The following is a 125,014-nucleotide window of genomic DNA, read 5'->3' as shown; positions in this document are numbered from 1 at the left end:
TGGATAATATACTTGTACATTTTTATAATGTTGTAGTACATGTACATTGTACATTTTTTTTTTGTAATACACGTGCTGTAATACGTACTATTCAAAAATCTCATCATAATTGTCCAGACTCATCTTGATCTTTTGTTCACTATTTTTTTTTGATTGACTCCATAAATCGGCGAAAAATACAAAACAGTAAGTCAACAAAACTAACACAAATCAGCAAGATTATAGTAGCCATCAACATCAAAATAATCATACTCCGCTTTCATTATGCAACCACGTGACTAGATATACTTCCATTAAAAAAATAAATGAATAAAAGCTGCCCGAGTCTGACACATCTTAAAATAAAAGACTATTGTAAACCATACAAACAAGTGGAATCTGTTCAGTGAAGTGCGTAAGTCAGTGGCACAAAAAAAATAATAATAATAAATAGAGGCCTTGAAGTGTGAGCGCGGTAAGTTTTTTTTTCTTTTTTACTTTTTTTTTTTTTTTGCTTGTTAGCTCATAAAACCCAGAAGTGGGCCCCAGCCCCCGCTTTTGAAAACGCTCCGCCGGCCCTGCCTATAGCCTGGTGGACCTCTGGTTCCGGACTCGTCATTGCTAAATGTATTCAGTCTTTTTAGATTTATTAGTTATTTCTTTAATGCTCAAGAGAAAGCAATAATAATTCTAGTAAATTACTTTACTGGGAAAACAGGAAATTTAACAGTTCCATAAACTGTTCTTCTATTGGAACTTACGTACAATGTTCAGTCTCATTTATTTCACTATTAAACTTTAAAAAATAATCAACATCAACTTGAACATGGAGTTCTATAGCGTAGTTGAAAACAGAGACTGGGCGAAGCAGGAACTCTTAAATCTTTCGTGAGAATTCATGTTCTGCCGAGGTGTTGTTGTTTTGTTTTGTTTTGTCTTGTTTTTTGTGGGGGGGGGGGGGTTTGCCTTCGACCAATGATTGAATGTCATCTTTCATTGAGAGAAGCGATTCAGATAAGCTTCCATGATTGTAAGGAATAACGCACTATTCGATCACACGCTAATACATAGGCACACACATACACCTAGAAACACAACACGCACTCACAGACATTGAAAACGTGACAAAACTCCGTTCAGAAAAGGCATGTTTTTGTACAAGACATGCTCATTTAATGTAACCACACTTCAAATATTTCAAATGAAGAAAGAAATACAGAAAATGATGCTTACAATTTTTATGCATATTTGATTTCTAGCTATCTAATTTATACCTTGTATTTTTAGTACAGACTGTCCTTCAAACAAAGGAAAAATCAAATAACGGTGAAATGGAATGTTTATTAACTAGTACTATATGAATATTCTAAAGATTATAGAATTAAAAAGTTTATTTAAACGCAATCTTCCACTGACTGTCTTGAAAATTCCAGTCATTTGAATTCAAAATAAAGTTTAATGATATTATCTAATGAGGGAGTTATTACTATGTGACCAACGACTACAGTCTCCTGCGAATGAACACTATAATGTAAAGAGCATAATGCGCCTTGCAGACTGACCGTACAAAACCAGTGACCTCGTGAACGAGTTCGAGATCCATGATGCATATCTCACACACTTGCACTGCTTGTATACTGAGTTGTCCACAGTATACAAGCACTGCCTTCTAATGGACCCCTCAGTATTTTTCTCAGAAAATAATATTCGTAATGCAACAATTTTTGTTCTAGATTATGTTTACATCCGTCCATGCTTTCAATTCCTAATCATTTTCAATCTTCACTTTGCGGTCAACCAATGTGTACTCGAGATCGTTTAAATGTAGTTCTCTTATGTACGTTTTGTGGAAGAACAAGGAAAAGTAGAAATTACGCGGTGCGTAATATATGTCCCCGCCGGAAGTAGCATTTTGTAGCAAAATGTGCAATATAGGTAAAAAATCAAGGTCAAAGGTCAAAGAAGTCAAAGGTCAAAATTCTGTGTAAAAGTTTTGAAGCCCTCACCTAGTGCCATCACATAAAGCAAACGGAATCGAAATCGGGTTAGAAATGGCGAAGGAGTAGCATTTTATAGCCAATGTACAATATAGGTCAAAAATCAAGGTCAAAGGTCAAAGAAGTCAAAGGTCAAAATTCTGTGTAAAAGTTTTGAAGCCCTCACCTAGTGCCATCACATAAAGCAAACGGAATCGAAATCGGGTTAGAAATGGCGAAGGAGTAGCATTTTATAGCCAATGTACAATATAGGTCAAAAATCAAGGTCAAAGGTCAAAGAAGTCAAAGGTCAAAATTCTGTGTAAAGTTTTGAAGCCCTCACCTAGTGCCATCACATAAAGCAAACGGAATCGAAATCGGGTTAGAAATGGCGAAGGAGTAGCATTTTGTAGCCAATGTACAATACAGGTCAAAAATCAAGGTCAAAGGTCAAAGAAGGCAAAGGTCAAAATTCTGTGTAGAAGTTTTGAAGCCCTCACCTAGTGCCATCACATAAAGCAAACGGAATCGAAATCGGGTTAGAAATGGCGGAGTAGCATTTTGTAGCAAAATGTACAATATAGGTCAAAAATCAAGGTCAAAGGTCAAAGAAGGCAAAGGTCAAAATTCTGTGTAGAAGTTTTGAAGCCCTCACCTAGTGCCATCACATAAAGCAAACGGAATCGAAATCGGGTTAGAAATGGCGAAGGAGTAGCATTTTGTAGCAAAATGTACAATATAGGTCAAAAATCAAGGTCAAAGGTCAAAGAAGTCAAAGGTCAAAATTCTGTGTAGAAGTTTTGAAGCCCTCACCTAGTGCCATCATATAAAGCAAACGGAATCGAAATCGGGTTAGAAATGGCGAAGGAGTAGCATTTTGTAGCAAAATGTACAATATAGGTCAAAGGTCAAGGTCAAAGGTCACGACTGAAATTCTGTGTAGAAGTTTCAAAGCTCCCATGTAGTGCTATCATATAAAGCAAACAGAATCAAAATTGGCTCATAAATGACAGAGAAGTAGCAAATTGAAGATTTTGATCACACACGGACGCACACACGGACACACGGACGGACGGACGGACACACGGACGGACGGACGGACGGACGGACACACGGACACACACACGTACGGAGCCCGTTTCATAGTCCCCTGCTCGAACTCGTTCGGCGGGGACAACAACCCGAAATAAGTCTGAACTGAATGGGAAATAGTCCCTATATTCCTATACAATAATCGTATCGTACGTGTGTTTGCGAGTTATACTTGTATGTTTATGCGTGCTGTATGGGAAGGAGGTTGGGGATGGGATTTATGTTTGCAGTGGATCATTTCTGTCATGCGCTAAGGTCTGACCAAATTGAGAAACATCGATGCAAACTTTCATAGAGTAGAGCATTGCGAGAATCACCGCCGGCGGAACGTTTTCAAAAGTGGGGGGGGGGGGGCACTTCCGGGTTTCATGAGCTAACAAGCCAGTGAAAAAAAAAAAAAGGTCTTCAGCTAATCTTTCTCATTCCACTTCTGGGGTTCTTAAGTTCAGCTGACAAGCCCCCCCCCCCCCCCCTCCCCCCTCCCCCCCCCCCCCCAAAAAAAAAGAGAGAGAAACATAAAATTACCGCGCTCACACTTCAAGGATTCTAGCTATTTCTTTCGAGTGCCACTTACGCACTTCCGGAGTTAAAAAAAAAAAAGTAGGGGGGGGGGGGGGCAAAGTGGTGACACCTTATGTATTCCTTTGTATGGTGAAAAAAGTCCCCCCCCCCCCCCCCCCTCTCCATTCCGCCGGCCATAAAAATGTGCACAAATCAGATACATTGTCAAAGAGATTATCGGACCTTTGATGACGGGAAGAGACCATCTTGTGACTATAAATAACAAGGAAATATCGAAAATATTCCTGTATGTGACGTCAATATTAGTGAGCTAAGATTATTTTGTGTCGCAAAACAGGTTAGGGGTGCACGTCACCAGTTTGACACCCACAAATCATACAGCTCATGAGTTCGACACTATATATATATATATATATGCTAAGCAAACAAGGCTCACGAGATCGACACATCATGTTGTGATGCCAAACTCATGCATGAGTTGTTTTTACCTATAGTGTCGAGTCTTGGGCTGTATGATGACTCGTGGGCTGTATGACTCATGGACCTCTTTCAATGTTGGACTCGTGAGTTGTGTGACTCGTAAAGGCCGGTCTCGTGTGATCATCATTTTCGAACTTTATTAAAAAGGAGCCGAAGTCCATTGTCAGATCATAGAGCAAAATAGAACATTTCCATTGATACCTCAGTTGTTGCATCGCAAGGAATAAGATGATTTATTATTAATTTCTTTGTTAAAGCACGTTTAATCGAAAGTATCTGAAATTGACAAGAGTGGATGAACTGGAGTTGAGATCAAACGGTCAAACAGGGGATGGGTACAGCCAAAAATCATTTTACCCAAATGGAAAAAACACCAGTCACAATGAGGACACTAATTATTCTGTAATAAATGAGTCAAAGTCCTTTGTGGCAGTGTACGGGGCAAACGGAATCCGAATAAAGTGCGGATGCCTATAGATTCCAATTTCTATCGAAACTAGCAAGTTTACAGAGTACTGACTGCTGGTGTGTGTGCGCGTCTCTCTCTCTCTCTCTCTCTCTCTCTCTCTCTTTAAAACAACAATAAAAATAACAAAAATAACAGCAACGACGACAACAACAACAACAACACCCATAACTACAACAAAACACACGCACTTTTTTTCAATGGTATTTATTTAATTTCTGTTCAAATAATTTGAGTACAATGATCTAATCTGTTCTTTCTGTACAAAATAGCAAGGTATACCCATGATTTTGAAGCAAGTAAACATAATATTTTGTTAGTAATGTATGTACCACTGGGCAGTAGAAATGAAATAAAAAATTAATTTCATGATAAAAACGCTGATAAAAATGCATCTCAGTTCTTAATATAAGAGTTGAAATGAAAATGTATTTGTCAAGCTAATATAATGGAAACATCATTTCATTCAGAATACACTAGCCCAATCCTACCCCCCCCCCCCATCCCATCTCTATGCAGCTGCCCCAGTCCTCCTGACTTTGTCATCTCTACGCACGCTCACACACAATCACCCATACACACATCAGGGTCAGCGGAATTGTGGGGTATGGGCTCAGGGCGATGGAGGGGATATGGTGGAAATGGTGTTTAGTTTTTTAAGGGTTTATTCTGTTGATTTACTTTTATTTTCAATACAATTGTCAATTTATATTCCATCTAAAGTCTAGAGTCTCATCCAGTTTCCTCTTTCACTGTGCGGTCTCAGAAAGCTTTTAGAATCAATGACTTGTCATAGATATTTTTTTTTTTCTGATCACGTAAAACAATTTATCCATTTCTATCAGATTGAAATATTGAGACTGAAGTTGCTGAAAACAAAGAAAATGATTATGATGATTGTAAAAATATTTTGAAAAAGATTTCTTGTTATGTATCTAGTGCAATATATTATTAGATTTTGAAAATACTCTTTTTTTTCTTGATTTGATAATGATCTTACTTTAAAAAGTGAAAATGACGTTTGTCTGCTTTTGCATTCAAACTCTCCGTATATTCCTGCCCACTTATTTTATTCGAAGCTGTAATTGTTACCCTCGTAATTACAGAGATTCAAGATATTGCTCAGACCTCACTGGACATGGGGTCCCACTCAGAATGTTGACCGAGTAGATTGCGGCTATCTACCTTTCCCGCCGGGACGTGGTGGTCCTATACCAGTCGGCTACGAGGGGCCCTACGCCTCTGAGGGTGTGGTGAGCTACGCCCCCACTAAATAGTCCGGGAGCCAACGGGGGTCAGCCTAGCTGAAAAGGTTACCAATTTTTATGTGTATAGCAATTTAGTACATATGCCCCTGAGTATGGAAATGCACGTCTGGCTGGTCATCGGTGGTGGGTGTGGCCAGGAGGGCCACAAAAAGGACCCCCCAAAATTAGGCTAGCCTAGCTGGATAAGTAACCCCATGAAAACAACTGGAACTTGTTCGTTACACTTACAGGATAAATGAATGACCATTGCCAGACGTTTTAAGTGGTGGGGGGTAGCCGCCAGACGCTCTTAAAGGCCCAACTCCAGCTAGGCTAGCCTAGCTGAAAAAGTAACCTCATGAAAACCACTGGAACTTGTTCGTTACACTTACAGGATAAATGAATGACCATTGCCAGACGTTTTAAGTGGTGGGGGGTAGCCGCCAGACGCCCTTAAAGACCCAAATTTTTCCAGCTAGGCTAGCCTAGCTGAAAAAGTAACCTCCTGAAACCCACTGGAACTTGTTCGTTACACTTACAGGATAAATGAATGACCATTGCCAGACGTTTTAAGTGGTGGGGGGTAGCCGCCAGACGCCCTCAAAGACCCAAATTTTTCCAGCTAGGCTAGCCTAGCTGAAAAAGTAACCTAATGTAACCCACTGGAACTTGTTCGTTACACTTACAGGATAAATGAATGACCATTGCCAGACGTTTTAAGTGGTGGGGGGTAGCCGCCAGACGCCCTTAAAGACCCAACTTTTTCCAGCTAGGCTTCCTAGCTGAACAAGTAACCTTGTGAAACCCACTGGAACTTGTTATTTACACTTACAGGATATATGCATGACCGTTAACAGACGTTTTAAATGGTGGTGGGGGGGGGGGGGGTAGCCGCCAGACGCCCTCAAAGACCCAATTTTACCAGCTAGACTAGCCTATATATAGCTGGAAAAATAACCTCCTGAAACCCACTGGAACTTGTTCTTGTGATACACGCAAAGGATAATTGAATGATTGTTGCCAGACAATAGCCGCCAGACGCTCCAAAGACCAAACTCTTACCAGCTAGGCTAGCCTAGCTGAAAATTAGGAAAGTAACCCCATGAAACCCACTGGAACTTGTTCTTACACTTACAGAATAAATGCATGACCGTTGCCAGACGCTGGTGGGGCGTAGCCCCCAGACGCTCTCAAAGACCCAATTTTACCAGCTATAAGGTTCACATATTTCAGAAATGATAGCAGTGTAATTCCATAACAATACCGCTTGCTTGCGAGTTCACCTGTCTATAGTCTATGCATGCCTTATTCTGTTGTTCTGCTTCCTTGATCCCCAACTCATGCATTCTTATGGTGACTCTCCCATGTCATCATCCTTGTTCATTGCAATTTGTTCTATTTTTTGAAAACATTCTTATTCTTCATCCCAATTATCACAAATTCTGAAACTCTGTCCTCAGTATAACTACGAGGGGCGACTGAAAAGTTTTGAGCCTTCAAGAGATGGTAAGAGGCAGAAGTACTTTATTGCTCTATTTTTCTACATAGTCCCCTTGTGAGTCCACACACTTCCTCCAGCGGTGACGTAGTGCCTCTATGCCACTGCAGTAGAAGTTCTTTGGTTGGTCCTCCAGGTAGGAGTCAACAGCATCAATGACCTCCTCATCAGTGGTGAAGCGTTGTCCAGCCAAATCTTTTTTGAGGTTTGGAAAGAGGTGGAAGTCCGATTGGGCTATATCTGGTGAATACGGTCGGTGCGGAACTAGTTGGAATCCACAGTCATGAATGGTTGCCATTGCAACCGCTGATGAATGCGCTGGAGCATTGTCCTGGTGAAACAAGACGCCTTTTGTGATCATTTTGTCCATTTTTTATGAATCACCTGATACAGAAAGTTCAAGAACCTGTAAAATAAGGATAAAAATTGTTATGACCAAGAAATTCGCTTGGTAGGATTAAGATATAATGAAGACTTCATGGACCAAATTTGGCCTTCATATCTTAATCCTTTCTATGTTAGGCTCAAAACTTTTCAGTCGCCCCTCGTAATTCATAGTTGTACAAATGTAAAAATCTGAGAATCACCGGAGGTCTCCTTTAATGGGGGAGTTTCTTGAGGGCAGGCAGGGAAACATGCTTTGAAATATCAATAGGGCAAGTGTTGAGACGAAATACTGTAGAAATATGAGAATATACAGTGCTGTGATTTTGGTAGAAGAAATAGGGTATCTGTATTTGTCCTCAGTGATAACCAAAAAACTTATTTGGAAAGAATAATAGACATCAAAAAAGAATTGAGTATATGAATATAAGAACGACCCAAGTCCAATTTTTGGCCAAATTTAGTTTGACATGGGAAATTGTAGCTTATGCATGGACTCATCTTGTGTATAAATGATAAATCCTAATTACCCCCGGAAGTGCCTGAAATACAAATGAGTTAAATCTTATATGAATGTAAACATGAAGGACTTGGGTCGTTCTTACATTCATATTATAGCGCCCTCTCTCGTCCTTCTCTCATCTCTATAGCAGAATATCATGTATATGAATCAAAGAACGACCCAAGTCCATCACACAAAATGGCCTCTCCACAATTAATGTAAATGTTAATTGTCATAATAGTATATGTTCTAAATTGTATATACAACGTTGCCTTCCCATCACAGTTAAATAGAATATTATTGGACAAATAAAAAAATATGAAGTTTTTTTAAGTTTACTTGAAATGGTCATCCATGGACTTGGGTCGTTCTTATATTCATATACTCAATTGCCCAATCAAACATGTCGGGATTTTTCTCAAACATCAGTGTTCTCATTTTCTTTGCAGTGTAAAACAAAAATAAAAAACATAAAACAAAAAAACAGGGCCGGGTACAGTATGCGGATGGAAATTGGTGGGATAGGCGTAAACCCGCGGGTATTATAACATACTGACGTGAAAAAAAAGACCAAAAACTACTTTCTTTCTGTGCCCTGGGAGAAATATTCATCAATTGCATTTTGGAAATGTTGAAAATCACAACTTTTGATGAAATTGTGTCCTACAGTGTCTCTTCTTATATGAAGGCTTTTTTTATAATTAAGTTTCTTTCCTCTATGACCATGATAAAACAAACCCCTGATGATTAAAACAAAAGACAATCAAAACTTGGCAAATGAACTCTTTGGACATTAGCAAAAGGGAATACATTAAAAGTTTTTGCAAACACTTTATACAATTGTCTAATACTCCATCAAGCTCATAAAAAAAATACAATTCTACTGCAACAAGAAATCCATTCAGTAAGACTCGTCCTCGGTGTACATAGCTTAAAATGCCAACTTTTTAAAAATAATGCCCCAGCTCTTAAATTTACTTTAAAAAGCGGAAGTAAAGCTCAACACCTTTGGCCTATGACTTTTTAGGTACCGTATCACCTTACGGTTGAGGAGATGGGTAAAGAAAAATTATTAACGAAATAAAACTTATAGGAACATGCTTCACATGACCTAACGTTTTCTTCTCTTAAGAAAGAAACGAAATCTGAAAATTGTTCAAGAGTGTTTTTGAACATAGTACATTGCAAAAGCAGAAAAAATCAGTGCTTTTAAGAAACATAACTCACAATAACAAGGAATTCCTGTCGTGTCTAGTATTGCACGTTTTTGGTTTGGAGGGTTTTGGATGCTAATATTTCAAGACAAGTTTATGCCCCGGCACTTCAATGAACTTAAATGTAAAGTAATGATCAACCTCTCTTGCCAATTAACTCAACATTTGCTGTTCTTCAGTAAAGCATATGACAGAAACATATGAGAAACATGTCTAAAATTCATATGAATAAGCTCACAGCAACAACAAAAATATTATGTTATCTATATAAACTAATACTGCATGTACTTAGTTTCGAGGGATTAAGATGCAAAATGTTATGACAAAAGCCCCTACGTGGCTACCAGCAATTAAACATCCTTCAACTTCTTTAGCAAATGAGCTCACTATGTATCATCTTCTTGTTGAGAAGACGAAGATGAGTAATGATAAAATAACCAAACTATCAACTTTCCTTAACATGTTTTACATGAAATCATTACAATTGCTTTCTCGTAACGAAATTGAAAAAAACCAGAACATCTGAAATTGTTGAAAATCACTTCTTGATAACGATGAAAGCAAAGGAAACTTAGTGTTTGTAACCACTATGACACGTGTCTACAGATCTGTCATGCTCATAAGAAACGTAACTCACAGGAAAATAATTTTATACAGTAAGTACTTGGTTTGGAGGACATTTAGCTGCCAACTTTTCAAGAATAATACACCAGCACTGACATTAACTGATGAAAAAAAGGAATGCTCAGCTTCTTTATCCAATTAGCTCATAGGTAATTCCTTGTAGTTGAAAAAAAAAAACGAGTACACATAAAAATATAGACTTCCCGTAACATGTATCACAGGTCATGATCTCCACATTTGCTCCCCTTAACTTAAAGGATAAGTCCACCTTCATATACATTAGGATTGAGAGAATGCAGCAATATTAGTAGAACACATCAGTGAAAGTTTGAGGAAAATCGGACATTCCATTCAAAAGTTACGAATATTTTGAGTATCTGCGCAGTCACTGCTAGATGAGAAGACTACTACAGTGTATGATGTCACATGCGTACAACTATATAAGGAAAATAAAAAGAGAATTTCACGAAACTTTACTTTTTGAATAAAGTGCACATTTCTTCGACTTGCTACAGACATATGTTAAGGGTAATATTATTCCCCCTGCCGTCTGAAAGAGAGAAGTCGAGTGTTCTTTTCTTATGCGAAAAAAGTGGAAATATGTTGAATTTTCTTTATTCTTTCTTTATATCGTACTCATGTGACGTCATAAGCTTACTTAGTCTTTTCATCCAGCCGTGACTGAGCAGAAACTTCTAAAATTCATAACTTTTGAACGGATTGTCCGATTTTCCTCAAACTCTCACTGATGTGTTCTACTAATATTGCTGCATTCACTCAACCCACATGTCTATGAAGGTGACCTTGTCCTTTAAAAGAAATAAATATATATTTAAATCTGTTTGAAATGACCTTTAAACAATATGAAGAAAAAAGTCTGTGTCTGCAAAGGCTTGACACGTGTCTAATACTGGGTCACGCTCATATTAAACGTAGCTCACATGAACAAGGAATTCACGTGTGCATAAAATAATATTGCAGAGAGGGTGCAAAGTTGAACCCTTTATTGAGGGTGCGAAAATGTTCCCTTGGGTACATCTTTCCACCCACACTAAGTGGTGCTAGATTGCACCTCTTCTTGAGGGTGCATCTTTCCACCCACACTAAGTGGTGCTAAGTTGCACCTTTCTTGAGGGTGCGATCTTGCACCCTTTACCTTTCGGCGCACCTTTGCACCCCGTGTAGCCTTTACATCTTGGTGCAACTTTACATCCTTTCGTGAGGGTGCAAAGAAACACCCAAAGTTCCAAGATTGTGCCTTGTTTTGAGGGTGCAATCTTGGAACTTTGGGTGCTACTTTGTACCCGCAAGAAAGGGTAAAAGTTACACCCTCGGGAGCAACTTTGCCCCCTTGAAAAAGGCGCAACCTCGTACCTTTAGGTGCAACTTTATGCCCGAAGGATGCAAGAATGTACCCTCTCTTGAGGGTGCAATCTTGTGCCTTATTGGTATGATGTTGCACCTATATGTGGTGCTTATTTGCTCCATGACTGCTGCAAAATTGCTCCTTTAAAGGAGCAAGTCAGTGTCACTGCCTGCTCCTTTATAGGGGCAATATTGCCCATCATCTCAAGGTACAACTTAGCATCACATAATCGGGTACGATTTAGTTCCTTAACTATTCTAAACCTTGAATAGTGCGAACTGATGTAAGCCTATTTGCTCAGTATATAACTTATGTTGTTGTTGCACTCTGCAAAGTAAATAGGATTAGTGTAACTTGGATCTTGTGAATCATGAAATGTGTGTGCGTGTGGAATTTGTGAGTTGTGAAAATGTTAATGTAAAAGTTAACTTAGTTGTGTTTGAATAATATACTGAAACCAAAAATTTACCCAATTACCTTTTCAATAAGGTGAGCACTATATCTATCAAACAGTTAACCTTCTCGGCAAGAGTATACATCTGCATGAAGGAAGAGGTGAAAATATGATATGCAGTTGTCTGGATACGTTTTATTCAAAACGTTCTTGAATGCGTACTTATTCACATAATCTATAAGAATAACATATGCTTCTTACCAGTACTCAAAGGCTCTAAAACAAGAGCATGCTTCTTACACTTCTAAAGTATACACCATATAATCATCTTAAAAACAAAATGTAAGAGGATTTAAGAAGCTGTTTGTATGCATTCAAACGAATCCATATTTCTATCTAAAATCTAAAACGTGTCTTGTAAAAGGGGAATTCGTTTTATAATGACGATGCCAATTGTCTTAAAGTCCTTATCACGACATGTCTTAGAGTTCACGCTTATTGAAAACATGAGATTACAACGCAACCGTGATGGCCCAGCCGTTCGAGCACCGCGGCATTTCCCAGCTCTTCCGTGATGACGCCCTCCAGTTCATCGAAGAGAACCAAGCTAGCCCGTTCTTCCTCTACGTTGCCTTTGCCCACATGCACACCAGTCTTTTCTCTTCTGACGAATTCACCTGTACATCCCGCCGTGGTAAGTTATATCGAGATCATTTGTCACGTAGATGAATTGGAGGGAGACGCAGATTCGATTCCTGCTTTATACCTCACCATCGACCTCGATCTCGAGGGAGTGTGCCCTTGTCTATACTCTAGCTTCGCACACTGTGTGGATACACATATATCCTGTAGTTGCTATCGTTGCTGCCCTGTTTTAGTCAAAGGCGGCACGTGACAAGATGAGTTCTTTCTCATGAAAGAGCAAAATGCATTATTTTGTCATTATACATGTTCATCAGTGCAAAGTGTGAGATGATTCTCAGTAGTATGAGTTTCATCACTCAATTAAGTCAACAAAATTTAATCTAAAAGCATTAAAATCAGATCTAAATGAGTTGTCACTTAAGTCCTATTGTCAGATAAAAGGTAGTCTGGCCCAAGAATGCCTTGGACCCTGCAGAAAATGTATATAGGGAGTAGAGAGGTGCAATATGGACAGCTTTATTACAAGAGGGTCCTTACTAAGGGAGCCAGTGCTAAGAAACGCTTTACAAAAAAAAGAAAAGAAAATACAATATGCGTAATTGTAGTATCCGGACATTATGATATGGCACATTTTGATACGAAGTCTGTACAGCTCTTGAAGGTACACAATCTTAGCAGCAGCAGCAGCAGCAGCAATCATATCTGTTATCATCCTCATTGTTTCGTCACTAATCTTCAACACGAAAATATCTTTATATCGCTCACTGTTTACCATCAAGCAGAGTCAGCCTCATCACACAGACCCATCCAATCTCGCTGAGTACAATAGGCCTACTCCCAAATCATTTGTCTTCTGGTTTCCTCCTTGTTGGGCAGGTCGCTATGGTGACAACCTGAATGAGATGCACAGCTCTGTGCAGGCCATCATGGAGAGCATCGAAGAGAAAGGCATCGCCGACAACACCGTCGTCTTCTTCATCTCCGACCACGGCCCACATCGCGAGTACTGCAACGAAGGTGGTGACGCCCACATCTTCCAAGGTAACTTTACGAACCGCACGTTTGCACTGTTCGCCGGAGAGGGCGTTCACAATCCCTGTCACGGTGATATGCTCCCAATTCACTGTTACAATTCTGCGAGTGTTGAGAAAGAATATGGAAGATACACTTGTGGGTGGTGTTCCCAACCCTCCGTCAAGCATTTGCAGTACACTTAACAATATCAGAACCTTATGCTGGTGTAATCATGGACTAATAAATGCTCTGATTGCGGACGACGAGGATGATTATAATTGATAGCGAACGCTGTCTTTGGCACAAACTACATTTCAGGCACTAAAACAATTAAACAGAAATATCCCCTGCCTTTTTTCTCTTTATCTTTTTTCGAGAAAAAAACAACAAAGGCAAATTCAGGAACGTTAATGACGTTAATCATCCATCAAGGAAAGCCGTGGTTTCAGGCAGTAAGGCTCAAACTTCTCACAACTTTTATTTTGGACATTCTTTCGTGGTATTGTGTACTGTTCATGGAATAATGTGCGTACAGAGTGCGGTAATTAGAAACAGTACCCTCCGCTGAAATGAAAGACCATTTCCTCGTCCTCATACATCTATGTGCAAAATAAAATACAAAGTCTCATGAGAGCGAAGATTAGCACAAATGAGTAAGATCTACTTTAAACAAAGAAAATGTGGAATTGCAAAGCACAAGGCATAATAGAGGGTACCTTTGCCATCCTACACCATTTCCTGGATACTTTTATGATTAATATTTCATACTTTTTGTCAGACATGTGAAACGTTTACTGCAGTGATTTCTATCATAATCTCTTGTAAAAGATCTAATTGCAGCCTTTGAGCATAAATGTGGTGAATGACGTCATATATATTTATTATCACGCTTTGCATTCAAATACAACGCCACAATTGTGATCCTCTCTCTCTGATCTCCCTCTATAGGAGGAAAATCTTTGTCATGGGAAGGCGGTCACCGTGTCCCTTACCTGGTCCACTGGCCAGGAACCATCACCCCTGGAGTATCTCACGAGCTGGTCACCTCCATGGACATCATCGCCACGGCAGCCGAGCTGGCAGGCTCCTCTCTGCCCGACGATCGCGAGTACGACGGCAAGAGCATCGTCGATGTCCTCCTCAACGACGGATCGTCTCCCCACTCCGAATTCTTCTACTACTGCAAAGACAAGATAATGGCCGTCCGCGTCGGAAAGTACAAGGCTCACTTCAGAACCCAGAAGCGCAGCACGCAGGAGGAATACGGCGAAAGGTGCGATGAGGGTTTTCCTTTCGACGACTACTTCGAGTGCAATGAATGCGACGGCGATTGTGTGACCGTGCACGAAACGCCCATCCTGTACGACCTGGACAAGGACCCGGGAGAAAACTACCCGCTCAACGTGTACGGGCACGAGGACGTCTTGACCGCCGTCAGAGACGCAGTGGACCGTCACAATGCTGCACTCGTCAAGGGCACCCCTCTCCTGGACGACTTCGACAATAGCCGCTCCATCGTGCCCTGCTGCGACCGCTCAACCAACTGCATCTGCAACTTTGATTTCCAGCCAGGCGTGCCTGACTGTTACGAGGACATAATGAAGGCTTCGGTCAGGCACACTACCTTCGATCTTGACTAGATAAGCACCAAGTCGTCATCAGTCTGCTGTGAAAGTTTATTCGGCATTTTGCTTTGACGTTCAAATATTTTATATTTCTTTATACATGAATGTTTGCTTTACAAATCTTTTATTATATGAATCAGGCATGACTTTTTTTCTTCTTAAATTTGTGATAACTTCTTGAGTTTTTTATTCTCCTACTTGTTTGGAATAATCAGATTCATTCTATCGAGTTTCTATAAGATATAGAGTGTGGCTTTTGATAAAGGAATGAAATTGTCGGCATTGGTAGATACGTACAAGGATGCCTATCTTTGAGTAAGGCTTGTCAATTCAGAATTCCATGAATTAAAAATGATTTTTATTGCTGACTTACAGGCCCATAGCAGCATATAAAATGCCTGGTTTGTTTTATTTAGGTTTCTCTTGTTCAGATTTCCATGACCACTAAAATCGTGATAAAGGTTTAAGTAGCACAACTTTTGCTAATTACCTGAATGTGCCATTGTAAATCTATGCAGATGCATTTCCCCATGAAATGTTGCTTCGACGGATTTGACCTGAATTCACGGAAGAATTCTAGTTATCCATCTAGTCGAAATAAAGACTGGCGCAGGCGAAGACTCAATTACATGACACCTTGTTTGCTTGCAGTATTGATAAAATGTTGCATCTCAATAAGATAGTAAGGAGAGGGAGAATGAAAGGAGGAGAGAGAGAGAGGAAAAGGAGGAGATGATAATATGTACCATCGTTTATTCCAAGTTGGATTTTGCGATAACCCTGTCCAGTTTCAAGTCGCCTTCTTTAAATTCAGACAAACTATTTGCAAACAGAACCTAAAGAGCACAGAGCCTCTAACAAAGAGATATTACAAATGATCATCTGAAGCACTTTGCATGAACACCGTAAAGCAATAAAACTACTTATCAAGTTTATTTGCACGTACCAAACGAGGGCATGTTTAAGAGCGGGAATGAGAAATGATCGTCTTTACTTAGACATGAATAAATATACGCACACCTTTTTTTTTTTCTATTCTTTATTCGAATTTCGTTCAATGCCACGGCATTATCATTCACAAGAAGCAGAAACAAAGCATTATGCAAAGACACACAACATTATACACAGACATTGCATAAAGATATTGTATGTCAAATCTTACAGATCGACTCATTAATCATAACGAAATCTGCACACACATACACATCTATCTATAATATGAGTTTGTGTGTGTGTGCGTGCGTGAGTGTGTGTCTGTGTCTGTGTATGCGTGTGTGTGAAGGTACACTGTAGATAGATGGATATACAGATATACAAATATACAGATAATACATTAGAATATATTTGAAACCAGTGAGAGTATAAGTGTCCTGTGAGATATGATAAAAGTTCGTATATGAAACATACATTTTTGAAGAATAAATGAAGGAATTGATAAATCTTCTCACCCTACCATATCTATCATCTATGAAAGAGTTAATATCAATAGTTTATTGAAAGAAAATCGTTATTTTGACTTGCAATAAAACAACTTTTGCCATAATTCTTAAGATTATTTTTTTTTTAAAGAAGATAGAAAGAGGGTGGAACTGGAAATGGGCAAAGTCTCTGTTTATAAGAACACTGAGTAAATTTACACGGAGATCACACTTCAAATTGATACTTTTTCCCCTTCATTTGTGTGGTATCAAAGGTTAAAGGAAGGCTACCAAACAAATCAGGTTGATGTGACAGAATTGAGCTACAACGGGTAAAAACCTGTTTAACAAAAACGTGCTCATAAAAGGTATATGTCCCTCTGTTAGAATGCAATAATTTGAGATTATTGAATAATGGTTAAGATAGATTAGGCGTGTCACTGCCTCAACCATTTTCTGTCAGTACGAAACAAATCAAACCCTTTTGATATCTGAAAGGGTACACTTATCTGGAAGATACGTGATACGAATCACTGACATTTCAGCTGTACATGGACGGAACGTGACACGGCGAAGGGGGCGCGCCCCCTTCGCCGTGTCACGGAAACATATCTATAAAATTAATAACCTTATTATCTGTTGAATGTTTTGGGGTAGTGCAAGGAAGTAACACCATTCATGTCAAATCTGATAAAACTAAGGTTTTACGACTGCATGAAACACACTGGCCTACGCATCTATACGATAACCCAGTAATATAATGACATGGAGACTCCTAAATTTGTTACACTGATTACCATTAAAGGTATTGTTCACCATTGGGAGCAGTAATTAAAAAAAATGTTCGAGTTATCGCATTTGATGCATATGTGTAGGTCAATATATCACAAAACATCCTACCACATAACATTTCCCAATGAAGCCTATCACTATTTTTCTCAATAAACCATAACTGTAGACGGTTATTTCTAGAAACAATTTTATCATAACTACTATTCACATTCTGTATATTCAACAATACTTAACATTGACTATACTATTTTGAAGCACTAAACCTGGGTTCTTGTTTCATCTGCACATGGTAAATAATGCCATTAAGAATACACATAGATGACTTTGCATTCTAGCCGAGTGAAGACAGAATCGAAATTTTGAGTAATGTTCAGTCGATGGAGATCACACTCACTTGTACATCCCCCTCCCCTCAGTTTCAGTTTCAGTTTCAGTTTGTTTTATTTCTCCACTCGTATGAAAGAAATCAGTATAACAAAAAAAAAAAGATCACATGAAAATATAAACAAAGTGTACTCATAGGAAATATAAAAAAATAAAAAGAGTACTCATAAGATATATGAATATGTGAATAGTTATTATAAATGTACAAATATTTCAATATACAGGTGGAAGAGACCGTTATCGATAAGCAATTCGCTTGACTTGGATAACGGCCTCTGCACATGGACATTATGGTTTATTACAGTTCTGTCTTATTTTCAAAAGAAGGAACATAACGCATACACACATGCAGAAATAGATAATGTAAAGTTCCGAGTATTTTCAATGCCATTTACACACAACACACACACGCACGTGCACATATTTTTTGATGGTATTTTTAATGGACATCCGTTTGTCATGACATGAGAGCCTGCAGCAAACTGAAATCTCATAAAGCATACTCGAATTGATCAAACCAAATCCTTAGTTTTTTTAACATAAAAATCAAAACTAATGTCCAAAACACACACACACACACACACACACTTACACACACACACACACACACACGCACATACTTGTGTGTCTGGTATTGTAGATAGACGTGAGGGGGGAGGGGAGGAATGAAGTGAGAAGAACAAGAACGTCTTCTCGCTGATACTGCCTTTCTTCTCGAATGGATAGTCAAGCTGGCAGCGGTGGAAGATGCGGAAGAGGTTTGGCAATAATTATGATATTATTTCCTCGTTGAGAATGATGATTATGCTGAATTATCTTTATGTAATTAGACCGTCATGACATTGCCTTTCTTTTCGGGGAAATTGCCCACCTCTCTCCCATCCCCCACCCCCTCTCTTTCTCTCGCTGTCTTCATTCTACTCTTTAGAGTCTTTCGTAAATGTTTGCTTTCCGTGCTTGCTAAGCCTTTCGAGGTGGACAAAGTCGTTATGCCAAGTCATTCCCTGTTTGTTTGTTTGCCTTTCTTTGCTTGTTTGTCATAGTCCTATTTTTATTGTATTTTTGTCCCCTTTTTCACATTCACTTATAGTTCCATGGACAACATTTCGTCAGCGTCAAAGTCCCGTTATTTGTTGTTGTTCATGCCTCGATTGACATTGATGATTACAACGATTTACATTCTGGACAGGAAGAAATGGAGGAAAGAGAGTTTGAATAAAGGAATATAGCTGCTTGGTTACTCTGCTTTTAACATCTTTTGTGTTTTTAACACACGCGCCCTCGCTTATCTGTGCAAACACACAAACAATCCTGATGATACTCTATAGAATATAATATAGAATATATATATATGTATATATATATTAAAAAAAATATATATATATGTATTTATATATATATATATATATATATAACCAGTAGGGTCTACGTTCATGTCTTTGATGAGTACAATTATACTGACATATACATATATCTTCTGCAAAAAAAAAAATGAACGTATCCACTTATTTGGTTATGCTTGCACTATTTGGGTACCTCAGAAGGAAGGGAAAAGAGGGAAAGAAGAGCTTACAGCTACAAAGAGTGCTAGAAAAGTGCTGGGAAATAATACATACAAACATCATGCACATAATTGTAAATACCTCCTTTGATAAAAACAAAACAAAACCAACAACAACAACACCAACAACCTGTATATACATTGCCATACGTTGAGACCTATAATATACATCCTGCTGGTCTGCTGCAGGCAAAAATAGACCAATGTAAATAAGAGCAAATAGCTTGCCAATTTTGTTGCTGTTATTAAGTATCATGTTACTTCCTCATTGAAAGAGGAGAAACTATGCATGTGAAGGAAGGTTTTAACTTACGCCAGTGTCGATCCACACAGTGTTACTAAAGTTGTTTTGAATTCACGAACTTGCTTTTGTTTCGATTTCGTTTGAAAATCATGTTCTGAGAACCGTCCTCTAAAAGTACTTGCCTTTTGTATAATTCCAGTAGAATAACTAGATTCTATTCAGGCCAAGATAAATCCGGGAAGGATCGGGGGGGGGGGGGGGGGGGGGGGGTGGTCGGAGCAAAGACTGAAGCACGGTTCGAATGCATGGGCGTCTGTGTACTATGAGCAATAATTATGGCAGTGACGTGATTTGAGGCGTAGCTATTTGATCAGTTCTATCAATCCGTGTCAGGGGAAAAATACACAGATCAACGCTGGGCGACATAGCAGCTTCACACACACACACACACACACACACACACACACACACACACACACACACACACGCAACAGAAACAACAATGGTGACACAAGGACAAATGTACACCTCAGAAAGAATACATTGCTAGAATATAATTATGACTTCGACTCTTGCAATTCATCATCTCTTTTAGTAGATGATGATTAATTTTGATGAATTATGAAATTATTGACAGATAAAAAAATTCCGTTTATGGTTGTAATTTTCACATTTTTCTTTTGACCATTCCATGAATTAGTTCACTTGAGGCCATACTGCGGTAATGAGCGCTGTTACATACCGGTCCGTGAATTAGGAATCCCATTCGCGGTGACGTTGAACAAAGTTCATATACCTTTACCAAAAAACAGTAAAAAACAATGTGTAGCTTGGAAGGAAAAAGCGAATTATGAGAGATAAATTGGTTATTTGTTGCTTGAGAAATATTCATTCATTCATCTTCTTTCTAAAGCTTCAATAAGTCACGTGCACGAGCTAATGCCATTTTCAACAGAGAGCAAAACTAACACAAACCGTTGTTAGCACAACGGAAAGAGGACCAACCGGCATCTTGTGTGTTTTTCCATCGCACGTGTTTTTACATTGCGCGTGCGCGATTCCTATAAATGACGTCATTGTCGGCCAGACTTCCTCTCATGTAAAGTCCTAAGCTCACTTTTATTCCAGAACTGGCGGAGTTCGGTGCGGAAGAAGAGAAACTTGTTTAATACCAGCGAAATCGTATTGAAAGAAGTATTCGCCATGGCAGTACATAAGAAATCAGTGAGTATAAATTATGAATACCTGGGCAGCTTCCAATCTTTTTTTATTTTTCAGTGATAGATGGTGCAATGCGACAGTCAGAATATATTCACTTTCATTTTGAAACTCTTGGCCAATCGCGATTATTGCTCAATTTTCAGAAAAAAAGTATCAGTATTTACATTCTTTTCATTTTTTAAAGAACACACAAAAGTGTTTGTAACCTTAATGTTCTGGAAATTCTGTGCGATATCTACATGGCTGTTCACTGAGAATATATCTGTCTTCATAAACCTTTCCTGACATTTACACCAGTATCTTCTCTCTACATGTTCCAAAAATCCCCACTGAAATGACTAATCTGCTAGAAAGCGATTAAATGACGACTCACCTGTCGAAACAAATCCATTGTGTTTTGAGGAAACTCGTACTAAATTCACAATTCTCGTAATTACAGAAAAAAAATCTAGATGTTACCTAAAAGTTGCATCTTGTATGACAGTTATGAACAGATAGAAGAAAACATTACGTTGAAGCTATTTTGTAGTATGAAACCAATGATAGCCATTTGGCATCAATGATATTTCTAAATACGCCTGGAAATGGGAGTACATGTATTTCTTTCTTGGAAGCAGCTCTAGAGAACTGAATATAGACTTCTCTTTGAAACTCCTTTTTATTATTTTTTTTTGCTGGTGGTTAATAACCAAAAGCCGCCCCTTGAATGCATCTATAGAAAGAAAGAGTTGTTTAAGTTCAGGTGTATGTTCTAGGGTTGTAAAAAAGAAATACATGTATAAAGAAAAGAAGAATCAACTTGTTTGAAGAAGGTGTCTGATTCTTCATTTATGTGGGGACTGTCAAGGGAAAAAGATCTCCTTACCAGGTGGAAAAAAGAGGTGGATATAAAGATGTGTACATGAGGAGATATAGCATTAAGAGTGTTTATGACACCACATAATCTGTGTAGTGCGTCCGGACAAAGTTGATGCGTGTCATAAAGAGTCGATGGCTGAAATGAGCATAATTATTATAATTGTGTTTTTGTGAAAGGTAATCTGATGTCTGCTCGAGTGTTATATTCATTCACATTTTTTTTTTAATCCTGTGACACTTCAGAGAAAGAAAACAATCAAAGGGTGTCACGTTTGAAACAAACAGCGACCATGCACGCTACCCTTAGAAAAATATCCTCGTAAATCTGCTCTAGTTTGAATCTAAAATTTACGTGGCTTGATAATGAAGGTAAAAATGATCTCAGGATCTCATGATTTCAGGAACAAATCGAATGTTGAATGATTACAAACAACTGACGATGTCCAACGCTGTTTGGAATTTATATGAAAGTGAATGAAATAACAGAACGAGACTGACCGGAGTTTTATGACAAATATAGTACGTGAATGTGTATTATGTGAGTAACAGCAGAGACTACACATTAGTAGGCCTACATTTTCTACAAATTAATGTATGGTTAAAATCGAGGTAATTTCTTCTATTGCTGCATACTGCACAGTTTTATACGAGAATAAGGATAAGAAGGTGTCAGATATCGCGGTTTGCATTCGAAAATGCAATCTACATTTTTGTTTTGTTAAGAATTCATTTCGCTTGTTATATCAATCATGCAGTACGTTTAAATGCTTTGAAACTTGCAAGTAGTAGGCGCGTTATCGCAGCTTAAAGATACCAAAATATCAGTTGCTAAGCTGGCGTTCAATGTACATTGTCCATTCAAATCTGTAGTCTACTCTCTCAAGTTGATATGTAAAGTATATATATATATATATATATATATATATGTATACATACATATTACATACACATATGAATATAAGAGAGAGGGAGAGAGAGAGAGAGAGAGAGAGGGGAGAAAGAGAGCAAGACAGATGGACAGGCACACTTGGAAACAGATAATTTTGTATAGTGACACATCTGTCAGTGCAAATTAGTCTCTATTAGTGTAGTTTTGAATTAGAGTTTTTACTCCATGATAAGAGGAAATGTCGTGTTTATACGCAAAGTATAAAATAAGTGTGTAAATAACACGTTATGTAAGTTCATATATATAGTTATTCTTGTGATGTGAAATAATGTGGTCACCGCAAGGTTTAAACAATTGATGTCGCTATTGGTGTAGAAGTAGCAATTGTTTATACTGTATTCTTTATTGGTGAAAACATATCCTGATAGAAATATGATTGTCGGTAACTTTGTTTCTTTGGGTCTTTTTTTCAGTTTTTATTTTTTTTTCTCGGTTGCAATTACCTATACCAGCTGATCAATTGATTGTTAGAGAACGTACAACCGTGGGTTTGAGTATTAAGTTAACAGGTTTACAAATACATTGAATATAAATATAAAAATACGATTTTAAGCTTGTCGAGTGCATGGGCTGGCGGAACTAACAATATTTACACATACTCCTGGATGGAAAGAAAATATATTATATAGGCCCACTTGGTTTGATACAAAATACAGTATATTAGTATGTAAATATGAAATGTGATATTACATAGGACCTATATACAAATTCAAAATTTAACAACACCATTAACAAACCCTCCGTGACCGCTGATATATCGCATAATCCATTAATATCTAAGGACACCTCATGTCGATACCTTACAGTTTTCCTAATGACATTGTGATCTCTGTAGACTGTGTGAAAAACTTATCAGATTCCCATGTAGTCACAGGGTTAAGGACAAGATTGGCTGGTTCACAGGTCTATATACTTATTACTATTGTGCATGCATCACATTCTTTTGATCCATCTTTTCAGGAATCCATATTAACCTCTCTGTGGCCAATACCGAGTCTTCGGGGGCAGTAAGTCTACTTCAGGAGGTTCATGTTGTACGTTACGTAATATTTCGATGTCTGTGTCATAGTCAGTTTCATTGTCAAAGTCACCGTCGAATGCAACATCAGTGTCAAAATCAATACTAGTGACCTAAGTCACTGGCAGAATACACGGAACGAACGTGTCCTTCCGCATTGCCTGGCAGATTAAAGACATTTCTCCGGATTTTTATAGTTCGTAAGAATGTTTGTAGTTTACTTGTTTTAAAGAATGACAAAACCGATTGCGTCCTAACTAAACGATGATTAAATTAATAAATTGCTCGTAAACCGAGGAAAAAACACCGCATATCAGACTTTCAATTCACACTTCATTTCCATTGTGCGTCACTCTCTCTATATATATTTCGGGCAAAGAGCAAACTCGACAAGTAATGTCTTTAAACTCCAGTGCAGTGTGGATATTGTGTCGTCTGTGTATTGAAAGTGTTGGTTGCTCAGTTATAGTTACTGTGGTTATACCATTGGTCAGGATATACACCATTTGTATAAGCTGTATAAGACAATTAGTGGTTAAACAGGATTCTGAGAAAGACCTCAATGTATCGGCCTGTCATCACGAAATTGGAGCAAAATTGCCAAGGCCAAAACCTTTTGAGCAAAGCCCGAATAGGAAACTTGGCTTCCTGTTTTGGTTCGCGTAATCATTGAAAATTAATCAATTTCCGCTGCTTTTGTTTCTGCCAGTTACACGGGCTGTTACATTAACACGCTCATAAAACCGTCTACTAATGTCACGAGTTCACCTCTAGTAATTCAATTCGTCGCGCATGGCAATCACGTGCTAACCGGATGTCGGGAAACCAATTTGTCATTGAATGTGCCAATAATTAGTGGTCAAATTCCGGAATAAGCTCTGTTTGATTCAGAATTATGCTCATGAGTGTTGAATTCGTGATGGCAAGTCGCAAACCAGTATTTCCGTTATTAGTGTATATGGGAATACTATGTGTAATGTGACCTTGTTGTTTCCCATCGGAAATGGTAACACCCTTGTTATGCATTCATCCTTGCGTAGATGTGGTTCACCGTATGGCATCTTTCGTTACCGCCCTCCCTTCATCAATGTTTACCATATATATTCATATTTCACCATTGGTGTGTAATTTACTGTTTGTAGCACGCTATGATCACCCTGTTTGGAACAAATACGATCACACCTCCCTACAGGAAAGAACACAGTGTCTCACAGTGTGTTCACGGTGTGTTCACACAGTCGAAAATGTGAAAACGCTCGAATTTAACAGTGTGAAGATGATTTCACACTGTGGTGTGGTTTTTCACAGAGAGTTCACGCAGCGATGTTCTGTTTCACACTGTAAATTGATGATTCACACTGTAAATTGATGCGATGATTCACAATGTGTTCGCAATGTTAAAATACTCGAATTTAATCATGTGAAGAGATTTCACACTGTGTTCATAATGTGTTCACACTGTGTTTCACATTGTGTTTCACACTGTGGGACACTGTGTTCTTTCAAGCAGGGCTGTCACATCACGATATGAGAAGTAACTATCATTTGCACATTAGATAGTGACTTTCCTTTGATGTTACTAGAGTCATTTTGACATTCATTTTCTTATGTTGACGAAATATATCTACTGAATCAATGTCATTGTGTCATTACATCTCACTTATATGAAGGTATTGCATGACATGTCAATTCATGTTTGTCAGAATGAAAATAATTTCGATGCATGCATTTGTACTGACTCTCTACTTCTTTGGCGTTATCCGTCAGGTCGACATCAACACAGTCGAAGCAAATGGCAACGCCAAGCAACAGGTGGTGGTGGAGGCAAAGGAGGACGAAGATCGGGACCAGTGGGGCAGTCACATCGACTTCCTCCTAACATCCGTGGGCTACGCAGTCGGGCTTGGGAACGTGTGGCGCTTCCCCTACCTCTGCTTCAAAAATGGCGGAGGTTCGTCTGCTCTTCCGGAGTTTTTCTTTTTTTCTTCTTCAGTGATTTTCGTCTGAATTTATACGCATTCAATCGCCTTCTCATCGTAAAAATCGTCTAGTTTTGAGATTTGAATGTTTGGTCTGATTGGTTCCCTAGAATCAAGCAAAAAGGATTTCAAACGTGTGCAAAAACCATTTGAAGACTTATTTGTTTATATATATATATATATATATATACATATACATATACATATATTGTTTATGCTTTATCATATATCACATAAATGTTATATATATAACATTTCTATGATATGTATAGATCAAGTATGTAAACAATATATATATATATATATATATATATATATATATATATATATAATACATGTTTTCAATTAATCGCGGTGGTGTGGACAAGCGTAATCCGAAAATATTCAAGAATGTCATGCGTATAGGAGGTTGAAATGAATCCAATCCAAAGGGGAGAGTCCCAAAATTGAATTTGGTGCCTCTACGTAAAAAGCATGTCCGAATATTTAATATAATTTATAGTGCAAACTTGCGAAGCATCGCTGAACTACTTTGTGGAAAAATCAAAGATCATTTTCGTCAATAAACTTAGCAAGAGTTCATGGTGTTTGCAAAAGCTAACATTAATGTGTTGTTCTCAATGCGGCAAATTTGATTACAGTAAACTAACACTAAAAACTAATCGTCACAATTAGGACGACGATAGGAAACACAGGTTAGTTCACTTCTGGTCTAAAGAAAACAACCAGCCAAAAACAACGTTATCAATATCAAATAAGAAGGGCAAACAGCGTTCAGATGTGTTGCATTTTATGAGGCATATCAGTGACTATAATTTTTAAAAATATAACAAATAAAATTGCCGAAAGAGTAACAAAGTAAACGGATTTCAGTTTGACAAATTCTTCAGATATTCAGGTTTATCACGTAGAGCTTTAGTCCCTTTTTATACTCCCCTTAAAGTTTTGTGTTACGATGGTTTTTATCAGCAACAAGATGACCTTTGCACTCTTTTGCCATTATAGACTTCTTTATGACACCCCGTTTATGTCGGTATCGAATGTTGACGACCATAAAACTTCAGATTTTGATACCATATCAGCATCGAAATTGATAAAAATGTTTGGGAATATATAGATTAGAAGGAATGGAAAAGGGATGGAAAGAACGTATAAATTGATAAACACACACGCCCTATACTACATGCACACACAATCATGTATACGCACGTAGAAATAACGACGGATTCAATATTATCACTGAACAACACAAATCTAATATGCTGTCTTTCGTACATGCCGCAACTGCTGTGGTTTTGAAACTAATTGAGCACCAAGCACATGCCAAGACGATGAAAACCAGAAACAGCAACACTTGAATAAAAGTGAATGAACTTTTTTTTTCTCCCTAAAAAGTGTTCGAAACCTTTCAGTCCACATGCATCTTTCATTGTATACACCAACGCGGAAGAGTAACAGGATTCTATGGTTCTTAAAAAGGGACAAGACATAAGACATCTCCAGTTATTCCATGTAATGAAGTATGCGCCTTTATCAGAACCGAGAGGAAAAGCAAAACTAGTGTCGAATCCATTGTCCCAATGTACTTTCCAGAACATAGATTGTTTCCACATTATCTTATTTTAGCTCAACCGAAGGAGAGAGCTCTTTAAATCAAACAAGCCGTGATGACTTATCAAACGACGTGGCATGCATCATAACAAGGAAGAGAGATATCTTTATTATGTAGCTTGCCAACATTGTATAACTTTAATAGCCAGACTAACCCATGGCAAAAAAAAAAGAAAAACAGATCCAATCAATAGTAATGGTATAATTTAAGATCAACGACCCTCACTCTTTAAATAGATATTTCTCCACATAGCCTCATTAAGAGTCACAGGTGGAAATAAGTCTTTCGTCATATATGGTTATTATGTGTTCACGATTTCATGTAACAAGGTACTTACATATCTCGTAATATCGTTAGGGAGTGAGTAGATTAGTAACAGAAAACACGCTATAAACCCGTGCACTGGACTATACTAGTAACTTGTCACAAGTTTTATAAGCTCACAAGGAACGGGTTAAGGTTCTATAATCACTGTTTTACTCGTATGTAATCCAAGAATAGACGTATTTACCGGTATCAAGGTTGTCTCCGTCTTGTATCCCATGTCATCCTTTTCGTAGAATCTAACTATCTGACATCGAAAGTTGAACACGCAAAATATTTACATGTAACAACATGTATTTTCTTAAACACTTGCATAATTACGATGGTTATCATTCTGTTGACTTGTTCGGTGTTCGATTCGACAAAGTGTAGAATTCGTGATTATTATATCAATTCTTCTGAAACTCCGATAAATGAATATTAGCATCTCTGCTTTTTCACTCAGATAAATCGAGATTTCTTGGTGCACATTTTGTCGTTAAATTGCATTTTTGAATTGACCCTGAAATCGACTTCTTATGGATTCCAGCTTGGGAGGTTTCGGCCCAGAGACTCTGCCTTTGCTATACGCAGTAACAAACGATGCCGAACTGGCAAAGATACATCGCGTGTCCACATGTCTGGTGCTGGTGGAAAATGTGGAAATCATTTTCACATTTTTTTTTCCTTTTCTGTCGCATTTATGTTCAGACAAAACCGTCCAGACAATATACGGAGCTTTGTCAATATTTGATGAATGAAATTACTGTAAATTTACACAGCACCAGCACCGACAGTGACAAGGGACCAAGCAAAGATAGGAAACACAGCCTGTTTATCTTTGACTGGCCCACAGATACGAGCTGAAAATGAAGGAGTATCTGTGCTACATTTTTGCACAAGTACAAGAAATAGTTGAGGAAATGTTTGCCTGACAAAGTGATAATCCTTGATGTAGAAGCACGAGGGCAAGAAACATAGTCTTTTCCCAACTTGTGTCGGAACTTTACCTTCACGAGCGAGCTTTATACAATGTCCCCTATCAGAATAGATGTAGTCCTGCGGTGCGAGATAGACGTTGCAATTGTTAGGGCATGGTGCCCACAAACTATGACTGAAGATTAAGCAAAGGGGAAATACTTGTGCCTTAGGATTATCTTGAGAGGTACTTGGTTATTCATACTTGACATGATTTTACCACTGTCAATTCCGTCCGGCCTAGCAAAAGTTGAATCAGATTTAGCACTTTGATATATGGAATCTTTCAAAAGTTCTGACGCTGTGGGTACTAGTGGGACGTAATATAAAGATATGGATTTCCTGCTTCTCTCACCGAACGTTAAAGATCATTTCCGATCAAGAAATAAAAGGGATGCTTTGAACTGTAGTGCCTGGTCTTGAGATTCATCCGTCTGTTTGTAGGCTGGAACGCACACACACGCACACACATTTTTTTTGTTTTTCAACGATGTTTATTCTGTTCCATTCAAAGTAATAGAAAAAAATAACAATTTTCATTTGCTACAATTGAAATGACGAAAATATACATTTGTGATCATAATAGCAAATTTGCTATTGCTGTACATAATGACATAACAAAAATTACATTTTCATGAACAATTATCAATTTACAGTCACTTCCCCTATGCTCTCAAAAAAATTGCTTAAATTTAACAGTGATAATTCAATTCTTCTAGCATTAATCTTAATAATCATCCAAATGAATTATGCAGCAAAATTATACAGTAATAAATAATGGAACCATATTATTTATCAACCAATACCCGCCCCCCCCCCCACACACACACACTCAAACAAAAGTTTTAAGATCATTTGCGACGATCGTGAAATAGAAGGATATTTGTGGTGCCCCTGAATGCAAATTTTAAACAAGCTGTACGGTTGATACTGTATTCATACATACAGTATAATACCGAAAATTATATCCTGAAGATTAATGAGCTGAAGATATCAAACTTAGACTTAAGAACATCCGCTAATGAGCAAAACACACGTACATCAGATGATAACCACGGTGACCTCACTTTATGGCTTTATGGCCTTGCTGTGAAATAGGTCTAATAAACACTCTAACATCTGATCACGAGACTATGACAGTCCGACAGTCGATTCCAATTGACCAGCAATGGTTTGTGGTGGCGCAATGCTGGAAATCAACGATTCCATTCTCTTTCAGGGAATGGTATCATAACTGCTAGTACTAACTTCCCAAATGGTGATGAAAAATCATACAGACAACATTTTCGTTTAGAAGTGATAATAAAATTGATAATGATGATATTTTTACCAAATAATGACAATGCTACAAATTGTATTACGGCATTATACATTTGACTTAATTCATGGATGGACTGTACTGACACTGAATAGGCTGTACTAACACTGAATAGGCCATGCTTTTACGACCATCATCCCCGTAAATAGTTACATTCCACAGTGGCACTTTAACATTTGCATTTGAAAAAGAAAAAAAAAGTAACTTTAAAGCTGTTGTCATTAGTTACTAGACTGTTGTGTTTATTCATATAATTATAATTGGAGCCATGAAGATTGGAGAAGTGCGTTGCGACAAATTAATGCTCCACTCGTTATACGCAAAGCAGGAGAGTAAAATAGACCGATGGAAGTGGCGACTCCATGTTTTCAAGAAGATGTCCATTTCCCTCCTCTCCCAAAACGAAATACTAGTAGTCTGCTTTTGCTTGCGAATTTTTGAGCTGTTTAAGATTTGCATGAATCTCCCGACCGTTAGTGATTGAACATCTACTGACCTTTCAGTGTTCGGACCCGAATTCCCTTTCCTATCGACAACCGTTTCCACGCGGAATTACTGCCACTCCATGGAGCGCCAACGTGACTCTGAACATGACGCATGCGCAGAGAATCTAACTAAAAACGTTAATGTAGATGGTCGTGCGAGTCGAAAGTTGGCTTGTGCTGCTCTACAATAGGACATCATTGCTATAACATATCTCATCATGAAAGTACAACGGACCTCCGTTGCAACTCCATGATCTCACTTAACAAGTTGCAATAACCTGTTTCCCTAAGGCCGCCACACTTTTGTTTTTTGTTTTTTGTTTTTGTTTTTTGGCAGACGATGATATCAAACTTGACCTAGTCTGGCTTCCAGACCCTCTGCTCATGAGGTTTTGTTGTACAGGATATTAACGCCCTCAACGTCAAAAACTGGAGCAGCTTTAGGTGGATTTGTCCTGTGCCTTCGGCAAAGGTGGCGACTTCGTCGCCGCGGAGTCCAGTTGGCAAAGGGTCTGGAAACCATACCAAACTCGATCATAATTGTCCACACTCAACTCTCACAATCTTGCATCTTTCCCTTTACAGGAGCCTTTCTCATCCCTTACATTATCTTCCTCTGCATCGCGGGGGCGCCCTTTTTCATTATGGAATTCTCCCTGGGTCAATTTTCCAGCCTTGGGTGTATTGGCATCTGGAACGTCGCGCCTCTATTTCGAGGTGAGAGGGAAAACCTGTAATGTTTTTCAGAACATCAATAACAACTCCATCAAAAAGCCAACAAAGAAGAAAAAATCATGTGAAGAAGCGGAGCTAATGATGCGTTTTTATATATATTTTGCAGAGATCAAAAAGCTTTCGTATTTGGCTGTTCATTTCTTGTAATCAGGGTTTAATAAAGAACAACGCAGGTCTGTATATCATCGCTACACTACACACTTATTGCTTAATGTTTACAATAACACAGAAGAAATTATACGTACAACTACTCTTGGAAATCATCTGTTGGAAGGAGACCACCTCTTACACAGTTTTGCCTACGTAACTTACCTGATTTGCAAAAACCCGAGGAAGATTCAGTAGTTGGTAGCTGAATTGTGTTTTGTTTTATTTTCCAGGAGTCGGAATTGGGATGGTACTGATCTCAGTAGTGGTTTCCATCTATTATAACGTCATCGTTGGCTGGTCTATTTACTACATGGGGGCGTCCTGTCAAAGCACACTGCCTTGGTCGACCTGTAACAACACGTGGAACACCGAAAATTGTTTCGATTCCTCGCATTCTGAGTTGAATTTGACGTTCAATGTGAATGAGTCAAGACGCCCCAGCGAAGAATATTGGCTGTAAGTTTCATAAATTCCTAGCCCTCGTATATTTCTTTCCGCCATGAGGTATAAGCATAATACTCTAAGGTTCCTTACATTTTGGTTGCTTATCCTTAACGTGCAACATGTACAAAGAATCCTTATAATAGTTTACAGAATAAACTGCACAACAACCTCCTTTATTTTTTTGTTGAAAAGGACAACTTAAGTTCGTAGAAAAAATTAAAATGTTAACTCTTTGGTCATAAAAATTCAGAGGCAAATTCAAATTCAAATTCAAATTCAAATTCAGACTTTATTTTCACTTTTTTTTTCAACAGAACATACAAAGAAAAATAATATGTGAGATTTGACAGCATTTGTCGAATGTATACACAGACAGCCAGGAATAACTGGTCGATTTGCGAATAAATAGAGATATACTATCGATTTTTGAAGAAATAACCAATTAGTAACTGAACCACCCGAAATCGCCCGTCAAATTACTCCCTTGACCGCCCGAAACTGTGACGCACAAGTCTCTTGGTAAAGTCTTAATATACTCTCAAATAAACATGAATTATGATAGACAAAAATAAACATGCAGTGATCTATTTTGCATAATTTAGAAAGTTGTAGAAATGAGAGTAATATTGCTGTACCTTCCAGGGGAACAATAGGTCATCATGGACGGAATCTTCAGTTGCTAAAGGGTATATCAAGCAAAGATCAGAGAAAAGTAAATTTGGGTAGACTAATAAGTCTCAATATGGTCCCGTCTTTCCAGATATCGTGTCCATGGTATTACAGAAAGCATCGGAGACATGGGAGAGATGAACTGGGATGTGTTCGGCGCCTTCGTCGCCGCCTGGATCATCGTCTTTCTGTGTATCATTAAAGGAGTTAAGTCTGCAGGAAAGGTTGGTATATTTCCATACTATTAACCACATAATGATGATCAATTAGTTTTCTTTCCTACTACTTCTCCGCCCCTTTCCTTTCAATTGCGTATAAAATTGTTTGGGGATTTTCCCCCGTCCTTTTGGATAGGCTGGTTTATCCAGTTTGAACTTGAATGAAGATTATTCGTCATATACATATATATATATATAGATATATATATATATATATATATTATACATTCATATTTATATAAAGCTCCCTAATAATACAGAGATAACATTCTCCGCCTCTTGTGTGTGTGTGTGTGTGTGTGTGTGTGTGTGTGTTTCTCTCTCTCCCCCTCCCTCCCTCTCTCTCTCTATTCACTTTTAGGACACTGATTTTTCTGTTTTTCTTTTTTTGCCACTTATCTACGACAGGTTGTGTACTTCACAGCTACCTTCCCGTATGTGGTTCTATTCATCCTCCTAATTCGCGGCGCCACACTCCCTGGAGCTGGAAAGGGCATCGAGTTCTACGTCACACCAAGGTTTGAGAAGTTGGCGAATCCAGAAGTAAGAAACTTTTCACTACGATGGTTGATACGAACAGTAATAATCCTCTTGCATTCTTAGAATTATGTAATTAGCATTCAATAGATGTTTCCCTGACGTGAGCCCCAATTGTAACATAACAATTGTCATTGGATTGTAATCCAAACATGACCAAGGACCAGAGCTTTGTTTCTCTTCTCACATGAGTATATGCATGTATATTGAACTCCTGGAAGGGTTGTGTTAATAAATAATCATATTTGAATTTCTCTATGGTTATGATATACACATGTAAACGTTTGGACCCCCTGCTTTCTGAAAGAGGTTGGCCCATTGCTCTTTCATAATTCTAGAAAAGTGAATTTTTGTCGAATTTCCTTTATATTTTCTTTGTATTGTTGTCCACTCATACGTCATATCCTCTAGTAGTCTCCTCATCCAGCGGTTCCAACACCAAAACTTTAAAAATTCATAACTTTTGCATCGTTCGTCCGATTTTCCTCAAACTTTCACTGATGTGTTCTACTAATGTTGCTGCTTTCACTCAATCCACATTGCTCTTTGGGTTTACCTTCCCTTTAAGTATGTAAAATTATGCTCGAAATTACCTCTATCAATATATTTTTTTCCAAAGAAAATGTAGGATTACTGGCCTGTTACTGACATGATTAGGAACATTACAAGCAACAAGACCATGAAAATGACGAACACGACCTCGTCCATGTGCCTACAGAGTTAGATTCAACGAAACTGTCATGTCCATAATTTAAAAACATGCTGAATATATGATACTTTTTATATCTCAGCATGCATGTGTAAAATTTCTTTCTCTTCTCTCTCTCTCTCTCTCTTTCTCTCCCTGTTTAGTCTTTTCTTTATGATTAAAAAGAATTGAAATTGTCATAATACGAGCAGATTGTGATTCGTAGACTATCTGATACATTCCAGTGTAAACAGGTTAAAAGAAACTTGTTTGCAGGTTTCTAGGTGGTAATAAATCATTCACTCCATACTCCAAACTGTTCATGGTGTGTTCTTTAGGTGTGGAAGGATGCTGCCAACCAAATATTCTACTCGCTGGGATTGTCTTTTGGCGGCCTGATCACGTTTGCAAGCTACAACAAGTACAAGAACAACTGTTACAGGTTAGCTATCATTATATATTGCAGATATCTTTCCGTTTGTATCGCTATCAGTCTCCAAGACGATTATAGCGGGAAGAAAAGGTTACAGCTCGTTATTCCGAAGGTTCGTTATTCCGAAGGTTCTTTATTCCTAAGATTCGTTATTCCGAAGATTCATTGTTCCGAATTTCATTTTCGGATTAACCAATCTTCGGAATAACGAACCTTCGGAATAACCGCACAAATTTTCGGATTAACGAACCCTATTTCATTTTCGGATTAACGAACCTGTAGGTATAGGGAATTTGCGTGTTTCGGATTAACGACCCTTCGGAATAACGAACCTTCGGAAAAGCGAACCTTCGGAATAACGAACAGCACCCGGAAGAAAAAATGGAATCGTTTGGGTTGTACACAAAGCCTGAAATGAGAACCCAACATCAAAAGCTACCGTACATGTTTAGTTGTTTCACTTTTGAGATGAATTAACCACTGGATTATTCACCAAGATATAAAAAAGAAAGTGACATCATTCTGGAAATGTTTTGATTGTCATAGCTCTATCTAACACTGTTTTTTAACAAAAGATATCAAGGTTTCAATATTCGTCATTATTGTCGTCAAATATAGATCATATCTATTTTGATCATATTTATTTGATTATTCTCGATATTTTCTTAACTCGTTGTAATCGTCATCAAACATTTTATATGTATTCATGTTTATACATAATTCGTTACTCGGACAGGTAGATACAGTTAAGGCTTCCAAAAAGCAAACAAATCTCTTTTATGCAGGGAACATGATGATACATGTACGTTGTAAATATGCATACGATGAATATTGTCATCATGAAATATCCGGAATCACTGTACTTCACTGAACTTTGTGATCATTTCAGCTGTTTCATTATCTGCCTGATTTCGTTGTTGACAGAGTGTTCTCCACTAGGATTAATTCTTTGATGTTTAGTAGGTTTTCCATTGAACTTTGCCATTCCTCATGTCCCTACAGGGGATAAAAAGACGACATTTACACAGGAAAATGCAAAGTTTGAGCAGTCATGGTTGCAAATTTACAAAACGTGCTAACCACGTGGATCTATTGTTAAGACGGCGGTTTGTACATGGAAGCAAACATCCCATCATGCCCATGGAGCTCCAGTAGATGTTCGCTTGTTCTAATCAACAATCTGGACAAATAGACCGAAGCGAACTGACTGATTCGTCGTGTCTTGCGAGAGTACGGAGTACAAGGAAATACATATAGAGAGAGTAGGCCTGTATGATGTCATGGAAATGACTCATATTTTCTTTCTTAGTCTAAACAACAGCCGTATTTGCACGATGATTCTATGGAAGAACAGAACATTGGGAATACACTGAGGGCTTAAAACCTTGAAGGCTTCTGAAAAGGGCGCCTTGTAATCATTCAACATTTGTCTCTATTTACACAACATGATTAAATTTTACATTGCTTACATAGGGATGCACTGCTAGTAACTGTTATCAATTGTGGAACCAGCATCTTTGCCGGCTTCGTGATTTTCTCCGTTCTTGGCTTCATGGCGCACGACAGTCAGCAGGACATCGAGGACGTTGTGGATGAAGGTAACTATAAAATACAAAGCCCCATGTATAGATAGTGACGGGAATTTGGAAAGGTAGTTTCAACATAGTTCATGGATTATGCATATTTGAAATGAATTCTGACATTGACAAGCGTGACACAACGTTTGTGCCAATAGTAACAGACATTTGATAGTTTTCATTCAATTTAATTCTATTTGATTTGATTTCATTTCATTTAATTCAATTTGATTTACTTTCATTTAATTTGATTTAATTTGATTTGATTTAGATTAATCTAATTTAATTTGATTCAGTTTGATTTATTTTAATTTCATGTCTTGTCATTTTATGTCATTTTACAAATTGATTTCATGACTTCATGAAGAAATTTTACAAAGCAAATACATATTCACCAGTATAATAAAGCAAAGGGTACATTTTGACATCGTCCCTCCTGGAAAGAACACAGTGTCCCATAGTGTGTTCACACTGTGTTAACGTTGTCGACTAATGTGAAAACGCTCGAATCTAACAATGAGAAGATTATTTCACACTTTGGTGTGGTTTTTCACAGGGTATTTATATAGTAATGTTCTGTTTCACACTGTGATTTTATGATTTACAATGTGAATTGGTGATTCACAATGTGTTCACACTGTTAAAACGATCGAATTTAACATTGTGAAGAGATTTCACACTGTGTTCACAATGTATTCACGCTGTGTTTCACATTGTTTTTTTCACACTGTGGGACACTGTGTTCTTTCCAGCAGGGGTGATATAACATAAACAGGCTTATCAAAAATCAGTGAGCAATGTAGACTGCATTTTCTCTTCAGTTCGGAATGTTTGATGAGGTTGCAGGGGTTGACACAAAGAGAAGAGTTTGAAAGCGTGACAGCCCCGAAAGGAATCTATAATCTGTATTTACTCATCTAACATGCCTAGCACAAGACGTGCAGATGGAGATGCCGGTGGGGGGTGGGGGCTCTGGTGACAGTATAGATTCTTGGCCTTTAAAATCATATTAAAGGGGCCCTGAAATCCAAACGCATGTTGATTTCTGTTGATTCATGATACCCTCAACATCACTTTTGCGGTAAAATGAATATTTAGAAACATTCCATATATTTTTAACGATTTTTTCTTCTATTTTTCTTCAGATTACTTAGGAAAGCCCACAAAAATCCTTCCAAACTAATATTCCTCAGATGACCTCTTCTGTCAATCATTGCTAAAGTACTGAAATGTTTAACAAAAAACATTGGAATGCACCTTCCCCTCGACGCAGCATAACTTGCATGTTTCTGTGATATTAATGTGACTAACAAAAGACATGGCGAGGGAAGTAATCTGAAGATAAATTGCTAATGGATGATCTTAAAAAAGCACCAAACATAGATGCTCAGAGTCAGTGTACCTATCTCATACTAGCTCAATGTACCTATATCTGCAACTCTCCTATTTGTATCTAATCATGTTTCTCTATACCAGGACCTGGGCTGGCTTTCAAAGTGTATCCCGAGGCCCTATCGCGACTTCCCCTGCCTCAGCTCTGGTCGTTCCTGTTCTTTTTCATGCTGCTGACGCTAGGACTCGACAGTCAGGTAGTTATGACTCATAAAAGTGATTTGCTCCTCTTGTCATTATACACGTGACTGTAAAAACATCGGTGTTAGATTTAACACCATGGGTGTTAAATCTAACACCGATCAAACTTCAATAGAGGACCACACCCACAGGTGTAGAAAATGCATTGTGACGGTGTTAAAAAGTGTTCGCCTGGCACTTCGTGGTGTTAATATGACACTGTGGCTGGTGATATTTTTGACACTGCGCTAGAGTTAATTCAATAATGACACCGCATGGTGCTGATTTGATATTGGTGGTGTTAATTTCAATGGTATAACACCCGTCCAGCTTCAATAGGGGACCACACCCACTGATATTACTGTGGTGTAAATGTATTTACAGATTTTTCAAAAATCAAGTACGTTATCGGAAAATTCTTTATCGTCTTGTTGAAGTTCAAGATTAACAAAAAGTGCAGTAACTAAGAAACTATTCAAAAAACAATTTTAGATTTTGAAATGACACCCGGAGGTGTTAATCTAACACCATGAATGAGAACCGGAAATTTAACACCAGGTCGGTGTTTCATATTTAACACCGGCCTTTTTGCCGTGCATCTGTCACTACAAGGCCCTCTTGATAGTTTAGCAAAGAGAATCCTACAGAAGAAGCAATGATAATCATTCTAGTCTGCTGGTGTGGAAAATCGCTATGTTGATCTTCGATGTCTTTACTCCGTCCTGTTTTCGATTTTTGTTTAGAATGTTTGTATAATACGTTGTGAAAATTATTAATTTCCTCACCAACTTAATGAAGGAGATAAATGTACTGATATATCTCAGTCAAACTTATTCTGTAATCTACTAAGTCGATTTTTTACACCCTCTCTCTCTCTCTCTCTCTCTCTCTCTCTATATATATATATATATATATATATATATATATATGTATATACGGAAAAAGCAATAGTAATGTCACAATAGAGGAATGCATTAAATGCCAATTGCCTTGATTTTAATTCAAAATCCGAATTTTCGGTGGCCTCCCCCTTCTTCAGGGATGACAGTGCTAATCAAGGCAATTAGCATTTAATGCATTCCTCTATTGTGACATTATTATTGCTATTTCTAGTACTGCCAATACGCGGAGCAACTACAATATATATATACATATATATACATATAGCCGAGACAATGTAATAATGACAAAAGATGTCGCATGAAGCCGGCTGTTACGAAGCTTTCGACCTTGGTCTTCTTCAGGTCGAAAGCTTCGTAACAGCCGGCTATATATATATATATATATATATATATATATATATATATATATATATATTATATACATATATGTATATATATATATATATATATATATATATATGAGTATATGAATATAAGAACGACCCAAGTCCAATTTTTGGCCTAATTCAGTTTGACATGGGAAATTATAGCTTATGCATGGACTCATCTTGTGTGTAAATGATAAATCCTAATTACCCCCGGAAGTGCCTGAAATGAATGAGTTAAATCTTATATTAATGTAAGAATGAAGGACTTGGGTCATTCTTACATTCATATAATAGCGCCCTCTCTCATCCTTCTCCCATCTCTATAGCAGAATATCATGTATATGAATCAAAGAACGACCCAAGTCCATATGAATCAAAGAACGACCCAAGTCCACCACACAAAATGGCCTCTCCACAATTAATGTAAATGTTAATTGTCATAACAATATATGTTCTAATTTGTATATACAATGTTGCCTTCCCATCACAGTTAAATAGAATATTATTGGACAAATAAAAAAGATATGAAGCTTTTTTTAGTTTACTCGAAATGATCTTCCATGGACTTGGGTCGTTCTTATATTCATATACTCATATATATATATATATATATATATATATATATATACCCAGAGTAACAAGTAGTATTGACTGTGTTGTCGTTATTCCAAAGCTAAAACCATGTTCACTTGGTGCATGTTCTGAGAAATGTACTCATGTACTGAACGGATATCTATTATATTCATTTATGTAATTACATGTTATTACTTACTGTAATGTACTCCGAAAATGTTTCAATGCGGTAGAAAAATTGGTAGTTCTGTCATCATTCTTTCACTCTCTCTATATATTATAATATATTTCTCATTGATAAAGTTTGCCATGTGTGAGACGGCGATTACAGCCATCTCGGACGAGCTCTCGCCATCGACGAGAAAGAGGTGGAAGTGGCTCGTGACCTTTGGCGTCTGCTTTGCATTCTTCCTCCTCGGCTTGCCCATGTGTATGCAGGTAGGTTCCAAGGACGTATGTATAGCTTGAGAAATATTATTATGATTCTTTTCGCATACTTACTAACATATATTTCTTAAAGAGAGTGTGTTTGTATCTAATAAGCATAAATAAATAAACAAATGCATGCTTGCATGAACAGTATAATATTTACATATATATATATATATGTAAATATATATATATATATATATATATATACATACATGTGTATGTGTTTGTGTTTCACATGCAACTGTCTATAAACATGTGTTTGTGCGTGTGTGTGTGTGTGTGCATATGTTGTATTGTATGTTAAAAAAACAATGTCATTCAGCAGCAAAAGTGAGAACAGCTGCTTATTCTTGTTCGAATGAGTATTATAGTGAAAAAGAACCTGCATATATTAAATGGAATGCAAATGAAAAAATATCATTAAAAAATAACGTAATTTAAGATAAATCATCGCTTATATGTTCCACTTCATGATGTGTTCAATAAATCCTTGCTCAAATTGTCTCGATGTAACGAAATGCCTGAGGGTTCAAACCTTTTGTCACACATATCGGTCTTAAGCTTAACTATACACGTAGATAAGAACACACTATATCTACGGAAATAAAGAAGATTGGAACAAATAAACTCTGTAAGGATTGTATATATACATTTCTTTCTGTCGTATCTTTATGGACTTTGTTGTTTCATTTTTTCCAGGGAGGCATATACGTTTTTACGTTGCTTGACTGGTACGCGGCCAAGTACGCCCTCTTCACCTTTTCGTTGTGTTACGCCTTGGTTATCTCTTACGCCTATGGTAAGCATTTTCGAGCAATGAACGTGCCATTCGTTATTTCTCTTTTTGACATAAGTGAGCTTTAAATCTTCGAAGCTAATGTTTACGACGCACCACCTCCCTGATTGGACGATGGGAACAGCTGTTGGCACATGCGCAGATCATCATTTTGTGCCTAAAAACTTAATCGCCATGCGTTCATTTAAGTGTAAGCTCTCTTCTTTTTCCAGTGTTTATAGACCTACTATTCAAAAAGTATATCATTACGTTCTTCATCAGCCTCCAAAAGAATTGCATGAGTCTAAAGTTGTTGGTGTTCGTTTGTCTTTGCGTTTCTTTTTAGAATGTACAGACTAATACATTGCTCTTAAGGTTAGGCTATGAGAGAGAGAGAAAAAAAAAGGAAATTAAAAGAGAAATAAGCAAAGAGGAGAAAAGGGGTGAAGAAAGAGAAAGAGCTAAAAGAAAGTATCAGAGGAAGTAAGGAAATGAATGAAAAATAGTTTCTTCAATCTTACCAATTGTGCATTGTCTTTTGATGTCACATCTTGAGACACGCATGGCTGCATTTTATCATGCCAAAAGCCATCTGAAAAAGTCACACCATGGCTTTATATGCTTGATGATGACTTCCGTGTGTGTTCCCCCTCATCCAGGACTGAAACGATTTGTGAAGGAAGTACGCACCATGATAGGCTCTGACGTGTTCGTCTATTTCCAGACCTGTTGGGCAGTCATCTCACCCCTCGGAATGTTGGTACGTAACAATTTTAACAGAAAGATGTACGGGGGGGGGGGGGGGGAGGGGCAGTCAGAAATCACCGATTTTGGTTCTTTTCCCTGATGAGATACTTAACACTATCTCATCAAATTCTGCAAGATGTCCGGATAGATAGTTGAAAGGATTATGTAGAAAGTTACGGTGGCTATTAGGTTTCAAGCAGCCGCATTACAAATTGCCCAAGCCGCAGAATATACACACCATGAGCGTCCTATTTAATTTAATTTAATCTAATTTCATTTCATTTCGTTTTATTTCACTACAATTAACCCATACAACATTTGAATACCCATAGTAATAATGAATGCAATTCTGTATATTCACGACAAATACCGAAAGAAGGTTGTTGGAAATACTCCCTAAAAAAAGAAGAGATCCCTGGTTAAAGGCAAGTGAAATTCATTGGATTACCAGATAGAATATGAATGGACAATTTGGAGTTTTTTTAATGAACTTTAAGTCGAATACAGGAGGGATAGAATTATTGTTAGGTTTGTACATAAATTGTCCTAAGTACAAACGATACAATCATTAATGTTTAAAATGTTGTTTTCATGGCACAAAACATCGGCATAGCATCTTCATGATTCGTTACAGATAATACGAAGAGCTTTTTTTTTTTTCTACAGTATTAATATTTTTTAGAGCATGAGGTATATGTGTTTTCCGGGGTATCAAAGTCTTGCACATCCTTGTTTACACTTTTGAATTGAAGAAATGCTTCAGTGTAAATATTAACATTTTGTTTGTGATTTTCCTGTTTGTAAAGATTAAAAGGGAAGAAAAAATACAGCATCACACTTCTATCAGTGCAGACAGCAACACGAATGATCACGTAAAGAGCTAAAACTGTATAAAAACATACAATCGACCGCAATGGCAAAAAAGAAGAAGAAGATTATACATTTTGATAAGAATTTGAAAATATTTGAAAAGTGTTATCGAAGATATCGGTACGGATCAGTCAGTGTCATTCGTAGATGGTTGATTGTTTGTCAGTTTTTCTTTGCTTTTTTTTTACTGACTTGGGTTTTGAAATCAACGTCATTAACTTAAAGCTTATCTTTGTTATCGAACATAGCCTATTATCTTTCTTTTTCTTTCCCTTTTCTTCTTGTTAATGACACCAGACGGTATTGGTCATGGCGTTCGTGTTTTACACCCCTGCCTACTACGGAGAACACACGTTCCCTGATTGGGCCCAAGCATTGGGCTGGGTTATCGCAAGCATACCCTTTGCAGCAGTACCCGTGTACGCCATCTACGCGCTCTTCTTTCTGGCCGATGGAACAATTATCGAGGTAAGTACTCCGTTCAGCATCCCCGGGGCATGGTCCCTCATGTAAAGGTACTTAGTACTCGATAGAGATTTGTGTTCAGGGGATAGCAATTAGCTGTACGGCTGTCGCCACTGGGGACAGTGAATTGTTGTGACAGTGCTTGCGGATGCCATGGTTCTTTATGCAGGGTGCACTTCATGTACCCTTAAAAAGAAATAAGCGAGTAAATTTCTTGGCAGAAAATGTGAATCCATGTTAGTGTACCAGAACAAATTTTGGTGAGAAATAGAATACGATAAACTGAAATACATGAATCCGAACAAAGGATTTATGGTAATATCATTTCTAATAAAGTTAAGTGCAAGTGTAAAATGACTGCATGCATGGGTACACGCACATATCAGTGTGCTTTGCCGCACATTGCTGTTGCTATGTTGTCATGAGTATTCTTTCGGCCATTTCTACATGCCAGAGAGGTGGGAATTGATTTCCCCACCTCCCTGAATATGGTATCTTTATACAATTCAGGTTTTGGACCTTGCATCCCCTATAACAGCTATTGAATAAATCCCTAGACTAGAGTGGTAAAGAGCTGTGAAATACTCTTGCGGAGAAAATATTTTTCTGCACAAAATAAAGATTGCACTTTCTTAAATACGTAATAAAAAAAGATCCTGCAGCCTGTGTATGGTAGAAAATTAACACAATATTACGAATGCCTACATCACAATCATGCAACAAGAATTAATTTGGTCATCAGCATTGCATTTCCACTGCCGCAAATGTATAAGAGTGTCTTTGATGTAGACTACGTATCTACAAACTGGTGCTGAAATAACCCTCAAACCCGAGTTGGAGGAAATGTTACTTTCATTCAATCAAGCTGAAATAACGGTATTCAGCAATCTTCACTCAGATCCTCACACTGATGGGTGAATAAAAGTTCATGGTACTATTATATGTACGATTCAAGTTATACTAGCAAGAATTCTTGTAATTACAGGTCTCTTCTGGCCATGGCGCTTTTATGTATAACAATGCAACTGCTAAATCTTTATAGGCAATATCCTCAGATAAACTGCTTCGACACACACACACTCACACTCATACATACTCACATACTCCTAAGCTTACTATAGTTTGCATTCAATTTTATGGGTTTTTTTTTTTCACCGTTTCAGCGATTAAAAGTTCTCATGAGGCCATCAGCTGACTGGGGACCAAGCTTAGACAAGTACCGCAATGAGGCTGGATACGAACCCAAAAGTGGACTCGAGTTGACTCACACTGCACCCCAACACATGTCATCGACAGAAAAGTACACCATCAAGGATTGCTGATTATTGTACACTTGTGTTCAAGTTTTATTCCTTCTTGTCAAAAAAAAAAAAAAAACCAAACAAACACCCGAATGGAGAGCAATACAAGAATAGTTAATAACGTATTTATATTAGCTTCACTTGACAATGCTTGACCCAATACTCACACAATATTCAGTTAGGATTTTCAAAGAGTAAAGCAGTAAAACACTTTCATTTTGTCTTTCGGCTTTAATAGCAAAAGATGCATGCGGAAAGATTTTGAAAATTAGCGCTATACCAAAGACGGACATGTACTCATGTGACTCCAAATGGATATGCATGGCTTACGTATATAGCTTCTGACATCTTAGCCTTTCACATCCTTGCTTCCTCTCTACTTTTCTTTTTTTTTTACTCAGCCAAAACATGTCAATGTCTGAAATATTTCTGTTGATGAGGTCACGGGGAGATATAGCTGTCTGATTAAAGAAAAAATAAGTCTGTCTAACAAGGGGTAGAAAAAAAAAGGAAATTTTAACAAGAGATTTTGATGTGTTCATGGATCTTTCCTTTACTTGAGGCTGCACCGAACACAGGCAACTATATGTATTGTAGCTATTTAATAGATTCGAGGATCAAGACATTTTATTTTGAGTGTTTCATATGCAATATATATATGCTTAATATCAGTTAAATAATAATCCCTAAGATAAAGTAAGGCAGTCACATACATTAGGACACAATCTGAATGGTTTGCACTGTCAGTGCTGCGCGTTTTTAATGTTTTATTATGTGTAAAAACTATAAATTAGAATCATTGTACATTATTATTATCATTATTATTATTATTATTATTACTATATTTTTCATCAACAATATCCAACATCAACAAAGGGTCCATGTATCTTAATAATCTCTTTGTACAGTGTATAATATTTGTTTGATGCATTGCATGCTTCCTCTACCAAACATTGTGCTTGCATGTGCTTATTGACTTGAGATACATAATTATGTGAGATACCCCGTTGTAGGGGTCAAAGTCATGTGAGTGATTTTGTAATGAAATAATAGTCTATTTCACATTAAAAATGCAAAGAATCCTTCGTATAAGCACTAAGAGAAGTTGGGATAACAACAAGTCATGCTGAGAAGTGATTAAAAGATCTTGATAAGATATTTTGGTTGTTTAACTTTAAATGATGTAATAATTATAGTTAGACTAGTTTAAATGTAAACTAAGATTTAGTCGCGACGTGGTACGCAGACGTATACCTAGTAACCTCATTTTATGCACAAACACAAACAGACTGCTTTCTTGTAAAGACGTTACATACAGCTGCAATGTATCATAATTTACATAATTGTTGTGTAGATATACTTCTTTTCAGTCCTCTTCATGTTTTCTGTTCTAGACGTTCGTATTGTTTCAAATACCAATTACATAAGCATTTTTGACAAGTATTCGACTAATGATTATACAATGGTGCTTATATTCAATTGAATCAGAGGGCAGAAGTAAAGAGAGAACGATAATAGCAAAGAGGAAAAAATATATCAGATTAATTACAATATATATAATATGTATATAATAAATATATATATATATATATATAAATATATATATATATATATATATATATATAATTATACATATGAAGAGTTTGTTCGCTAAAACCGGTAAGTCCATATTTGCCAAATGGAGATATTTGCGATTAAAGGTCAAGAAAAATAAAGAGAAAAATAAGAAAATATTTGCTTCTTTTGACCATAACTTCAAAAGTGGACCTTTATATTTAGGGACCAATATGTCATTTAAAAGGTAATATTTTGTACTTTATGGCAGAGACCGTACTTCAAAATCTTCAAAAATGGACTTATCGGTTTTTGCGAACAATATATATATATATATATATGTATATATATATATATAATACATTGAAATACGTGCACTCAGGAAGAATAAAGAAGTGAACACTTTTTCAAGTTCATATTTCTCATAGAATATTTGGAAAAGAATTAACGTATCACATACCATATTAAAGGTAATCTATAAATTGACTATCATACTGGCAGGTCAATAAAATGGGAAATTTCTTTTTCACTTTGAAGGCAGAAAGATTAAAATCGCAAAAATAATAAAACTGTCATTCCATTATTGTCATTTAGTGTTCTTCCATTTAAATGTCCTGTTTACCTTTGGGAACAGTGATTTAAAAATGTTCACGATATGACATTTCATGCGTATGTGTTGGTCTGTTGTACCACAGAACATCCTATCATATAAAATTTTCGCGATAAAGGAGATATCTGTATTTTTCTCAATAAACCATAACTGTAGACGGTTTAGTCTGGAAATATTTTTTATTATAACTATTGTTCACATTTTGTATATTTAACAATATTTAACATCGATTTTACCTATTCAAATTCTTACAGTGGTTGTTTCTATTTCTAACTCACATTTTAGAACTATCTTAAAGCACTAATGCTGGGTTTTGTTTCATCTGCAAATGGTAAATTATGCCCTTAACAATGAGAACAAAAGACAAATCAAACGCAACAAGAAACATGAATTAATTTGCGCAAATATACCTATGATTTCTATAATGTCTCTGTAGCCCTGAAGATAAAGAAAGGCTAAAAATAATGGAGGAAAATGAATGATTCTTTTGTCGAATCCAAATTTAAATGACATTAGAGAAGAAGCAGTATCCATAAATATGGTAAAAATGTGGAGAAGATTAGAACAATGGAAACAACATTTGGTTCTTAATTTTTGACTAATTAATTCTTAAATTCCTAAATTAAAATAACGAAGTAACTGAATTCTGTTCATTTAATCACCTTATTTGTCGCTGTACTCCCTATGTCATTTGAAGTTGGAGTTTGCAGAACATTCTTATACTCTTCATTTAGTCTCCCACTTTGAAGCTCTAGAACGAAAACGTATTTTTGCAATTTCTTTAATGTCTTAATTTTGTTTATATATATATATATATATAGACTGAAAATTGTTTCATTGTTATCATGAAGGTCATTTGCACATGAATGACAACATGTCATTCTTTTTTATTTGAAATTTTTACTTTTGTGCCTTGGAGGACAAACACGAATGTGTTCACTCAAGGGCAAAGTTTCCCTTTGTGCTGACCCTCCAGGTTTAAAGCCAATTAAATTACCTTTAATATGGTATCAAATCAAACCAAATCAAAATCAAATCAAAATCATCTATGAAAATTATGAACTGGAAAAAAGTATGTAAAATTGTTCACTTTCTTTTGATTTCTCTCAAATCCACTCTTCATCAGTCATTTCAGGTATCTGTTAAAATCTTTAAAATTGCTACAAGTTCTACAACTGGAAAAAAAAATCTTTGTTACGTCGATATGCTGAAGAGTATTATGGAGTCATAATACAAGAAAGATGCTTGTTTCGTTTATCAAGAATATACGACTTTCAGAACTAACGTTTTTCGTTGATTTGTTGTTGTTAGATTTGTGTGTTAGCAGGTGATATTCATTATTCCGAAGTTAGTTTATAGAAAAGTAAAATAAAGTTTGTTATTCCGAAGGTTCGTTGATACGAAAATGAAATTAGGTTCGTTATTGTTAAAGACTAGTGCGTTTATCCCAAAATGAAGTAACGATAGTTATGCCAAAGGTTTGCATATTTGAACAGGATTTAAGCTCAGTTAATCCGAAAAAGAAAAGAAGGTGAGTAATATAGGCCCTATTATAAACGCGTCTTCGAAATTATGAATCTTAGTTCGTTTTCCAATTACGAACCTCCAGAAGAACGAACCCTTTCCATTTTTAGATTAAGAACCTTGAGAAAAGCGATCCTTGTTTCATTTTTGGATAAACGTCCCTTCAGAATAACGAACCTTCGAAACAACGAATTGTATACTAATGATGCACAGGATAGAGTGTGTTAGTGAAGGTGCGGCGCGCTCGAGAGTATTAGGGAGCTTTAGATTTTAGACGCGCGGACGTTCAAAGGAAAAAAACATGTTCTGAGCGTGCGCAGTAGCGCGCGTAAAGTCAATCTATTTTTAGCTGCGTCGCCTGAGTTGTTTACTACGCGTACTGGGCTATTTTCACGTCCGCACAGTTTGCGACGTAGAGAGCTTCTACATGCACTGATCATACGGGGGCGCGATTGTATTTTTTATACGTTGCGTCCCAGCGTAATCTAAAGCTACTTTTCCACACGACGCAGGGAGAGGAGAACGTCCAGAGCAAGCGTCGGCTCAAATGTCCACGCGTCAAAATCTAAAGCTCCCTATTGACAATGGTGCGACATGCACGAGGCGCAGCCGAGTGCATGTTTGCAACCGTTGTCAATACTCGAGAGTGAGCCGTACCTTCACTAACGCCACGAAATAATCCTGTGCATCATTTGTTTTATAAAATGGGTCGAAAACTAACAGCATTATTCACGTACCTTTGTGGGTCAATACCAGTCAGCTACATGTAGCACTCGCTCAAAAGTCAAGATGTCCGAAGATGTTCGTCCCAAACATTTACGCACGTCGCACTCGGAAATCCCGCACATAAGTACTGTACGTACGTATAAGAGTATACGTACGCCACGTACTGTTATGCACAAGAAAGGCCGCCGGCTGTTGTGGCAGCCCGCGGCCCGAACTAGAAGTTGTTTACAGGATTGACAGCGCGTATAGTAGCGCGTGACGCACTTGTAACAACTGATTGAGTGCGCACTGCTAGTGTAAAACATTGTGACGTACGTCAGGCCAGGGAGGTGGAAGAGAGACTCTTCTTAGTGCATAATGCACGCACACGTGACTCATTTCAGCGCTTCCAATTGGCTACATTCTTGAACCCATTTTATAATAACCAATAAGGCTTGTTTGAGTGCCAGTGAGTGCGTTATTTGAATATGAACATGATTGTATTATAACCATGTATTTATGAAATTGATGTGGATGTTAAATGACTGTTGGCAATCTTGTCTTCAGTGAAGTGTATGTGATCGTGTGTGTCGTGTGTGTGCGCGCGCGCGTGTTAGGGTACATGTGTGTGTGCGTGTGCGTGTGCATGTAGCATGTGTTCATGTTTGAAATGTTCATCTCCCTACTTCCCTATCAGCTGCTATCAAACGTATCCATCATAAAGACACATACCATTGAACAGGTAGCAATAACAGGCATCGGTGCATATCATTAATTTCAGATTTAGAATTGATTCCTGTTTTGCCTGATTTCCCTAATCATATTTACATTTATCACTTTTCTTACATTTCCATCGGTTACAGTAAGGGGGGGGGGGGGAGGGAAATGAAAGTGAAACCAAAGTAAAAGGCAACTATCTACCGAATACTTCTCAGCAAAGAACGGAAGACAAGGACACACAGACGCACACACACACACACACATCTTATATAATTCAAATACATGAGTAAATGAATGAGCGAACAGATTAGTGAACGAAGAACACTGTCCACTACAAGACGTTGACACCGCCAAGAACGTGTGTGTGTGTGTGTGTGTGTGTGTGTATATATATATGTCTGCGTGTATGTGTGCGTTGAGTGTGGGTGCGTACTGTATGTGTATGTCAACGCTGGTGGAGTGCGTGCCAAAAGTTTAATGTTGATAGCGTGATTGACCAGTATGTGCCTCAATGAATTTTACTTTGCTATTTATCTGTTCGGATTTTTTTTTTTTCTAAAAAAGAAACCCAAAACAAAAGCGAAGCAAAGCAAAGCAAAAACATTTCTGTCTGTTTGTGTGCGCATTATGCGTTTGCTCATGACAGTGATATAAACTTATGCAGTATTTTCACGGTGCAGTTCCCAAAGTCTTCTGATGCGTAAAAAAAAAAAGAAACAAAAAAAAAACCCCACAAAAAACCCTATATCATTCCAAATACTGAGAATTCAAGCGTGGTCGTAGAACAATGCAAAGATTGAACATATTGTATAAGATCATAGCCTGTAATAAGTATTGTGCCAAACGGAGAGAAGAGGTGAGCACGAACAAAAACACTGCATCGTGCAGTAAAGTCGCAAAACTGTTTCCAAGAGCTTAAAAATATTATATATATATATATATATATATATGTATGTATCAGGGCTCTACAGTAACTTTTATTTTTGGTGGCCCGAAAAAAAAATCAATAAAAACATAAGAAATACTAAATCGGTCCTATACTGAACATTGAAAATTAAATATTAAGTATTACTGAAGTGATACATGTACCCATGTCTAAAATAAATGAAGAGAAAATTCAATCATCTTACCGTTATTCTTAATACTAAGATTTAGCAAATAGGCTTATAGATTATTATAAAAGTTGATGCCTATTTAAGTGGTCAAAACTTACGTTTGAAACGATAGAGTTGGAGCATTTGCAGACATTTGTGAACATCCGACATTTGTTTTGGCATTATAAAGTGCTGGAAGTTACCGTTATTCATTTCTGATTGTAAAAGCAATTATCCAACATTTACTAGTATTTTAACACCGGACGGAGCCGAATGTTACTATTAATTTTTTTTTTCAAATGTAAAAGCAAAGAACTGACATTCATTTTAGCATCTTACGGAGCTGAATGTTATCCTTATTCATTTCTGAACGTGAAAGCAAACATCCCCAATTTATTTTAGCATCTAACTGAGCCGATTGATACAGTTAATCATTTCCAAATGTAAAAAATGTTACTGCTGTCCACTTCCGAAAGTGAAATGAATCATCTGACAATTTAGCATTGCGCTGTTTTTCATTTTTGAACGTCAAGGCAGACATCGGACATTAAATATTTTACCATCAAACGCAGCTGAAAGTTACTGTTATTCATTTCGAAATGTAATAGCAAATATCCGACATTCATTTTAGCATCGTATGGAGCAGAATATTACTGCTATTCACTTCCGAACGTAAAAGCAATCATCTGACATTTATTTTAGCATCTTCCATAGCCGAATGTTATTGCTACTTACTTTCGAAAGTAAAAGCAAACATCCGACATTTATTTAATCATCATTCGAGGTTGAATATCATTGTTATTCATTTCCGAAAGTCAAAGGGCGAGGGATCATTCGACATTCATTTAGCATCTTCCGCAGCTGCTCTGTTATTGCTATTTACTTCAAACCTAAACGTGAACATCCGGTATTTATTTTACTATCTATATGGAGTTGAATATTATTGTTGTTCATTTCCGAACGTCAGAGCAAAATTAATATCCGACATCTATTTTAGCATCTTCCGGAGCTGAATGTTGTTGCTATATACATTCGAACATAAAAGCAAACATGAGACATTATTCTTATCATTCACCTGAACGTGAACATCCGGTATTTATTTTACTATCTATATGGAGTTGAATATCATGTTTATTCATTTCCGAACGTCAAAGGGATCATTCGACACTTACTTTAGCATCGTCTGGAGCTGAATGTTGTTTTTATTTACTTTCCAACGTAAAAGCAAACATCCGGCATTTATTTTCTCATCGTACGGAGTTGAATGTTATTAGTATTCATTTCCGAACGTCAAAGCTAACATTCCACATTTATTTTAGCATCTTCTTGAGCCGAATGTTATCCTTATTCATTTCCGAACGCAAAACCAAACATCCGACACTTCTTTTAGTATCATACGGAGCCGAATATTACCGTTATTCATTTCCAAAATAGAAAGCAAACATCCGGCATTTCTTTTCTCATCGTCCGGAGTTGAATATTATTAGTATTCATTTCCGAACGTCAAAGCTAACATTCCAAATTCATTTCATCATCTTCTGGAGCCGAATGTTATCCTTATTCATTTCCGAACGCAAAATCAAACATCCGACACTTATTTTAGTATCATACGGAGTCGAATATTACCGTTATTCATTTCCAAAATAAAAAGCAAACATCTGACATTTATTTTAGCATCTTATGGAGCCGATTGTTACCGCTGTCCATTTACAAAAGTAAAGGCAATTATCCGACTTTTTGGTGGCCCGATTGGGCCACCAAAATCTTTATTTCTGAAATTTTGGTGGCCCGACGCGCGTTTTTGGTGGCCTTGGGCCACCGGGCCACCGTTAGTGTCGAGCCCTTATATTCATAGTGCCGAATACATTAAATCTTGTCAATTCAATGATTGTAAAATTGTTATAAAATATAGGATGGGTAATTTCATAGCAGGGCGTACATGCTGAATTATCGAATAAAAAAAAAAATCCTATGATATTTCTGACTGAAAACCAATCTCAAGATTATAAGGCCATAACGGCATTGTCTTTCACAGTTTCCGAATTTGATAAACTTAAAAATTGCATAACTTTCTTATCTCATATTCTATTGGAAAGAACATGTTATTATTATCGCCTTTGTTTATCGATCTAAGTGGATTATTGAGAAGGCGTTTAAATAAGAGCGGGTTCACTCAAATCTGGATCAAATATTTCATGGCAATTGACTGCCATACAAGAAATATCTGCTCTGCGTGTTAGTGCCAGCACGCATCATTGTTGATTGTGTTGCAGACTTGCACATAAAACACACAGTCAATATAATTCCGTGACTTGATGGGAGAGGAATATTCAATGCATATTTTATGATACAAAAAAAAAATATTGAAAGAAATATATGGGGCGTGTCGTCTGTAAATTTCCATATTCTTTGACGGTGCAGTGCGTGCTGTGTGACGAGTAGCAATCATAAAACAGATAGTGATTTAAATATGGCTATATAATGTGGTACAGAATTTCATGATCTCCCATAGTAAGATTCGGATGATCAGAAGTAACAAAGTCACCAAATCAGAGAGTGATCCTTTTATCAGGACAGGGTGGAATAGTGAGTCTGATTTATTATTATTATTATTATTAGTGATTTGTATATCAACCGACCTTTTTTAATGTTCTAATATCTAACTTTTTTTTTTCACGGAGAGTTTTAAAAGTAAAATCAGATTTCTATAATGCTTGTGTTTATAAAAAATATATAAAAGTGAATACATCTTTGGAGCTTATATTCGCCGACTGACATCTATTCTCTCCTATCATCTGCACAGTACATTGAGTATCAGGTAACCTTTATCGATGTTCCTATATTTAAAATTTGTTTCTCTGTTCTAAATAGACTGTCTCCAGAAAAGTTTTTAAAAATGAAATTATATCAAAAGAAAACAATGATTTTGTATACTACACAAAATAAAGATGAATATGTTCACCAGCTATTCTGAGTGCTATCATTTTACATCATCTGCATTGTAATAAAAGATTCTATAAAAATAAAACATTTAGAGCTTCTAATGTAGAAGGATTCAGGTTAAAACCACTAGCATAATACTCTAATAAGCAATATGCCACTTGTAGCGAAGATGTTTTCATAGCATTCCTCTTTATTTTTTTTTTTCGAAAAATACAAGTTTCTCATTGGATTGCATAGAAGACGATCTTAAAGTCCCTGGCTGTAATCAGCAATATAATACTAAATTGACATCAGGTTTATCATGTTTCAAGAGGACATCGTGTTGCATTTTTTTTCAAGGCTCATCTAGGGATATTGAAGAAACTAAAACCTCACATAGTTTGGCTCACGAAGTGCTATAGTGCAACGAATAATGTCCTTTATCGCCATAAAGTATCCCGAAATTCTCCTTATAACATCAGAAGGGCTCTGGAATCCTGACCAGAAAGAATAAAATCACATTGTCTGAATGACATCTAGAATCTGTAAAGCAATGATATTGGACTTTAATCATATGGAGTCACGATGTTTTGAATATATTCATGCGCTAAAATTGTTCTTCCCCCTAATTTCTTCTTTGTATAACTGATCGAACAGTAATTCTATAGTAATATATATATATATATAGTAGTATATATTCCTCAGTAATTTTATTTCGTTTCATGTAATCGTAATTGTTACTATATGAACATAACGTCAACATGAAAAGTGTGATGCCCTATAAACCTGAAATATATCAACATATATACTCTGCGATATAATAAGAATAGTTGATCAGAAACGCTTTTAAAATACTCATTTCAGTTTTCACTAAAGTTAACGTAGCAATAAGTATCTTACGCGCAATAATGGTGTGACATGAATAGTAAGAAAATATCACACGTTGTAAGAGCAAGAAGCGTGTGATAATGAAAAGGGGTTGCTCGTTCTTGAGGAGGCTTTTAAGCTAGCTTAAAAGAGAAGTGAAAAATGAAATGTCAAAATCCATCTTTTACAAGCGTACACTCAGTCTTAGTTGTAATTAAAAAAAACACAACATCGTATTAAAACTAACATACAAAATGCGTTCTTACTCACAGAATTCCCTTCTAGTGCTCGATTGCAACGTCTATTGGGTTTACAGCAAATAATGAAATTAAAATGAAGTCCTTTACCACCTGTTTATTGCGAGTTTCTGCGATCTTGATAAATAAATGAAATATATAAAACAAATCCTTTTAGTCCTTGCTAACTTTCTCCTTGCGATCAGTATAGAGATAAACTGCAAGGTTTCCGCGATGGAAGAGAACAAGTCAGACGTACAGAAAGACCAAGTCGAGACGAACGAGGGGAAGAGCGAGGAGAAGAGAGATCAATGGAGCCACAAGCTGGAATTCCTTCTCACCGCTGTAGGATATTCTGTGGGCTTGGGAAACGTGTGGCGATTCCCATATCTATGCTACAAGAACGGAGGAGGTCAGTATCAGATTTATGTATACCGATTTCACTACTTCCGATAAGGTGGGAGTGTGTCGGGTGTATATGAATTTATTGGGTATGAATCAAATCTCATTAAAGGTCCTGTTCATCTTTGGGAATAGTGATTTTAAAAATAATGTTCAAGATAGGCCTATCATATTTGATGCATAATACGTGTAGGTCTGTTGTATCACAAAACACCCTACCATATAAAATTCTGGCAATAAAGCCTAAAATATAGTGAGATATCAGTATTTTTTTGAGTAAACCATAGTTGTAGACGGTTTAGTCTGGCAACATTTTCATTATAACTATTTTTTTATATTTTGTGTATTCAACAATATTTAACATTGATTATACTGATTCAAATTTTTACATTGGTTGTTTCTATCCCAAACTCACATTTTGAAACTATTTTAAAGCACTATGTTTCATATGCATGTGGTAAATCATGCCTTTAAGTGCAATTATCAGCACCATATCGAAATTGTCTGTGACAAAATTGATAGAGCACAGTAAGACTACCAGAGAAACAAGCCTTTATCTTATAATCCTCTTCAAATGCAAAGATCTTCAAATAAGAGAGTTATGGCAGTTAAGGGTTCATATGAGCTCATGGAAATGCGATTCATAGTAATGTAATATATCATACTAACTCATTCATGTTTATGAAATAAATTCGTCGCACATTTTTTTTTTCTGTGCGTGTTTGTGTGTTGCACTATAGTCGCATTTATGTAACATAATGATAATAAATATGTTAGCAACTACACTTTTTCCTCCCATTTGGTCGATACTATCAACAACAACAACAAAAAAGAAAAAAAAACATTACTTTAGTTATATTGCAGTGGGAGAGCTGCAAGTCAATATGCACGTGTTCATTCAAACAGTATCACTGAAACATGTTATTTGAAAACATGTACGGAATATTACTATTCCAATTTACAATTCAACTGTTTGATTTTAAGTCTGAGTTCTTATGAAACTTCTACCACTCGTTTTATCTCACTATACTTTAACGCTTATCTTTATTTTGTTGATCAAAATCTTCTTTAACATGTTGTGTAATTTTCCATTGTGTATGCATGCTTCCCTTCTTCTGGTTAATTTCGGACATGTAAAGATACAGACCTGTTTAAGCATATGGATAGAGCTGATGATGATAATAATTTTGTCAGTTTTCCTCAATAATTCCTTTACAAAATTTTCGCTTGCTCTTCCTCTCCTCTGCCAATCTTCTCTACTGTCAGTATTGTCCATAATTATGTTTACGTGGCTTCAATTCGAATGATAATTGCAAGAGAATAATAAGAATGAATATATGCCCTATATATTAATATGAAATGTGGCCGTACAAAGCCGTAGGATCACTACAAAAATTATTTACACACAAACAAAAGTTAGGCGTATAATGATGATGATAATGATGATGAAACAGTATTTATATAGCGCCATTTATCTGTAGAAACATTCAAAGGCGCCCGGCTCCCACAATGTGTCACATATCATTCACAAAGTTGCTGGAAAAGATAAGTCTTCAGTTCAGACTTGTAATGAGGCTGTTGCAATGCCGAAGCGAGAGTGGTAGAGAGTTCCACAGACGTGGCGCAACAGAAGAGAAGGCTCTATCCCCATACATTTTTCATTTTAGGCGGGTATTGGGAATACGTACAGATACTGGCTTCCATATACTTGTCGTGTATCTCAGTAAGGATTGTTCAAAAATAAGAGTCTATTGCGATTATCTGCATGTAGGCCTATAAATGAATAAACCAATATCCATGGCAAGGTGAACTTCACTGTCACATCACATGTACGTAATAACCCCGGTATCTACATCTACAGGACTGCACAATTTTATTCAGAGATCAATAGGTCTGTGGTATTATCGTGTTATTCAAATATACCCTTCCCTGTTCATAAATTTAAACCATAAACCAATGTTTGCCATTTTCATTGATTGTCTTTGATTTTCCTTTCGATGTCAGTGAGTCAAAATAATGCGCACATATTCCACACATAAACCCATAGACAAGAAGTCGATATGACATGCAAAGGGTTAAAGTTAGGACGCTGTCATAACCTTCATATCTTAAACAAGTGCCAGATAAAATGCAATATCTACGTCTATTTATTGCAAGATAAGAGGTGTCCCGATGGTGATTTCTTTGTGGAGTGGTGAAATTCAAACCGAGTTGAACTGTTTAGCAATATCGTTTTCCAATATAAATTTTATGGTACTACAGCCTAAGATTTGGCAGATCTTCAAAACAAATGCGTTACTTGTAGAACAAACAAAACGTGTCACGGGAATAAACTGTTGAAATAACAAAAGCAATCAAAGGGGAAGGCATTTTATATGGTGTAGATAATCATCAGTTATCGAATCATTTCGGCATTGTTTTCACATAGGTCTTCGGGGCGGATCCAGGAATTCCGTAAAGAAGGGGGAGGGGAGCCTTAACAAAATTAAAGGGGCTGCACACGCTCCCCTTCCAATTTTTCGTTTTCCTTTGTTTTAACAAAAAATCAAGGGGCGCGCTGGGTATGACACTTCCTGGATCTACTACTGGTCTCAATAGGTCTGTGGATGAATAAATGTTTGCTCATTACATAAGTGCAGTTTATTGCCTATACGTTACAATATTTAAAACACTCATGAATAAACATTATTATTATCTGTCAACAAAAATAAATATTTACCTAGCTATTCAATTGTTGCTTATCTTTTCCTGATGAGTTTCAAATAATTGATATGAAAGAGTTTCAATTTTTCACCCTTCTATTTCTGTGAACATCTTTAACAATTGATTTATCATAATAGTCTTATCTACCAAGGGTAGTCTCTTCAGGTCCATTACTACCCTTACATTGGCATGTACAATTACACCATGAGCCAAGCGGGACAATGGGGGTGGCGGGGGGGGGGGGGGGGGGGCGATATCCTGTCCGAGAATGGAAGAACCGAGCAAGATTAAAACCCCAGATATTCCCTTTCCAAATTCGGTTCCCTATCCACTATAACAATAGCTCTCCTTCTAAAAAGCCAGTTCGAAGTTCCACTATGCACATGCGCAGAAAAAAGTTGATTCGTACCAATAGGCATGTTAGTTTTTAAATTCACTCGGATAAGCAGCTGTGATGTAATGATTATTCGTGTAATCCTTATACACGCTGCTTTCCATCATGTATCCACCTGACAGCAAAGGTGGTACATTATATTTGGCAATAACAATAGAAAGAGATTATTCATAATTTCAATGCAAAATAATGAAATGAATGCTTTCCCAAGTGTTAATTGACGGATCAATCGGATCATTCTGGTCATCTGGGGCCCGTTTCATAAAACTTGTCATCAGTGACAACTGCCACATTTCTATGACAAATTTGCTGTCAGCCAATCAGATACAAGGATTTCAGTAGCTTGTCACATGTATGACAACTTGCCACTGATGACAAGTTTTATGAAACAGGCCCCAGGTCTACCCAAGTTCCTTCGTTGTTTGAACAGGATTGATGAATCCCATAAGTTGTTACGTACAGCTTATGCATTATCTTGTTTGAACAGGATTGATGAATCCCATAAGTTGTTACGTACAACTTGTGCATTATGTCGCTTTGAAAACAAGTGAAGTGCCCCTAACCAACTGAGAAAAAAGAAAGGTCATTCGTACCAATGTGCCCATGGGCTAACTCCCAACTGGCTTATTGTTAACGTGTGGTCACGTCATATAGATATTACCACAGCTTATACTGAAATATTATTTATCAGAGACAAGGTCTATACTCGAGTTTGAAACTGAAGTTAATGAAATAAAAGAGACCAGGGACTGACTGACCTTTGAACTTCAATTTAAATGCAGGAGCATTCCTGATTCCCTATTTCATCTTCCTCTTCATCGCGGGGATTCCTCTTCTAATCATGGAGTACTCCCTCGGTCAGTTTCCCAGCCTTGGTTGCGTCCGATGCTACAACATTTCCCCGATTTTTCGAGGTAAAGAATACATAATTGTATCCATGTTTTGTTGAAACTTATATGAGTCAAAGTTCCTTAGAAAATCATGTACTCATGTAAATGTTATGCATATTGCTTTGTATTACTTTATATGGATATAAAATCAGTTGAACTCAAGATGCAGATAGTATTTTCATATAATCATAGTCTTTGTGGCCTTTCTTTCGATGCGTATATGCTTCACCAAAATGTGTGTGAGCTTTCTTTTTCTTTCTTCATTTGATATCATTCTCTTTAAAGATTGTTCATACATTATTTCAATTCTCTGGTTTGGGGGGTGTAGGTCTCGGAATGAGCATGATACTGGTAAACTTCACGACATCAATTTATTACGCCGTCATTGTGGCATGGGCGCTCTACTACATGGGGGCATCTTGTCTGAAGACGCTCCCGTGGTCAACGTGCGACAACCCTTGGAACTCGGCCGACTGCTTTGATTCCAGCCTCGTGAACAGGACCTTTAACAAGTCCACACGCCCGAGTGAAGAATACTGGAAGTGAGAGTTCCAACGATTTCTTTCAATGACTAATTCCGTCCTTCCTTTAGGCTAATAATCACTCCATATAGATCCGGAACTTCATGCCGAAGGAGGGATGCTAATTGATGGTCACTTATCATTCCATCTTTGCCGAAATCCTTCATGAACTTCATTGTTGACTTGTTTTTATCTCAATATCTACCAGGGTTGAGGAAAAGGTACAATTTGTACATAGATAACATGTCGGTTTTAAAATTTCAGAAATCGCGTTCATAATCTTTCGGACGGCATTGGTGAGATGGGGTCAATGAACTGGGAAATGTTTGGTGCCTTCCTGGCAACATCTGTGGTCATCTATCTGTGCGTCATCAAAGGTGTCAAGTCCACAGGAAAGGTAAATGAAATATTTCAAACAAAATCGTTGTAAATGACATTAGAGTTCGCTTCGCACGGCCTGTCTTAATAGACATTAATTTGGTTAAGGTTATAGATGTTCCTTTTCGTTCTCACAACCCACTATAGCATTTAAAGGCATTATTTACCATTTGCATGTGAAACAAAAACTCATTATCCGTGTTTTCAATAAACGATGATTTTGGTAACAGTCAATTCGATATGTAAATGTTATCATAAATTGGTATTTCAATCAGGTGGTCTACTTTACGGCGGTCTTCCCCTATGTGGTGTTACTCATCCTTTTCTTTCGAGGCGTTACCCTACCTGGTGCAGGAACCGGCGTGTCTTACTACATAACTCCACGTTTCGAGAAACTCCTTGATGTCGATGTAAGTGTTTTACCTCTGACAATTCGTCTCTTCAGGCTGTGCATTTGTGTTTTGTTTTATTATTTTACATAAAAAAGTTAATATCAAGAACTATGCAATAACAGTTAAGGCATTATCAATGAAGATAAGTTCAACTTACACTGTTCATATAGTTCCTTCAGTGCAAGTGGTTATTGATTCAGACTGCAAGACTTGTGATTAGTGTCTACCGCTGGCCTTGACAAATCAGTATCTTAAAGTAGTGATGTAATATATGCATGTAGAATATATTCGTGGCAGAATTGTATTTGCGGAACAATGAGACCACCCAAGACATGACTTCTGGAAATATATATATATATATATATATATATAAGACCCGGGTTCGATCCCCGGCGGAGACCAATTTTTCAACTCTTGCGCTTTTCCAAAAAGGAGGAACAGTAAGAGGAATAATAATGTCAAAGCTACGCACCGATTTCTCCTCATTTCTCATATCTCATATATATATATATATATATATATATATATATATATATAATGTGTATATATATATATATATATATATATATATATATATATATATATATATGTGTGTGTGTGTGTGTGTGTGTGTGTGTGTCACTGTGGTGGACAGTTCTATACATCTATCACCGGCAATGAAAACCGCTTTGATTGGTCGGAAGTTTGATACTGTTTGAGGTTCTTTCATATTTTGTTCTTTTGCGCTCGCTCTATAGACATGGAAGGATGCGGCTGTCCAAATTTTTTATTCCACTGGCATATCATTTGGGACTAGCATCACTTTGACCAGCTACAATAAGTTTAGGAACAACTGTTACAGGTACGTCTGTTGCTTGTGCAAGTTTCCCCCTACATCTACTTTTGATCTCATTTGCCAAAATTCACAAAATCGGACTGGATTAAAAAGTAAGTGCAGATTGCTAAAAACCGAGGCTTTCAAACTAAGAGTTTTACTTGAAGGGATTGTAAGCAATTCAGTTATAATATTTTGGGCTCAATGTCTAAACTGGCATACATCCATTACGATAATAATCCGCTCGAGGTATTATTTTCTATATCTTGTGTATACATACGATACTTATTCAAAAGAAACTGATCGGTTCATAATGTCGCAAGGAATATCTATGTTATTTATTTCGGTTATTAGACCCTAAATTGCTATTTTCCACGATGCATTGAAAGAGCGGAAGTCAAGTATATTGTTCAATGTTTATATCAATATCGGAATCGCCCTTCATTAAATGTCTCTTGCAACTTCTTCCCTTATTGCCGCAGGGACGCCATTACTGTCTGTCTCATCAATAGCCTTACCAGCCTGTTCGCTGGCTTCGTCGTTTTCTCCGTGCTTGGTTTCATGGCTCACGACAGCGGACAAAAAGTCCCGGATGTTGTTGACGACGGTAAGAGAACAAAACCGAATCATTACTGTTCAATATTTTCGATTTTGTGTGGACGCTGTGGGATAGCGGATAAGATTCCCAACTCCCAGAGGTCGGAGGTCCCGAGTTCGAATCCAGACCAGTGCTGACGTCCGATTTGTACAAGATGTTTTTACCCACCTGTATGTCCCTTTCGAACCATGTGTGGGTACCTGGCAACAGTATATTGGTATAATAACAATGACAGGGCCCTGCAGAGCAGTGTCAATACTGAAGAGACTTCCCTTGATAAAGAGAACGAAATACTATCATTATTTCATGGTTTTTGATGTGTTCTGTGTCAAAAAAAAAAAACAATACAGAAACTTCACCTTGAAAATGACCCATATGTAAAACAGTAAATGGAAGCAAAGAAAAAAGGAAAAAGATAATCAGTTTCAACCAGCGTACTATACTATGGAGGTTACATCAGAAATCATTGCAATCTTCACTGTCTTCTTCACTAGTGAAGGAAAGTGTGTCTTGTACTTTGAATTTTTGGGGTATTTTTTTCTGATTATGGATTTTATTTCAATAGCTGCTTTTTGTTAACTGAAAGAAACATTCTTTTTTACGATAATTAGAGGAGAAAAAAAAGAAGAGAGAACAAAACGAAATCATTTTGTTGTACGTCTTTTCTATTCATATAGACTCTGTTCCATTATTATTGTCTGTTTAAAAAACTATATACCACAAAACAGATTTTTAAAAGGAAGGAAGAGAAAACATTCAGGTTAGTGATAAGTTGTATCGAGTCATTGAAATATAGGAGAGAGTAGAAGAAAACAAGAAAAACAATAAATTTTTATCAACTTTGTGCAAGGTCGTAAACGGAGTAATCATCATTACTATATTGTCATGGTAATTATACAAATCTGTGTGATGCCATTACAATTTTGTAGTGATGATTATTATTATTATCATTAGAATTAAAGTTCAGTGCAAGTTTACCTCTAAATTCCATTTTGTCTTGAATTCCTTTTATCATTATAAATCACAACTAGGGCGGCTCATTGAATTAACCAACACCTAGCTGCAAACTTTGTTACTTTCGAGCAGTTTCCTCGCACTTTGAGTGACCCCCGATTCAGCATTCGCTATATAGATTCATTATTATTTGGAAGTTTGGGGATCTTCACCTTAAAGTTTCTAGAGGGAGTTGATGTGCCATACGTTGTTTGCAACATTTTTTTTTTCTGCACTGACTCTTGCTGCTGCCATGGTGGAACAACACAACAGGACCAGGACTAGTCTTCGTGGTATACCCGGAAGCCCTGTCTCGACTACCCCTTCCCCAGTTTTGGTCGTTTCTGTTCTTCTTTATGATAGTCACTCTTGGACTTGATAGTCAGGTGGGTCCAAATCAAAAATAAACTATCATTTTCATTTCAGGTTAGTTTAAAGTTTATAACGATGAAAGCTATAACCGGAGAGTTTAACAATAATTCCTATTCACGGGTTACAGAATCATATAATCACAACATTGTCAGATAAACAAAGGTATAATATTATCACTGGTAAAAACATTGCAGAGAAAAACGCCAAATGTCAAAATGTCAGTTTGTCAATCCAAATATTTTACGTAATTAACACCGTAGATATAGATTATCGTCCCCTCTGGTATTACAATGTACGTTTTCACTCGAGGAGTACTGGTACGTTTTACCTTTCACCTTTACTACCTATACGTCTGTCATTTTCACCTATATACGTTTACAAGACCGTTCTCCCAACTGCATTTCTACCCATGTGAATCCGACCTTTAGCATCTGACGTTTGGAAATTCTCTAACAACGAACAATCCAAGCACAACGTTTCGCATTTTGAAACCAGGAAAGAACTGGGTAAAAGTCTCAGACACCCATAGTGATCAAAGTCGGCTTATTTTATACGATATGTATGTTTGCTCCTTATCAATTTAGGATGCACTAAAACTCTTGGTAGGAGTCACACAGCTCCGTCTTTTGATATTTTGATAGTGTGAAAATTAAATACTTTCGTGATCATTTGGACTGATGACGAGAACATAAAATACGAATCATTGATTGCATCGACAGACTAGCATAGCACCGAGTTGACGCTAGACAATGTTTTCCCCATTGCCCATAGTTGTGGTTTCCTGCATCGCATGATCAAAGGATGTGCTGCGTTTACTCACGTGTGCTTTTATAATGTACTGATTGAAGTTATACAGTGTACACTTCCAGCGTGCGGTTCGTATCAGGTTCGATAGCATCGTCATGTACAACATAACATGCACTCATAAAGTTTGTATACACGCACACACCATAACACATCCAACCTGATAAAGCGGCATTGTGACCTGGCTTCTTTAAAAATAGTAGATAGTCATCCCATATAACTAAACATCCAATGATGACATTGGATGATGGACAACAAAATTTAATTACGTGACTGAATAGGCATAATACCATAAAAGACTCAAGTAACAAGCACAAACATTAACATATTGATAATACTTAGCAAGATGAAACATCACAGGAGTTCAATGAGAAGTCCAGTCCAGTCTATACAATTTGGGTGACTTATCACATCGCGAATACATATTCTCTCTCTCTCTCTCTCTCTCTCTTTCTGTGACAACAACAAAATATATTACAAACGCAAAAACAGATACATCCATCTTTATAAAATTGAAATATTTGAAATATAATCTGTTGAAAACAACGACGGTAATGATATTGAAATGAAATAAATGTTGACAATAATCAACATAATAACTTTGATTGATATATCTTTAAAAACATATATCTTCATAGATAATGAGTGCAATGTCACTGAAAACATTTTATGTTTACCTCTGCCATGGAGGTTATGTCTTTTACCGGCATCGGTCTGTTTATCTGTTTGTTTGTCTGTTTGCAAAATAACTCAAAAATTTATCAACGGATTTATATGAAATTTACAGGGAAAGTTGATAATGAAACAAGGAGCAGATGATTAAATTTTAGTGAGGTGGATCACCATCTGCTGGATCAAGGTCTATTTTGTCAATTTTTTTTTTTAAAGTGAAACTGGCATTTTTGTTTTCATTCTTCTTCTTCTTATTATTATTATTATTATTATCATCATTTCTATTATAATCATTATTATTATCGTCATTATTACTATTCTCAATCCCATTATCATTATTATTATGTATTATTTTGTATTATTATTATTATTTTTATTAGGCCTATTACTATTATTATTATTATCATTATCATTATTATTATTATGTATCATTTTGTATTATTATCATTATTATTATTATTATTATTATTATTATTATTATTATTGTGTTGTCTTCTTTTGCAAGCAAACTCTTTAATGATTATTCATTATGTCTAATGCTATATCCGCGATGATATTTTGCATTTTCTCTGCATCCCAGTTCTGTGGTATTGAAGCTGTTGGAACCGTTATAGCTGATGAATTGTCACCGGCCACAAGAAAGAAATACAAGAAATTTATTACCATGGGAGTTTGTGTAGCCCTCTTTGTTTGTGGTATTCCAATATGCATGCAGGTACGTCAACCAGGCAATGAAACTTCTTTAAAATTGAGAGGGGAAATACTATATATCCAGTGAATTTATTCGGACCCCGAACAAATCCCAACCGTTATTCTCGATACAATGGGGAAACGTATTCTCAAGTGACATATGGTTAGTTTTCATTTCTTAAAAATGATTTAAAAAATGAAAATCTTTTGAGGTGTACTATACCGTAAGATTTTATAGATTATATTAGGAGACATTATTCTTCAACCAGGCAAAATTTCGCGACGTTTGCAAAAAAAAAAAAGGAAATACGACCCTATAGCATATAATAGGCGTCACGGGGAGGGGGGGGGGGGGGGTACCCAGGTGTGCGTTGGTGCGAACGCACCCCCCTTCAGACCCTAAATAAAAGTTTTACTTATCATGTATGCACTCACAATTTAAATCTCCATGGTCTCGGAGGTGGAAACCCCCCCCCCCCCCCCCCCCCCCCCCCATCCAGACCCTCCCCCGCTCGCTCATACGGGCTCGGCCACTTCGCTCCTTCGCATGCGCGCGGGTAAGGGGCCCTCTTTTTTTTTTTTTTTTTGTCAGCTGAAGAAACCCGAAAGTGAAATCAGAAAATTGAGCTGAAGGCCTTTTTTTTTTTTTTTTTGTTTTTGTTTTTTTTGTTTTTGTTTTTGTTTTTGCTTGTTTGCTGATGAAACCCGGAAGTGGAACCAGAAATATAAACGCATCACCCCCCCCCCCCCCCCCTTGAAAAAAAATGCTGGTGACGCCCTTGCTTGGTGCATGATATCTGCACGTATCTATTAGACTGTTCATGCTGTACAATAACATGTAATCAAATCATTGTATTACAGTGACCGATTCATAGTTTAGTATTAGTGACTAGTCTACGTATACTTAGTGAGATGATCATGATATCAACACTTTCTAAATTGTGAAATAAGGTGATTCCTTTTTACAAACTTTGTGCTTCAGAAAACGCAGAAATTCGCATAAATCCTTCTAAAGTGTTTCGTTGATATTGATGTTGAATCGTGCTGGTTAATTACCCCTTGGCTGCATTGTGTTATTTTTTTTTTCTATTTGTAAGGGAGGACTGTATGTATTGACATTAATGGACTGGTTCACGGCCTCCTATGCCAATTTCATCATTGCTTCATGCACAGCGCTTATGATCAGCTACGTCTACGGTAAAAAAAAAAAAAGTTGCTTATTTGTTATCATTTTGTGGTAGATAAAAGCTTTTATGGCTTTTCTTTAAATTTAAGAAACAAGTAATGTTATACCTTCTAGGGGTCTGCTTTGAATGTGCTATCACATTTATATCGAATCATTGCGAAACTGTAAAACATCGCAAACCACCACCTGATGTACTCTTATTAGTTAGCAAGTCACGTTCTGTAATCACCCATTATGTCTAATTCATCAATATACTATGATAGTTCAGTCATTCATATTTATGCTCATAAATTGATATACGTGTTCATTATTTTATTAAGTGGGGTGTTGTGGTATTTATGTTCTGTAATCACCCATTATTGTCCCCGCCGAACGAGTTCGAGCAGGGGACTATGAAACGGGCTCCGTACGTGTGTGTGTCCGTGTGTCCGTCCGTGTGTCCGTCCGTCCGTCCGTCCGTCCGTCCGTCCGTGTGTCCGTGTGTGCGTCCGTGTGTGATCAAAATCTTCAATTTGCTACTTCTCTGTCATTTATGAGCCAATTTTGATTCTGTTTGCTTTATATGATAGCACTACATGGGAGCTTTGAAACTTCTACACAGAATTTCAGTCGTGACCTTTGACCTTGACCTTTGACCTATATTGTACATTTTGCTACAAAATGCTACTCCTTCGCCATTTCTAACCCGATTTCGATTCCGTTTGCTTTATGTGATGGCACTAGGTGAGGGCTTCAAAACTTCTACACAGAATTTTGACCTTTGACTTCTTTGACCTTTGACCTTGATTTTTGACCTGTATTGTACATTTTGCTACAAAATGCTACTCCTTCGCCATTTGTAACCCGATTTCGATTCCGTTTGCTTTATGTGATAGCACTAGGTGAGGGCTTCAAAACTTCTACACAGAATTTTGACCTTTGACTTCTTTGACCTTTGACCTTGATTTTTTGACCTGTATTGTACATTTTGCTACAAAATGCTACTCCTTCGCCATTTGTAACCCGATTTCGATTCCGTTTGCTTTATGTGATGGCACTAGGTGAGGGCTTCAAAACTTCTACACAGAATTTTGACCTTTGACTTCTTTGACCTTTGACCTTGATTTTTGACCTATATTGTACATTTTGCTACGAAATGCTACTCCTTCGCCATTTTTAACCCGATTTCGATTCCGTTTGCTTTATATGATGGCACTAGTTGAGGGCTTCAAAACTTCTACACAGAATTTTGACCTTTGACTTCTTTGACCTTTGACCTTGATTTTTGACCTATATTGTGCATTTTGCTACAGAATGCTACTCCTTCGCCATTTCTAACCCGATTTCGATTCCGTTTGCTTTATGTGATAGCACTAGGTGAGGGCTTCAAAACTTCTACACAGAATTTTGACCTTTGTCTTCTTTGACCTTTGACCTTGATTTTTGACCTATATTGTACATTGGCTACAAAATGCTACTCCTTCGCCATTTCTAACCCAATTTCGATTCCATTTGCTTTATGTGATTGCACTAGGTGAGGGCTTCAAAACTTCTACACAGAATTTTGACCTTTGACTTCTTTGACCTTTGACCTTGATTTTTTACCTATATTGCACATTTTGTTACAAAATGCTACTTCCGGCGGGGACATATGTTACGCACCGCGTAATTTTTACTTTTCCTTGTGTCTAATTTATCAATTTACTAGTTCAGTCATTCATAATTATGCTCATAAATTGATATACGTATTCATTATTTTATTTGTGGGGTAAAGGGAAGGTAAATCATACCCTTTGGTTCATGCTAGATAAAGAATCATAGGTCAAGACAGACACGGATTATTTCTAATTTTCTCCAACATCATGGTAATCAATATGCACAGGTCGGAAACGGTTCGTCAGGGATATTGCGGCCATGACGGGGAGCACAGTGTGGGTTTATTTCCAGTTCTGTTGGGCCGTCTTGTCTCCACTCGCCATGCTCGTAAGTCACAGAATATCAGCCGTGAAGACTTAATGGACGTATGCTTTAATCCCTTCTTCAAGTTGACTTTAATTAAATCTAAACATCAAGGTTAAGAAAAGAACATAATTTCATTAGAAAACACGATTATTATGACATTTTGAGAGTTACTCATGTTTTCTCAAAATTTTGCACTCTGTCACAATCACACATTAGTGATAGCCAAGCTGAAATCTAAATTCATGAAATTCTTCCGTCGAGATGCTTTCATTGCAACTGATTGATAAATTGCCCTGCATCGACATAAATAAATCCGGTGTCTGTCCGGTGATCAGGAGGTCGTGGGTTCGAGTCCCGCTCGAGTATGTACGCCCATGATTTTTTATCATGGCTACTACTAAAACACTGATCAACTCAGTGATTATTTACATCGATGCAGGGCAATTTGCCGATCAGTTGCAACGAGCTGAAATTGTTTTGGCGACGTATTATGAGTTCAGTCAGCCTTGCTTAAGTCGACCTCGCATAAGTCGAATAATTGCCTTGTCAATTCCTCTTCTCTTGACCTGGTATATTCTTCTGATTTTTATTCCTCGCAAGTAGAAATTTCTCTAAGGCGAAGCTATTTCTTTAGTCCAAATGGATTCGACTTATAGGCAAGGTTGACAGTATATCCTCAATCAACAGCCCCAACCCTCACATTAACATCGGCTCAACTAAACTTGTATATAAAAGAGACATGAAACTTTCCCTTTCGAGAATCAAGCTTTTATTCCTTCTTTAACGATATTTTAAAGCTGATCATTATACTCATAATTGTTTTGTTTTGTTTTTTTGCTAACGTTTAGGCGTTTTCGTTGAAGTCAAATAAAACATCGTTTTATAAGTTGGCGTTCAATCTACTTTTCCTATTTAAAACTGTAGCCTAATCACTCAATTATTATAATATATATATATATATATATATATATATATATATATATATACGTATGTGTGTGTGTGTGTGTGTGGATATAAGAGAGAAAGAGATCAAGAGATCAAGACAGACGGACAGACAGTCGTGGAAGCAAATAATTTTGTATAGTAAAACCGTCAGTGCTGATTTGTTTTTAAATTTGTTCATTGACTTTTCTCCCTTATACGCCTTACAGACTAAACATCTTCTTAGTTTTCCATGATCAGCGATGACCCAATGAACCAAATACGCTTATGTATGCACCAAAATATCGCTGTAGCGCCCATAACAGAGCCATATCATCGATAGCCATAGCCATCAAACAAGTAGGCCCTAGTTTGTCAGGCCACTTGTCAGAACTCACATTCATCGTTGTATTCTCAATGGTCATTGTTTTTTTTTAAACAGATGATATTGATCCTCAGCGTTGTATTCTACATCCCGGCATCCCTAGACGAGTACACGTTTCCCGACTGGGCCCAAGCCGTCGGGCTGCTCTTGGCTCTAGTCCCTGTTGCAGTCATTCCGACCTACATTGTCTACGCTTTGACTTTCAACGCAGAGGGCAGTCTCATTCAGGTAGAAACAGATCTCTCTCTCTCTCTCTCTCTCTCTCTTTAAAACAACAATAAAAATAACAAAAATAACAACAACGACGACAACAACAACAACAACACCCATAACTACAACAAAACACACGCACTTTTTTTCAATGGTATTTATTTAATTTCTGTTCAAATAATTTGAGTACAATGATCTAATCTGTTCTTTCTGTACAAAATAGCAAGGTATACCCATGATTTTGAAGCAAGTAAACATAATATTTTGTTAGTAATGTATGTACCACTGGGCAGTAGAAATGAAATAAAAAATTAATTTCATGATAAAAACGCTGATAAAAATGCATCTCAGTTCTTAATATAAGAGTTGAAATGAAAATGTATTTGTCAAGCTAATATAATGGAAACATCATTTCATTCAGAATACACTAGCCCAATCCTACCCCCCCCCCCCCATCCCATCTCTATGCAGCTGCCCCAGTCCTCCTGACTTTGTCATCTCTACGCACGCTCACACACAATCACCCATACACACATCAGGGTCAGCGGAATTGTGGGGTATGGGCTCAGGGCGATGGAGGGGATATGGTGGAAATGGTGTTTAGTTTTTTAAGGGTTTATTCTGTTGATTTACTTTTATTTTCAATACAATTGTCAATTTATATTCCATCTAAAGTCTAGAGTCTCATCCAGTTTCCGCTTTCACCGTGCGGTCTCAGAAAGCTTTTAGAATCAATGACTTGTCATAGATATTTTTTTTTTCTGATCACGTAAAACAATTTATCCATTTCTATCAGATTGAAATATTGAGACTGAAGTTGCTGAAAACAAAGAAAATGATTATGATGATTGTAAAAATATTTTGAAAAAGATTTATTGTTATGTATCTAGTGTAATATATTATTAGATTTTGAAAATACTCTTTTTTTTCTTGATTTGATAATGATCTTACTTTAAAAAGTGAAAATGGCGTTTGTCTGCTTTTGCATTCAAACTCTCCGTATATTCCTGCCCACTTATTTTATTCGAAGCTGTAATTGTTACCCTCGTAATTACAGAGATTCAAGATATTGCTCAGACCTCACTGGACATGGGGTCCCGCTCAGAATGTTGACCGAGTAGATTGCGGCTATCTACCTTTCCCGCCGGGACGTGGTGGTCCTATACCAGTCGGCTACGAGGGGCCCTACGCCTCTGAGGGTGTGGTGAGCTACGCCCCCACTAAAGGCGTCTCTATCGACGGCGTGTTCAAATACCGGTTGGACGACGACATCGAAGTCGGCAAGGAGGAAAAGCCGAAAGTACCACCGTATTAAAAACAAAGTTGATGGCACTGAATACACTGTATTCAGAAATCATTTACAGTTTTGTATGCGGATATGTACATTATACCATTGTATATAATGATTACACATATGCAGGAAATGATGGTGACAGAAAATATTATTACCAAAATAACAATAATGGTAGGAAAAGTACAGTTGATATGAAAAATGACGGTAATGTTTCCTAATGGTTGAATGTCCAACGTAATTTCGTAGCAGTACATCCTATCATTCACTATCACAGTTTGACCAGTATTATGACAGAGAGAGAGAGAAAGAGAGAGAGAGACGCGCACACACACCAGCAGTCAGTACTCTGTAAACTTGCTAGGTATAGTTTCGATAGAAATTGGAATCTATAGGCATCCGCACTTTATTCGGATTCCGTTTGCCCCGTACACTGCCACAAAGGACTTTGACTCATTTATTGCAGAATAATTAGTGTCCTCATTGTGACTGGTGTTTTTTCCATTTGGGTAAAATGATTTTTGGCTGTACCCATCCCCTGTTTGATCGTTTGATCTCAACTCCAGTTCATCCACTCTTGTCAATTTCAGATACTTTCGATTAAACGTGCTTTAACAAAGAAATTAATAATAAATCATCTTATTCCTTGCGATGCAACAACTGAGGTATCAATGGAAATGTTCTATTTTGATCTATCTGACAATGGACTTCGGCTCCCTTTTAATAAAGTTCGAAAATGATGATCACACGAGACCGGCCTTCACGAGTCACACAACTCACGAGTCCAACATTGAAAGAGGTCCATGAGTCATACAGCCCACGAGTCATCATACAGCCCAAGATCTCGACACTATAGGTAGAAACAACTCATGCATGAGTTTGGCATCACAACACGGGGCTTCATGTGTCGATCTCGTGAGCCCTGTTTGCTTAGCATGTAGTGTCGAACTCATGAGCTGTATGATCTGTGGGTGTCAAACAGGTGATGTGCACCCCTAACCTGTTTTGCGATACAAAATAATCTTAGCTCGCTAATATTGACGTCACATACTGGAATATTTTCGATATTTCCTTGTTATTTTTAGTCACAAGATGGTCTCTTCCCATCATCAAAGGTCCGATAATATCTTTGACAATATACTCTGATTGGTGTACATTTTCATGGCCGGCGGAACGGAGGGGGGGGGGGGGCATTTTTTTCACCATACAAAGGAATACATAAGGTGTCACCACTTTGGCCCCCACACTCTTTTTTTTTACCCCGGAAGTGCGTAAGTGGCACTCGAAAGAAATAGATAGAAACCTTGAAGTGTGAGCGCGGTTATTTTATTTCTTTTTAATGTTTTTTTTTGGGGGGAGGGGGGGGGGGCCTTGTCAGCTGAAGAACCCCGGAAGTGGAATGAGAAAGATGAGCCGAAGACCTTTTTTTGTTGTTGCTTGTCAGCCCATGAAACCCGGAAGTGCCCCCCTCCCCCCCCCCCCCCCCACACACACACACACTTTTGAAAACGTTCCGCCGGCGGTGATCCTCGCAATGCTCTACTCTATGAAAGTTTGCATCGATATTTCTCAATTTGGTCAGATCTTAGCGCATTACAGAAATGATCCCATGCAAACATAAATCCCATCACCAACCTCATTTTCTACCTAATTTCTACCTAATTTTAGGCTTCTAGAAACATTTCTGTTGAGATAATGAGAAACCTCTTATGAAATATGAAAGAGCATGTAATTCTATGAGGAATTAAACGTTTGTTTGATGAAAATTGGTTTTGAAATGGCGGAGATAAAAAAAGAGCGATTCTAATATAGGGACCCACACTTCATTACGATCGCTTTGTTTTACTTTGTTTTTGGATGTTTCAGTCATTCAAAACCCGATTTTCATCAAATAAACTTTGAATTCCTCTTAAAATGGTATGTTCTGTACTATATCATAATTGTTTTCTTGGTATCTCGCAAAAACTTAAAAGCCCAATTCTTATCTCCACCAATACTGTACTATCCCTTCACTAGTGAAATCGATGAGAAGACAAACAATGTAAGTTCCAATAGAAGAACAGGTATGGCATTGCTAATCTCCTGTTTTCCCCAGTAGAGTAATGTACTGATATTGTGGGTTTTTTTCTCCAGAGCATTGAGACATAAGGAATGGTTATTTAAACACACTAAATTTGGCAATGAAGAGTCCGGAACTAGAGGTTCACCAAGCTATGTACAGATGCTCTTAGGGGATGGGAGAAGGAATAGATTTAAGGGAACAGAGTAGATAGGAAATAGATGAGGTGTTGTAACAATAATGTAGTTCAACCCTATCACTGAACAGATTCCACTCGTTTGTGTGGTTTACAATAGTCCTTTATTTCATTATGTGTTAGACTCGGGCACCTTTTATTCTTTTTTCATTATGGTGAGTATAGTGGCTGATGAAAGTAGAGTTTGATTTGAAGTTGGTGGTTACTAATCGGGCTGATTTGTGTTTTGTTAAACTTATTGTTATGTACTGTCCGGCGATATATGGAATCGCTAAATAAATGGTGAAAAAAGCCGAGATGAATCTGCATATACTGATTAGAGGCTTGAACACTTCCCAGCCTGTACCACTGAACTCAGAGTTCAGTGGCCTGGTACTGCCAGATGACGCCCTCCCAACCCAAACGTTGTAGAGGGCGCTTTCATACTCTTGAGGAGCTAAAATCTCATTGGCTGATTCCTGCCAATACAGCATGTGCACAGTTTTTAAACCGACACCTTGTGTTTACAATGCGAAAATCGCACAGCACAACCACCGGGCCACGCACAGGGCCTTGTACATACACTGTACGCACATCGTGTACGGACGGGTGATATCTTTCTTGCTTGTCATACGAACTGCATTGGATTTTGTCAAAAAACAGGTAAGTTATTATTTTTTCGCTTGTTCAGTATGATTGATTAAATGATAATCCGGCCACTTAAAACTGCGACCAGCCCGAACGCGAAGCGTTCGTAATGACATAACATTAACAGTTAGTAATGACGATGTAACTAACCTGCTTACCCACTAAAGTGGGAGTGTTATCCACTTTGAGATAATATACAATTACCGACTACGCCAGCTGACGGTTGGACCAGATTTCGGTGGATTTCCCAGATAACTTCCGTGGGGTATGTTCCTACCAAAACCATTAGTCCGTTCAACGTCGAGTCTGGGTCGTGGGGGTCAACAGTCACCTGACAAGGTCGGGGGAGTCTGTCATGTGACCCCCCAGTCCGGTTAAAGTGGCAGTCCGGGTCATGTACAGTCAGTCAGTGAGAGTAAGAACCCAATCCCACTACATTACCCCCTCCCCCCGTTTTATTTAAAGGAGGAGACCCCAGCCTGCGATTGACCCACCCTGAGTATCCTATAATTAAATCACCCTTAACGACAAATACCTAAAACACTACCCTGTCAATAGGGGAGAATCACGTCCACAATGGACAACCATAAAACTTCAAAATTCCAACAACTCTGAAACAGGTGGACCAACACATCCACAAATGACCAAATGTGAAACTAACTAGGGCAAAGCGCAGCCCCAACACCAAACAATCGAAAAAAATATTAATATCTCGAGTGATTGAAGTGGTTGCCCTGGACTGTGATTCAATCCCCTCCCATACCCCCTTCCGTATATAAGGTAATGCAAATCCCTTGGGCGTCCAGAGGTGGTTAAATTACCCCATTATACCAAATGTACCTACAGACAAATGTCCCTAGTATCCTGAACCGGATTCCCAATCTCATGTTTACTCCTGTGAATAAGTGCAATAAGAGACATATCCCCAAATTAACCACCAATAATAAGTGGAATAAGATTAAAACAAAAATAAACACTACTGGAACCCATAATTATTATCCCCTAGAGCGTATGCCGCCAGGCTCCTGCTGCCAGACTAGCGGTGTCCACACAGCCGGAGGGCGTTGTCCTTGGTGGCACAGATGACCAGTGCCATAGCCTCCTGCCTCACTTCCGCCACCCTTGCCGCAACTTCCCCTATGTATGCCTGGGTGTTGATGGGCACCTCACGGTCAGGGCTGAGGTGGGACGAATCAGTCTCCAATAGGAGCCGATTCAAAGGGACGCCCGCTAATGCCTTACGTTGATCGGTTCCCATACGGGAGACCGAGGCATTGTAGCTGAACTATGCATGGGGAAAAGCCTTTCTCCACGCTACTGCTTCAGTCGCGGTCAGCTGGCAGCAATAGATGGACCCGCTGGTGACGGGAGCAATGCTTCTTGAGTGCTGCCCGTACCAGCCGGCTGCGTTGAGGAGTCCAGGTCCAGGAGTCCTTCCTGACTCTTGAAGGTCATGGGCGGACATGAAAAATCCAACCCCAGCTCTGAAATTGTACTCACCCGAGGGTAGCAGATGAGTGCCTGTGACGATCAAGAATCGATGCCGAAGCATTTGGGGCCTGCTTAGGGTGTATTCCCTCCGCCACCTTCCAACTGGAATCCACTGGGAAGACGATCTTGTTGAATTGCCGGGGATTGCAATAATTGAGGACACCCCCTACAACCTTCACTGGCACTCGGGTAGGCCTACCCGTTGACGCAAGGATCGCTCCGATGCCCTTGCGGCCAGACCGCGATTCCAGTCGGTCCAGGTGGAAATGGCTGTCGAAAGCCTGAGGCAGCTGTTTGACTGCTCCACCTGGACCCGGTGGCTGAACAGCCGGTCCGCCCTGGACTTCTGGATTTCCAGGGGCCTTCGGAGGCGGTGGTGGAGCCTGCAAAGTGGCGGCGTAGGTGGCAGTCCTAACGGATGCTGGCGGAGACTTTGCTGGAAGCCCAGCAACTCCAACCGCATCGGGGACCTGTTCCTTCCCCAAGACTCCCCCTTCAGGATCCACCGGTGGCAGGGGTGTGGAGGGACCAGCCGGATGGGGCTCACCACCTGAGTTCCCCCCCCCCCCAGCTTCTGTGGATTGGGGGTAGGTTGCAGTTTCCATCCCCTCAACCACTCCCTCCATCTCAACTACCCCATCTGCGCTTGCCTCTGCACGGGGAGGTGGTGTTCCCTGAGGTGCAGGCACTTCGCGGACAGCTAGGGGCTGTTGATGGGGCTTCAGCTGGAGCTGCTGAGGGATGCCCTACCCCTGCTGGGTCCACGCTCGGCGAAGGAGGACGGGACGCGGTGGCTGGAAGGACTCTTTTCCTCCCGTAACCTGTGGCGGGCTCGCCCTCCTGTCCTACCTTCGGATCACCGAGGTGGTGAAATGCCTGGCGCTCCTCGGGTGTGAGTCGCGAGTACAAGAACGCCAGTACTCGCCAATGGGCTAATGCCGCCCATGATCCCAACGGCCTTAGCAGTATGGGCTGGGGGCAAGGCCATCCCATCTTCCGGGCTAGGGCGGAGATATCCTCCAACTCGTGCGTGGACACTACCCCGATGGGGCCCTCCCATGAAATGGGGGAGACTGTAGTGGGATTTGGTTTGGGGGATGGTTGGTCTTAACTTCTCTTCCTGTTGACTGTACTTCACGACCCTAACCAGACCGGGACTGCATTTTCTTTAACCGGACTGGTACTTCACGGACGGAAACTTCTCAAACCCCTTGGAAGATCCCGTGAAATCAGGTGCATCAGGCCGATGGCGTAGTCGGTAAGTATTTTACGCTTTGAAGTGGACATAACTCCCACTTTATTGGCGTAGGTCGGCAGGATTTCTGGCCTATTTGCGCATATTTGGCCGGTTTTAATCAACCGTATCGGTTGGGTTGCGAGTAAAGTCGCAGGGCAATGGCCGCGTAAATACATTATGTGTGTGTATTAATGTTCGCACTTACACGTTGCACTGTGTGTATAGTTACTGCATATTAGTTGTCGGTTCGCGGACCGGGTCGGCGCTGACTGCAGGAAGACGGGGATTGTTTCAGGGCGGTAGCGCTGAAAGGGGCGAGCGACCGGCGGGGAATCAAAAGTGAACGATTTTGTGCGAACTTGCGTGTTGATTGTTATCATCGTTGTGCTTTGTGCGACGTCCGAGTGAGTGATTGGGACGATATTTTGATTGCGAACTCGTGTTACTGTTAGCGTCACTATCAAGCCATTTTGTCAAATCGTCGTATACAGAGACTCCAACTCTCCCGCTTTCGACGGGAGTCTTCCGCCGAAAGCCCATTTTTGCAGAATCTCCCGTTCTCCCGCTTGAGTTCTAATTTCTCCCGCTTGAAATGATTTTTTACTTAATTTCATTGTATGTTGAAAATTTAGCCTTAGATAGCGCGAGAGAGCATCTAGAACCCTAGACAAGGGATTCGCGCTCGTGATGTGCTCTTCGCGCACTTCAAGTTGGAGTCTCCCGTTTGCTAGGGGTTTCAGGCAGGAAAATCTCCAGATCAGAAGGTGCTTGGGGTTGGAGTCTCTGCGTATATCGTTAATAAAGTCGTTAGACTGACGTTTTATTAAACTGTCATTAGTGTCAAATAGTTAGTTAGACCGTCCTACACTGCCTAGCTGGTCTAAACGGTTACGTTACTATTAGATTCTACTTGTATTTTTGTAGGCCTAGATTTTGTTTCCTAGTAGGTTTGTTGAATTGAGTGTGTGTGTGTGTGATTGCTGTTTTTACGTGACGTGCCCACCCAGCTAACGTCCGGGAAGCGTTTTTTTTTTTTTTTTTTTTTTTTTTTTTTTAGACGGCACAGATTGGGGCATGGCGCGTATTAAACCTATGGGAAACACGTTGGGTTAGGGTTTAGGGATAGGGTTAGGGTCCCCAATCTGTGCCGTCTAAAAAAAAACACGCGTCCGGGGAGCCGCTCGGGGTCGAAGACAAGGAAACAGAAATAAGAAAAAGAAGAAACATAGAATAATTACTGTTGCCCGAGTGAGTCATTTTGTGAGTCGATTGGTGTTCGGTTGCGTTTGCGTCTTGCTTATGTTTGTTGGTGCTTTTGTATTGCTATTAGTTTATCGGGAACGCTAGCTCACATTGGGTCTAGTTTTGTTTGTAGTGTCAGCTTTTGCCGTAGTAACAGTTAGACCAGGACCTGCACTTGGTCTATCTTATACTTTTGAGTGCATACACACGCTACGCGCTAGCTTGCTAGCTAGATCCGTAGCTAGCTAAAGTAAGAGCGATGGTATTTATTGCGCGCTACGCTGCGAGGGTGTGCTGCATTTACATACACTGTGCAGGTGTTTGTACGCGATTCGCCGTTGCTTACTACACCGTACCGTTATTCGTGGTCTGGTATGGTAGCGTTGCATAAGGCGCTTTGGTCTTGGACCAAACGGAGCACGGAACGCCGATCTGTTTCGCATCATGAGCGTAGTCTGCACGTGCACACTCCCGTAGTACCACTCACGCGTCGCGCGGTGTACACTAGTACTACTCGTAGTGTGTTGTACTAGGACGCTGCGTTAACCGTATTTGTGTATTCAATCTAAGGCCGCATTGTCCCTGTACGTGCATCTAGCGGTGTGTGGAACGCCGTGCATTGCGAATGCACAGCGGAGTGCGGAGCATAGTATACAAATGATGCACAGGATAGAGTCGAAAACTAACAGCACTTTTCAGCGTTTTTCACGTACCTTTGTGGGTCAAGACGTCCGAAGATGTTCATCCCAAACATTTACGCACGTCGCGCTCGGAAATCCCGCACATCACATATGATGGGGGGTTGAGTTTCCGGACACTTAAGTTCCCGCATGAAAACTTACTTATTTTACATAGAATATGCACCCTTTACCTTAAAGACTTGATATAGACTCCTCATATAGGCCTACTAGACAACATACTCTGAATACGGCGTGAGAATTAACCTGCTAAATCGTTGGATTTGCCCTTCAAAGTGACTCCATGTACGCGTCCTGTCCCACAACTGGTCTACTGTACACTGTACGTATGATACGTACGCCACACATGTGCACAAGGGAAGAAAGGACGGCCGGCCAGCAGCCCGAACTAGAAGTTGTTTACAGGATTGACAGCGCGTATGTATGCATGCAATTCAAAGGAGCCGCCGCGCGCACAGACGATCGGCAGTAGGATTTAACACGCAGTGCAATGGGACTGAGTAACCAAAGCACATGTGACTCATTTCAGCGCTTCCTATTGGCTACATTCTTGAACCCATTTTATAACAGTTTATGGTACGCCAGCTGACTCTTCGTGCGTTGCCAGCTCAGTGTACTCAGTAATTTGTTTACGTGTTGTTTTGTGGTGCATTACTGTACATGCTGTACTTGTTATTGTTCTATTCTAGTGTTCCATCTTTGTCCCTCTCTTCCCTAATTGGTAGGGGATTGCATCTTGTGCAACCCATATAGCTTCTAAATATTTGTTATGTATAGGTTTATTAGAGGTCTGGTTTGGAGTAACAGTTGGATATTTAGTTGGTATCAATATCTAATTTTTACGAGATATTGACTTTGGTTAGGGATAACATTTTGAGAAAGGAATTATTTGGAAGGCTGAGATAAAAGAGGAAAAAGTGGTTGGGAAATAGAATTAGGAATCATTTGAAAGGATAAGTTAGTCTATTAAGGAGTTTAGTTAAGTATTTGTTTGAATAGTGAGATAATTGTGGGAATTTTTGAGGAAAGATTGTTTTGGTTAATGTCTTACCTCAAATTGAATAGGTTGTATTAAGGTATTTGAGGGAATTTGGTGAGATTTAATAAAGTTTATGGTTTGTAGGTTAATGGTTGAATAGGGAACTGGTAAGGAAATAATTCTTCAGGTAAAGTTGAAGAACTAGATAAATAGAGTGAGTATATATTTTAATTGAGTAGGGTTGAGAAGTATAAAGTTAAAATTAAAGGGGATATTTTAGATTTATTGAGCTACATTTATTAGAAGGGTGAATAGAATTAACTGTGAAATTAAAGTAACTTTTTTGTTATTGTGAAAGGCTGTGATAAAGTGTTTTAATATATTTTTGGGAGTTTTTTTGTGTATAGTGTATACATATTGTATACGCATTGTTCGCACATACGTATTGTATACGTATTGTTCGCACAGACAATCGCTGCGGTGGTTTTGCTGTCGAGTCGCACACCAAGTGTCAACGCTGATTGCAGGGAGACGGGGCTGTCTCAGGGCGATAGCGTTGTGAGAGGTGAGCGACCGGCAGGGAGTTGGACGCCGAGCGACGGTCGGTTGCGTGCGGATTTATTGTTTAACGTAAACGTTTAATATAAAATAGGGTTAGCGGTAATTGGTTACTAATGTTAGGGTTTTTAATAGTTGTAAGTTGATATGCAGTTTTTAGATTTCCGCTTGGATATCTAAACTGTTTTACGAAGTAGGGATTTAAATTTAAAGTTGGGATAGGTTATAAGATATAACAATTTAGTATTGTATGCGGGGTGTTTTATTTTTGGTAGAACACTCACTGTTTCAGTTTGATTGCAAACGTAGAGCAGGATTAATAGTTCGATAAGTTCCGTAATTTTAATGTTAGGACTTAGTGTTTTATTTTGAAAGGTTTGGGATGTTAATACAGCAGGTAAAGGCTAGTTATATACATTTGGGATGTATATATACAGTGATTGAGTATCACCATGAATCGGGTGTTAATAAATTACTGTTCGTTCAATGAGCTAGTGGCCCTTCCTGGGATCAGCCCCCCTCAGGCGGCCCAACTGCAAGAGCTGAGAGGACAGCAGGGGAATCTGACCCAGGACTCCTTTCTGGCTGCCTCTCAACTCGAACAACCGGAGGAGTACCTAGGTATCTTGGATTTTCGGCCATATTATGTCTCAGAGGTACTGAAGACTCCTAGTGCAAGGCAAGTTCGGGGTCGGCTAGCCATGTCGCCACCCCAAGTTATTAGGTAACCTCGGAGACAGGCCCCTCCAGTACTCCAGCTGGGCAGCCATCAACAGAAGGGGAAGTATAGACATCTACACCCCTACGACAGCTATCCACCCTCTTGGCGTGGAACCCATGTCGGCAGACGTGCAAGTAGCACTCCGTTAGGACGTCCACGGGTATCGACCCCATTACAGTCCCTTCCTACTCGGTATTACACACAGGGTCAAGGGGATAGGATCAAGACTGACAGATTGGAGGAGCAGTGGTATAGTTACCCTGCACCTCAGTTCACAGGGGACGGCTACATCCCAAGGCATTATTTACAGGGATCATAAGGCTATGGGGTGCAGCATTCAGTGGGTGGCGAGACGTAGCAAACATGAGCCTGAGTGGGTGGAATACCCCTCAGGAAGTGGTGAAGCTCCCACCCTTGCCCAAGTCAATTTCATTTGATGGGAAGGGAAATTGGGAAGCCTTCTACGCTAAATTCACCGCTTTCGCAGACGAGAGTGGGTGGTCTCCCACGCAGCGACGCGACCAAATGTGGTGGTGTCTGAAGGGGCAGGGGAGTAATCACTACAAGATGCTCCTTGAAAGAAACCCTCTTGCCTGCTACCAGGAATTGGTGCTGTGCATGGAGAAGCGGTTTGGTGCTACCGATCCACCTGAAGTGTTTCAGATGGAATTCTCCCGGGCCAAACAGTCTGATGATGAAACCACCTTAGACTGGTCAAAGAGAGTGGTATCTCTTGCTAATAAAGCATTTCCAGGAGTACCAGAGCCCCTTTTCCAGCGCCAAGCTGTTGTCCGTTTTTGTCAGGGTTGTCCCAAACAGGAGGCAGGCTTGTCTGCTCTTAGTTCGAAACCCAAGACAGTGGAAGCTACATTGGAGTTAGTCACCTGGCTGGTACACTCCCGACATGCGGTATTGGGACAGGGTTCTCAAGGAATTCGCAGTCACAGGGAATTGCGCAGTGCTACTGTAGGTTGGGATAACTCTCAGCCTGCAGAGGCAGGTGTCCACCAGGTAGATGTTTGTCCAAGGTCTCCCTGTCAATGTTCTGGTGAGCTTGATAAGGTTGAGATTGAGCAGCACACCACATCTGAGGGACAGACGTCAAGTTTGGGGCAGCGGACACAGAGCCTAGAGCAGAAGTTAGTTTCTCTCCAGGACACTTTGTATTTGTAGAAAACATCCCTAATACAGCTCCAGCTACAAATGCCATTAAAGAAGAGGATGCCAGCTCAAGTTATTTGTCTGGCAACTTCATTTCCCTTGCATTGGAGGGGAAGCACGAGAGTCTTAACCCTGATGGATCCACTGTAGAGGATCCGCGTGATGAAGACTGTGGAAACCTCGATCAGAGCTCTGAGCCTGATAAAGTGGGAACCACTCCTGCTGACCCCAGTGAGGTTCCAAATACTGATCATGAAGGGTATGGAGGCATCTCACTACCTCACAATCACTCAACTAAAGAAACCAAGGTAGGGGACTCTCACCCTGGTGCATGCAAGGGTGAACATGCCCTAATAAGGAATGTAGGTGGGGGACTTCAGTTGCCTATCACTGAAGCCCCTACAAACTTATCAGTTCTTCTGTCGGTCCCAGATGACCCTCCCAATACCATCCAATTACCATGGGAGAGGTGGAAGGACACACAGAAGGGAGATGCAAGCCTTGCAACTCCTCATGAGTAGGTATCCACTGGCATAGAGCCAAGGGATAATGCAAGAATGTCCGCCCAAGACCTTCATAGCCCAAGAAGGACTCCAGGAAAGGATCCTCATTGGTGTGTGGATCCTTAAGTCACCAATTCCACTAAATTGGTATGGGCAGCTCTCAGAGAGCATTGCTCCCATCACCAGCGGATCCACATCATTGCTGCCAGCTGGCTGCAACTGAAGCAGTGACGTGGAGGAAGGTGTTTCCACATGCTTACTTTATTTACAACACAACAGTTTCCCCTATGGGGACTGACTAGTGAAATGCCCTAGCGGGTGTCCCACTAACTCAGCTTTTGCTAGAGTTGTATTGGTGGCAGAGGGTAGGCAGGAGCAGGTGGCACAGGGCATTGATGCCACCAGCAAGGACAATGCCCTCCCATTGTCTGGACCCCGCTAAGCTGGCAGCAGGTACCTGAGGTGCTATGCATGTATATAGGCCTCCGATTAAGTGGAAGTGGGTTCCAGAGGTATTTGTTTATATTCTACTGTTTTATTTCATTTCTTATGGGGGACAATTTTGCACATGCTTAATTGCATTTGTGGCAAAAATGATCAGGTAATCCCCGTTATATTTTGGATAATAGTTTCAGAGCAAATCTGGTTTTTATAGTCAAGTGTAGGGAAAACCTCTGGATACCGAGGGGACCTTGGTTACCCAATATCATTAGTGTGCATAAACAAAGAAAACAAGGGACTAACTCATAGTCCGGGATGACGATTAAAAATCAATAGGTTTGATTAAAATGTTTCAGTATTGTTAAGTATTTTGGTCATTTTTGTTGCTCAAGCCAGTGTTCTCCTAGTGGTGAATAGGGACGTTTTGTTCCCGGTGTTTATAAATTGTTCATTGTTTGTATGGTTGTCCACAGTTGGACGTGATTTCCCCCTGTTTGTGGGATGTTTCAAGTAGGCATAGTGAAAGGCGATTTTTACGGGATTTAATTTGGGTTTGTTAATCACAGTACGGGGACTCCTCCTATTTAATAAAACGGGGGAGACTGTAGTGGGATTGGTTTGGGGATGGTTGGTCTTAACTTCCCCTCCTGTTGACTGTACTTCACGACCCTAACCAGACCCGGACTGCAACTTTAACCAGACTGGGGGGTCACCTGACTGACACAGTCGACCCTGTCAGGTGACAATTGACCCCCATGACCTTGACTTATTGCTTGATGACTTGGACTAGTACTTCACGGACGGAAACTTCTCAAACCCCTTGGAAGATCCCTTGAAATCAGGCGCATCAGGCCGATGGCGTAGTCGGTAAGTATTTTACGCTTTGAAGTGGACATAACTCCCACTTTACCACCTTAGCTTAGCATCAAGAAAGCAGGTCATAACATTTTTAACAAGGCCAAATAGGCCTTATGACAACGTTAGATGTTAACAATATGTTAGAGAGATTGGTGGGGAGCTTACCTTAGTCGACAAATCTGTATTTGATTCTTTTTCCTTTTAAAAGTGGCACCTGGCCGTTATCTAAAATATCATAATTATTGTGATGCTTTTCGTGTCCTGTTTAGATTAGTGTTATCGTGTGACTTCAATATTGACAATAACAGGTGCAAGGTGCGGTGTTAAAACTTAATAGGGCCTAGGGCCTACATGAAATTATTGTATAGAACGTAAACTTTTAATTTAATTATATCCATGGCTTTTCAGTTTTGTTATGTGGGACTCCTCCAGTGTTCCCACTGCATATGCAGGGAGACATTTTCCTTGTGTTGTGACTTGTGTTGTGTTGTGTTGTGTTGTAATGACTTGTATACTTTCTTGTATTGTAGATCTATTATGTGTTGTCTTGGTTGTGTGTTCACTTTATGCTCCATCGAGCATTCGCCATTAAGCCCCAGTCATAATGCTCTGCGTCCGGCGTTACGTCCAAAAAAATCATTTTTTCCGCGGACCCTCGCGGATCCTTTGCCGTCACCAGAAATTTGTACAAAACATGCGGGCAAAAAATGCGGGCGATACGGACAGATACGACCAGATGCGAATACTTGCGTCCACTTGCGGATATTCCTACGAATTGGCACATAATAGTTCTGAACACTTGCGGAGAGTTGCGGATATTTTCGGATAGTTACGGATAGTTACAGATTGTTAGTTTATAATTATGGACAATTTGGTTTTCTCTTACGATTCCTGCTAAGTCAGTGTATTATGACAGCAAGGTTATCACATTTTGGACTGTCTTACATTGTACACTGGGGAAAACTGAAATTGAATTACGTACAAGAAAAAAATCGTAATCCTTTAATTTGCTTTACAATAATAAAAGATATATGAAATTTTGAACTTGAAGTTTGAATTTTGTTTGTGCAACTCAAATATGAATAAACGTCATAAATGTAAAGAATATAATTATGTGACTGTGCAACAAAACGAACAAAAAGTCGCACACACTGATTTTGTGTGAGGACTGAAAATAGGTTAAATGGGTCAACCGAGCCGATCTTGACTTGGCTACCCTGGGTAAATAAGGCCTTATCATTATTATTATTATTATTATTATTATTATTATTATTATCATTATTATTATTATTATTATTATTATTATTATTATTATCATTATTATTAATTTCAGTTTCATCTGATAATCCCTTAATTGTTGTTACTCCGGTGGTTTCCATCCTGTTTTTTGTCCCATTCATCGCACAACCATCACGGCTTGATAAAGATAAAGCGCTTGAATAGACACTGTACTTCAGAGGCTCTTTTCTCAGTTTACACTTTTCCTGAGTGTGTGCATTCTTTCCACTATTTAGATAGGTTAGGAGAGTCCATTTGATTTGAGTAATACATCATTTTAAAGCTTAAAGTCTGCTCTTTCAGAATATGCTCTCAACTAAAATTTCATGTGTTTCGACGTTTTGTGTGTTTTGTGGTGCAGGGTCACATATAACATCACTATACCACAAATAAAATACAATATAGATCGAAAAGTTAAACATTAGAGTAAGAAAATATTACTTGCAGTCATGGACTAGACAAACTGTGATTACGCTGTCGTTGCTCAGCGATATTCATGACTTATCCTGGGTTATGTTAAGGAGATATTTATGATAAAGCAATGCTTATTAAATTTACAGAAAAAAAGACATCAAAACTTTCAAACACCCCTCCCACACCCAAGTACGATATTAAGTCATCTCTTGAAGTAATGTATTTTCTGTTTGAATTTCTTGTATGCATGTCATTTTGTAATGCGCAGTAGAGTATATTGTTATAGTAGCTGCGCAATATAAATGTCCTTTATTATTATCATTATTATTATCATCATTATTATTATTATTATTATTATCATTATTATTATTATCAAAAAAGAAAATGTAATACACATTCGATGGAGCGTGAAGTGCATGGGTAAGACTATAGAGAAATACTAAATTCGTTCTCATTATATATAGTTGCCCCTGTCCCACACCTTCCCCGGCCAGAAAAGTGAATAAAATGCTATCCCCATCCCCTACCCAAAGTACTGCTTTTTTCAAAAATATACATTCGAAGAGTACAAGAAAAAAAAAGTTCAGCACCAAGAGTCAACCGATGTCATGAGTATACATGATATTAATGGGTGCCACTTAAAATGACCATTAATTGTGGGAGAAATTTCATAATTTCACCATGCAGTTCTGCCTTTCCACCGCTCCGACTGTGTTGTAGCATTCCTTCAGGTAAAGGCGCTGCAGCTTGGCAACAGGAGTAGTGTGCCTTCCCACGAGTCTCTGTGTTCCCATGCGAGTGGAAAACGGAAAACGTCGAAGGACGTAATTGTCCGCAACATCCGTAGCTGTTCGTAAATATCCGTAAGCGGGCAAAACTGTTGTGATACGTTAACTTGCGGTTAATTTCGGATACTTACGGTGGACGTAAGCGAACGCAAACGGACGGAAGGTAATTTTTTTTTGCGGATGGTCTGCGTCCAAGCCACGGGTAGTTACGTTCAGTTACGGATAGTTACGTTTGGTTACGGTTACTTGCGTAAGTTTGCGTCCGTGGCGTCCCTCTGCGAAATTGTGAACATTTCAAAATTTCGCAGGTTCGGCGACGTCATTTTGCGTTTCTTTACGGATGAGTTACGGACAGTTACGTCTACATACGTCCCTGCGGATGCCTGCGTCCACGCTGCGTCCCCCTGCGTCCACTCATTCGTATCTATCCGCGGCGGACGTAATCCATCGTAAAGCACTGTGTGACTGGGGCATTAGGCCTATAGCGGCTATACTTTCATAGGTATGATATGTATGGTAAGGGTACCACCTATCACTGCCTATCGGCAGCCGGGTACCTTGACATCGGCACCCTGCGTATCATGGCTGTTTGCGTATAGGCCATACATTATTTACATAGAACGAAAAGGTATGCGAGGGATTAAGTGCCATTAGCTATGAAAACAATAAAAACGAAGAATAAAAAATCAAACTCAATAAACAAACTAACGAACCAAACTAGTAAACACGTCATCCGCTCAGTAACGACGCATGACTGTGAAATTCACGTGTAGACCTATACCTATGGAGGGAGGGTGTGCCAATCGTGACGTATACCCAGTCATTGGGTGTCCGGACAGGTTGTGGGACCGGACGCGTACTGTAAAGTGCGTCTGGTTTGACCATGACGCGCCTACGTAAACAGTTGTCTGTCAGTGAGGAGCTGTGCGTAAATGCGTATTCAAAGTGAAATAAGCAAGTCAGTACACGAGAGTCTTAAAGCCCAAACAAAGTTCTGGTACGCCTGCAAAAGTTGTCAAATTTCGCTCCCAAATGTGAACGTATGCTTAGGAAATGTGCAGGATAACGATGTTATGACAAGATATTCGATGGGTAACGACGAAAATGCGAAATATTAACAAAAAAGGTTCAGTCTCGGTACTAACCCGAACGGGGTCAGGCTAAACTCGGACTCGGTGATAACTCGGCTTCGCTTTGACGGCGGGATTAGTTGTAATGGTTGTCCCTCTGATTGTACAGTGTTGTCCTATGAGAGCGGCCTGTATAAACTAGCGCTTCGTGTTCTGGCTACTCGCAGTAATGGTCCGAGTTGCTACAACGCGCGCATCAAAAACCTCTTTTGCGCGCATGCAAAATTAGTGTGCGCCTATCAAGCACCTCTAAAACAGTCAAAGGCGTTTAATAAACAACAACAAAAACTCCAAAGACCGCGCGTCTCAGCAACTGAGCTGAAGACCGCGCGCTGTCATTTTTGTTTTGTTTGTACAGGATTACGTTAGCACGCATTTTCCTGTCCATTCAGTTAGGCCTCATTTGGTATATTATGCAGTGGCCAGTAGAATGTGGCGATCACGAACTGCGTGTGAATTGTCTGAAGTAGGGTCGAATTTTTCCCGAGACCGAGTTAGTCTGGAGCCTTCTAGAATAAAAGTCGGTTTTCCTACTATTATTATTTTTCTCAAAATACTCCAAACCGGCTCATCATTCCGGCAAACCGCGTCAGCCAGGTAAGTTTCTTAGTGGACTCTTTCGATATATTGCAAGAAAAAATGAAATGGTGCTAGACGGGTTCTCAAGCACTTACCGAAACTTAGTTTTCACTTTAAGTGTCCGGACACCCAATGACCCCCCCCCCCCCCCCCATCCTACCCTTTTTAGGCCGCACGAAGAAAATGCATCGCATGCACTAATATTGCGTTATTTTACAACGGGGATTCAGAACCAACAGGACGGTCACGAGATTCAAAACTGCAGTATTTACGGCATATTTGAGGAAAAACTTAGGCGATTTTTAAAAAAATATTTTCGGAATAAACGAGCTGTAGATCCTTAGGGTGCCGATAGGTGGTACCCTCAATCATACTGTGTTTCATGGCATATGTTATAGTTTCAATTAAAAAAATATGAAAAAAATATCATCCTTCTTCAAAGCGGTCAAGGGGTTGGTCTCGGGTCTACCTATTCTGATCAGAACAAGACCTAAAAGAAATATCAAAATCAAACAGTTCAAAGGTTACAAAACTCAAAATATTTTAGAAAGACAAGTGGTAAACCACGACAAAGCCAAAGGGTTCAAAGTTCTTCATTGTAACATAGAGCAATATAAACATTCATTTTTTTTTTTTTGTGAGCACCCCCCTTGCTTGGAATCACCTCCCAGCAACAGTAGTCAACAGCCTATCTCTAGAAATCTTATTAAAGACAGAAAAAAAAGTCACCTTCGTTACGACCAATTAGTTTTGCTCCCTCTCCCCCCGCTGCACTATACCACTAGCCTAATACCACCCGGTCCGGCCACGGCCACTTATTGATCCAGATCCAGACCCAGTAACTATCATAGTGTTTTCTAGACGGTCTAAATTCGTATTTTTGTTAAACTGTGTGAAGTGAAGGAGCACGCCGTGGTTACGTGGACAGTTAACAGTTCTACTTCTGGTGACTTTTGATATAAGACACTGTTATAACGCACTTTAGTTTTCGAACCCGAGCTAACAATGATGGTTTAACGACAATCATTTTAATCTGCCTTAACATCTATAGAGTTCTACACTCTGCCCCATTGATCAGTGCATTGCCTAACAGCACCAGCGACCCTTGACTGAAAGATCGGTCTGTATCTGGTTGTCAGGGATATGAACCACGGAGACTGCGTCTGGCTTCAAGGATCCCCTCTTTGGAGGAGAGCGATAACGTCAAAAAATAAAAGAGTCCTCCGGACAGACGGATCTTTCTGTCTATACAGCGACCCCACCACTAGTTACAGCCCCCCGCACCAGGGTTATGCATGCCATTGGTACAACGGCGTAGCCAGGATTTCATCTTAGGGGGGGGGGGGCGGTTAGTCTGCGAGGGAGCGAAGCGACCGAGCCCGAGCCAGCGGAGCGAGCGAGGGGGGGGGGGGGGGGGGAGGAGGGTGTGGGAGGGGGTGTCCCCCCTCCCACGGTAAGAACTTTTTGCATTTGGATGTTGTAAATGGTGCAATTTGATGCATGTTTTTGCGCGTTTTATCGACGTGAAACAGTCCCACTTGTTTATGGCAGCAGTTTATTTTGATGTAGGTTATTATTGAATAATTTGCCTATAAAATGGTATAATTCAAATACATTTCTTGTATTAATTCTTTTCACTGAATATCATGAACGCGACTGAACCCGAGCGAGCGGAGCGAGCGAGGGGGTAGGGGAGGGTGTGGGAGGGGGGTGTCCCCCCTCCCACAGTAAGAACTTTTTGCATTTTGATGTTGCAAATGGTGCAATTTGATGCATGTTTTTGCGCGTTTTATTGACGTAAAACAGTCCCACTTGTTTATGGTAGCAGTTTATTTTGATGTAGATTATTATTGAACAATTTCCCTATAAAATGGTATAATTTAAATACACTTCTTGTATTAATTCTTTTCACTGAATATCATGAACGCGACTGAAGGGGGAGGGGAGGGGAGGGTGTGGGAGGGGGTGTCCCCCTCCCACGGTAAGAACTTTTTGCATTTTGATGTTGCAAATGGTGCAATTTGATGCATGTTTTTGCGCGTTTTATCGACGTGAAACAGTCCCACTTGTTTAAGGTAGCAGTATATTTCAGTGTAGATTATTATTGAACAATTTGCCCATAAAATGGTATAATTTAGATACACTTCTTGTATTAATTCTTTTCACTGAATATCATGTACGCGACTGAACCCGAGCGAGCTGAGCGAGCGAGGGGGTAGGGGAGGGTGTGGGAGGGGGGTGTCCCCCCTCCCACGGTGAGAACTTTTTGCATTTTGATGTTGCAAATGGTGCAATTTGATGCATGTTTTTGCGTGTTTTAACGAGTTGAAACAGTCCCACTTGTTTAAGGTTGCAGTATATTTTAGTGTAGATTATTATTGAACAATTGCCTATAAAATGGTATGATTTAAATACACTAGTCTTCTTGTATCAATTCTTACACTGAATATCATGAACGCTGTCTGTTCAGCAATCAAACAGAAAAAGCATGCACACGAGGGTGTAGATAGGGGCATATCCCCTCCCACACGAAGGTGATTTTGCGTTTTCAGACCTGAAATTCAGCGATCTGGTGCAAATTTTTGGTGCAATACTTTTTCATCGAAGTGTTAAAATCACGGAATTTAGCTCTTATTCCGAATGTGCACCATCTGTGCGTATGTATAAAGTCTTAGTGAGGTAGAGCTTAGGGGAAGGGGGATTCCCCCTCCCGCTCGCGGAGCTTTTGCGTTTTTAGAATTGAAATAAAGGGATCTGGGTATAGCCACAGTCTACTTCTTTGCATGGCGGGGTGGGGGGGGGGGGGGGGGAGAAAGCGTGGGCGAGTGTTATCTCCACCCTTCCCTTCCGATGGAGCCTTTATCTTTTTAGGGTTGAAATTGAGATATCTCGTATACGCATATTTGATGGAATCAAAATTTGCGAAATCACCAAAGAAAAAAAATGATGGGGGGGGGGGCTGAGGGAGGAAAGGGTCGATTAAAAGGGGAAATTCCCCTTATACATGAGGGAACCTTCAGTTTTCGGAATATAAGTGATAAGTCTTGTGCACTCAGAATTATTCAGAATTTTTTGTAAATCTAAAAAGTGTACTTAGCTAGGGAAAGAAGCACAGAGGGGGAGGGTTTGGGAGGGGGATACCCCCTCCCAAGCACGAGAGATTTTGCATATTTTGAATTGAAATTCAACGATCTGGTGCACACTTTGAGTGAAATATTCAAAAAAAATATCTTATTTGATGAAAGGTTGCAAAGGAGACCCGCTTCATGTGCATGCGTATACAGTATGCACGCATTTTTTTTCCGCCTCCCAAATCCCCGGTCCAAATCTTAGGGGGGGGGGGGGGGGGGGCGACCGCCCCCATCGCCCCCCCCCCCCCCCCCCTGGCTACGCCAGTGCATTGGTATTGGCATGAGTCGGTGACATTCGATTGGAAGCCTTCATGTGGGTCAGCATTCGTTTATTCTCCACTGACAAGCTAGCAAGCCTACACTCACCATCACACTAGCCTACAGGCGAGGCTAACCAGTTCAACTGATGTAGAGTATCCCTCTCCTTATCTCTTCCTCTCACTTTTCTTTCTTTTTCTCTCCTTCTCTCATCTTACTATCTATGAACAAATTGAACGCGCATGATACATTTTTTTAATGATGTTTATGTACATAATATGTGTGCGTTATCCATACTGGACGTTCCAGTCAAGCTTTTCATAGCTTATGACGATCCAGACAAAATGTGTAATATGTTTCATGTACAAACTATGTGCATATTTGTGAATATATGCATTTTGTGAATAAATCAAATCAAATCAAATCAAATCAAATCAAATCAAAACTGTTGTTGTTAGTGTTGACTGTTACTGTTGGCATTGCATGATAAATGGCAGTTTCGACTGCTGACGGAATTTTACTCACACCCTCACTCACAAAAGCCCATTCACACAAGGACAGCCACTGCACTGCTGAATAGTTTTTCCTTTTTTTTAAAACTTTTTAAACCTTTGAACTTAGATTGAAGTTAGAAGCCAGGTTAGAACTGGTTTGATTTGAGCTAAGGTGTTGACTGACAGTAAGAGTAATATTTGAGGATGGAAAATAGAGTTTGCTCTAAAGACTAAATTCCTTGCTAATCCAGTTCATAGCTTCATAATGTTACAAGTTTTAGGTTTCAAATCGAAATTTCGCAAGCTCTGAGACATAGATTTTTTTAAGATCTAGGTGATAAGGTGTTAAGATTGTATAAGGTTGGTGAAGAAAGCCTTTGGCTTTACTTTGTATGTTTTGAAGTTTTTGAAACCTATTTCAGTTTTTAGATAGAGGTTTGGATGGCATTGGTTTGGGAATCTGATGTTAAAAAGTAGTGATCGTCATTAGTATTGATGAAAGAGATGCATCATGCAAAAGGTATGTCTAACTGTCCCCCATTGTGCTCTTGCTACCAGATCCTCATACACTCAGCAAAATATCCTAGATGGATTAACTGTCATACTGTATTAAAGTGAACAGTGATGTAGATTATTGTGCATCTTATATCCATGGCAGGCTACAACACCACTGTCTTAGCCTATGGCCAGACAGGCCCTGGAAAGACCTACGCCATGGGCAATGCCTACAACATGACGGACGAGGTCAACATGGGGGTCATCCCAAGGGTCATCAGCCGGACCGTGACAATGAGGCGATAAAGCCGAAAATATAAGGAGATATCTGTATTTTTCTCAATAAACCATAACTGTAGACGGTTTAGTCTGGAAACATTTTTATTATGATTATTGTCCACGTTTTGTATATCTAACAATAAAATTATTTAACATCGATTACTGAGTATACCTATTCAAATTCTTACAGTGGTTATTTCTATCCCTAACTCACATTTTAGAACTATTTTAAAGCACTAATGCTGGGTTTTTGTTTCATCTGCAAATGGTAAATTATGCCCTTAACAATGAGAATAACAGACAAATTAAACGCAACAAGAAACATGAATTGATTTACAAAAATAAACCTATGATTTCTATAATATCTCTGTAGCCCTGAAGATAAAGAAAGGTTGAAAATAATGGAGGAAAATGAATGATTCTTTTGTCGAATCTAAATTTAAATGACATTAGAGAAGAAGCAATATCCATAAATATGGTAAAAATGTGGAGAAGATTAGGAAAATGGAAACAATATTTGGTTCTTAATTTTTGACTAATTAATTCTTAAATTCCTAAATTAAAATAACGAAGTAAATGAATTTTGTTCATTTAATCACCTTATTTGTCGCTGTACTCCCTATATCATTTGAATGTTGGAGTTGACAGAAAATTCTTATACTCTTCCTTTAGTTTCCCACTTTGAGGCTATAGAACGAAAACGTATTTTTGCAATTTCTTTCATGTCTCTAATTTTGTTAGACTGAAAATTGTTTCATTGTTATCATGAAGCCCATTCGCACATGAATGACAACATGCCATTTTTTTTTTATTTGTGCTGACCCACCAGGTTTAAAGCCAGTTAAATTACCTTTAATATGGTATCAAATCAAATCAAATCAAATCAAAATCAAATCAAAATCATCTATGAAAATTATAAACTGGAAAAAAGTGTTTAAAAGTGTTCACTTTCTTTTGATCTCTCTCAAATCCACCCTTCATCAGTCATTTCAGGTATTTGTTAAAATCTTTAAAATTGCTACAAGTTCTACAACTGAAAAAAAAATCTTTGTTACGTCGATATGCTGAAGAGTATTATGGAGTCATAATAGAAGAAAGATGCTTGTTTCTTTTATCAAGAATATACGTCTTTCAGAACTAACGTTTTTCGTGCATGCGACTGATTTGTTATGTGGTAGATTTGTGTGTTAGCAGGCGATATTCATTATTCCGAAGTTAGTTTATAGAAAAGTAAAATAAAGTTTGTTATTCCAAAGGTTTGTTAATACGAAAATGAAATTAGGATCGTTATTGTTAAGGACTAGTGCGTTTATCCCAAAATGAAGTAATGATCGTTATGCCAAAGGTTTGCATATTTGAAAATGATTTAAGCTTAGATAATCCGAAAAAGATAAGGTGAGTAATATAGGCCCTACTATAAACGCGTCTTCGAAATTACGAATCTTAGTTCGTTTTCCAATTACGTACATCCAGAAGAACGAACGAACCCTTTTCATTTTTGGATTAAGAACCTTGAGAAAAGCGATCCTTGTTCCATTTTTGGATAAACGTACCTTCAGAATAACGAACCTTCGAAACAACGAATTGTAACCAATAAGGCTTGTTTGAGTGCCAGTGCGTGGATGAGTTATTTGAATATGAACATGATTGTATTATATGTATTGATGAAATTGATGTGGACGTTAAGTCGGCATGACTGTTGGCAATCTTGTCTTCAGTGATGTGTAAGTGATCGTGTGTGTCGCGTGTGTGCGCGCGAGCGTGTGAGGGTGCATGTGTGTGTGAGTGTGCGTGTGCGTGTAGCATGTGTTCATGTTTGAAATGTTCATCTCCCTACTTCCCTGTCAGCTGCTATCAAACGTACCCATCATAAAGACACCTTCCATTGAACAGGTAGCAATTTCAGACATTGGTGCATATCATTAATTTCAGATTAAGAATTGATTCCTGTTTTGCCTGATTTCTCTAATCATATTTACATTTATCACTTTTCTTACATTTCCATCAGTTACAGTGGGGGGGGGGGGGGGAATGAAAGTGAAACCAAAGTAAAAGTCATCTATCTACCTAAATACTTCTCAGCAAAGAACGGAAGACAAGGACACACAGACGCACACACACACACGCAGACACTTCGTATATAATTCAAATACATGAGTAAATGAATGAACGAACGGATTAGTGAACGAATCAATAAACACCACTACAAGACGTTGACACCGCCAAGAACGTGTGTGTGTGTCTGTGTGTGTGTGTGTGTGTGTGTGTGTGCATGGTGTGTGTGTCTGTGTGTGTGTCTGCGTGTGTGTGTGCGCGTTGTGTGTGGGTGCGTACTGTATGTATATGTCAACGCTGGTGGAGTGCGTGCCAAAAGTTCAGTGTTGATAGCGTGATTGACGTTAACTTTGCCATTTATCTGTTCAGATTTTTCTTTTCTAAAAAAGAAACCCAAAACAAAAGCGAAGTAAAGCAAAACAACAGTCTGTGTGGATGTGTGTGCACATATGCGTTTGCTCATGACAGTGATAAAAACTTCTGCAGTATTTTTACGGTGCATTTCCCAAAGTCTTCTGATGCGTAAAAAACAAAGCAAAACCCTAAATCATACCAAATACTGAAAATTCAAGAGTGGTCGCAGAACAATGCAAAGATTGAACATATAGCCTGTAATAAGCATTATATTGTGGGGGCACTGGTGGATAAGACTCCCGACTCCCAATCGGACGACCCGAGTTAGAACCCGCCAAGTGCTTACATCCTTGGACAAGATGTTTTTACCCACTATGTCAATCTCGACCCAGGTGTATGGGTATACCTGGCAACGCTGCGGTAATAATAATGGCAGGGCCCTCTGGTAGAGCAGTGGCAACACTGAAGAGGCTACCCTGGATAAATAAGACCTTATTATTATTATTATTATTATTATTATTATTATTATTATTATCATTATTATTATTATTATTATCATTATTATTATCATTATTATCATTATTATTATCATTATTTAAGCATTGTGCCAAACACAGAGAAGAGGTGGGCACGAACAAAAACACTGCATCGTGCAGTAAGATCGCAAAACTGTTTTCAATAGCTTTTTTTAATCATATTTTTACAGTGCCATTTGAAACACTTTTACATCCACCCCACAAAAACAAAAAAGAACACATTAAATGTTGTCAATTCAATGATTGTAAAATTGTTATGAAATAGGATGAGAAATTTCATAGCAGGGCGTACATGCTGAATTATCGAATATAAAAATAAAGACTCCCATGATATCCCTAAGTGCAAACCAATCTAAAGATTATAAGGCCATAACGTCATCGTCTATTTTAGTTTCCAAATATGATAAACTTAAAAATTGCATAACTTTCTTATCTCATGTTCTATTGGAAAGAACATGTTATTATTTTGTCGCCTTTGTTTATCAATCTAAGTGGACCATTAAGAAGGTGTTTTCATAAGAGCGGGTTCACTCAAATCTGGGTCAAATATTTCATGGCAATTGACTGCTATAAAAGAAATAATCTACTCTGCATATTAGTGCCAGCACGTATCATTGTGTTGCAGACACAGTCAATATAATTCCGTGACTTGATGGGGGAGGAATATTCAATGCACATCTTATGACACACACACACACAAAAACAACTTGAAAGAAATATATGGGGCGTGTCGTCTGTAAATTTCCACATTCCCTGACGGTGCAGTGCGTGCTGTGTGACGAGTAGCAATCATAAAACAGAATTTTTTGATAGTGATTTGAATATGGCTATATAATGTGGTACAGAATTTCCTGATCTCCCATAGTAAGAATCGGATGATCAGAAGTAACATAGTTACCAAATCAGAGAGTGATCCTTTTATCGGGACAGGGTGGAATTGTGAGTCTGATTTATTACTACTATCATCATTATTATTATAATTATTATTATCATTATTATTATTATTATTATGTGTGACCGTGCACTACAAAACGAACAAAAAGTAGCACCCCTTATTTTCACGTGAGGACTCAGGAAAGATGAAATGAGTCAACCAAGTCAATTTTGAGTTCCATATTTTCTAAAAGAGATATTCTTCTTCTACATTATTCTTCAGTTTGGGATCATGAAATGAATGGGAAAGTGCATTTTCAGTAGTTTTTCTACAACCCTTTTTTTGAAGAGTAGTGAGATCAGGTTTGGCTTAGAGGCCCCTTTTCATTTCTTGATAATCCTTTGCAAACTCGTCACTTTCAAGTCTGATAACTTTTGAAGGGATAACACTACTGCTTCGTAAGTTGGCATTAATCATGGATAGAATGTTTTAATAGAGCGTGCTCAATTTCAATTTAATCTGCTAGTCCCTTCATTGCTGTTGCTGCAGTAGTTTACATCGTGTTTTTTTTTTGTCCCATTCATCGCAACAGGTAGCACGGTTTGGTAAAGATTAAACGCTTGAATAGACAGATAGACCCTGAACTTCAGAGCCTCTTTTCTCGGTTCGCTCTTTTCCAGAGTGAGTGCTTTCTTCCAATATTTAGATAGGTTAGGAGTGTTCATTTGAATTGAGTTATACACCATTTTAAAGCTTAGAGTCTGCTCTTTTAGAATCTGTCCTTAACTAAAATCCATGTCTGGCGAGTTTTTGTTTGTTTTGTGGTGCATAGTCACATATATGTGTGTGTGTGTGTGTGTGTGTGTGTGTGTGTGTGCGCGCGCGCGCGTATGCATTGTGATTTGTATATCAACCGACCTTTTTTAAATGTTCTAATGTCTAACTTTTTTCACGGAGAATTTTAGAAGTAAAATCAGATTTCTGTAATGCTTGTGTTTATTGAGAAGAAAATTAAAATTGAATATATTTCAGGAGCTTATACTCACCGACTGATATCTATCATCTCCTATCATCTGCACTGTATTGTGTCAAGTAACTTTTTTTCGATGTTCTTATATTTAAAATTTGTTTCTCTGTTCTAAATAAACTGTCTCAAGAAAAGCTTTTAAAAATGAAATTAAATCAAAAGAAAACAATGGTTGTGTATATTAAACAAAATAAAGATGAATATGTTAACAAGCTATTTTGAGTGCTATCATTTTATACCATCTGCATTGTAATAAAAGTTTCTATAAAAAGAGGACATTTTGAACTTCTAATGTAAAAGGATTCAGACTAAAATCACTAGCATAATACACTAACAAGCAGTATGCCACTTGTAGCGAAGATGTGTTTCATAGCATTCTTTTTTTTGTTGTCGAAAAATACAAGTTTCTCATTGGATTGTATATACGACGATCTTCAAGTCCCAGGCTGTAATCAGCTATATAAAACTAATTTGGCATCAGGTATAGTATGTTTCAAGAGGACGGTGTGTGGCATTTTTTTTTTCAAGGCTCATCTATAGGGATATTGAAGAAACTAAAACCGAACATAATTTTGCACACGAAGTGTTATAGTTCAACGAATAATGTCCTTTATCACAATAAAGTATCCCAAGATTCTCCTTATAGAATGGCTCTGGAATCCAAAGAAAAATCGATTCCGATGGAATCCCATTTTCTTTGTTCATTTTTCAACAATAAATCATATCAATTTTTGGTAATTTTTCGTCTGTTTGCGTTAGAAAGAAAAAAAAATACATATCTGAATAACATCTAAAATCTATAAAGCAATGATATTGGGCTTTTATCATGGAGTCACGATGTTTTGAATATATTCATGCGCAAAAATTCTTCTTTCCCCTAATTTCTTCTTTGTATAACTGACCGAACAGTAAAGATTCGGAGAAAAAAGTAATTAAAAAAATGACGATGACAATTTTTCGGTACTTGAAAAACTTATTTCGAAACAATTTTTCCAAATGAGATATTCCTTTTTTGACGGAAAGATCATTTTGGGCTAACTAATTTTATTCGTTTCATATCATGGTAATTGTTACTATATGAACAGAACGTCAACATGAAAACGATTATGATGCCCTATATCAACATGCTCTGCGAAATGATACCAATAGTTGATCAGAAACGCTTATAAAAGACTCATTTCAGTTTTCACCAAAGTTAACGTAGCAATAAGTATCTTAAGCGCAATAATGATGTGACAATAATAGTCAGAAAATATGACACTTTGTAAAAGCAAGAAACGTGTGATATTGACAAATGGTTGCTCCTTCTTGTGGAGACTGTTAAGCTAACTTCAAAGAGAAGTGAAAAATGAAGTATCAAAATCAATCTGTTACGAACATCAGCATTAGCTGTAATTTCATTTTAAAAAAAAAACACACATTTTAGTTAACATGTAAAACGTGTTCTTACTTACTCACAGAATTCCATTCTTTTGCAATGTCTATTAAGTTTACAGCAAGTATATAACGGTTTTCCCGTCCAATTGCATCAGATTTATATTCGAATTAATTAAAAGGCGTTCAAATTCAAGCGATTTTGGTCACCGCTCTATACTCTCACGGTTCATTTTAATTCTTTGAGCATTCAATTTAATTTCATTCCACTCCTTTTTTATTCTTTTTCATTCAATTTAGAGTGAAATTAATTCACTTCAACGACTCAAATTTGGCATTCAATTTCGCGCCAGCTGGATAGACGTTCAATTTCGTAATAGAAACACAACTTCGCATTACACGTTCGAATTCAATCGACATAAACAACTTTCAACGTGATTCTATGGGTCTTTTTTCACTGTGATATATTGGATGATATACTTTCATTACTTTTTCATTTCAAATTTCCATTTAATCAGTTAATCTTAATTGTAATGTATATGTATTTCTTTCCTGCTGATCTGTTTTCCACTTTCAATTTATCCCTAACAGCATGGATGTAACATTTAAGAAATGGCCAAATCCCAGAATATCGTTACGTCCGAATCCGTATTATGTACATTTTTATTCCATTCATTACTTCCCCCGTGTCCATATCATAAATTGCCACAATTGGCTAAGCCGTAGATAGACTTGTTTCATCAAAGGGTTACATCGCCGGTGAACTTGTTGGTTGTCAAATGCTTCACCCACTAATTTTGTCCGTATTCGAGATGTCCATGAATACCCTGTACTCTATAGCAGCGACTAAAGTCGTATGTGTTTGAAAGTGAGGTTAAATACGAGATATTAGCTATATGAGGCAAGAGTGCCATTTCAAGTTACATTAAGTTTGCATATTCAAGAAGATGAGTAACTACAAAGAATATAGAAAGCAACAACGAAAATCACCTGCCCATACTATTATATGTTGTAAAATGTTTGCCTTATCGTGAATTTGAATTCCTTAACGCTCTTCAAGGCGGTGTTAATATGAATTTGAATGCGCTGCACGTGCATTTTTAATTTGAACGCCCCTTTTACACCTTTATTAGACACGTTAGAGAAACTAATGAAATCGTATGCTGATGAAATTACTGAATGAACTAGTAATTACCTTTTTGAATGTTGATCTCGATGATAATTCAAATTCACTTGAACCTGAATGACCGCATTGTTAAATCGAATGCAAGCCTGATTAAATTGGGCGGGAAAACCTTCATTAAGATTAAAATGAAGTCCTTTACCGCCTGTTTATTGCATGTTTCTGCGATCTTGGTAAATAAAAGAAATAAAACAAATCTTTTTTTTTCTATTATATGTTAACTTTCTCCCTGCGATCAGCATAGAGATAAACTTCGAGGTTTAAGCGATGGGAGAGAACAAGTCAGACGTACAGAAAGACCAAGTCGAGACGAACGAGGGGAAGAGCGAGGAGAAGAGAGATCAATGGAGCCACAAGCTGGAATTCCTTCTCACCGCTGTGGGATATTGTGTGGGCTTGGGAAACGTGTGGCGATTCCCATATCTGTGCTACAAGAACGGAGGAGGTTAGTATCAGATTTACAGTGGTGGATCCAGAGGAGGGTGCACCGGGCTCGCGCCCCCTCTTCACTTTTGGTTAAAACAAAAGAAATACAAAGAAAAAATGGGAGGGGGTGCGTGCCCCCCTTTATTTTGGCAAAGGCGCCTCCCCTTTACGGAATTCCTGGATCCGCCCCTAGTTATATATGTATACCGATTTCACTACCTCAGATATGGTGAAAGTGTGTCGGGTGCACATGAATTAATTAATAGGTATGAATCAAATCTCATTTAGTGCAATTTTCAGCACTATGTCCAAATTGTCTGTGACAAAATTAATAGAGCACAATAAGACTACCAGAGAAACAAGCCTTTATCTTATAATCCTCTTCAAATGCAAATATCTTCAAATTAGAAAGTTATGGTAGTTCAGAGTTCATATGAGCTCACTGAATTGTGATTCATAATAATGTGATATAATTTACCAAGTCATTCATTTTTACAAAATAAATTCTTGTCACCATTTTTTTTTCTGTGCGGGTTTTTGTGTTGCACTTTATTCGCATACATATAACATAATGATAATAAATATGTTAGCAACTATACTCTTCCCTCCCATTTGGTCGATATTATCAACTAAAAAGAAAACCAAACATACAAACATGACTTTAGTTATACCTATATAGAGTGTAGTGGGAGAGTTGCATTTCAATATGCATGTGTTTATTCAACAAGTATCACTGAAACATGTTATTTCAAACCATGTACTTAATATCACTATTCCAATTTACAATTCAACTGTTTGATTTTAAGTTTGAGTTTCTATGAAACTTCTACCACTCGTTTTATCTCACTATACTTTAACGCTTTTTTTGTTGTTAATCAAAATCTTCTTTAACAGTCATGTTGTGTAATTTTCAATTGTGTATGCATGCTTTCCTTCTGGTTAATTTTGGGCACGTAAAGATTCAGACCTGTATAAGCATATGAATCGAGCTGATGACTATAATAATTTTGTCAGTTTTCCTCTTTCCCTCTCCTCTGCCAGTCTTCTTTACTGTCAATATTGTCCATATATTTACGTGGTTTCAACTCGAATGATAATTGTAAGAGAATGATGGCATAAGAATGAATATAGGGCCTATACACATAGGCCCTTTATACTGATTTCAAAATGTGGCCGTACAAAGCTGTAGGACCACTACAAAAATTATTTACACACAAACAAAAGCTTAGGCTTATCGATACTGGATTCCATACTTGTCGTGTCTCTCTGTAAGGATTGTTCAAAATTAAGAATCGATTGAGATTATCTGCATGTAATGAATAAACCAATATCAATGGCAAGGTGAACTTGACTGCCACATCACAAGTACGTATAGTAACCCCGGTATCTACAACTACAAGACTGCACCTTTTTTTTTTCTAGGAGATTAATAGGTCTATATCGTGTTCTCCAACTACACCTTTCCCTGGTCATAAATCTACATCATAAACCCTAAATCATAAACCAGTGTTTGCCATTTTCATTGATTGTCTTTGATTTTTGAGAAAAAACACCCTTAATCTTTTTTTTTTCCTTTGCCAATGAGTCAAAATAATCTGCACATATTCAACATATAAACCCAGAGAAGATATTAATATGACATGCAGTGGGTTAAAGTTAGGACGCTGTCATAAAATTGATATCTAATCTTAAACAAGTGCCTGATATAATGCAATATATACGTCTATTTAGTCCAAAATAAGAGGTGTCCCGATATTTTTGTGGGGTGATGAAATTTGAACCGAGTTGAACTCTTTAGCGATATCGTTTTCCAATATAAATTTTATGGTACTTTAGCATAAGATTTGGCAGATGTTCAAAACAACTACTTGTAGAACAAACAAAACGTGTCACGGGAATAAACTGCTGAAATAACGAAAGTGATCAAAGGGGACGGCATTTCATATGGTGTAGATGATCATCAGTTATAGACAGTATGCGAATCATTTCAGCATTGTTTTCACACACATGTAAGTCTCCAGGGACGGATCCAGGAATTCCGTGAAAAGGGGGGGGGGAGGGGACCTTTTACAAAATTAAAGGGGCTGCGCACGTTCCCTTCCACTTTTTCTTTTTCCTTTGTTTTAACAAGAAAATCAAGGGGCGCACCGGGTGCGACACCTCTTGGATCAGCTACTGGTCTCAATAGGTCTGTGGACAGTTCGGTGGATGAATGAATTGTTATTCATTACATGAGTGCAGTTTATTGACTTTCCTTTACAATAAATAATCATTTAAATCACTCATGAATAAAAATGATTATTACCTGTCAACAAAAACAGATATTCACCTTGTTATTCAATTGTTGCTTATCTTTTTCTGATGAGTACTAAATCATTGATATGAAAGAGTTCAATTTTTCATCCTTCTATTTCTGTGAATATCTTTCGCAAATGATTTATCATTATAGTCTTACTTGCCAAGGGCAGAGTCTCTAGAGACAAGGAGGGGGGGGGGGGGGGTCTAGCGATTTACTGTTCGAAAATGGAAGAACCGAGCAAGATTCGAATCCCAGACATTTTCTTTCAAAATTTGGTTCCCTATCCACTATAACCATGGTGTTCCTTCTGGTGAAACATGGTCCCATCTTAGACATCATCAAAGCTTATGCTCAAATAATGTTTATCAGAGACCCGGTCTATTCTCGAGTTGAAAACTGAAGTCAGTGAAATAAAAAGAGACCAGGGACTAACTGAATGACCTCTGAACTTTAATTCAAATACAGGAGCATTCCTTATTCCCTATTTCATCTTCCTCTTCATCGCGGGGATTCCTCTTCTAATCATGGAGTACTCCCTCAGTCAGTTTCCCAGCCTTGGTTGCGTCGGATGCTACAGCATGTCCCCGATTTTTCGAGGTAAAGAGTAAGATAAAGCCATCGATATGATAACCACTTGCTTATCAAACATGCACTCTCAAGTATCATCTTAGTATGTTTTGTAGATACTGTTGAAAAAAATGAGCGTGTGCAATGTATGTGTGTGTTAAGAGTAAGAAATAGAAGAAACCAGGAGGCCGTGTCTTATAAGACAAAAATCAAAACTGTTTTGCTTACTTGTTTATATATCTAAAAACAAGATGATATCATCATTGTATCCATGTTTTGTTGAAGCTTATGTGATTCAAAGTTCCTTAGAATATTATGTACTCATGTAAACGTTATGCATAATTATTGCTTTGATTGAAATAAAGTCATTTGAATTCAAGATGGAGATATATACAATATTTTCATAGTGGCCTTGCTTTGGATGCATGTGTATGCTTCACCAAATTCAGAATCTCATTTGTGATTTTTTCCTTCTTTCATTTGATATTATTCTTTTTAAAGATTGTTCATACATTATTTAAAATTCCGGGATTTTGGGGTATAGGTCTCGGAATGAGCATGATACTGGTTAACTTCACGACATCAATTTATTACGCCGTCATTGTGGCATGGGCGCTCTACTATACATGGGGGCGTCTTGTATGGAGACGCTCCCGTGGTCGACGTGCGACAACCCTTGGAACTCGGCCGACTGCTTCGATTCCAGCCTCGTGAACAGGACCTTCAACAATTCCATCCGCCCGAGTGAAGAATACTGGAAGTGAGGATTCCCACGATTTCTTTCAATATCTAATTCCGTCCTTCCTATAGGCTAATAATCATTCGTGGCTTAAGATTTATGTATAGATCCGGAACTTAAAGGGACATTCCAGACGATTTTCATAATTTCATATCATGTAGTACATAAATCGACAACTATATGTATAGGTTTGTGGAATCTATTCTGGTTCTTGAGCAGAGAAACAATACTTTGAAAAATACCAAACAATTTACACTGAACAAGGATGATGACATAGGAGGTTCACATATTTCAGAAATGTAGCAGTGTAATTTCATTACAATACCGCTTGCTTGCGAGTTCACCTGTGTATAATCTATGCATGCCTTCTTCATTTGTTCTGCTTCCTTGAGCACCAAATCATGCATTCTTATGGTGACTCTGCCATGTCATCATCCTTGTTCATTGCAATTTGTTCTAAATTTTGAAAATATCCTTATTCTTCATCCCAATTGTCACAAATTCTGAAACTCTGTCCTCAGTAAAACTAACTTATGGTTGTTCAAATGTAAAAATCTGAAAATCATCCGGAGGTCTCCTTTAATGCCGAAGGAAGGGTGAGAAATGATGCCCTCTTATCATTCCATGTTTGCCGAAATCCTTGATGAACTTCATTTTTGACTTGTTTTATCTCAATATGTACAAGGGTTGAGGAAAAGGACAAGTTGTACATAGTGATATGTCGGCTTTAAAATTTCAGAAATCGCGTTCATAATCTTTCGGACGGCATTGGTGAGATGGGGTCAATGAACTGGGAAATGTTTGGCGCCTTCTTGGCAACATCTGTGGTCATCTATCTGTGCGTCATCAAAGGTTTCAAGTCCACAGGAAAGGTAAATGAAATATTTCAAACAAAACCGTCGTAAATGACATTAGTGTTCGCTTCGAACCGCCTGCCATAATAGACATCAATTTGGTTAAGGTTATAGATGCCCCTTCGCGTTCTCACAACCCACTAGCATTTAAAGGCATTATTTACCATTTGAAGGTGAAACAAAAACTCAGCTTTACTGCTTCAAAATAGTATTAAAATGTGAGTTAGGGATAGAAACAACCGATGTAAAATTGTTAATCAGTATAGTCAATGTTTAGCATGGTTAAATTTATAAAATGTGAATGTGAAGAACAGCTGCAATAAACTAGTCATTTATTAAGAAAAATAGTGATATCCCCTTATATTCTTAGGCTTAATTGCGAAATTTTTATATGGTAGGATGTTTTAGGATACAGCATACTTATACCCTTATGCATTAAATATGATAACTCGAACATCTTTTTTAAGCACTGCTCCCAATAGTAAGCAGTATCTTTAAGTCACGTTAGCACAGTATAAAAAATGGCAGCACATTCAAACATGCAATAAGAAAGTTACTTGAAAGAAAGTTTAAACTTTTCCATGTTTTCAAGGAACAATGACTTCGGTTACAGTCAATTCGAAATGTAAATGTTATCATAAATTGGTGTTTCAATCAGGTGGTCTACTTTACGGCGGTTTTCCCGTATGTGGTGTTACTCATCCTTTTCTTTCGAGGCGTTACTCTGCCAGGTGCAGGCACCGGCGTGTCCTACTACATAACTCCACGCTTCGAGAAACTCCTTGATGTCGATGTGAGTGTCCTAGCTTAGACCATTCGTCTCTTCAGGCTGTGAATCTGCTGTTTAACAATGCTATTATGCAAAGAAGCTAGTCTCAAGAACCATGCAGTAACAATCAATGTTCTGCAATATCAATGACGATGCATTCAACCTGCACTGTTCATATTAGTTCCTTCAGTGCACATAGTTGAACCTGATCCAGATTGCAGGACATGTGATTAGGGTTTACCGCAGGCCTTGAAAAATGATTATCTTCATAGATTAATGTATCAATGTGATACATTTAGAATAATAAATCTATTAATACGTTATATATATATATATATATATATATATATATATTTATTTATTTATACATAAGTACATATAGTATATACTATAGTGGTTGTATAGAACTGTAGTTGCGAAACCTTTATGGTTAAAGTACACTTTATATCAAATCTAAATTTAGTATGCTATACATCATATCGTTTTATCTAAGCAAAACTGAAAAAATCATCAACCTTATACCTATCGGAATGGGGATTGCACTTGAGGTAGGTCAATGAAAATGCTTGCATGGTGTAATATGTAAGAGTAAGAAAAACAAACTCATGACTTATAATATTTGACTTCCTACAATGCCTCATTGTGTTTTGAAAATATAAGAAATAACATATATCATTTTTCTACTGGCATGCACTCAAATGAACTTACTTCTTGATTCAGTGAATACTTCTCCAATGTTGCAAAGCCTTCGACTTTCACTTGCAAGTTTTGTTGTTGTTGTTGTTGTTGTTGTTTTGCTTTGGCTACGAGTCATGAAAAAATAAAATAAACCAAGCCCTTTGAGACCACCCAAAGTCTCTCTTCTGTGAAAACATGAATATATGTATGTGATTATATTATATATGTACACTCAGCAAAAAAGAAAGTAAACACAATTTGAGTTCAAAATTTTCATAGAAGATTTCGATGAAAATCAATGTATTATATACCATATTAAAGATAATTTAATTGGCTATCAACCTTGTAGGTCAATATTAAAATCGAAACTTTACGCATGAGTGAACACATTCGTTTTTGTTCTCCAAGGCACAAAAGTAAAAATTGCAAAAATTGACATATTGTCCTTCATTTGCAAATGCCCTTTGAGATAACAATGATAACCAAAGACCAGTTTAACACAATGAGAGACATGAATGAAATAGCAAAAGTAAGTTTTCGTTCTCTTTATCTCTTTATAACGTCAAACAAAATCAAAGTGGGAAACTTAAGGGGGAAAGTAAGAGTTTTCTGACAACTCAAACCTCAAATTACATAGGGAATAAGGGCACAAAGATGATGTAATGAACAGAATATCTTTATTTTGTTCATTCAATTTAGTTATTTAAGAATTTATGAGACAAATTCAAGAACCAAATTTAATTTACAATTTTCCTAATTTGAGAAATCAATTCATAATCCCACCATTTTTGTCAATATTGCACTTTCTCTCATTTCATTTGAATTTGCATTTGACAGAAAATCCTTGATATTTATCAATTATTTTTAGCCTGAATTGATATTTTGGGCTTCAAATATATATCAGAACTCATAGGTATATATTTGCAACTGAATTCATGTTTTTTTATGATGTTAGATTTGTCTTTTGTTTCTTATTCTTTCATGGAAGTACCTGAAGAGTATTTACGCATAAATGAATGTTCATTTTAGCAATTTTTACTTCCGTGCCTTGGAAGAGATAAACAAAGGTATTTACTCATGCGTAAATTCCCTTTTTTATTGACCTACCAGGCTGATAGTCAATTAAATTATCTTCAATATGGTATACAATAGATTAACATTTAGAGAAAAATTCTATGAGAAATGTAAACTTGAAAAAATGTTTACTTTCTTTATTTTGCTGAGTATATATATATATATATATATATATATATATATACATACATGTGTGTGTGTGTGTGTGTGTGTGTGTGACAGTGGTAGAGAGTTCCATACATCTGTATCATCCCCAATATTTGCCAATGAAAAACATTTTGATTGGTCTGTAGTCTGATCCTGTTTTGGGGTTCATTGATATTTTGTTCTTTCGTGCTCGCTCTATAGACATGGAAGGATGCGGCTGTCCAGGTCTTTTATTCAACTGGCATAGCATCTGGGACCAGCATCACTTTGACCAGCTACAATAAGTTTAGGAACAATTGTTACAGGTATGTTTGTTGCACGTACAAGTTTCCCCCTTCATCTCCTTTTGATCTCATTTGCAAAATTCACAAAATCGGACTGGATTAAAAAATAAGTGCAAATTGCTAAAGACCGAGACTTTCAAACCTATAGTGTTGTACTGGAAACGATTGTAAGTAATTTAGTTATAATGTTTGTGGCTCAATGTCTAAACTGACATAAGTATTAAAAGCAGTGGCGGATCCAGAGGGGGCGCACCGGCCCCCTCTTTATTTGTTGTTAAAGCAAAAGAGATGAAAAGAAAAAAAAAAAGATGAAACCCGGAAGTAGCACCAGAAATATTGTTTGAGCCCCCCCCCCCCCCCCCCTTTAAGGAATTCCCGGATCCTCCCCTGAAAAGCATACTTGCATTACGATATTATATCCTTTGAGGTATTATTAGTTATATCTACATGTGCATACAAAAAATACTTATTCAAAAGATACTGATCGGTTCATAGGTAGCAAGGAATATCTAAGTTACTATTTGTTGTCTGTTATTAGACACTAAATTGCTATTTTCCATGATGCATTGAAACAGCGGAAGTCAAGTATATACAAACAATGTTTATCAGTTTACATCAATATCGCATTTTAAGACTTCTTCCATCCTTGCCGCAGGGACGCCATTACTGTCTCTCTCATCAATAGCGCCACCAGCCTGTTCGCTGGCTTCGTCGTTTTCTCCGTGCTTGGTTTCATGGCTCACGACAGCGGACAAAAAGTCCCAGATGTCGTTGACGACGGTAAGAGAACAAAACTGATTAAAGGCAGAATCATTATTGTTCAATATTTTCGATTTTGTGGGGCACTGTGGCATAGTGAATGAGACTCCCGACTCCCAATCGGAGGTCCCGAGTTCGAATCCAGCCCAGTGCTGATGTCCTTGTACAAGATGTTTTTACCCACCTGTATTTATCCCTTTAAACCCGTGTGTGGGTACCTGGCAACACTATAAATGGTATTAAGAATGAGAGGGCCCTGTAGAACAGTGCCAACACTGAAGAGTCTTCCCTGGATAAAGAGAACCATGTTACCATCATTATAATCTACTAGTATATCATTGAAAGGACTGGCCTCGTCTAGCCTGCACGCTATTGCCAGTTCTTTTTTGCCAAACTATATCTCAACTACTAATTGTTGTGACTTTGTTGACGATGTATGTTTGTTTGGTAAATAAATCTCATTTCATTTCATCTCATTTCATTTCATTTCACTTCATTTCATTTCATTTCATTTCATGATTTTTGATGTGTTCTGTCGAAAAACGATGCAGAAACTTCAACTTGAAAATGACCCATGTGTAACACAGTAAATGGAAGCAAAGAAGAAGGAAAAAAGATAATCATTATAATCACCATTATGAAGGTTACATCAGAAATCATCGCAATCCTCCCTGTCAGTCAAAATGTGTGTTGTATTTCGAATTTGTTGGGTATTTTTCATGATTAAAGATTCTATTTCAATAGCTGTCCTTTTTTTTTAACTGAAAGAAACATTTTTTACGATAATTAGAGAGAAAAAAAAAAAAGAGAACAAAACGAAATTATTTTGTTCAACTTCCTTTCTATTCATATAGACTCTGTTCCATTATTATTGTCTGTTTAAAACCTATACACAAAGCTGATTTTTGAAAGGAAGGGAGAGAAAACATAGGGGTTAGTGATAAGTTGTATCTAGTCGTTGAAATATAGGAGAGAGTAGAAGAAAACAAGAAAACAATCAATTTTAATCAACTTTGTACAAGGACATTAACGGAGTAATCATCATTACTATTGTCATAGTAATGATACAAATCTTTGTGATGCCACTACAATTTTATAGTGGTTATTATTAGCATCATTAGAATTAAGATTCAGTGCAAAATTTACCTCTAAAGTCCATTTTGTTTTGAATTCCTTTCATCATTGTGAATCACAACCAGGGCGGCAAATTGAATAATAATAATAACCAACACCTGCAAACTTTGTTACTTTCGAGCAGTTTCCTCGCACTTACTGAGTGACCCCCGAGTCAGCATTCGCTGGATCCATATTTGGATGTTTGGGAACCTTCCCCTTAAAGTTTCTAGAGGGAGTTGATGTGTCATGCGTTGTTTGCAACATTTTTTTTTTCCTGCACTGACTCTTGCTGCTGCGATGATGGAACAACACAACAGGACCAGGACTAGCCTTCGTGGTATACCCGGAAGCCCTGTCTCGACTACCCCTTCCACAGCTCTGGTCGTTCTTGTTCTTCTTTATGATAGTCACTCTTGGACTTGATAGTCAGGTGGGTCCAAATTAAAAATAGATTGTCATTTTCATTTCAGGTTTGTTTAAAATTTATAACGATGAAAGCTATGACCTGAGAGTTTTAACCATATTTCCTATTCATGGGTTAAAGAATCATGGTTTTTTTTTCAATTTTCATTTCCATTAAGTTCTTTAATGAAACAATATGTATTTTTACTGATTAAGTGGCATTATTATGATACAAGAATATATCATCATTTTGGCATTTGTATTAGGCCTACCCATCTATATCGTTTGGAAATGAAAATAAAACATGAATGAATGAATGAATGAATGAATGAATGAATGAATGAATGAATGTAATCATGACATTGTCAGATAAACATGTTCACCTAGAGGTGGAACACCAAACTTATAATATTGTAACAGGTAAAAATATCGCAGAGAGAAACGCCAAATGTCAAAATTTCAGTTTGTCAATCCAAGTATTTTACGTAAATGACTTTGTCGTCCCTCTCTAGTCTTAATTACGTTATCACGATAGAGGAGTTTCACCTGGTAGGCCCACCCTCTATTACCTTATATTTCACCTTTAGGCCTATGTCTATTACCGTAATAGGTCTGTTATTATCACCTAAGTTTACATCTGACCGTTCTACCAAATTGCATTTCTAAATACCCATGTGAATCTGACCTCAAGCATCTGACGTCCGTAAATTCTATAACAACGAACAATCCAAGCACAGCGTTTCGCATTTTGAAACCAGGAATGAACTGGGTAAAAGTGTCAGAGACCCAGTGATAAGACTTACCGCGGTTCAGCATCAAAGTCGGCTTATTTACGACTCGTGTGTTTGCTCCTTATCAATTTAAGATGCACTATCAAACCCTTGGCAGGTGTATAACAGCTCCGTCTTATCATTTTGATGGTGTGAAAATTAAATACTTTCGTGATGCTTTGGACTAATGACGAGAACATAAAATACGATTCATTGCTTGCATCGACAGACCAGAATAGCACCGAGTTGACTCTAGACAATGTTTTCCCCATTGCCCATAGTTGTGGTTTCCTGCATCGCATGATCAAAGGATGTGCTGCGTTTACTCACGTGTGCTTTTATAATGTACTGATTGAAGTTACAGTGTATACACTTACAGCGTGCGATTCGCATCAGGTTCGATGACATCGTCATGTACTACATAACATGCACTCAAAACGTGTGTACACGCACACACCATAACACATCCAATCTGATAAAGCGGCATTGTCAACTAAACATCGAATGATGATGGACAACATTTTAATTACGTGACTGCAATTTAATTACTGAATAGGCATAATACCATAAAAGACTCACGTAACAAGCACAAACATTAACATATTGATAATACTTAGCAAGATGAAACATCACAGGAGTTCAATGAGAAGTCCAGTCCAGTCTATACAATTTGGGTGACTTACCACATCGCGAATATATATTCTTTCTCTCCCTCTTCTTTCTTTCTTTAAAACAACAACAAAATATATTACAAACGCAAAAACAGATACATCCAGCTTTATGAAATTGAAATATTTGAAATATAATCTGTTGAAAACAACGAGAGTAATAATATTGAAATGAAATAAATGTTGATAATAATCAACATAATAACTTCGATTGATATGTCTTCAAAAACATATATCTTCATAGATAATGAGTGCAATGTCATTGAAAACATTTTATGTTTATCTCTGCCAAGGAGGTTATGTCTTTACCGGCATCGGTCTGTTTATCTGTTTTGTTTTGTTTTTCTGTTTACGAAATAACTAAGAAACTTATTAACAGATCGATATGAAATTTAGAGGGAAAACTGATAATGAAACAAGGATCAGATGATTAAATCTTGGTAGGGAGGAGGATCTAAAAGAAGATTTTTTTTTTATTGTCTACTCATGAACGCTAGATGGCGCGCTTGCTTTTGTGACTCTCGGAGTCGTTGAGCTGTGGCCAGAAAGTCGACAGAGGTTGGTCGGCAGTAAAGGGATTGATTTTTTTTTTTCTATGGTCAAGGTATCGCGTAACGCAAATGCTATTGTAATGAATGTATGACTAATGATAGGGTGGAAATGAGCTTCTTGGAGGAGATCTGTGCTTTCCGAGTGATTTTCCAGTTCTCTATCTAATATTGACAATACTTTTTTTCTTTTAAGTGAACTGGCATTTTTTTCATTATTCTTCTTCTTATTATTACTATTATCAAAAATATATATCTTCATAGAAATGAGTTACCTGCTATTATCAAAGAATATCCTACATTTTTATCTTTTAAACGTAAATATATAATGCTTTTAATCCAAAGTGCAGCTGAATAATTCTTGGGATATTTGCTTATTTGTTTTGTTTTGTTTTGTTTTGTTTTGTTTTGTGTTTATTTTGTCCTTTCTTGCAATTTTGTGTGTAATTTCTATTGGTATAGATTTACTCTTAAAATGTATATTTCTGATTGCAATTTGTAGCCTATTCATCTTTAAGGGAATCGGCCTTGATAAGTCCTATATGGTCTTTTTTTTTTTAATTCCCACATAATTTATGCTAAGTATATCTTTTTGCATTATTCCTTTTGTTTCCAATGTAAACGTAATGTGCAATATGTTATGTCCGTGTATGTGTGTTTCTTATACTTTTTAGCATGTGGAATAAATAAAATTGAATTGAATTGAATTATTATTATTATTTTCATTATTATCATTATTTCTATTATTATCATTATTATTATGATCATTATTATTCTCAATCTCATTATTATTATCATTATCTATTATCATTATCATTATTATTATTATTATTGATATTGTTATTCTTATTCTTAATATTATTATTATATTGAGTTGTTTTCTTTTGCAAGCAAACTCTTTGACGATTATTCATTATGTCTAATACTATATCCACCATGATATTTTGCATTTTCTTTGCATCCCAGTTCTGTGGTATTGAAGCTGTTGGAACCGTTATAGCTGATGAATTGTCGCCGGCCGCAAGAAAGAAATACAAGAAATTTATTACCATGGGAGTTTGTGTAGCCCTCTTTGTTTGTGGTATTCCAATATGCATGCAGGTACGTCAACCAGGCAATGAAACTTCTTTAAAATTGAGAGGGGAAATACTATATATCCAGTGAATTTATTCGGACCCCAAACAAATCCCAACCGTTATTCTCGATACAAAGGGGAAGCGTATTCTCAAGTGACATATGGTTAGATTTCATTTCTTAAAAATGATTTAAAAAATGAAAATCTTTGAGGTGTACTATACCGTAAGATTTTATAGATTATATTAGGAGACATTATTCTTCAACCAGGCAAATTTCGCGACGTTTGCAAAAGGGTAATACGACCCTATATAGGCGTCACGGGGGACCCAGGTGTGCGTTGGTGCGAACGCACCCCCCCCCCCTTCACATCCTAAATAAAAGTTTCACTTATCATGTATGCACTCACAATTTATATCTCCATGGTCTCGGAGGTGGAACCCCCCCCCCCCCCCCCCCCCCCATCCAGACCCTCCCCCGCTCGCTCATACGGGCTCGGTCACTTCGCTCCTTGGCATGCGCGCGGGTAAAGGGTCCGAAAGTGAAATAAAAAGATTGCGCGAAGGCCTTTTTTATTGTTATTGTTTGTTTGTTTTGTTTTTTTGCTTTTGCTTGTTAGCTGATGAAACTCGGAAGTGGAACCAGAAATATAAACGCATCAACCCCCCCCCCCCCCCTCTTGAAAAAAAGAGCTGGTGACGCCCCTGCTTATAGTGCATGATATCTGCACGTATGTATTAGACTATTCACGCTGTCCAATAACATGTAATTAAATAACTAATCATTGTATAAAGTGACCGATTCATAGTTTAGTATTAGTGATTAGTCTACGTATACTTAGTGAGATGATCATGATATCAACACTTCCTAAAATGTGAAATAAGGCGATTCATTTTTACAAACTTTGTGCTTCAGAAAACGCAGAAATTCGCATAAATCCTTCAAAAGTGTTTCGTTGATATTGATGTTGAATCGTGCTGGTTAATTACCCCTTGGCTGCATTGTGTTATATTTTTCTTTTCTATGTGTAAGGGAGGACTGTATGTATTGACATTAATGGACTGGTTCACGGCCTCCTATGCCAATTTCATCATTGCTTCATGCACAGCACTTATGATCAGCTACGTCTACGGTAAAAAAAAAAAGTTGCTTATTTTTTATAATTTTGTGGTAGATAAAAGCTTTTATTGCTTTTTTTAATGTGCAATCAAATTTATATCGAATCATTGCGAAACTGTAAAACATCGCAAACAACCACCTGATGTACTCTTATTAGTTAGCAAGTCACGTTCTGTAATCACCCATTATGTCTAATTATCAATTTGAATTTACTAGTTTAGTCCTTTATTATGCTCATTAATTGATATACTTATATTCATCATCTTATTTGTGGGAGATAAGGAAGGTAAATCATACCCTTTGGTTCATGTCAGTTAAAGAATTATTGCTCAAGACAGACACGGATTATGTATATTTTTCTCCAACATAATGGTAATCAATAATGTACAGGTCGGAAACGGTTCGTCAGGGATATTGCGGCCATGACGGGGAGCACAGTGTGGGTTTATTTCCAGTTCTGTTGGGCCGTCTTGTCTCCACTCGCCATGCTCGTAAGCCACTGAGTATTAGTTTTTCAGATGTGAAGACTTCGACGTATACTCTAATCCCTCCTTCAAGTTGACTTTCATTAAAATCTAAACGTTAAGGTTAAGAAAAGAAGTTTATAATTTGATTAGAAAACTCGATTATCATGATATTTTGAGAGTTACTCATGTTTTCTCAAAATTTTGCACTCCGTCACAATTACACATTAGTGATAGCCGAGCTGAAATTGTCTTGGCGACGTATTATGAGTTCACTCAGCCTTGCTTAAGTCGACCTCGCATATTAGTCAAATAATTGCCTTGTCAAGCCTCTTCTCTTTACCTGGTATATATGCCTCTGATTTGTATTCCTCGTAAAGGTAGAAATTTCTCTAAGGCGAAGCTATTCTCTAGTCCAAATGGATTCGACTTAGGCAAGGTTGACAGTATATCCTAAATCTTAATGTGCATTTAACAGCCCCATAACTAAACTTGCACATAGAAGACACAAGAAAGTTTCCGTTTAAAGAATCAAGCTTTTATTGATTCTTTAACGATATTTTAAAGCTGATCGTTATACTCATAATTGTTTTGTTGTTTTAGGCGTTTTCGTTGAAGTCAAATGAAACATCGTTTTATAAGTTGGCGATCAATTTACTTTTTCTATTTAAAACTGTAGCCTAATCACTCAAATTGAGATATGTATATATAGTATGTATATATATATATATATATATATATATATATATATATATATATATGTATATATTGTATATATATATATATATATATATATATATATATTGTATATATATATATATATATATATATATATATATATATATGTGTGTGTGTGTGTGTGTGTGTGTGTACATAAGAGAGAGAGATCAAGCAGATAGACGCACAGACATGGAAGTAAATAATTTGCTATAGTAAAACATCAGTACAGACTTGTTTTCAAGGGGTTTTTTTTCTTTTACTTGTCCCCCTATATAGGCCTTATAATAGAGGCGTAACATCCTCTTTGTTTTTCATGACCTGTCCAGCGATGACCCTTATGTTTGCATCAAAGCAACGCTGCAGTGCCCATAACAGAGCCATAGCCATAGCCATCAAACAAGTAGTTTGTCAAGCCACTTGTCAAACTCACATTTTTATTCCATTGTTGTATTCTCTATGACCATTTTTTAAACAGATGATATTGATCCTCAGCGTTGTATTTTACACCCCGGCAAGCCTGGACGAGTACACGTTCCCCGACTGGGCCCAAGCCGTCGGGCTCCTCTTGGCTCTAGTCCCCGTTGCAATCATTCCGACCTACATTGTCTACGCTTTGACTTTCAACGCAGAGGGCAGTCTCATTCAGGTAGAAACAGATTCCCCCCCCCCTCTCTCTCTCTTTAAAACAATAAAAATAACAAAAATAACAACAACAACAACGACAACAACAACAACACCCATAACTATAACAAAACATACGCACTTTTTTTCAGTGGTATTTATTTAATTTCTGTTCAAATAATTTGGGTACAATGATCTAATCTGTTATTTCTGTACAAAACAGCAAGGTATACCCATGATTTTGAAGCAAGTAAACATGATATTTTGTAGAACATGTAATGTATGTACCACTGGGCAGTAGAAATGAAATCAAAGATCAATTTCATGATAAAAACGCTGATAAAAATGCATCTCAGTTCTTAATATAAGAGTTGAAATGAAAATGTATTTGTCAAGCAAACATAATGGAAACATCATTTCATTCAGAATACACTAGGCCAATCCTACCCCCCCCCTATCCCATCTCTATGCAGCTGCCCCAGTCCTCCTGACTTTGTCATCGTTACGCACGCTCACACACAATCACCCATACACACATCAGGGTCAGCGGAATTGTGGGGTATGGGCTCAGGGCGATGGAGGGGATATGGTGGATATTGTGTTTAGTTTTTTAAAGGTTTATTCTGTTGATTTACTTTTATTTCCGATACAATTGTCAATTTATATTCCATCTAAAGTCTAAAGTATCATCCAGTTTCCTCTTTCACTGTGCGGTCTCAGAAAGCTTTTAGAATTAATGACTTGTCATAGATATTTTTTTTTTCTGATCACGTAAAACAATTTATCCATTTCTATCAGATTGAAATATTGAGACTGAAGTTGCTGACCAGTATTATGACAGAGAGAGAGAGAGAGAGAGAGAGAGAGAGAGAGACGCGCACACACACCAGCAGTCAGTACTCTGTAAACTTGCTAGTTTCGATAGAAATTGGAATCTATAGGCATCCGCACTTTATTCGGATTCCGTTTGCCCCGTACACTGCCACAAAGGACTTTGACTCATGTATTACAGAATAATTAGTGTCCTCATTGTGACTGGTGTTTTTTCCATTTGGGTAAAATGATTTTTGGCTGTACCCATCCCCTGTTTGATCGTTTGATCTCAACTCCAGTTCATCCACTCTTGTCAATTTCAGATACTTTCGATTAAACGTGCTTTAACAAAGAAATTAATAATAAATCATCTTATTCCTTGCGATGCAACAACTGAGGTATCAATGGAAATGTTCTATTTTGCTCTATCTGACAATGGACTTCGGCTCCTTTTTAATAAAGTTCGAAAATGATGATCACACGAGACCGGCCTTCACGAGTCACACAACTCACGAGTCCAACATTGAAAGAAGTCCATGAGTCATACAGCCCACGAGTCATCATACAGCCCAAGACTCGACACTATAGGTAAAAACAACTCATGCATGAGTTTGGCATGACAACATGATGTGTCGATCTCGTGAGCCTTGTTTGCTTAGCATAATACAGTGTCGAACTCATGAGCTGTATGATTTGTGGGTGTCAAACTGGTGACGTGCACCCCTAACCTGTTTTGCGACACAAAATAATCTTAGCTCACTAATATTGACGTCACATACAGGAATATTTTCGATATTTCCTTGTTATTTATAGTCACAAGATGGTCTCTTCCCGTCATCAAAGGTCCGATAATCTCTTTGACAATGTACTCTGATTTGTGCACATTTTTATGGCCGGCGGAACGGAGAGGGGGGGGGGGGGGGACTTTTTTCACCATACAAAGGAATACATAAGGTGTCACCACTTTGCCCCCCCCCCCCCGCTACTTTTTTTTTTTACTCCGGAAGTGCGTAAGTGGCACTCGAAAGAAATAGCTAGAATCCTTGAAGTGTGAGCGCGGTAATTTTATGTTTCTCTCTCTTTTTTTTTGGGGGGGGGGGAGGGGGGAGGGGGGGAGGGGGGAGGGGGGGGGGGGGCTTGTCAGCTGAACTTAAGAACCCCAGAAGTGGAATGAGAAAGATTAGCTGAAGACCTTTTTTTTTCACTGGCTTGTTAGCTCATGAAACCCGGAAGTGCCCCCCCACTTTTGAAAACGTTCCGCCGGTGATGATTTTCGCAATGCTCTACTCTATGAAAGTTTGCATCGATGTTTCTCAATTTGGTCAGACCTTAGCGCATGACAGAAATGATCCACTGCAAACATAAATCCCATCCCCAACCTCCTTCCCATACATCACGCATAAACATACAAGTATAACTCGCAAACACACGTACGATACGATTATTGTATAGGAATATAGGGACTATTTCCCATTCAGTTCAGACTTATTTCGGGTTGTTCTTCCACAAAACGTACATAAGAGAACTACATTTAAACGATCTCGAGTACACATTGGTTGACCGCAAAGTGAAGATTGAAAATGATTAGGAATTGAAAGCATGGACGGATGTAAACATAATCTAAAACAAAAATTGTTGCATTATGAATATTATTTTCTGAGAAAAATACTGAGGGGTCCATTAGAAGGCAGTGCTTGTATACTGTGGACAACTCAGTATACAAGCAGTGCAAGTGTGTGAGATATGCATCATGGATCTCGAACTCGTTCACGAGGTCACTGGTTTTGGTCAGTCTGCAAGGCGCATTAAAGTCAACAGGAAGAGAAGTTAAGACCAACCATCCCCCAAACCAAATCCCACTACAGTCTCCCCCATTTCATGGGAGGACCCCATCGGGGTAGTGTCCACGCACGAGTTGGAGGATATCTCCGCCCTAGCCCGGAAGATGGGATGGCCTTGCCCCCAGCCCATACTGCTAAGGCCGTTGGGATCATGGGCGGCATTAGCCCATTGGCGAGTACTGGCGTTCTTGTACTCGCGACTCACACCCGAGGAGCGCCAGGCATTTCACCACCTCGGTGATCCGAAGGTAGGACAGGAGGGCGAGCCCGCCACAGGTTACGGGAGGAAAAGAGTCCTTCCAGCCACCGCGTCCCGTCCTCCTTCGCCGAGCGTGGACCCAGCAGGGGTAGGGCATCCCTCAGCAGCTCCAGCTGAAGCCCCCTCAACAGCCCCTAGCTGTCCGCGAAGTGCCTGCACCTCAGGGAACATCACCTCCCCGTGCAGAGGCAAGCGCAGATGGGGTAGTTGAGATGGAGGGAGTGGTTGAGGGGATGGAAACTGCAACCTACCCCCAATCCACAGAAGCTGGGGGGGGGGGGAACTCAGGCGGTGAGCCCCATCCGGCTGGTCCCTCCACACCTCTGCCACCGGTGGGTCCTGAAGGGGGAGTCCTGGGGAAGGAACAGGTCCCCGATGCGGTTGGAGTTGCTGGGCTTCCAGCAAAGTCTCCGCCAGCATCCGTTAGGACTCCCACCTACGCCGCCACTTTGCAGGCTCCACCACCGCCTCCGAAGGCCCCTGGAAATCCAGAAGTCCAGGGCGGACCGGCTGTTCAGCCACCGGGTCCAGGTGGAGCAGTCAAACAGCTGCCTCAGGCTTTCGACAGCCATTTCCACCTGGACCGACTGGAATCGCGGTCTGGCCGCAAGGGCATCGGAGCGATCCTTGCGTCAACGGGTAGGCCTACCCGAGTGCCAGTGAAGGTTGTAGGGGGTGTCCTCAATTATTGCAATCCCCGGCAATTCAACAAGATCGTCTTCCCAGTGGATTCCAGTTGGAAGGTGGCGGAGGGAATACACCCTAAGCAGGCCCCAAATGCTTCGGCATCGATTCTTGATCGTCACAGGCACTCATCTGCTACCCTCGGGTGAGTGCAATTTCAGAGCTGGGGTTGGATTTTTCATGTCCGCCCATGACCTTCAAGAGTCAGAAAGGACTCCTGGACCTGGACTCCTCAACGCAGCCGGCTGGTACGGGCAGCACTCAAGAAGCATTGCTCCCGTCACCAGCGGGTCCATCTATTGCTGCCAGCTGACCGCGACTGAAGCAGTAGCGTGGAGAAAGGCTTTTCCCCATGCATAGTTCAGCTACAATGCCTCGGTCTCCCGTATGGGAACCGATCAACGTAAGGCATTAGCGGGCGTCCCTTTGAATCGGCTCCTATTGGAGACTGATTCGTCCCACCTCAGCCCTGACCGTGAGGTGCCCATCAACACCCAGGCATACATAGGGGAAGTTGCGGCAAGGGTGGCGGAAGTGAGGCAGGAGGCTATGGCACTGGTCATCTGTGCCACCAAGGACAACGCCCTCCGGCTGTGTGGACACCGCTAGTCTGGCAGCAGGAGCCTGGCGGTATACGCTCTAGGGGATAATAATTATGGGTTCCAGTAGTGTTTATTTTTGTTTTACTCTTATTCCACTTATTATTGGTGGTTAATTTGGGGATATGTCTCTTATTGCACTTATTCACAGGAGTAAACATGAGATTGGGAATCCGGTTCAGGATACTAGGGACATTTGTCTGTAGGTACATTTGGTATAATGGGGTAATTTAACCACCTCTGGACGCCCAAGGGATTTGCATTACCTTATATACGGAGGGGGGTATGGGAGGGGATTGAATCACAGTCCAGGGCAACCACTTCAATCACTCGAGATATTAATATTTTTTTCGATTGTTTGGTGTTGGGGCTGCGCTTTGCCCTAGTTAGTTTCACATTTGGTCATTTGTGGATGTGTTGGTCCACCTGTTTCAGAGTTGTTGGAATTTTGAAGTTTTATGGTTGTCCATTGTGGACGTGATTCTCCCCTATTGACAGGGTAGTGTTTAGGTATTTGTCGTTAAGGGTGATTTAATTATAGGATACTCAGGGTGGGTCAATCGCAGGCTGGGGTCTCCTCCTTTAAATGAGGGGGGGGGGGGGGGTAATGTAGTGGGATTGGGTTCTTACTCTCACTGACTGACTGTACATGACCCGGACTGCCACTTTAACCGGACTGGGGGGTCACATGACAGACTCCCCCGACCTTGTCAGGTGACTGTTGACCCCCACGACCCAGACTCGACGTTGAACGGACTAATGGTTTTGGTAGGAACATACCCCACGGAAGTTATCTGGGAAATCCACCGAAATCTGGTCCAACCGTCAGCTGGCGTAGTCGGTAATTGTATATTATCTCAAAGTGGATAACACTCCCACTTTAGTAGGTAGGCAGGTTAGTTACATCGTCATTACTAACTGTTAATGTTATGTCATTACGAACGCTTCGCGTTCGGGCTGGTCGCAGTTTTAAGTGGCCGGATTATCATTTAATCAATCATACTGAACAAGCGAAAAAATAATAACTTACCTGTTTTTTGACAAAATCCAATGCAGTTCGTATGACAAGCAAGAAAGATATCACCCGTCCGTACACGATGTGCGTACAGTGTATGTACAAGGCCCTGTGCGTGGCCCGGTGGTTGTGCTGTGCGATTTTCGCATTGTAAACACAAGGTGTCGGTTTAAAAACTGTGCACATGCTGTATTGGCAGGAATCAGCCAATGAGATTTTAGCTCCTCAAGAGTATGAAAGCGCCCTCTACAACGTTTGGGTTGGGAGGGCGTCATCTGGCAGCACCAGGCCACTGAACTCTGAGTTCAGTGGTACATGCTGGGAAGTGTTCAAGCCTCTAATCAGTATATGCAGATTCATCTCGGCTTTTTTCACCATTTATTTAGCGATTCCATATATCGCCGGACAGTACATAACAATAAGTTTAACAAAACTAACACAAATCAGCCCGATTAGTAACCACCAACTTCAAATCAAACTCTACTTTCATCAGCCACTATACTCACCATAATGAAAAAAGAATAAAAGGTGCCCGAGTCTAACACATAATGAAATAAAGGACTATTGTAAACCACACAAACGAGTGGAATCTGTTCAGTGATAGGGTTGAACTACATTATTGTTACAACACCTCATCTATTTCCTATCTACTCTGTTCCCTTAAACCTATTCCTTCTCCCATCCCCTAAGAGCATCTGTACATAGCTTGGTGAACCTCTAGTTCCGGACTCTTCATTGCCAAATTTAGTGTATTTAAATAACCATTCCTTATGTCTCAATGCTCTGGAGAAAAAAAAAACCCACAATATCAGTACATTACTCTACTGGGGAAAACAGGAGATTAGCAATGCCATACCTGTTCTATTGGAACTTACATTGTTTGTCTTCTCATCGATTTCACTAGTGAAGGGATAGTACAGTATTGGTGGAGATAAGAATTGGGCTTTTAAGTTTTTGCGAGATACCAAGAAAACAATTATGATATAGTACAGAACATACCATTTTAAGAGGAATTCAAAGTTTATTTGATGAAAATCGGGTTTCGAATGACTGAAACATCCAAAAACAAAGTGAAACAAAGCGATCGTAATGAAGTGTGGGTCCCTATATTAGAATCGCTCTTTTTTTATCTCCGCCATTTCAAAACCAATTTTCATCAAACAAACGTTTAATTCCTCATAGAATTACATGCTCTTTCATATTTCATAAGAGGTTTCTCATTATCTCAACAGAAATGTTTCTAGAAGCCTGAAATTGGTCTCAGCCAAAACTGTACGATCCCTTTAAACTTTCAAATGTTGATCAACATCAACTTGAACATGGAGTTCTAGTTAAAAACAGAGATTGGGCGAAGCAAGAACATCTTGACTTGATCTTTCTTGAAAATTCTTGTTCTGCAGAGGTGATGTTGTTTTGTTTTGTTTTGTTTTGTTTTGTTGGTTTTTTTTTTTTTGGGGGGGGTTGCCTTCTACCAATGATTGAATGTCATTTTTGAGATAAGCGATTCACGGATTCAGATATAAGTTTCCACAATTTTAAGGAATAACACACTATTCGATCACACACTAATAAGCACACATACACCTAGAAACACAACACGCACTCACAGACATTGAAAACGTGAAAAAACGCCATTCAGAAAAGACATGTTTTTGCACAATACATGTTCATTTAATGTAACCACACTTCAAATATGCTATTTCAAATGAAAACTATACAGAAAATGTATATTTACAACTTTTATGCATATTTGATTTCTAGCTATTTAAGTTATACCTTGTATATGGTATTGTGGTATTAATGTTCATTAAATTGCCTGTCACACGTAGATTATTTTAGTACAGACTGTTCTTCAAACAAAGAAAAAATCAAATCACAGTAAAATGGAATTTTATTAACTAGTACTATTCTAAAGATTATAGACTTAAAAAGTTTATTTAAACGCAATCTTCCATTGACTGCCTTGAAAATTCAGTTCATTAATTTGAATTCAAAATAAAGTGAAATGATATCATCTAATGAGGGAGCCATTTCATGTGTGACCAACGACTAGAATATCCCGACCGGCGCATGAATACTATGCAAAGAGTATGGTGCGCCTTGCAGACTGACCAAAACCAATGACCTCGTGAATGATTTTGCATTGCTTGTATATCATGTCCACCGTAAACAAGCACTGTCTTCTAATCGACCTCTCAGTATTTTTCTCAGATAATAATATTCATAATGCAACAATTGCTGTTTTTTTAATTATTTTTATACATCCGTCGATGCTTTCAATTCCGCAATTAAATTTCACTTTGCAGTCAGCCCATGTGTACTAAAGATCATTTGTAATTCTCTTACATTAATATTTCGTTGAAGAAGAAAAAAACCCGATATAAGTCTGAACTGAATGGGTAGCCCCTATTTTCCTATACAATAATCGTACCGTACATTTGTTTGCTAGTATACTTGTATGTTTATGCGTGCTGTATGCGAAGGAGGTTGGTGATGGGATTTATGTTTGCATTGGATCATTTCTGTAATGCGCTAAGATCTGACCAAATTGAGAAATATCGATGCAAACTTTCATAGAGTAGAGCATTGCGAGGATCACCGCCGGCGGAACGTTTTCAAAAGTGTGTGTGTGTGGGGGGGGGGGGGGAGGGGGGCACTTCCGGGTTTCATGGGCTGACAAGCAACAACAAAAAAAGGTCTTCGGCTCATCTTTCTCATTCCACTTCCGGGGTTCTTCAGCTGACAAGGCCCCCCCCCCCCCCCCTCCCCCCAAAAAAAACATTAAAAAGAAATAAAATAACCGCGCTCACACTTCAAGGTTTCTATCTATTTCTTTCGAGTGCCAGTTACGCACTTCCGGGGTAAAAAAAAAAGAGTGTGGGGGCCAAAGTGGTGACACCTTATGTATTCCTTTGTATGGTGAAAAAAATGCCCCCCCCCCCCCCCTCCGTTCCGCCGGCCATGAAAATGTACACCAATCAGAGTATATTGTCAAAGATATTATCGGACCTTTGATGACGGGAAGAGACCATCTTGTGACTAAAATAACAAGGAAATATCGAAAATATTCCAGTATGTGACGTCAATATTAGCGAGCTAAGATTATTTTGTATCGCAAAACAGGTTAGGGGTGCACATCACCTGTTTGACACCCACAGATCATACAGCTCATGAGTTCGACACTACATGCTAAGCAAACAAGGCTCACGAGATCGACACATGAAGCCCCGTGTTGTGATGCCAAACTCATGCATGAGTTGTTTCTACCTATAGTGTCGAGATCTTGGGCTGTATGATGACTCGTGGGCTGTATGACTCATGGACCTCTTTCAATGTTGGACTCGTGAGTTGTGTGACTCGTGAAGGCCGGTCTCGTGTGATCATCATTTTCGAACTTTATTAAAAAGGAGCCGAAGTCCATTGTCAGATAGAGCAAAATAGAACATTTCCATTGATACCTCAGTTGTTGCATCGCAAGGAATAAGATGATTTATTATTAATTTCTTTGTTAAAGCACGTTTAATCGAAAGTATCTGAAATTGACAAGAGTGGATGAACTGGAGTTGAGATCAAACGATCAAACAGGGGATGGGTACAGCCAAAAATCATTTTACCCAAATGGAAAAAACACCAGTCACAATGAGGACACTAATTATTCTGTAATAAATGAGTCAAAGTCCTTTGTGGCAGTGTACGGGGCAAACGGAATCCGAATAAAGTGCGGATGCCTATAGATTCCAATTTCTATCGAAACTAGCAAGTTTACAGAGTACTGACTGCTGGTGTGTGTGCGCGTCTCTCTCTCTCTCTCTCTCTCTCTCTCTGTCATAATACTGGTCAAACTGTGATAGTGAATGATAGGATGTACTGCTACGAAATTACGTTGGACATTCAACCATTAGGAAACATTACCGTCATTTTTCATATCAACTGTACTTTTCCTACCATTATGTTATTTTGGTAATAATATTTTCTGTCACCATCATTTCCTGCATATGTGTAATCATTATATACAATGGTATAATGTACATATCCGCATACAAAACTGTAAATGATTTCTGAATACAGTGTATTCAATGCCATCAACTTTGTTTTTAATACGGTGACACTTTCGGCTTTTCCTCCTTGCCGACTTCGATGTCGTCGTCCAACCGGTATTTGAACACGCCGTCGATAGAGACGCCTTTTAGTCCGGGAGCCTGCGGGGGTCAGCCTAGCTGAAAAGGTTACCAATTTTTATGTATATAGCAATTTAGTACATATGCCCCTAGGTATGGAAATGCACGTCTGGC

At 38.4% G+C, this 125,014-nt stretch overlaps 3 protein-coding genes and 1 pseudogene across 3 annotated transcripts; all 4 read left to right on the top strand.

The window, feature by feature from the left end:
- Positions 1–7,569: 7,569 nt before the first annotated feature.
- LOC139736152 (arylsulfatase-like) lies at positions 7,570–15,043 on the top strand. Its single transcript, XM_071646881.1, has 4 exons — positions 7,570–7,594; positions 12,256–12,438; positions 13,266–13,430; positions 14,352–15,043. Exons 1-4 carry the CDS (start codon positions 7,570–7,572, stop codon positions 15,041–15,043), a joined length of 1,065 nt encoding a protein of 354 aa, XP_071502982.1.
- A 5,522-nt stretch (positions 15,044–20,565) lies between these two features.
- Positions 20,566–43,625, top strand: LOC139736151 (sodium- and chloride-dependent glycine transporter 1-like). The gene is made up of 14 exons (XM_071646880.1): positions 20,566–20,651; positions 25,241–25,424; positions 30,734–30,865; positions 31,264–31,489; positions 32,238–32,370; positions 32,773–32,907; positions 33,928–34,031; positions 35,496–35,620; positions 37,076–37,188; positions 39,318–39,452; positions 40,146–40,299; positions 40,881–40,981; positions 42,136–42,306; positions 43,467–43,625. The coding sequence occupies exons 1-14, from the start codon at positions 20,631–20,633 to the stop codon at positions 43,623–43,625; spliced, it is 1,893 nt and encodes a 630-aa protein (XP_071502981.1). The 5' UTR covers positions 20,566–20,630.
- A 10,445-nt stretch (positions 43,626–54,070) lies between these two features.
- Positions 54,071–74,482, top strand: LOC139736150 (sodium- and chloride-dependent GABA transporter 1-like). Its single transcript, XM_071646879.1, has 14 exons — positions 54,071–54,248; positions 58,118–58,249; positions 58,554–58,767; positions 59,011–59,143; positions 59,400–59,534; positions 60,254–60,357; positions 60,813–60,937; positions 62,195–62,307; positions 64,350–64,484; positions 65,557–65,656; positions 67,507–67,607; positions 68,950–69,120; positions 70,160–70,402; positions 74,282–74,482. Exons 1-14 carry the CDS (start codon positions 54,071–54,073, stop codon positions 74,480–74,482), a joined length of 2,085 nt encoding a protein of 694 aa, XP_071502980.1.
- A 25,198-nt stretch (positions 74,483–99,680) lies between these two features.
- LOC139736149 (sodium- and chloride-dependent GABA transporter 1-like) lies at positions 99,681–118,635 on the top strand (annotated as a pseudogene).
- The last annotated feature ends 6,379 nt before the right edge of the window (positions 118,636–125,014 follow it).

The sequence above is a fragment of the Diadema antillarum genome, unplaced genomic scaffold, assembly GCF_040938485.1.
Source record: "Diadema antillarum isolate AM-2024a unplaced genomic scaffold, OU_Dant_1.0 seq00000626_RagTag, whole genome shotgun sequence".
Taxonomy (NCBI): Eukaryota; Metazoa; Echinodermata; class Echinoidea; order Diadematoida; family Diadematidae; genus Diadema; species Diadema antillarum.
Note: the sequence above shows the minus strand (reverse complement) of the source record. Positions and strands in the feature narration are given on the sequence as shown.

Bases quoted from the DNA above. Each gene is read 5' to 3' on its own strand.
- LOC139736152 (XM_071646881.1), top strand. From the start codon at position 7,570: ATGAATGCGCTGGAGCATTGTCCTG. The intron at 7,595-12,255 runs GTGAAACAAGAC...TGAAAACATGAG, and splicing joins TGCGCTGGAGCATTGTCCTG to ATTACAACGCAACCGTGATG. The intron at 12,439-13,265 runs GTAAGTTATATC...CTTGTTGGGCAG, and splicing joins CACCTGTACATCCCGCCGTG to GTCGCTATGGTGACAACCTG.
- LOC139736150 (XM_071646879.1), top strand. From the start codon at position 54,071: ATGGAAGAGAACAAGTCAGACGTACAGAAAGACCAAGTCGAGACGAAC. The intron at 54,249-58,117 runs GTCAGTATCAGA...ATTTAAATGCAG, and splicing joins ATGCTACAAGAACGGAGGAG to GAGCATTCCTGATTCCCTAT. The intron at 58,768-59,010 runs GTGAGAGTTCCA...TTAAAATTTCAG, and splicing joins CCGAGTGAAGAATACTGGAA to AAATCGCGTTCATAATCTTT.
- LOC139736151 (XM_071646880.1), top strand. From the start codon at position 20,631: ATGGCAGTACATAAGAAATCA. The intron at 30,866-31,263 runs GTGAGAGGGAAA...TTTATTTTCCAG, and splicing joins CGTCGCGCCTCTATTTCGAG to GAGTCGGAATTGGGATGGTA. The intron at 35,621-37,075 runs GTAACTATAAAA...TCTCTATACCAG, and splicing joins CGAGGACGTTGTGGATGAAG to GACCTGGGCTGGCTTTCAAA.